The 144,179-nt window shown below is 41.9% G+C and overlaps 1 protein-coding gene across 1 annotated transcript; it reads left to right on the top strand.

Moving 5' to 3' along the window:
• Positions 1–25,338: 25,338 nt before the first annotated feature.
• On the top strand, positions 25,339–135,451 carry LOC126276302 (mitochondrial proton/calcium exchanger protein-like). Its single transcript, XM_049977265.1, has 12 exons — positions 25,339–26,516; positions 26,689–27,200; positions 66,128–66,271; positions 66,949–67,086; positions 98,930–99,133; positions 99,210–99,461; positions 99,538–99,684; positions 113,166–113,273; positions 120,365–120,493; positions 128,738–128,952; positions 132,255–132,405; positions 132,488–135,451. The coding sequence occupies exons 1-12, from the start codon at positions 26,456–26,458 to the stop codon at positions 132,749–132,751; spliced, it is 2,325 nt and encodes a 774-aa protein (XP_049833222.1). The 5' UTR covers positions 25,339–26,455; the 3' UTR covers positions 132,752–135,451.
• Positions 135,452–144,179: the final 8,728 nt, after the last annotated feature.

Here is a 144,179-nt window from a genome sequence, read left to right as displayed (position 1 = left end):
ATGACCAGGAAAATTTTTAGTTTCTTAGGGGGTGTGTAGCGTTGCAGCTATTATGCGACTGCAGATTTTTGCAGTAAGATTTGCTACGTTATGGCAAGCTGTTTTGGAAGCCTGCAGTATGGTAGCAATCAGCTGCGGCGGACTTGTGGCCTGCCGAAAGCATCATAACCGCACCTGTCGCTAGAGCGGAGCGTACCAAATTCACTTATTCATCTCACCTAAGAAACTAAGTAACTATATTAAATATTATTTTTTTATTCCAAATTTGGTACATGACGAACTTTGTGTCAAAATTTGATACAGCTACACATAACAGTTTCGGAGATATAAAAAACCAGTTATAAATGTACTTAACTGACACTTAAGAAAGTAAATTCAGATAGAGACAATAACAGTTTACATTTCTTTTGTTATTTGAAAACAGTAATAGCGCTCTAAGTGTGCTGATTTATTTTATAAAGATTTTCAATTCTAAACTTTCGATAATTTTTCTTTCGTAGTGAAAATGACAGTATAAACGTTAATATTCATATGTTGTGTTAGGGTGAGAGTAATGGGAGTGTGTATGTGGGACATGCGTCAAATTTCAATTCTGTATTGTATTACACCTTACGTAACTAGCAAGTGTTATGCCACCAGGATGTCATGAAAATTGTAGATCCCCATGACTGGCGGATGACGTATGTCTACAAGTGTTTGCTTTTGTAATAAGGCAGCCAGAAAGGTAATAAGAGGACAATCAACTCTAAAGTATATTTCAAGCATAGTTTTCTCTTAGTTTACGTTTGGTTTGGTTTGGTGGAACATATTGTTAATATTACCAGCGTGAATGACGTAAATGCATCTGTGAACGTTGATTGGAGTAAAACAGTTCAAGCGCGAATATGATCTTGAAAGATTGTTCTGATTGACTGTTCGTTTTGATCAACCAATCAGAGTAAAGTCTTTCCCATGCACTGGAATGAGTTACAAGCCCTGATAGCAACGGCATTCAGACAGTCATGGACTAGCTGCCGGACGAGAAGGTCATCTTAGACGTGTCCGAAAAAGTTATTTGTAAAATGAAGAATTGACTGTCATTTCGCGTTCGGTTTATTCGCCGCGCAAACAGGTACATTTACGGACAGTTATGTGAAGTTCGGGAGATTTTTGAGTCTTTGTTGTAGAGAAAATCGCGTGTGAAACTATCGGCCTTTGTGAAGAATTGTGCGTGGCGTGTTCTGTACGCATTTACAGAACATTTTTTGGCGAGCATCTTCCTTTGAAGAATCCACAGAAAGGGACCAAGTGTGAAACTCATTTCATGGCAGAGTATTGACTGTATTAATCTCGTAATATTTCTGGTTGGACTTAGTACATTTCTGGCTGTCTTGTGTGTGACATAAGCTGCACGAACTAGTAGTGGATGTGCTATCGACTTAAATGTGGGCTTGTTGACACCATAACTAAAAGACATTAAAAAACATTAGTATTGGGAAGGGGACATTTTCAATGAAAGAAGGAAGCATCCCCTTTTGCCCGTTATTACTAGAGATTTACAGGTTTACTTTGTTACCTGAGTTACGCGATCTATGCACTCTTAGGTATGGATGGTGGTTTTCTTCAACGCTGCTTTTAACATCATCTACATAGTACGAATGCAGAGCGACGGATGGTGAGCGAACGCTGTACTGAGGTAGGTGTACATTAATTTGCGGCTTGCTTCACTCAGTGCTCCGCCGCAGTAGGGCTCAACCCAGCCACAGACTTTGGTCCCGTTCCATCGTTGCTTGCTGCATTTGTACATAACCCCCCCCCCCCCTCCCCGCCCCTCCCGCCATCGTAACACCAACCGACACTACACGTTAAAGGTGAGGAAATTTGAAAGTGGGGGGGGGGGGGGGGGGGGAGGACAGTTGTGTCCTCGCCAATGGATGCAACCGGAGCTGGCATGCTGAGACAGTTTCTGACTGGTGCCACCGGTGGCACTTTGAAGTTTCTTCATCACCAAACAAAGGCACAGCCCTATCAGCAACCTCTGTACTGCTGCCAACGAAATGGACTTCTGCATTGTGACAAGCAGGGGCCACGCGCAGCAACGGACGGTTCGTGTTTGATGTTAGCGTACGAGAGTTCTATTATAGAGTTCCGGGGTTGCGGTTCTTAGCCACAGTTTGTAGCGGAGATCAGCCCGTGATACTTAGTCTATAAGTGGAGTCGTGCATAGCGTTCACATAGGGAAAAGTTTTGACTATGGTGATTGAAAGTGTGGCACCCAGGGTGGACATAGTCTTGTTGACATAATCAGTAACACATGCCTTGACAGGTCAGTGTTTACACAGGAAACTCTCCATCGCACCTCCCTCAGATTTAGTCGTGAAATGGCCTAGTGGATGCACACAGACCAAGTATAAAAACAGGAAGAAGGAACAGTGAATGGTCCAAGCTCAAAATGTACAGCAGCGAGCAGAGTTGTGTAGCGATAGCATTGTAGCTATGTGGTTACGGTGTTGGACAGTGAATTGAAAGATCTGGATTCAATTTTTTCACAAAATTATGAACTGTTCGACCAGTTATTAAAATGTCTGCTCTCTGTATTCAAATTTGTGTCTATGTCATTGTGTAACGTAAGAAAAGGACCTCCAGACGTATGTACCTCCTATTTTGTCCTACTCAAGTGCCATATGTTATGACTTTTGTGTTCCGTTTTTGAAGTTTTGACTTTTGAATTCCTTTGTTGTAACCAGTGGCAGCTGCTGTGTAAAAGCAGAAGTGAATGTGAACACCCTAACTTCGGACACCTTGCGGATTTATTGGTTATCTTTCTTTGAATGCTGTTAAGCGTAACATAGATGCTGCAATCTGAATGTTGCAATCTGAAAGATACTGCATTTGAATTTACCGCGCTACTGCTTCTCTAGACTCTGTGAAATTTGACAACAGGGTAGTGAGCACAGCTTCACGTGCGCACATTTTAAGGAGCTTTTGCGCATGTGCAAGTCGAGTAATGTAATTGCCTTTCGGGCCAAATACATACGGATTTGATTAACAACGTGCGCGATTCGCTATGTGTGCGACTAGTCCTTGCAGCTCAACTAGAAGTTTATGTCAGTGCCACCAGATGGTAGCACCAGAGTCTAATATAACAGTCACTACACTTCGCCTCGATTTTGTTGCCTACCGCACCAGCAGCACCCCAAGCGGCCAGTAACTAAAACTGTGATTTCGGCGCGATCGTGAAAGCGAATAGTGGTTGTTTATTTTGATTTCTACAATGGTTTTTACAAGCTGGAGCGTTTGTAGCCCAATAAATTGCAGCAACAACAGGAAGAAGACACCACAGCTGTTTTTTACCTTTCATAAGGATCCTGAGAGGTATATATACCATCATGTTACAAACAGTATCGTCAGGATTCTCTTGCAAACTACATGTGTATTAATGATTAATGTTTCGTTTTAGGAGCAGAGCATTCTCCGGCGGTAATTCGATTGAATACCGCCCTTCGATTGTGCTGTTGCGGTACCAGTTGAAGCGATAGGTGTTGCAGGTGTCAGCCAGCCAGCCAGCCAGCCAGCCCGCCGGTCAACGTGCAGCGGTCCTCGCCAGCAGCGAGCAGCCAGCAGCCAGCAGCGGTCCCCGGAAGCAGCGGTCCCCGCCAGCGCCGGTTCCCGCCAGCAGCGGTCCCCACCAGCAGCCCGCCAGCGCCGGTCCCCGCCAGCGCCGGTCCTCGCCAGCGCCGGTCCCCGCCAGCCCTGGTCGCAGCCAGCAGCCAGCGGTGGTCCTAGCTGCCTCCAGCAGCAGCAGCAGCAGCAGCGGAGGCGTCCCCACCGGCCAGCCAGCCGGGTCGCCCCTACCGCCGACGACAGCAGAGTGGGGCTTCGGCCCCAATCTCCTACGTCCTTCGTCTTTCTCCGTCACCTTCTACTCTGTGTCTCTCGTCGCCCTGCCCGTCTTTCATTTGTTTCCTTGTCTTGTCCTGTGTTTTTCCTCTCATCATAATGTCAAACCCCACCACCTCTTCTACAGCCACCACCACCGCCTTCGTCTACACCTCCCCCTCAGCCACTGCCACCACTGTCACATGGTGTGCTGCATCACTCCCCCCTCAGTCCATCCCCCCACTGCTCACTCTCCCATCTCCCTCCCTATTTGTCACCCCATCCCTGGCTCCTCCCTCCCGTGCCTCCTCTTATCCTTTCTCTCCCTTCCCTCCCCCTGCTCCTTCTGTTTCTGCGGCCCCCGCTAGAGTGGTTGCCCGGAGAGCTACAGCTCATGCTCAACTCTCCCCTTCAACCTCGTCGTCATCATCTTCACCGTTGCCTTCGCCATCACCCTCACCGTCTCCAGTGCGGACTCCAGCACCGGGACCTGTCACTCCCTGCCACATTCCAGTCGTTCCCATCCCCCACACCTCCTCCATCGCCGTCAAGTGCCCCAGTGGCACCCCTGCCTCCTCTACTCCCAAAAAGGCTCCGCCTCGTCCCCCTTCCCCAACTCATGATGCCATGGATGTCTCCCTGCCTGCACCCCCCTTATCCTCTTCCTCCACCCCCTCCTACTGCTACCTCCTCTCCCGTCCTGATCCCTCCTTTCTTGAAGCCCGGAACCTCATCCTCTTCCTTCGCCAGAATTTTCCTGGTGCCCCCATCTCCCTCCTCACTCCTTGCTGTGATTCGGTGCACATCTCCTCCCCGCATCCCTGTCACCCGCTTTGGCCCTAATGCCTCCCTCACCCCTGCTCCTTCCCCATCTCCCTCCCACCAATCCCAACCCCCGCGTCGCCCGCCGACCCTCACCACCGTGATCACTCGGCTTAGTCCAGCGATCACGGAGGAGGAGGTGTTGGCAGAGCTCAATGTGCATCCCCATCTGGAGGTGCGTGCAGTTCACCGCATTCATAACTCCGCCGGCTCCACCCGCCTTATGCAGGTCTTTTCCGAGCACGCCCCCTCCATTGATAGTCTCCTGAAGGAGGGTGCCCTTCTCTTTCACCGCCGCTACCCAGTTGACCCTTCCCATTCCCCTCCTCAATCCCTCCGCTGCCAGAGGCGCTTGCGGTATAATGCGCACCCTGCATCTGAGTGCTGCGAGTCCTCCACCTGCCCGCACTGTAGGCAAGCCCACTTTCTCAGGCAGTGCCCCAATCTCCTGTCCCCCCCTCCTGTAATACCTGTAACCTCCCTCACCCCACTTACTCCCAGAAATGTAAAGCCCGACCCCCTCCTACCACTCCTGAGCTCACCGCTCCTGTCTGCCCTGCGGACGCCCCCACCTCTCCCGGCAATTCCCTTCATGCACCCCCTACCTCTGAGGACATCACCAGATTCCTCACCATCGTCCTTCAGAATGTTCATCCTTTTCAGCGCCCCCACATCCTCCAACAGGTATCCCTCGCCGCCCGTTCCGTTTTCCACCTGAAAATGTACGCCACCTACTCCAACAACCAGGCCTATTTCACCTTCTCTTACCATGACACCCTTGTCTAAATCCCTGTCATGGCGCGACAGCACCGTATCCTTTTCAACAACATCCGCTCCCTTCCCGGCAACAAGAACCTGTTCCTGCACACCCTTGCCACCCACTGCATGGACGCCTTCCTCCTCAATGAAACCTTCCTCCAACCCCACCACACCGTCCACACTTCGCCATACCTCCTTCACCGTTCTGATAATCCCCTCCAGATTGCGCGTGGCGGAGTTGCCATTGGTCACCTCCGCCAGATCCCTGTTTGGCTCCAACCTCTCCTTCCCGACCCCACCGAACACCTGATCCTTAGTCTCTTCTTCCCTGGCCTTACCATTACCTGCCCCACCATCTAAGTCCGCCCTAATGCCCCTATTCCCTTCGACTTCCTCTCCCACGTTGACCGTACATTCTCCTCCTACGTGATCGCCGCCGACCTCAACATCCACAGTCATTCCGCCGTCCAGTTACGGCGGTGGCATCGGTTCCTCTCCTCCCTTCAAGGCGACCTCATCCCCAACCCCCAGGACACCCATCCCGAATCCAACTCCACTCCTGATGTTGTCCTTTCCTCCGCCAACCTCCTTGGCCGCATAACGGTTGATGTCCTGGAACCTATTGGTAGCGACCATCTCTCTGTCCTCCTCACCGTTTCAGACGGTCGTCGCCCCTGCCCCAACCCTCGTCATGACCCTCCCCCTAAGCACGTCCATGACTATTCCTGTGCCAACTGGAATGCCTACCGGGGTACCCTCTCCACCCAGGTCGATAGCCACCCCTTTACCTACCGTCAACCTGACGATGTAACCCATGCCGCCACCTTTCTCCAGCAGACCTTGTCTGAGGCCGTGGAGGCCCACGTCTCTACTGTCACCATTCACCCCCACCGTCCTGCCTTACCCCCACAGGCTGTCCTCCTCCTCCATGAATCCCACCGTCTCTACCGTGCCTTCCTCCACACGTGACCCGGACACACTACGATGCCACCGGCAACTCCAACGACACATTCGTAATTTGCTCATGGCCAAGAAACGCCGGGACTGGCGACAGACATGCACCCGTTTAAATGCTACCCTACGTATCAACTCATCCAAGTTCTGGTCAGCCTTCCGTCGCCTTACCGGAACTAAACCCTCCCCCTACTATCCTCTGCTCCATGATGATCACCCCTTCCCTGACACCCTTAGTAAGGCCAATCACTTTGCCTCCTACCTGTCTGATATCTTTTCCATCCCCGATGATCCCCAGTTCGATTACTCCCTCTTCCCAGATCTCTGCGATCGAACTGACACCTCTGTCCCTCCCCTCGCACCTGGTTTCCAGTACTTGGACAACATTACACACACAGAAATCAATGCCCCAATCACTACACAGGATCTCATTGCTACACTCCGCACAAAACGCAACACTGCTCCTGGTCACGATCGTGTCACCTATTGTCACCTTCATGAAGCTCCTGCCTCTTTCCTCTCCACCTTGGCCAGGCTCTACAATGTAGTCCTGTCCACCGGTTACTACCCCAACCTGTGGAAAACCTCCCATATCCTGATGTTCCTTAAACCTGGCAAACCGCCGTCCGCCGTCTCTTCCTACCATCCCATCAGCCTTACCTCAGTCTTCAGCAAGGTCCTGGAATATATCCTCACCTGAGCATCCACCAGCATCTCCGCCAGCACCGCCTCCTTCCGGTTACCCAGTGTGGCTTTTGGCCGCCCTTCTCTTCGACGACCTTCTCCTTCACCTCACTCATCTCCTTTCTGACCACCTTAATTCCCGTCGCTCTGCTATCTTCCTCTCCCTGGACCTCAAATGAGCTTATGACCGTGTATGGCATTCCAGTCTCCTCTTCAAGCTCCAAACCTTCGCCCTTCCCATTAACTACGTCCATCTGATCGGCTTCTTTCTCTCCCACAGTCCTTCCTACAACACCATCTATAACACGGATTCCTACACCTTTTTTCCCCTCCGCTGGTGTGCCCCAAGGCTCCGTCCTCTCCCCCCTTCAGTACCTTTTGTATACAGCAGACATGCCGCCGCCATCACCCTCTGTCCACCTTCTCCAGTTTGCCGATGACACCGCCTTCCTTGCCCTTGCCCCCACCCTGCAGCGCTCCCAACACCTTCTCCAATCCCATCTTGACCGGTTCACCACTTGGTGCAACCAGTGGTTGCTCAAGGTCAATCCCTCCAAAACCCAGGTGATCATTGTAGGCAAAACCACCCCTTCCTTCCGCCTCCTTGATTTCTATCTCATCGTCTATGGCCGTCCTATCGCCCTCACTCCCACCCTCAAGTACCTTGGCGTCACACTCGACCGTCGCCTCTCCTGGACCCCCCATCTCCGAACAATCCAAGCCAAGGCACACTCCCGACTCCGTCTCCTCAAGCTCCTTTCGGGCTGTACATGGGGTCTGGACCCCTCCACCATCCTCCACACCTATAAATCCCTCATCCGCCCTATCCTCTGCTACGCCCATCCGACCTGGATCTCCGCCCACCCTACCTTTTATAAATCCCTTCAAATCCTTGAACGTCATGCTCTCTGCCTCACCTATTGCATCCATCTCCCCTCCCCCATGCGGATCCTGTACGATCTCATTCCTTTCCCCCACCGCCTCCTTTTCCTTGAAAGGATACGGATCCTGTACACCTCCCGCAAACTCGACCCACCTCACCCACTTGTCTTGTCCATCCTCTCCCACCCCCGCCCACTGCCGCACCTGTATTCCTACGTCCCACCTGTTCTCCATCTCTCCACCCTCCTTACTCTCTCCCAAGGTGGCTTCCGCCAGCTCCCCCTCCCTGATGATGTCCTCCTACCCCTCCTATCAACTTTGATCCTCCCCACCCCCACTCCCATGTGCTCTCCTCTTGGCACTCTCCCTCCCTTCTCTTTCCTTTTCCCCCGTCCTGTTCCTCCACCCCTTTTCCCCCGGGCTCCCCCCTTTTTTCCTCCCCTCCCCCTGTCTCCCTCGCCCATGGCATCTGCCCTCCCCTCTCCCTGTCCCACTCCCCTTCCTCCTCCCCCTCCCTTGGCAGGTCCCAGGACTCGCACATGTTGAGTGAACATTCGCGCACCGGAGATCATCGCCATCAGTGTCTCGTGTGTGTGCCTTCGTTTTGTGTTTAGTGTTCTTTCACCGTCACGCCACCACTGTTCACGTGTGCCGTCGCAGTCATCCGTGTTCTGTGCGCTGTGTCAACAAATGTTAGTGTTTTTTCTCATCCAGCGTGAACGGCTTCATGTTTATTGTTTTTTGTATCTACATTTTTTGCCCGCCGTTTTTATTGTACTGTCTGTGCCACCTATATGTCATATTATTGTACCGCTCAAGGCTGAAGAGCAGCGTAATATGCTGCTGACAGCCAGCCTTGTATGAGGTGATTAAAATTACAATAAAGAAAAAAAAATTTAGGAGCAGAAAATTATTAGTTAGTAGAAGACGAGAAGACATTATGAAAAAAGACCCAGTTTACCTGTATAATAATATTAGGTTTTGTTCGCTACATTTCGAGCAAAACCATTTCATGAACGAAGACAATAATAAACTCGTGTAGAATGCAGTGCCTACACTGACATCCCAAATAAGCCACCTCAACGACGATGGAGAGGATACTGCCACAAAGATTCGACAATCCATCTAAAGCTGTAAAACAGTCCTAGGACACAGAAGCAGCCAATTCAACTCTCCATGTATTAGTGCCAAATTCTTGTGAATCGTCAACACAGACATGCTTTGACGATGAAGTGGTTAGATTAAGTGGAGTTATTCGTGTCTTACAAAAGCTTTTGGTTTGTATTTCATTCACTTCTGTTGTTAGTCACTTAACCTTCACTCGCTCGCGCGGACGGTGAAGTGACCGCCTTTTTGCAATTTCGCACCATACTTACACCACAAAGGTAACGAGGTGTCGGGAGAGACATGTATTCTCTAGTTGCACATTTTTCCGACAGATGCTGCTCAAAGTTCGTCCAACTCGCACCTCTCTGCCTCTCAGGACAAGTTCAAATAGGGTCGAACACGTTCGGCGGTCAGTTTACCGCCCTTGCGAGCGCTTACGGCACTTACAAAAACGGTCAGTTACTGCCTTGCGAGCGCTTACGACACTTTTTTTCTACTCGTCTACTTCGGAATGTAAGTATTTCTTTTTGTGATTCCCCTAAAATTCCTCAATTTTATAGACTCTTCCAATTCTCTATTAAATGTGCATTACTTTCTATAAATTTTGCCATTCACAAATTCTGTTTTTCTTTCTACTTTAGCACTTCGTCATTCTAAGGAATTTCTGTGGGCAAAAGTAATAATAAATTTTATTTCTTAAAGGGAACAACGAAACCTTACGTCTAGTAACATACATAGAATCTTCGATGAATTGGAGAGAGAGGAAGCAGATAGGAAAGGCCATGAGGGATCCCTAGAAGATGATGTTGTGGTTGGCAGGAGAACCTACACCGTGTTACTAGAGGAGGCCGAAAGGCACGCGTTTTAGCTCATGCAGGCTGGCGTGAGGTCTGGAACAGGACAAGGAAATAAAAATTTAGAAATACGGACGTAGCTGGTGGAACACTTAACTTTAATCCATTAACGACGAACGTCGGTCTTGACGGTACATGATTCAATATCAATAATAACTGATAATGGCGCCTTGCTAGGTCGTAGCAAATGACGTAGCTTAAGGCTATGCTAACTATCGTCTCGGCAAATGAGAGCGTATATATTCAGTGAACCATCGCTAGCGAAGTCGGCTGTACTACTGGGGCGAGTGCTAGGAAGTCTCTCTAGGCCTGCCGTGTGGTGGCGCTCGGTCTGCAATCACTGACAGTGGCGACACGCGGGTCCGACGTATACTACCGGACCGCGGCCGATTTAAAGGCTACCACCTAGCAAGTGTGGTGTCTGGCGGTGACACCACAGATGACATTTCCGATGACCCAGATTATGAACAAGAAAGGATTGAAGATGATATACATCAAAGTGAGTCGGAAATTGATTTGAAAAACGGGGGAGAAAATGACATAGATCAACAGGAGCTACCAACAAATGACATCAGATTTGTGTAGGTAAGTACATGGAAACTATTTGGGCTAGTAGTGCCAATATTACCAGCACAACATCAAAGTCAGAAAATATAATCAAAACTCTACCAGGTCCTAGAGGAGAAGCCAGACAATGTGAAAGTTTTCAGTGTGTAATAACTCCCAAAATGGTAGAAGGGATCGTAAGGTACACGAATATTTATATTGAAAGGAAAAAATTGGCTCGTCGAGCACTGGAAGAAGCTGGTAGTAACTCTGAAGTATGTGAAAAGGATTATAAGCCGACAACAATGGCTGAAATACTAGCATTGTTTGGTCCTCTGTTTTTGATTGCGGCCAAAAGAGGAAACCGTTCAAATTTCTCTGAATATTTCGGTAGCAATGGATCAGGTCTGACAATTTTGCTCACCAGTTTCAGCCTAAATAGATTTAGACTTTTGCTACAAGCTATAAGATTTGATGACGTAAACACGAGATTGGAACGTCAAGCAACGGACAAACTTGCTCCTATACGAAAAATTTTGTCTTCTTTCATTTAGGGTAAGATTTGTTAGTATTTTTGGAAAATTACAGAGACAGTGACGTAGTTTATCCAGATTTATCGTCCACTACAAGGAGAGGAATATGTTATTTATGTAGCTCAAAAAAGAATATAAAAACAAAGCGAGAATGGGGTGAATGTGGAAGAAACGTTTGTCTACGACATTCAACCATGACAGTTACGTGCAATAATTGTTGTCAGTCTCCAAACGAAAATTAAATGGATACAGACTGATCAGCATTTTTCATCTGACAGAAATGTTTGTGACGTTTTCAATCAAAAACTCTTTTTTCATAGCAAAATTAGCTTTTCTTGTGACGAGTTAAGACAGTGAATAACTCTTGTCTTAAGTATTACATTATGTAGTCCTAAAACATTACAATTAAAAAATGTTCTTAAATTCCATTTGGGTATTTGGCTTCCTTTTGTATTACATTGTATATTTTATTGTTAAATAAATAATTTTGATTGTAAAAGTGTTTGCAATATTGTGTGAGATATTCTATGTCGATATTTTACGGAAATATGCCATTTAAAAATGGAAAACCTCAAGAGATTGACGAAAACTCTCGGGCGGTCGGCGGACCGCCCTCGCGAGCGCTCCCGTGACTATTTCTAGCACGAGCGCATGAAGGTTAATTTTCCTTCCTTCGTGTGATGACATTATTTTGTTAGCACCTTAGTTTTGCATGAAATGTAATGTAATCAGCTCATTATAATGTTTTCAACATATTTCTCCCACTATTTGGCAGTTGCTTGTCCCACTTAGAATAATATAAAGATGAAGGTCGTACTTGTGGCAACACGCGACAACAATGACAAACACAGTACCTAGGCCTACAGAACTATAAATGAGCTGTCGATCGCTTTTGCATGTAGAGGTTCATGTCTGTGCTTCTTACAAGTGAATCTGTGTGCTTATATTCTTTTGATATCAACGTGCTAAACTGCAGTTCTATCCAATGTCACAAGTGTTTTTTCACGAATGTGTTGTAGCTTGCCACTCGATTCACGGTTTTTGTTCATACTTGCGCTTATTTTAGAATCATTTTTAGAAACATATATTCCTCCTGATACTACACAAACCCTTAGAGGAAAGAAAGTAACTGAAATATTTCGTAAATTACGTACGAAATGGATGCAAAACAAACATTATGCTTACGACACGTCTGACGTTCATCTCAATCGCCGCGTGGAGCGCTAGTGTCGCTCCATCTGTCAAACGGTAACAACTTTTACAGCAGTGAGTGTCGCGACTGTTTTGTTAGACTGTGTTAGCACTCTGCGGCAGACTTTCATCTCCATTCGCTCAGCATAAATCGTACTAGATGATAGCACACATCTCAGATATACTGATTCACTCACTATAGATTGTAGTAAAATTAAACCAGACGTCCGTATATGTTAAAGCTGTACTGACAGTAAACCTATTTTGTGGGTTTCTGAATGAGTTATAGTATACTAAGGTACGCATTTTATCGTACAGTAATTCATTTTAGATTGTAAGATTGTAGCATTTACTAATGCTTTCGAAATCTGTTGATCTTATGGTGAGATATCAAGTTTATCTGCGTTGTAGGCCCACATTTTATATATGAAAATTCACGAAAAGCTGTATCACTCGTTTCTCTGATATTTACTTAAATGTGAGATCAACGACAGTATGCTTTAGGTCCTTATGAAGCTTAGCACCTCGTTTATATTCTAGTAAGTGACCATGTTGGTAGACATTACTACTGCAGTTTAATCATTTCACAAACAGCACTTTGTGCTTGGAGTTGGTTGTTTACTGTGAGAGAATTGGCTTTCGTTTACAGTGTAAACATGAACTATGTTGAATATGTTTTAAATACTAACAGACAAGTAAAGCTGTAAGAATAGGTTGTGAGTCATGCTTGGGTAGCTCTGTCAGTACAGCACTTGCCCACGAAAGGTAAAGTTCTCTAATTCGTATATCGGTCTGGCACACAGTTTTAATCTACCAGGAAGTTTCATATCAGCGCACACTCTGATATAGAGTGAAAATCTCATTCTGGGAACAGAAAAGTAAATTACCAATAACAGTTAGCCGCAAAGGAACTAGGGCCTCCAAGAACAGGTCCTTTGATTGAGAGAGTGATGAAATCAGATAAGCGCGACTACAAGCAAACATTTAACAAGGAAATGCCCACATAGTACGAGTTGAGTGTAGCTTGAGAATATCTGATTTTCAGCCCAGAAGTAAATTCGTGAACTAATACATCTGTTAGGAATCTTGTTCTTTTGTTTGAAAAGGATGGAAAAGCACGAAAACTCCCACTTAGACAAAAATGCGAAATTGATAGTTGCGAAAACTTACACATTTTTCTTTACTGCCCTAAACTGTACTTAATTATGTATAAAACAACAAAATTCCACAAAACAATTGTTTCTTTTGTCAGATAAGTTATACATATTATTATTAATATTATTGTTCTTATTACTATTGACAGTGGCTGTAGTTGTAAAAACTTGATGATCAGCATAACTGTTATACAGCAGATGCTATTAATTTTACACCATCAAATTTATCTGAATTTAAAAATTTGTGAACGCCCAGAATGTAGGCCTCCACTGGTTGTAGCATTGTTCACAACTGCTTATTTGTTGTTTTCATTTCAGTGAAAGGTCCATGCGGCATCATGCTTGCTCTCACTATACATCACAGTTACTTGTGACAGTAATATATTCTTACCACATGACATACTCTGTAACCAGTCTATTGCATGACAGCTGCCAAGACTGCAGAAGGAGAAAAGACATGTCAACGAGCAGACAGAAAGTTCATAACCATGTGAAAAAAAAATTGGGTCAAGAGTGAGATTTGAACACGGATCCCTCCTTCGCACCTCAACGCCATGACCGTCTCACTACAAACTCCTAGCTGCACAATCATCCGTGGTGCTGCACATCTTCAGCTTGAACTGTTTACTGTTTCTATTTTTCTTCTTTTTTCATAGATAGATACAATTTCTACCTGTTTTCATGTTTGATCTGTTTTTGACAGGCTTCCCATTGGGCCATTAGCAACTAAATCTGATGGGGGTGTGATGGAGAGTTTCCTTTATTTATAGCATCTGTCTACATCCAACGAATTGCTGCACAACTTTAGTTAAGTATCACAGCACAATACAGTGTATATTTCTGTTTCACTAATTTGTTTACACTGTCTCAGTTCCTCCGTCCACCTCGAAGCAACTAAACCTGATACAACATGTGTGACCTTTTTTACTCAGACAACCTGTAGACATCAGATTTATTACCAATTTACAACAAGAGGATGCAGACTGAGTGGGACAAAGAATGACATGATTCCCAGAAAAATAAAGGAAGATACTATGCAAAAATAGCACCGGTCCTACCAAGCTGGCCTTGGTATCACGGATTAATGTTATCATACAACATTTCACTTGCCATAACACGATTTAAGTTCACTCTTGGTCAGTTTGCACAACATGTACACTACATAAGCACAAGACCACCTCCACTTTGTTACTGCGATCAAGTGGAAGACACAGATAATATATTTTTAGGGTGTATTAACTGTTGGGACTTCACATCAGAGCTGCTAAGTAGTAGTGCAAGAAATGCCAATTACCAACATCTGCGTCAGCTTTGTTGCAACCAAAGATCTTTCATTGCATTCAGAACTTTATTCCTTGGTAAGACGATCAATAATATTAACAATATTTCCCAGATGTGCAGTAATATTGAGTATCTAAGAGTGAGATTGAGAGGTTGTGCAATAATATAGAGAACATAAAAAACTTTGGAAATATGTTGTGCTGCCTGCAAATATTGTGCCATTTGTGGAATATTATTGAGAATATCCTTCACAGTTGTTGTGTGGAAAGTGAGTGCAAAACAAAATGGAAGAGCATTATTGTTAAAGTGCATTGAAATATACAAATCATTGCCGTCATTGTAGGATATTGGGGAAATGGGTATAAAAACACAGCTGTTAAGAATGATGAATCTTATGATTTGTTGTTCAGAAGATATATGAAACAAACATGAATCAAGACGTTTTCAAAAAAATTAATTTTTCGCCTTATCAATGAAAGTATAGTTGGATATTTATACCTGTATATACATTACTTCCCTGAATTAAATCCTTTAGTGCACATATTATTGCACAACATGTTTCCATATAACTCAAATACAGTAAGGCGAAACTGCACTCGTAATTTTCAAGTATTTGAAATAATTGGCAAGAGAAAGGTATTGTAGTGTAATAGATAAGTGTTGACCTGGTGGAACTGCGTCTCTCATTTTCAATAAAAATTTTCTGGGCTGTTGAACACATCTTCAGTATCTAAAATTGTTCAGTTACTATTACAAGCGACCTTCCTCAGGGCTTTGTTCTTTAGGGGCGGATGGCAGAGGGGGGAGTTACAGGACGAGGGGCAATGTAGGGGGATGCCAATGTAAGGTGAAAACCATTTTCAGCAATGTATCAAATGTAGGCTCATCAACACACAGAAAGTTATATCTCCTTGAAACAACTTTTAATCCACCTTTTTTTCTGTTTGCAACAAATTAGAGCAATTATCACAGCAGCAATGTCTTTCTTGATCAATATTCTGAAATACAGTATTATTGCATAATATTACCGACGATATACAAATATTTGACAATATTATCGAGCAGACTGGTGAAAACGTCAGTAATATTGCACAATGTTATTACAATTGCAACAGTTTTGACCTTGTTAGACACAATATTTTTGTCAACAGCAATGGACACTCCCTCTCCTACGACTTTGGATCTGCCTTTGCCGCAGTTTGAGGCACCATCTCAGAGACTGCTTGGCCCCTCCCGCCGGACGTTTGAGTCCTCTGTCAGGCATGGGTGGGTGTGTGTACTTCTTAGCATAAGTTAATTTAAGTAGTGTGTAAGTCTAGAGACCGATGCCCTCAACTCTTTGGTCCCTTAGAAATTCACACACATTTGAAAATTTGAATCTTTCTTTCTGTGGGAACGAGAAACCAGGCAGTAAGATGCATTGTTTATTTCTAGGAACCATAGCGAGTTTTATAATAAGACTTTTATTTCGTGCTTATTCTTGAGCTGTGGTTTCTGATTGAGATCAAGAAAAATAAACGTGAAATATACATGGTTTTCGTTTCTGGGCTACTTAATTGATGACCCGAGAAGAAGAATGGTTTCAGTTACAACAACATTTTCCACATTCCATTCATTAAACATGGAAGGTTCAAATATCTGTTTACGCTTCATTGGTGATACGATCAGGCAACTGCAAAAAAGACTGAAGTTTTAGAACTTTCAACGTTGAGAGACAATAGCAAGATGAACATGACGAGATCACTAGTTCCAACAGTTGCAGTCGCTCCACGAGTGTATGTCCACACTAAATATGTTGCCGGCTCAATCATGTCAACTACACTGCATCTACAATTGTGAACACTACCATTTATATATCATAACCAGACATATGGTCTGCTATCTTGGACAACAATTCCACATGACAACAGATCAATGCATATCGTGGACAATTTACCCTGGCAATTAGCAATTCGGACAAGGGAGTGGTGATAGTTTTCAACGTAATTCTACACCCATCTCTCCAAAAAACATACCTCTCAGTGAAGACTTCGATAATCACACGCTGGGTCAAATTACCTGTGAAGAGGCTTTTACAAGTGCTTTACCAAGAGAACCATGCAATCAGAAACCCATTGGAACTTTGGAGGCACCTGCACACGACTGTAGATGTTCACGTAATGTCAAATGAGGTGCTGCTATATATTTGGTGATAACAGCTTCCGCCTCGAGTGCAATTGACATAAATAACGTTTGAAGGACAACTGTTGGATAAGCTACAGCAAGTAGCTGACAGAGCATCTGCGTATTGGAGTCAGCTGCTGTGGCATTTACAGCAGTGATAACTACCAGTGCCTCAGCAGAAGGCAGCAAACAGAGACTGGAGTTCTTGGTAGAGCCCATGCTGAATTGTGGTACGATAGCTTATCTACAATCACTAAACACCACTGAGGAACTCCGAGAGTTAAAGATCACAGTTGGAGAGATTGTCACACAGTTACAGAATTTGGAGTTGTGGACAGACTCCAACAAGAGCATATGTTCGACGTGTACATCCAATCTTTTCTATTCCAAAAAGTCGCAGCACAGCATCACAATCTTTTGCACATGTTTGATAACATTTTGGGCTTAAGGTTTTTAATAGACACCGGTTCAGAGATCAGCACTCGTCTGATCATGGGTTGGGTTGGATTGTTTGGGGAAGGAGACCAGACAGCGAGGTCATCGGTCTCATCGGATTAAGGAAGGACGGGGAAGGAAGTCGGCCGTGCCCTTTCAAAGGAACCATCCCGGCATTTGCCTGGAGTGATTTAGCGAAATCACGGAAAACCTAAATCAGGATGGCCGGACGCGGGATTGAACCGTCGTCCTTCCGAATGCGAGTCCAGTGTCTGTCTAACCACTGCACCACCTCGCTCGGTCGTCTGGTCATGAGCACAGTTACAATGACAATGTGTCAGCCCTTACCGCTGCTGTCTGTGAACAACTCTAGCATTGGCACATATGGGCACAAAGATCTGACGAAATGATTTAGTTCTTCTACTCAATACAAGTGAGTTTCAGGGTGGCAGACATCATGTAAGTTATATTAGGTGCCGATTTCCTGTTACACTTTGCACTAGTCATAGACTTGGCAATTGCCTGACTTACATGCAGAAAAGAAAGCGGCGGAGTAAAGGGAATTCAGAGACATTCTGTGGGCAACACAATAAGTGCAAGCAATAAATCGAGTAAACTGTTTGTGCTACAAGGTTAGATGCACCCAAGCAGCATTAAGCATAATATATGCACAACTGCAGCCCCATCTGTTTCACAACGTATCTGTAGAATAGCTGTGATGTGGTTGGCTAAGACTAAGGCAATATTCGAAGAGATGCTCTAAGGTAGTGCTTTGAGAACTTCCGACAGTCTATAGGCAGCTTGTGCGCAAGAAGGATGGCACATGGCGTCCCTGTGACGATTACCATAGATTGAAAGAAACAAAGTTCCCAGATAAATACCCAATTCCTAATGTCAAATGCTATACCTATGCCCTGGAGGGCACAAAAGTTTTCTCAGTGTTGGATTGTCGGAAATATTACCCACAGATCCCACTGGCACATACCGATATGGAAAAGGCAGTAGCATTACGCCTTTTAGCTCTTTTGAGTTTTTGTTTATGCCTTTCTGACTTCAAAATGCATCACAGACCTACCAGAAGTCCGCTGGTTAATTGCTACAAGGCTTGCCATTTTGCTTCTCATGTCGAGCTGACACATTAATATTCTCAGAAAAAGCACAAGTTCATTACAGGTACATTCACGAAGTATGGCAGAGGTTGTGTAACTATGAGGTGGTATTAAACGAGGGCAAGTGCGTCATGTGCAAAGCTAAGGTAACTTTCCTACACCATGGCTGACAGGATTTGACCTTTGCCTGAAAAAATAGCCATGTCATATAATCTGCCAAAGCCAATGGACTATAACCAACTAAACGGTTTTCAGGCATGGTAAATTTTTGTCCCTGGTTTTTTCGGTAACAGCTGCCATCTAGCCACCACTAATGGATGCACTTGCAGGTAAGAACACTAAGAGCAAGCGAATATTACAATGGACGCTGGAAATGAGCAAGTTTTCAGCCAATTACAAGCCACCCTTGAAGTGGCAGTGTTGCTTGCCCACCCCATCCTGTCAGCTCTATTGAATATTGTGGCAGTTGTCAGCCAAACAGAGATTGGAGTAACACTACACCAAGAAGTAATGGACACTGGCAGCCTTTGAGGTTTTTTCTTCCTTCTTCAAAGCAGCTAAGTGCAGACAGAGAAAGTGGAAGGCATACGATAGGGAATTGCTAGCAAATACACGAGAGTGTAGGACATTATCGTCCTTACATTGAAGCACAGCCAGGGAAAGTTTTCATGGACCATAAACCCATCATGTCAGCCCTTCGCAACATCAGTGATGAATGTTTGCCCCGACAGTTCTGGCCTTTGTAGTTCGTCAGCCACTTCACCAAGGACATAAGGCATGTTAGAGGAGCAGAGAATAAAGTCGCCGACTATTCTTTGTGAGTACACAGTTTGGTCAGCATCTTACCTTACAGCGACTTTGTCACAGGTCAAGAGACATATCAAGAGCTGTAGGACTTATTGACAAATCGGCGCACACTGGTGCAAAAAGACATGTTGGAAAGCAAGAAGATATGGTGCAACAATTAACGATAGAGGCATGGCCCTGCATTACCAAGCAATTCTCCAAAGTGGTATTTGACAGTCCACAGCCTAGTGCACACAAGGGCAAATGACACTGCCAAGCTGCTAAATGAGTAGTTTGTGTGGCCTATGGTCAGAAGGATGACAGGAATTGGACTCACTCATGTCATCAATGTCAGCGTTGTGAAGCAGGACGACATAACCGTGCAAAGGTCGGAAGCTTTGCGGGAGCACCAGTAGTGTTTGGTCACATACACTTTTACTTAATGAGACCACTTACACCCTCAGAGGATTATAGATGCTTGCTCAAGGCAGTAGATGGGTGCACACACAATATGGGCAAAGGCCATACCAGTCACAGAAATAGCAGCTGGGATGATACCAAAGTCGTTCATCGCACGTTAGTTAGCATCTTTCAGATGCTCTCTGCATATTACGATAGATCAGCATGAACAATATGAAACTAATCTGCTCAATGAACTGCCTAGACTGTGTGGGTTCCAGTGCTGTCGCACAACCAGTTATCATCTAGTGAGCAACGAAATGGTGCAAAGGTTCAACAGAACACTGAAGGCTGCCCTCAGGTGTCACTGAGAGTGTTGGATGAAGGAATTATTGTTACTTCTTCTAGGTTTACAGACAGTGTGCCCCTGTGGTGGAGTTGATTTATGAGGAGTCATTGAGAATTCCAGCAGAATATCTAACAACTACACCACTACCTGCACGAACGGAGCTACCACTGCTTGTGCAGCAGACTCGATACCACGTGGAAAAGGATGAGAGTGCCACATGCATCCCAACACAGTGAACAGCCGTCCTTCATGCACAAGGTGTCAGAGGATTATTTGCCTGTCACACTGCACAGGCACTGTCCAGGCTCCTCTGTAACCCCCATATACTGAGCCTTACCAAGCACTATGATGTGATACCCATACTACAGACATGCTGCAAAATGGAAAAGAACATTAGGGTGTCCATTCTAGAGTGAAGCCAGCATGGATCTTATCATCGACGACGCTCGATAGAGCTCCTTTGGTTGAGGAAGATCGAGTTTCAAATGAGACTACACCCAGTAGGCCTGAAGAGTCAAAGCCAAAATGCCAGAGGATCACAGAACAGCTGGTATGTCTGAGCTCAACCGGTACTACGAATGGTCGTCCCTACTAGAGCCGGAAGACAAATCAGATTCAAGTACCTCTGCATCGCAGGTGCTCCACACTTTAAGCGCCCCTCCACTTAACATGTGTTGCACTGTTTATTCCTTGCAAACGTAGTGGATTTTAGAGTAAGACTTCTATTAATTGCTTATTTAGAACTTTGACTTCTGATTGTGACTGAGAAAAATAAATGTTGTGAAATATATGTGTGATTCATATCTGGTCTATATTTCGATACACGTTAGATGCCTCACTAAATATTTCGGAGCTTGATAAACAGTGGTGTTAAAAAGAAAAAAGTATTCACTTGTTTTAGCTGTAGCTGGCTCACCTTGTTGGATCAAGTCAGCTAAGGTAATGCTCGTTTCACACTAATTCCCTCAAATATGACGTCATTTTGACCTTACGCACAATATCGACTACTGTATGATCGATTGTCGACTTTCGTTAGCACTCGATACTGGCCTCTTACGAGATTTCATGCGCACGAACTGGAGATTTACAAAACCACATCATTCCTCGAATGATTTTTATAATTATTGCTATAATAAAATGTCGCGTGATAACTTATCGATGACTGACTCCTTCATGTAAGAGTTCTCTCTTAGAAGTTAGTTATTATCGTCAATAATTTACAAATTAAGAATGAAACACAATTGTTTTGTAATTTGCAGTATTCCTTTTCACTGTAATGGAGCACAGAAAATTTATCAAAAACACATCAGCATTATCATTAGATGTCACCATTATCATTGTATCATCAACGATTCTAGATAGAAGATGATAATCTACTATTGACCTTACGTCAGTGACTCAAGACACTTCATCGGTCTTAGACCCTCCACAGTCTAGAGCAGTACAAGGCCCTGCCTCACTTGATGTGTCTCCACCATCGTCAGCACTAACAGAGGCAACCAGAAGAAGCATAATAACCTAGAAACGGATAACTCTACAGGATTTTTGGGATCCAGCCTCAGTTCCAGGACTAACTTATGTCAAAAACCTGCAGGCACACTGCCTATAACCCCTGATTTTAGTTTACAACAACACAGGGACATCAGAACAAAGAGTTTAAGAAATGACAAACTGCATTTTTTCATAAGAATGTAATGGATGTAAGAAACAAACTGGACCAGTTGTCTGTTTGCACTAATGACACTGATGCAATAAACCATGCCCATATATTTAAGACATCACAAACTTTGTATTCTTCATCAAAATATAATGGGTATAAGAAACAAACTGGACAAGTTGTATCTTTGCACTAATAACACCGATGCAATACACTGTGCCCACATATTGTGATTTACTGAACATCATTTTAAGGAAAAGATTGAAACGGTGCAACCATATAAGTACAACCTAGCATCTTATTATATTAAAAATACAGAGGATAAAGGTGGAGCAATAATTTATGTTAAAAAGAATACCGTTTACAGGTCTATAGATGTAAAAAAATTACTGTGTTGATCAACATTTTGAGGCTTGTTGCATTGAATTCCAATACTTTGCCTGTTTATGTTATTACTGTTTACAGAGCACCCGCAGGAAAGCTCAGTAAATTCCTCAACCAAAAAGAATTATTTTTAGCTCTCCTGTTCTCAAAAAGAAAAAAAACAAAGAAATAATCATGCTTGGCGATTTTAATAAATTTCCATACCTGTAATAGTAATAACAGATTTTGAGAATGTAATGACCTTTTTTAATCTGTGGACAGTTATTGATTTTCCCACAATGGTTATGAAAAACTGCACAAGTCTTATTGACAATATTTTTTGGACAATAACATAATTGATAACTTATGTATAACACAAATCTTAAATGGCCTATCTGACCATGGTGGGCAGTTGTTGACAATGTATGATGTAAACCCAGTGAACAATAGTAGTTTTACCAATAGAGCTTTCAGACTAATCAATGGTAAGAATCTGGAAACTTTCTGCAGACATTTGCAGCAGTTGGAATAGAACACAGTATATCAGGCTAAAGATGTCAATGATAAATTTAATGTATTTCTTAATGAATTCGTTACCATTTTTGAAGCTGTATTTCCCAAGAGAATTTCAAAAAACTCCAGTTTGAGTGATTGCAGGTACAAAGGCTCACTAAGGGAATCAAAATATCCTACAGAACAAAGAGAATTCTTTATGTCTCACTCAGAAATTCTAACAAACCTCAGGATAGGAAGCACTACAAATTGCACTGTAGCCTCCTAAACAGTGTCATTAAAATATCCATGAGAATGTTTATTAAATCTGGAATTAACATTTCAAATAATAAAATAAAAACTATTTGGAAGGCGTCAATAGGGATACAGGGAAAATTACGGAAGATACAGACAGTATCGAAGCATGTTATAGTGGAAGCATGGCAGACGAAGGTGATATAGTGGCCAGTATCACCAACAACAATTTTTTTGCTAGTAGCGGATCAAATTGGTTGTAAAGCGTCTAGAGATGAAACCATGAATCTTCTACAAATATCAGTGGAGAACAGAATTAGTGTGATGCATGTACCCTATATTGCAGAAGGTAATAAGGCAAATGAAAACTAATCATTCCACTGGTTGGATATTATATCTATCAAAGTACTGATGCAGTGCTCTGAATATATACTTGAAGTTCTCTGTCACATATTTAATGAGTTCATTAACCAAGGAACTGCCCCTAATAGGCCCAAATATGGAATTGTAAAACGACTTTTCAAAAAAGGTGATAAATCTGATGTTTCCAACTACTGGCCAACTTCAGTGTTTTCAAATCTCTCTAAAATCCTAGAGAAACTAATATTCGAAAGTATCATAGATCATCTTAATAAAAATAAAATCATTAATAAAAATCAGTTTGAAACCCAAAAGTGCACTTCAACTGAACATTCCATTTTCTCATTTTTCAACCAACTACTCGAATCCATAAAAAATAAAATGTCACCAGTTGGAATTTTCTGTGATCTTTTTAAAGAATTCCAATATGTAGATCACAAAATTCTACTTACAAAGGCTGAGCACTATGGTTTAAATGGTAAAGTAAGGGTGTGACTTAAGTCATATCTAGACGACAGAAGACAGTATTGAACAATTCTGTAATGGCACCTGTGTGCTCTGACTGGGGCACAATACAGTGTGGAGTGCCACAGATCTCGGTGCTGGGTCGCTTACTCTGCCTCATCTTTATCAATGACCTGGCATGCTGTATGACACAAAAAGCACACTTCAACCTGTTCCCTGATGACACGACTATTACGATTGACAAAACATCCAGTTGTAGACAAGAGAACACTGCGACCACTGTATTCAAAGAAGCTCTAGATTGGTTCACTTCAAATGGTGTGCCACTCAATCTAAACAAGACTCAATTCATTCAGTTTCAAACAGCAAATAAAAAACAGGAAAATATTGAAATAAAATATGGTGACAAAGAAATATTGAGAATTAAGTCTTCCAGATTCCTGGGATTACAAATAAACAACAGTCTTTATTGGTCAGTTCACGTCAATGACCTACACAAAAGACTGAATTCAGCAACATTTGCTATTCCCTCAATTACCTCTGTTTGTCACTTGGAAACAATTAAAGCTGCATACCTAGGATATTTCAATTCACTTATGATGTATGGCATCATATTTTGGGGCAACCAGTCACGAGCACAACGAAGTCTTTATCACACAAAAAAGAGTCATCAGAATTATGGCTAGAGTGCAATCCAGATGCTCTTGCAGAAACTTATTCAAACAGCTTGGGATCCTCACCAAGCCATCTCGGTACATTTTTTCTGTAAAATGTTTTCTGAACCATAATCATAAACTTGACAAAATCAAACAGTGAATATCATGATCATGATACAAGAAGTAAACATGATCTTCACAAAGATATAAAAAATCTCAGCATGGTACAGATAGGAGTACATTATCTGAACATAAAAGATACAATAAACTTCCATTTTATGTTAAATCAATCATTGGGGATCTGACTAAATTTAAAAAAGTTGAAACTCGATCTTTTACATAGTTCTTTCCATTCTTTACAGGAATCATTTGAGAGTGTCTAACAATTAGTATAATGTAGTTAATTTTAAGCATTCCTATAACAGCTGATTATACAGCACTGGCATATCAAATGATGACAGAATGCTTTTTATATTTATTAGAATGTAGACTTACAAATTGTTTGTGTAATTATCATTACTGCTAAAATCTGTGGGGTTGTTTAAACACTTGAAACTCATGTATCTGTTTGTATATGGTTTAGTTTGTAAGGCTCATGACAATTTAGATATGGTTATTACTGTAATAATCTGAAATGTTCTATACCCGACACACTCGCACCAAGGATCTGTGAAATAAATAATAAAATAAATAAATAAAGACCAGATTCAAACCCCACATGGTTAATTCCTTGCGTGGTAAATAATGTCATGGTTTCTAGAGTCGAAAGTTGTTGGTTCCCATCCCATTGTATGCAATTTTTCTTTTTCGTGTTAGTGTTGTTAACACATTGTTACTTTCTTTTGAATGTGATTCAAGTATGTTTTGCAATACTGGATTTATTTACATTCAGTCTGATCTAAGAGCGAAGGATGAAATAAATATTTAGCGATTTCCGGGCATGTGCTTAGCCAGGAACCTAATAAGACGGTGTAATTTCTACAACTGAAACGAGAAAAAATAAAATTCATATTTTCCTTCTCACAAATATTTGGCTCTTTATTTCCGAATATGTGCCGCCTTTCCAGTGTGCGTTAAGGTAGGAATCTAAGAGAACAGTTTAAATTGTTGCTAGTGAAACGACGAGCATTAACATTTATATTCTTTTTTACCACAAATATTTCGCTGTTTATTTTCGAATGTGGCACTTTCCGTGGGTGTGGTTAGCCAGGAACCTAAGAGTATAGTTTTAATTGCTGCAACTGAAACGAGCAGCAATGAAATTCATATACTGCTTTTCACTAATATTTGGCTCTTTATTTCCTAGTGTGTAACAACTTCCGACTGTGCGGTCTGGCAGGCACCTAAGAGGACAATTTAAATTGTTGCGAGTGAATCAAGAAGCGATAATATTCATATTTAGCCTTGTCACTAAGATTTGGCTCTTTATTTCAGAATAAGCAGCGACTTCCGAGTGTGGTTAGTCAGGAACCTAAGAGGAGAGCTTAAACTGCTGCGAGTGAATTGTGCAGCAATATTATACATATTCTTCCTTGTCACGAAGTCGATACCCGATTATGCGGTCTTGGATATTGCGCGTTACGTCTGGTGTGCAGGATTTGTGAAACCAACATTGCCCGACTAACTATCATCCTAAGATTTTACATTGCTATTTAATATGATAAGAACTGTCGTTGCACATATTGACTAACTTCAAGAGCTCTAGGAAGACCCACATCACATTAGCTTTCAAGCGTAATGTTAAAATGATAACAAATTTTAATTTCACTTTAAAAACCAAAGTTTATATTGTGTGTATCACAGAATTCTCTGAGTGAAAGTTTCATTCCAGCCATATTGTTGTTTTAGAATGGAATACTAATAATTTGTTAAACCTTACATTTTATCTAAATGTTTGTATGTGGCATCTGTATTTCAGTCCGACTATATATGGAAGATTGCACTGTCAGTTGTTACTTTTGCTTGCAAAAAGGACTGGTTTCTAATTTTTATTCTGAAAATTTTTTGCAGTGATTGTGAATAACAAATTGACATCCTGGCTGAGTTAGAAATTTTCTTCATTTATTCACTTGATTTTTCGTGTGTTTCATCGCAGAGACGTGCCATATAATATTATGAAATGGAGATCTGATTTCGCAGAGGACGTAACTTAAATATTATTGTTATACTTGTATGGAAAACATAAATCCGAAACGAGCCAACTGAAGATTTTCAATTTTGTTACTATCGATATGTAATTTAGTTCATTCGAGTTTGTGGTACTTCGATGAAAGTAATACGGAATCTATGATCAGTGATGGCAGTGTTCTTGTGCGTGTGGGTGTTTGCGGCTAGGTGAAACATGTATAGTTTGGTCATCCCCCAAAAGTCATTAGTTCGTCAGTGGAAAAATATTGCAAAAGGTATGTACGCACGTGTCTGTATGCGTATTCAACAATTTCATGTGCGATTATCTAAGAAGCATGGGCGAAATGATGTCATGTTTCTTCTGTGTTTGTCATTGTTTATCATTGTAATTTGTTGTCATACTGTTACTTTTTGTTTCGGACTGACATGCCTGTTTGTGTATTGCAGGATGCTGTGGTTGTCATCAGCGAAATGTGATTGCGAAACATCCAACGTTACGATTAGCTCCATTACTATTAACACCGAAACACTGTTACACAACGAATATACAGTGGTTACTGCCCGAAATAGTACGGACTAGCTCTCTCGCTTACATACAAACGAATACTAGAGGTAAATTCAGTTCTGGCTATGTTGCCGGAACAAATAGACCTCACAGTGCTGTTTTTGTGAGAAGATTCTATGCCGGCCCGATTCTTCGGAAAGAAGCGCCCCTAAAACCATCGTCAAAGGTAGAAGAAACGGTGCAAGCAATAAAGAGTAAACTAAAGGAGGGAGAGAAGCCACCAGATGCTCCAGTGCCAGTGAAAGTTAAGAAAACTATAAGACAGAAGATAGTGGATGAAGTCCTTCATTATTACCACGGATTCAGATTACTGTTCATTGACATTAAAATATCTCTGAAACTGTCATGGAGAATTTTGCAGGGCAAGAGTTTAACGAGACGGGAACATAGGCTTGTAAGTCTCACTTTTCATATTAATTACAGTACCGTATGTGAAACATGTTTCACGATACTTCTAAATAACACTATAGTTCTTGTTAGTTTAGTAGACCTAGCAGCAAACCACCTCACATTTCATGCTTGTAACATTAGTAAATGTCTTATCTAACGTCATTGAACGTGTTTCACTCGTAAATGTACACAGGCTATTAGCGTTTATTCTCAAAATCACACACTTCCTGAATGCTTCATGTTTCTTATGCGAAAGGAAAATCTCATGTCCGTTTGGAGGACAACATTTGGTAAAACTATGATAACTACTAGAAACCCAACCCCCAACAATCTTGGCAGTTTCAGCCTGTAATTTGTCACTTAGTTGAACCTAAACAACATTGTGATAGGTGTATCAGGTTTCAGTAGTTCTTTGTATAGTTTGCAGTGTAGACATGGTGTAACAATTTGTAAGCAGTGGTCAGACTCTGCACTATAGCTCCTGAGCTATTAATCACTAAATATTTAACATTGCACTTTATGTAGAGAAACTCTGAGGGATGCAGAACAAATAATTAGGTATTAATTACTATTTCCATAAAATATATTTTTTAATTGACTTACCATTAAATTGATGCAATTTTTTGTGCATTACAGATACACAGAAGAGTGGTAAATGGTTACTGATAGTACCACCCATTGAATCAGAAATATAAACTAGTTTTCTAATTATAGCAATGCAATACAGTGCTATGAGATCCAGAAAAAAGCTGGGAGGAAACAGTCACAGGACTGCACAGCTTGTTGTTATTGTTATAGTTTGATGTCAGTTGCTCTTTCCACTTGATGTCACATGAGACTGAGCACTCTGTGTCAGTAAAATGTGATCCACAATTTTTTATATGATTGTTCACACTTGGAAGGGAAATTAGTTTTTCTCACATCTTCCTAGTTCTTGCTAATAGCTTTCATGGCATATTATACATCTCTGCATAACCTATTCAAATCTTCTTTAATGGTTTGTTAAAAAGAGAGCTTTTTTCCTTTGATTTGTAAACAGAGAAAAAAAATAGCAACCATGCTTGACATGCAATGCAAGCAGATTGCAGCCTCTAGAATATTTTCCTGAATTTGATAATCGCACACTGCTGTGCATAGAGAGACAAAAACTAATTCTTTCACTTCTGGACATACTGTTTACAAAATAAAGAAAAATAAAAATTACACATGTGACAAAACACTTAAAATCCTCAGGATCTGGACCTGTTATTCTCCCATGGATGTATTAAATGGCATACCCAAGTCTTAATGTACATAAGCCAGCACTGAGCAGTCATAAAATAACTTGTGAAGTTGCCAATACTTACAGTGTCCATGTCTCTAACATTTCATACTAACGTTGACAATCTATTGACATCTATCATAGCCAGTGAGAATTGCTGAATCTAATGATTTCTATCAACAGCAGAAACAAATTGATTAGAACTAGGCGCCAATTGTAGCCTTAGGTTAGGTTGGAATGTGACAGTTTACATGAGAGTTTGTGAAGCCGGTGACTCCCAACCCAGAAATATTATTGCTGTAATTCGTAAAATAAGGGAAAGGCAACCACTTACCTGTAGTGGATCAGAAAACAGCATTCAGACTAGATTTCAAGCAGTGGCTTTTTTTTCCAACAACAGTTCACACATTCGTACATACAGCTGTACAGACACCCAAATGAAGTGAGCTTGTGTGTGAGAATGTGTGTATTATTTCTAGAGAAGGAGCAAGGGCTAGTGATTGATTACATGTTACTGTGCACTGCACATCAATCTTCTATAGATGAGTGTTTGCATTTCCCTTCTTTTACGTGTTGCTCTGTCCAACAATTTCCATTATTGTTAAGGTTGCTGCAATTTGTGTGTGGCATAGCCCAAGACAAGGTCATTGTTCAGTAACCTACTTGTGTGTCTTGTTTCTGATTTTGCTGAAAGTTTTCATGTGATTAAATTGTAACCTAATGTGAACAAAATATCCTCTAACTTCATTTAGGGACCATAAGAAATTATAAATGACCATTTTGATTGGCAGTTAACTTTTGTTTCGTTGTGTTCAGTTGCCATTGTTTATTGCACGTGTTGTTAAAATTACCTTCTCAAGTGTTGCAACTGCTGCGGACACCATAAGTTCTCCCCGAAAGTGGTTTTTATTCTACTTTTAAACTATGAGGCAACCAAAAAATTTCTGTTTGAATGCCATACAGTACAGAATCAGTATGCCAATCAGGCAAAATCACCATGAGCATTGAGACAGTCATCCCACCAATGCTCTCCTCCCACCCCCACCCCCCTCAGAATTCGTTTGCTGGGTACGACCTTGGCGGCCCCAGGATTCGTGAGCTGGAGACTGGTAAGCACCACCAGCCCTCTGTCATCATATGCTCCGGGCATAATTCAGCGGCCACCGTGCTACGTGTCAGTGGAATGTTGTGTGTTCTGGAGAACAGGGGTCTTGGCTTCACCTCCTGTGCTGCGAGGAAGGTACATACCTCTATAAAAATCCCTCAGCCTCAAGGTGTGCTACTTGTTGATGTGAATGGTTATTAAGGTAGTCTCCACACTTGTATAAGGCTTGTTCAGGCATGCAGGGCTGTGCCTGGGTCGACGATTGTTTCCCTAGTGTCTTTTGGGATCCTTATAGAACGGTTTCATCAAAGTACTACTCCTGATGGGACAGGTGTACCGTCAGGCAGTTCCTACACCCACTCCTCAAAGAGAGCTCGATTGGTCAGTCCTCCCAAAAAGAAGTCTCAGAATCATTGTAGCAGGGCATTAGTGTGCCAGAACACTTTCATTGTAATCAAGCGAACAGAGGGAACCTTTGAGAGGATCTCCCGTTTCTATATTCGCAAGGCATTGGAAGGTATTGCTGGGTCTCTGAAAAGTCTTAAATGACTTCGTAATGGAACACATTTAGTTGAAACTGCTACTTCCTACCAAATATCTAAGCTTCTGGGATCCTAAGGCCTTAGGTGACTAACCACTTTAGTAAATGCGTGGTTATCTTCTCAGATATAATGGATGTGGACCCCACGGAGTTATGTGAAGAATGAAAAAAATATGGTCATCGGGGAAGTGCAGAAAGTCAATGGCAAGTTGGAAAAATCGACAACATTTATTCTACAATTTAGCACTCCAGAATTATCTGAACATATCCTTGCAGGCTATATCCATCTTAAGGTTTGCCCATTTGTTCCTAACCCAATGTGATGCTACAAATGTCAAAGATTTGGCCATACCACTATGGGATGTAATGGGAAGGCTACATGTGGCAATTGTGGAAGCTCAGCTCAAGAGTCAGGTAATTGTTACACACTTCCACTGAAATGTGTAAACTGCTCTGGGGATCACCCAGTGTGGGGTTTAGACCAAGGAAAGCGAAATTCAGGAGTTGAAAGTAAAGAGATGCATACCATATGGTGAAACTAAAAAAGCTTTCCAAGCTGTGCAACCACTGGTTTTTGCTACTTATTTTGTATCAGCCCTTAAGACACCAGTCGCTAAGTGTGTTGCCTCCACACAAACTCATACCACAAATTCAAATACGAGCACATGCACTTGCCGGTGTACCTGTGGGGGAAACACTCTACTTGAAACTGATGTTCAGAAGTTGTCAGCAATAGGCTTAACACCTAAGCCACATACCACTACCCAACATCAGAAGCCAACTTAAGTCATCCCCACAACCCAGGCAACCAGCTCCTCCTGTCAGTAAAGAAAGGCATCCTTCGAAAAGTAGTTCTAAGTCCAAGAAAGCAGAAGTTAAACCTCTGGATCTGCGAGCTCTCTCCCTTTCTGACAGGGACTTTGCTCTTGAGGATATGGACTTCCAGTCAGAGGAACCGCAGGGCAAGGAACTGGCTAATGTTCCTCCTGACTTCCTGGTAAATCACTGTCTCCAAGTGAGAAGGAAAAGGACAACTATCGCTAATCAATGGCTGTGACAGGTACTTCTGTTTTGCAGTGGAATTTGAATGGATATCAACCACATCTGGAAAAATTTCGGCTACTGGTCCAGGGGAAACGTTTCTGTGTTTGCTTACAAGAAATGCATCTTAGTCACAGACAAACCAGGATTATGGGCTACCACACGTACAGGAAGGACAATACTACTGGAGGCAGGGCTAAAGGTGGAGTGACCATATTCCTTGATGGCAGACGCCTGTCCTCTTACCACGACCATGCAAGCAATTTCTGTGAAAGTTTTCGCACCCTTTAATATCACACTGTGTTCTTTGTACCTGCCCTCTAATGATGCTTTGGATGCAGATGCTCCCTCACAACTCTTCTGGGCACTCCCACACAAATTCCTCCTTGTGGGGGGACTTCAGTGCACACAATGTGCTGTGGGGCTTGGTTACAACTTGCTCCAGGGGTCAGATGATCGAACAACTCATCCATTCTGAGAATATCTGCCATCTAAACTTATGTCGGATGACTCACTTTTCCACGTCTACATGGTATTTTTCAGCCCTCGACCTTTTTGTTTGTTCCCCAGCAATCACAGATTCAGTTCAGTGGGAAGTGGCTTCAGATTTACATTCTACTGACCACGTTCCATTGTGAATCCATCGTCCAACTAGGACGGTGGCCAACAGGAGACCATGCAGATGGATGACACAAAGGGCAAATTGGTTACAGTACATTTGACAGGCTATTTTTGAACAAAATAATTGTGCACAGGTGGTGGTGGCCCATATCACTTGTGTGATCCAACGGGCTGCTGCAGGATCCATTTCCAGGTCTAGTAACCACCTCAGACGATGGTCTGTACCTTGGTGGAATGACGACTTTTAATTGGCAATCAGAGTAAAAAAAAAAAAAAAACAGCTCTTCGGAACTTCAAACCCGACTACAATCTTGATGCCTTCAGGTCTGCAAGAGCACATGCAGGGCGCATGATCAAAGGACGGAAGAGGACTTCCTGAAGGGAATTCACGACTTCCATTAAACGGTCCACTTCCGTGGCGCAAGTTTGGGAATCAATAAGACGGATTTCAGGCAATGGTAGTTCACGTCCCCTTATGGCCTTGTCAAATAATGGGGTCTCGGTGGACATGCCAGAAGACATGGCTCAGTTTTTAGCTGAACACTTCTTTACTGTTACTAAGTCATCCAGACAAACTCCCACTTTTCAGTTGCTCCATAGGACTGCAGAGATGAGGAAGCTAAATTTCTTCTCATATAATGAGGTAGTCTACAACCTTCTGTTCTCCATGTAGGAACTGGAATCAGCTTTGTCTGCAGCCAGAGACACTGCTGCAGGTCCTGATGAGATCCATTATGCCACGCTTTGTCATCTGTGCCCTGAAGCAAAAGGACAGCTCCTCTCTTGTTTCATTCAGATGTGGTTTGATGGACAGTACCCCATGGCTTGGAAGGAAGCAATATTAATACAATTCTGGAAACCAGGCAAGGACGTAGCACCCCTGATAGCTACCAGCGTGTTGCCCTTACCAGTTGTATGGGTAAGACTCTTCAACACTTGGTCAACTGCTGCCTCATCTGGGTGCTCGAATCCCAGGATCACCTGAACTGCTCCCAGTGCAGTTTCAGGCACTATTGTCCCACACTTGACAGCTTAATTCTACTGGAGACTACAATACAGGAGTCCTTCTTTCGCTGAAACCATTTGCTTTGGGTGTTTTTTTACTTCAAAAAAGCACGTGACACTACTTAGATGTGCAACATCCTTTGCCAACTTCATGGATAGTGACTATGTGGATGCCTGCCGCTTCTGATCCAATCCTTTCTTGAGGACCGGTATTTTCATTATCGCATTGGCAATGCCATGTCTGATTGCTATGTTCTGGAGAATGGGGTGCCTGAGGGCAATGTCACATTGTTCTCCATAACTATCAATGGCATTTCCTCTGCAGTCAGGAGACCTGTCAAATGCTCTTTTTTTGTGGACGAGTTAGCAATCTTATACTCTTCACCTGATCTTACAGCGACGGCGAGGCAGCTGCAGCTGACCATTAAGAGACTGGAAACGTCGGTCCGGATAACTGGTTTTTGGTTCTCACCAGAGAAGACTACATGCGTCAATTTTAACGACACTCCTCGGAATTTTAACCAACCAGTGCTCCCACGTCTAAAGACCTACGGACAAAGGGCGTCCACTCACTGAATGTTTTGAAATGTCTTGATGGGAGAGCTGCCAGGCCCCGCCACCTGCAGTTTTACAGGGCATTTGTTCGATCATGCTTAGATTATAGCAGTGTGGTCTATGGATTGGCCCATCCTTCCTGCCTCAGGATGTTAGATGCTGTCCGCCATGAGGACGTTCGGATATTGACTGGAGCCTTTCGAACCAGCCCAGTTCAGAGTCTGTGTGCAGAGGCTGATGAACCACAACTCTGGATTCAGCAACATAACCTTTTGGCTTGACAGGCGGACTTTAATACATTATAAATTGCTCTGTATGTGGGGAGAGTCCTCTCCCCCCCCCCCCCCCCCTCCTCCTCCTCCTCCTCCTCCTCCTCTATGAGATGTACATGCTGACCTTTCATCAGGGTGCTGATGACCATGATGTGAAGTGCCCTCTCGACCCAAATAATCAATCAACCACCAATGCTCCATGTTGAAGATACCTGTTTGCTAAAACTCCATGTCCTGCTGTATGAAGAAGTCGTAACTGCCTGATAGAGAATCTCATCCAACAGGGATCGTTGACCCTTCACATCCTTTTTTAAGGGACTGGGGGCATGATAATCATGTAGGAAGAGATAAGGACTAAAGGGTGGGTGCTCAAATGTGTCTCACTTGAGTTGGTAAAACGACACTTGCTGTATGGGGATGTGTGTTGTCATGAAGTTGGGGTACCATTCCACAGTGGTAGCTTTTGACAGGCATAGTGCCCCGTAAGCATCCTTCATTCTCTGGTGGGCGTCTGTTGCTGTTTGTCCTTCGGCGACCAAGAAAAGAATAACGGCGCCTTGGTCCTGTTTGGACACATTTGAAAATAACATTGTCACAGTTTTACTCTCTTTTAATTTGTTTCCGATTTGATTATCCCCTTTTTATGTCGCAGCCTGTTTTTCGTTGTAGAGTTAGCACTTTGATGAATAGCAGGTGCTGTTTCCCTCTTTATTACCTTGATACAAATTAGATTGGACATGGGACGTCTGTGGGACTGATGGTGAATGCCCTCGTCACATTCAGAGTCCCAGAGGACACTTACCTGGTTCACCCTCCTGCTGACCTGATTATTTCTCACCTTATTTTATTGTCATCAGTCTGATGTCAATTGCATTTTTAGCCTTCTCAGTCATACTATTAAAAATCTCCTGGACAGGATGTACCCTTTACCCTGTAATTGTCTTCACCCTTTATTGGTTGGTGATGGGGTCAGGTGCAGGTGGGGTTTCTATCACCACAGATGAGTCCAGGGAGGCCTCTCAGCCAACGAAACCTTTGTACTTCTCCATAAATTATTTTCAGCTCTGGTATCAGTATGGTTTCAAGTGTCTCAATTTTACCGCTCATATGTATGTTAATAATGTGATTAAATTTCTGGTTGATGTTACAAACTGAAGATGTTACCTCTTGACCGAGAGGCTGATTACCTTGCTGTTTTGTGCCCTAATCCACAACCAACCCTTACCTAGTGTCTGCAGTGAAGCTAGGTGGCCACCACATATCATGCAGTGGCAGCTCCTCATGGTGCGTCAGGTACAAAAATTTATCATTCCAGAATCATCTCTATAGTAAATCATTGTTCACCCTGATATGGATCCTTTGTTCACAAATTATCACAAGCAATGTGACCATTTCAGATCTGTGTAGAATATGACCCATTGGCACTCATACTGGAATGAAATGCCATTCTGATTACTATAAAAGGCTTATAATAATTTTACATTTTTGGAGTGCAGGGGAGATTTCAGTGACGTGTGAAATTTTAAATGAGCTCCAGAACTGTGTATTCACAGATGAGTCTAAGCAGGGACACTCACACGGCTGCTACGTGGTTTTCCATCTGTATGTTATCAAAATCCATCTACACAAGGAGTTTACTTTGTAGGATGTAGAATGACACACATTCTCTCAAGCTGTAGCAGCCAAGATTTATTCCGGTTGCAAAAGTCCTCATCTTCATTGGTTCCCTGGGTGCCATTTAATATCCGCAGTATTTGCACCCAATAGCTACAAAGGTTGTGGAACGAAGTGTTATTCTGCTGGTTAACAAAATACATTGATATTCAGGGAACTGAATCAGCAGATGTGACAACTAAGGAGGCACGTTGTGATTATCAGATGATTCAGGGCACACTAAAGAACTGATCAGTGGCTCAGTGATAAAGTGCTGGACTATGAATCCCAAGGTCCCTGATTTGATCCCTTGTCAGTCCTAAGATTTTTGCGTGTCGCCTATCTCTTCTTTCACCTCTGGCTACATCTGTTGATGTAAAAATGCTGACTTGCACCTTGGTTCAGAGACGACATTAAACTGTAGGTCCATCTACAACAGGCTGGGTACGTTGCTTCAGAGGTCAGAGGAAGGCAACGGCATACCACCTCCCCCAGGGCCAATCAACTCCATGTTTTAACTGACTGTGTTTATATTCTGTCATGCAAGCAGAGGTTCGTCTACCTATGGATCAGCCCTTTTAGTTGACAACGAGATAGAGTTGGTACAAATTTTCAGATTTGTGATATGCTTTTCAGTAAGATTTTAGGGCAATGGACAAACTTAATTTTTTTAGAGTTTGAATGATGAATTGAATGTATGGTTGGACATAAGACAGTGAGTAAAATTTCAACAAATTTTAGTTGCACTTCGTTTTTTGCTTTTTAACTATAGGGCAAAGATAATCTCACAGCTGAGTGCTCTTAAATGTGAGATGCAAGCACATGCTGCCGCTTCCTCCTCCCCTCCTCCCCCCCATCCAGCCCCCCCTCCCCCCCCCCCCCCCACATACAAACCTCTGTTACAAATGACCTCTTAATATATGAAGTATTAAACTCATTAAAGAAGAATGGGTTTATTGAATACCTATTCCCTCTTTTTACACTACTCTCGGAGAGACAGTTGTCATCTGATATGGGGGTAAGTAAAAAATTATCCATAATGTACCTATACCTTTTATTACAATGCATGTAGGACATGTACATAAACATTTTTCAGCACACTTGGTCCATCATTGCACAAGCTTGCTGATGCCGTCAGGGGGCTCGCCACTGTTTGGCGAGTTCATACTTGGCTACTACAGGGCCCCAGCCTTTGCAGCATCCTTTCTCTTCCCTGATGCATGTCTGTCCTCTTACTATTCTTTTTCCCCCTGTCAAGGAACATGTGTGGAATGTTTCTGGAGAGGTGTTCTGCATTTTCAGTAGCCAATATCAGAATAGACTTTCCACTGTTTTTCGTTCCTTTGTTCTTTCTTCATTTGACTTTTCCTGTCCTTCCTCCATGTGGGCATCTGAGGGTCCTCATTTTCTTCTTCGTTCCTGTGCACTCCTCAATGGCAGCCCATGCGTCTGACACACAACAGGTGACTGGGTAACACGTAATTTCCATCCCCAGGTTGACAGACTTTGCATGTACCCCCTGGTACAAACCAGGACCAGGGAGGGGTGACTGGTCTCTCTGTGAGATGTTTGGGAAGCGTGGCGTGAGGTGTGAACAATCACCTAAGGCGGGTGCACTACTTTCTGAGGGGAGCCCCAGTTGGAAGGAGCTGGCAGCCATGAGGGCTTTTCTCGCAATGAGCCAGTCTTCTTCACCATCAACATCTACTTAAGGTGAACGAAATGAGGCTAATGATTCAAAGACCCTCCCAGCTGCACCACGGTTCCTCGTGGTTTCACATCCTGAAGGAGGTCAGTCCTTTGCTACGGTAAACCCGTTTATTATCCAGAAAGGTGTTGATGCAATAGCTGGTCCTGTGAAATCCTGCTATTGTTTATGCAATGGCACGTTGCTTTTGGAATCTACTTCTGATTCTCAAGCACAAGTGCTTGCAGCTTCACTCCTCCATGGCTATCTTCTCCATGGCGAGGCCCATCAAACACTGAATTCTTCCCGTAGTGTTATTTATACTAGGCTGCCCGATGGTCTGACTGAGGCAGAAATTCAAACATACCTCTCTGATCAGGATGTCATTGCAGCTAGTTGGGTGATGAAGAAGATAGATACATCCTTAGTGCCCACACACACTCTTTCTCTCACTTTTGATAGAGTGGTGCTTCTGTCAAAGATTACAGCAGGTTATGAAGATATCACAGTCCAACCATACATTCTGAACTTGATGCATTGCTGCTGGTGTCTTCGACACAACCACACTCAAGTGTCTTGTCTACTTCCAACCAAATGTGTAGCTTGTAGTAGATATGCCCATGAGGGTGATTGTCCACCTCCTTCTCCCCGCTGTATCAACTGCAATTGTGACATGCTGGCTCCTCCCGAGATTATCCTGTCTATCTCGAAGAGTGGGCTGTCTTAAGAGATAAGGGTGAAGGAAAAAAGTGCCTTAGCTGGTTGCTCTCAAGTTGTTGGCTAGTTGGAAACCCTGTGTTCTACCATCTGGCACTTACAGTATTGTTCTTGCTACATCTTGCTCCAAGATACACATGGCCATGTAGATATGTGACCTCAAGTTCAGCACTGCTATTGTAAATTTGCCCAGTGTTATGGTAGCATCCCCATCTTCTCCTCCAGCTGTGCAACAAGCTACCAAACTTTCCCCTCATAGGGCGAAGTCACAGCAGGCCGAAAGTACTCACATGAAGACTTCTTATGTACGTCCAGCCAACAAACATCTGAGTCTTAGACTGCCAGCCAGAAAAGCTGCAAGAAGTCAAACAAAGGCAAACAGTCTTCCCCTTCGCCGACTCAGAGGTCATCTACAATGGTGTTGCCACGTTACACGATCGTTCGGCCAACTCCATATCACCAGTGCACAACACCAACCTATTTTCTGCCCAGCCGAAGAAGAATGCCAACGCCTCAGTGGATCTCATGGACCAGGATCCTCTAGCCTCTGTGCCCTGTAGCAATGAGTCTGCGAAGCCTGCTCATTCTTTTGCTTCACCTCCCCCCCCCTCCCCCCCCCCCCAGTTGTTCCAGGGGTAAGAATAGGCCCGACGTATTCCTGCCAGTCATAAGAGGCGACTTAAAGGATTTTTACGCATTTCGGCGTTTATGTGATGGGCCCCTGTAGGGTTTGACCTTCATTCTTCCAAATTTTCCCAAAGAGCGAACCAATTGGTGAAGCGCAACTTACGTGGTGCATTGTGTCCATCACGCATTGAGATCTTTAGCCCACTTTCTTGTCGCATTTCAGTCCCACTCATTCTCCATCTCTTGGGTGAAAACACCTTCCTGGGTTCATTTTCCACCATGCACTGTGCAGTGTCGCTTTCTGTGTCTTCGATGGCAATGGACTTCTTTGACTTGATATCCAGCACTGTAGCCAGTCTGTTGTGGTGGGGCCTCCTTTTACCCTGTTGGTTGTAGCCCCCTGACCACACATGGATCGCTCTGCTGATGCATGCGCTGTTAACTCCCCACGTATGCCAAGGGGTAGATGTCCATCCCCCGTGGGCATCAGGACTCCCGGCAATGGCCATCCTGCCAGGTGGCCTTTGCTGCGGCTGGTTGGCGCCCATGGGGAGGTCACCTGGTCGGAGTGGGAGGCATTAGGGCGGATGGCACACAATGAAGCATAGTCCATCATATCTTTCTGGTGGCGAAACACCAGCAGTCTCTTAAGTATTCACAAGCTCAATTCAACGCACAGAAGTACAGCCCCAAATCGTTAGCCTCCCTGGCCACACCATGGGAGGAACATCAGGCTAAGGATGGCAGCAGATCTTATTCGCCCCGGTACCTTGTATGTTCAAGAGCTATGGGAAATCTGTCATGACAATGAAGCCTTTTTTAGAGGACAAGTTTGGGGAGGTGGAGGGATGGTCCAAAATGATATCTGGGTTAGTCTTGATCAAAGAGCATCTTCTGCTCAGTCTCGGATGTTACCCGCTTGTGACATGCTGGTGGATGTTTCTGTAAGCATCATGCCCCATAAGAGCTTAAATATAGTCCAGGGTATTCTATTTCACAGGGACCTTCTTTTTCAATGAGCTGCGTGCCAATTCAGAGCGGAGAGGTGTACATTTTGTCTGGTGCGTCCACTGCTGTCTGAGGGATAATCAGGTTGCCACTCGTGCCTTCATCTTGGCCTTCGAGGGTGATACATTGCCTGAGATGGTCAAGGTGATGGTCTACCCTTGTGATGTAAAGCCCTATATCCCTCCCTCGATGCAGTGCTTTAAGTGCTGGAAGTTTGCCCATATGTCTTCCCGCTGTACTTCCAGCATCAAATTTTGTAATTGTGGACGCCCGTCGCATCCCAATACTCCATGTGCCCTGCCTCCCATCTGTTTCAACAGCAGAGAGCACCATTCTCCTTGCTCACCAGACTGCAGGATTCTCCAGGAAGAAAAAAAATAATGGAGTTCAAGACCACGGACTGATTCACCTACACTGAGGCTAAGAGAAAATTTGGATGCCTGCATCCTGTACGTATGACATCGTCTTGCGCCACTGCTACAACAGTTCTTGCACCATCAGCTGCGCTATGCAGTCCCTTCTCTCCAAACTGGAGTCCTTCCCTTTACCAATTCTACCTGCGGTCCATTCATGTATTCCTCCATGGTGTATGCCTCGGCCGCAGCTTTGTCTGGACCTTTAGCTTAGCCCTAAGGACTCTGTTAACCTCGCCGCTCTCCGCTGTCACTTTCCTCTCAATTCTTGACTTGTTCTGGGGCTCTGACATGGTTTACACCGATGGCTTGGTGGCTGATGGTCACGTAGTCTTTGAAATTGAACAGCACTCCTTGCCATATGTGTGCAGTGTTTCCACTGCAGAGCTGGCAGCCATATCTCGTGCTCTTGAGCACATCCGCTCATGCCCTGATGCATCATTTCTCCTGTGTACCAACTCATTGAGCAGCCTACAAGCTATCTACCAGTGCTACCCTCACCATCCTCTGGTGAAATCCATCCAGGAGTCCGTCTGTGCCCTGGAGCAGCCCCGTCATTCAGCAGTGTTTGTGTGGAGCCCAGGAAATGTCGGAATTCCAGGCAATGAACTTGTCGACAGACTGCCCAAACAGGCGATGCGGGAACCGCTTCTGGAGATGGGCATCTCTGAAGCTGACGTGCGTTCTGTCTTACGCCACAGGGTTTTTAGGCTTTGGGAAACGGAATGGCGTAACAGTACGCACAACAAGCTGCATGTCATTAAGGAGACAACGAATGTGTGGAAGCCTTCTATGCGGTCTCTTGCAGGGAATCAGTTGTTCTCTGCCGGCTTCGCATAGCCATATGTGGCTAACGCATGGTTACCTACTCCGTTTCAGCTGTGGCTCCCAAATGACAGTTGTCCACCTCTTGCTGGACTGCCCACTTTTAGCCGCTCTTCGGCAGACTTAAAACTTTCTCAGGCCCCTACTGTCAGTGTTGGGCGACGATGCCTCAGCAGGAGCTTTTTTACATTTTATCCATGAGAGTGGGTTTTATGCTTCTATGTAGGTTTTAGCGCATGTCCTTTGTCTCTCTGTGTCCTCCACTCTATTGCTTTTAGGGTGGAAGTTTTAATGTGTTGCAGAGTGGCTGACTTTTCTTTTTTATTCTCGTGGTCAGCCAGCCACTGTAATCTGCTTTCTTGTGTTACTCTCTTCTGTTTCTAGAGTCTCTCTGTTGTTATCTTGTCCTCTTTTGTTCTTTTTAGTGTTCATTGCCTTTCCTTCATTCTTGTGGTTTTTCCTTTCTTTCCATTTGGTGTTCAATGTTTCGTCCGTTTTATTCTCATACTTGTGGCATTGTTTTATTAGGAACAAGGGACAGTCATTCTATGTCACAAGGGCAGACTTCCTCCAGCTTATTGGGCAACTCCGTCAATGTTTTCTGCTGCTCGGAGACTTTAATGCGCACCATCCCCCTTTGGGGTTCTCCCAGAACCTGCCCAAGAGGTGCCCTCTTGGCAGACCTTCTCAATCAGCTTAACTTCATCTGCCTTAACAAAGAAGCACCCACATTCCTTTCAGACTCCACTCACACCTGTTCCCATTTGGACCTCACCTTCTGTACTGCCCAGCTTGCTCATCGTCTTGAGTGGACCATTCTGTCTGACATGTACTTGAGCGACCACTTTCCACGTGCTATCCAATTGTTGTCTCCTACCCTACCTACGTGCACACCAAATGGCAGCTTTCTAAGGCCAACTGGAGGCTTTACTCTCCCTGGCTACCTTTGATGAACAATATTTCCCCAGTTTCAATGACGAGGTAGAATATCTTATAAATATTATCCTTACTGCCGCAGAATGTTCCATTCCTCGCTTTTGCTCTTTACTATGCCGTGCCCTGGCCCCTTGGTGTACTGAAGTGTGCCGCGACGCAATTTGTATACGGATGTGTGCTCTCTGCATTTTTAACAGTCATCCTACAGTGGCAAACTGCATTCATTCCCCCCTGCGGGTCCGGGGGTTAGAATAGGCCTGAGGTATTCCTGCCTGTCGTAAGAGGCGACTAAAAGGAGTCCCTCCCCCTCAAGGGGGTAGTTAGCGCCTGCGTCCGGAGATGGACGGTTTCACGACCTATATTTGCGTTCATTTTGGTTTCTCACTTCTTCTGGTTTCTTCCCTCCTTTGGTTGGTTCCTTTCTTTGTTCTTCTCCATCTCACTGTCTTACTTACTCTTCTCCTTGCCTTCTTCTCCTTGCCTCCTTCTCCTTGCCTTCTTCTCCTTGCCTTCTTCTCCTTCTCTGTTCTCCGCTTCGTCGTTTGAGACAGTATGTCCTTTCTTTCCCTCTCTCCTTTTTTGTCCTCTTCTTCCTTCCTCCCTGTGCGTGCCTGAAGGCCAATCCACGCGTTCGCACGCGTAATTCCCCGCCCTGGGTAGACAAGTAAGGCACGCACGTACCCCCTGGTAAAGGCCAGGACCAGGGAGGGGTGATTACCTGAGCTGACACCTTCCAACCATGCCGATTGGTCCCTCCGTCCGTTTCTCGGGAGGTGTGACCTGAGGTGTGAACAATCACCTAAGGCGGGAGTGCCCTTTGAGAGGGTCCCCACAAGGAAGGATCGCGCCATCGGAGACACTGGCAATCATGGGGGATTCCTCCGCAATGGATTTCTCTTCTTCTTCTCTCTCGACTTCTGCCCACAAACGGAAACTTGACCAGCCACCAGTGGCAAAAGTACTACCGCCTGCCCCACAGTTCCTCGTAGTTTCTCAATCTGAGGACGGAAAGGATTTTTCCTCTGTCAACCCTTTCGTTATCAAGAAGGGCATAGATGCCATAGCCGGATCTGTCAAGTCTTGTACCAGGTTGCGTAATGGTACCTTGTTACTAGAAACTGAGCGCGCCTTTCAGGCACAAAAACTGCTTCGGGCCACACTCCTGTACACGTTTCCTGTCCGGGTGGAGGCTCACCGCACTTTGAATTCGTCTCGTGGTGTGGTCTATACTAGATCACTCGACAGATTGACTGACGAGGAGATTCAGTCTTTCCTCACTGAGCAGGGCGTGACGGCTGTCCATAGGGTCACGAAAAAGGTCAACAATGACCTTGTACCGACCCAGACACTTTTCTTGACCTTTGATAGTGTTCAGCTGCCGTCGCGCATCAAGGCGGGCTACGAGGTTATTTCTGTTCACCCCTATGTCCCGACACCTACGCGCTGCTACCAGTGTCAGCGTTTTAATCACACTCGCCATTCCTGTTCCAATGCGGCTACATGTGTGACTTGTGGCAGGGCTGCCCATGAGGGTGACTGTCCACCTCCGTCTCCTCGTTGTGTGAACTGTCGCGGTGACCATGCAGCATCCTCCCATGACTGTCCCGTCTACAAGGAAGAACGCTGTATCCAAGAAATTCGGGTCAAAGAGAAAGTCTCCACCTCGGCTGCTCGCAAGCTATTCGCTAGTAGGAAGCCCATGTTGCTCCCAGCGGGGAAGTACAGTACAGTACTGTTCTCGCCTCTCCTCAGACTACCATGGAGGTGGCGACGCAGACATGCGATATGACCTTCAGCACTACGGTCGTCCGTTCCGCCAGTGCTAAGATCGCCCGGTCGACGTCTCCTCTTCCTCCCGTCGCCCCTCCGACACAAGCACTTTTATGAGCTTCTGCCAGGACGAAGACCCAGAAGTCAGAAGCATGGGCCTTAAAAAATTAACCGTCTCGTGCAGACCTTCTACGTACCTCGAACCCTCAGCCATCGACCAATCCTTCCACAAAACGGCCTTCCAAGAAGGCTCATAGGAAGCACAGTTCTCCTTCCCCGCCACGGCGCGTTTCTCCTCCTGCCCCCCCCCCCTCCCCCTCCCCAGCGGTTGCTGCACCAGGCCGTCATCCGTTTCGCCTGGCCGCACCACTGGTAGCCGAACATCTGGCCCTTCACCAGCGGAGGAAGCTCCCCCTTCCAGCCATCTTCACCAGATGGCCGATGAACCTATAGAACAAATGGATGATGACTGTCCACCTCCTGCTAGAGGCGGCAGTGCTCGCTCGAAGCCGGGCCCTCAGCGGCCTTCTAGATGACCCCTTCTTGCATCTTCTTCTTCTCACGATGGCACTTATTCACTGGAATATTCGCAGCATTCGTTCCAACCGAGAGGACTTGAAATTGCTGCTCCGCTCGCACCGTCTGCTCATCGTAGCCCTCCAGGAAATGAAGCTATGCCCATGCGATCAAATTGCCTTGGCACACTACACCTCTGAGCGTTTTGACTTACTCCCTGTGGCAGGTATTCCGGCTCATGGAGGGGTTATGTTGCTGGTCCGGGATGATATCTACTATGATCCCATCACATTGCACACCGGCCTGCAGGCAGTTGCCGTCCGCATTACTCTCCCCAATTTTACATTTTCCATCTGTACCGTTTACACTCCATTACCGTCTGTCGTTACCAGGGCAGACATGCTGCAAATTATTGCTCAGCTCCCTGCACCATTTTTGTTAACTGGAGACTTCAATGTTCACCATCCTCTTTGGGGCTCTCCAGCATCCTGTCCGAGGGGCTCCCTGTTAGCAGACGTTTTCAACCAGCTCAATCTTGTCTGCCTCAATACTGGCGCCCTTACTTTCCTTTCAGACACCTCTCACACCTATTCCCATTTAGACCTCTCTGTATGTACTACCCAACTTGCACGCCGGTTTGAGTGGTATGCGCTTTCTGATACATATTCGAGCGACCACTTCCCGTGTGTTATCCATCTCCTGCATCATACCCCCTCTCCGTGCTCAACTAGTTGGAACATCTCCAAAGCAGACTGGGGGCTCTTCACTTCCAGGGCGATCTTTCAGGATCAAACCTTCACAAGCTGCGATAGTCAGGCCGCACACCTCACGGAAGTCATTCTCACTGCTGCTGAATATTCCATCCCTCACACTACTTCTTCTCCACGCCGCGTACCGGTCCCCTAGTGGACCGCAGCATGTAGAGACGCCTTACGTGCTCCTCGACGTGCTCTACGCACCTTTAATCGCCACCCTACAGTGGCGAATTGTATCAATTATAAACGATTACGTGCGCAGTGTCGTCATATTTTTAAAGAAAGCAAGAATGCCAGCTGGGCTGCTTTCACAAGCACCTTCAACAGTTTTACTCCTTCTTCTGTTGTCTGGGGTAGCCTGCGCCGGCTATCTGGCACTAAGGTCCACTCACCAGTTTCTGGCTTGACGGTCGCGAATGACGTCCTTGTGGCCCCTGAGGATGTCTCCAATGCCTTCGGCCACTTTTTCGCAGAGGTTTCGAGCTCCACTCATTACCCCCTTGCCTTCCTCCCCTGAAAACAGGCAGAGGAGGCTCGGCCACCTAATTTCCACTCCTCGAATTGTGAAAACTACAATGCCCCATTCACCATGCGGGAACTCGAAAATGCACTTGCCCGGTCACAGTCCTCCGCTCCGGGGCATGATTTTATTCATATTCAGATGCTGAAGAACCTTTTTCCTGCGGGTAAAGGTTTCCTTCTTCGTACTTACAATCGCATCTGGATTGAGAGACATGTGCCCGCATGCTGGCGCGAGTCTATTGTTGTACCAATTCCTAAGCCGGGGAAGGACAAGCACTTGCCTTTCAGTTATCGACCCATCTCGCTTACCAGCTGTGTCTGTAAGGTGATGGAGCGAATGGTTAACTCTCGGTTGGTTTGGCTGCTCGAATCTCGACGCCTGCTTACCAATGTACAATGTGGATTTCGTAGGCGCCGCTCTGCTGTTGACCATCTGGTTACCTTGTCGACCTTCATTATGAATAACTTCTTGCGGAAGCACCCGACCGCGGCTGTGTTCTTTGATTTGGAGAAGGCTTACGACACCTGTTGGAGGGCGGGCATTCTCCGCACCATGCATACATGGGGCTTTCGTGGTCGCCTCCCTCTTTTTATTCGTTCCTTTTTAATGGATCGACAGTTCAGGGTACGTGTGGGTTCTGTCCTGTCAGACACCTTTCGCCAGGAAAATGGGGTGCCACAGGGCTCCGTTTCGAGCGTCGCTCTCTTCGCCATAGCGATCAATCCAATAATCGATTGCCTCCCAGATGATGTATCAGGCTCCCTTTTCGTGGACGATTTTACCATCTATTGCAGCGCGCAGCGTACATGTTTCCTGGAGCGCTCTCTTCAGCGTTCTCTTGACCGTCTTTATTCCTGGAGTGTCGCCAATGGCTTCCGTTTTTCTGCCGAGAAAACGGTCTGTATTAACTTCTGGTGCTACAAAGAGTTTCTCCCACCGTCGTTACTACTCGGCCCCGTTGGTCTCCACATGTCATATTTGGCTGCCCGTTGTACCCGTTCTCTAAATGTCCTCCGTGTTCTCAGTGGCACGTCGTGGGGAGCGGATTGAACCGTCCTACTTCGCCTATATCGGTCGATCGTCCGCTCCAAGCTGGATTATGGGTGCTTTGTATACTCCTCTGCACGGCCGTCCATCTTACGCCGCCTCAACTCCATACAACATCGGGGTTTATGGCTTGCGATCGGAGCGATTTATACTAGTCCCGTCGAGAGTCTTCATGCTGAAGCCGGTGAATTGCCACTCACCTACCGGCGCGATATGCTGCTTTGTCATTACACCTGTCGGCTTCTGTCAATGCCCGACCACCCATCTTATCGTTCCTTTTTTGACGACTCTCTCGACTGTCAATACGGGTTGTATGTCTCTGCCCTGCTACCTCCTGGAGTTCGCTTTCATCGCCTCCTTCAACACCTTGATTTTTCACTCCCTACAACCTTTAGAGTAGGCGAGAGCCACACGCCACCTTGGCTCCAGGCTCAGGTTCGCGTTCACCTTGACATCCGCTCGCTCCCAAAGGAGGTTACCCCCGGCTCAGTATACCACTCCCGTTTTGTTGAACTTCGTTCGAAGTTCATTAATATGACCTTAATTTATACAGATGGCTCTAAGACCAATGACGGGGTCGGGTGTTCTTTTATTGTCGGGGCACAAAGTTTCAAATACCGGCTACATGGCCATTGTTCGGTCTTCACAGCTGAGCTCTTTGCCCTCTACCAGGCTGTTCTTTACGTCTGCCGCCACCGACATTCTGCTTATGTCATCTGCTCCAATTCTCTGAGCGCCATCCAGAGCCTCAGTGATCCGTATCCGGTTCACCCTTTCATGCACCGGATCCAACGCTCTCTTCAGCAGCTGGTGGACGACGGGTCTCCAGTTAGCTTTATGTGGGTTCCTGGCCGTGTCGGTATCCCTGGGAACGAAGCTGCAGATGCCATGGCCAAGGCTGCGGTCCTCCAGCCTCGGACGGCTTCTTGTTGTGTCCCTTCATCAGATTGTAGCACGGTCATTTGTCGGCGCATTTTATCGCTGTGGCATGCCGATTGGGCTGCACTTAGGGACAACAAGCTTTGGGCCTTGAAACCTCTTCCCGTAGCTTGGACGTCGTCCTCACGTACTTCTGGGTGGGAGGAGTTCGTTTTGGCCCGACTACGAATTGGACACTGCCAGTTCAGCCATCGCCATCTGCTGACGGCAGCGCTGTTCTGTCCATGTGGGCAATTGCTGACGGTCCGCCACATTTTAACGTCCTGTCCAGATTTTACTACGCTGCGTCTTGATCTTGGCCTGCCATGTACTCTGGATGCCATTTTAGCGGATGACCCAGGAGCTGCTGCTCACGTTCTTAGTTTTATCAACTTGACACACCTGTCTAAGGACGTTTGCTTATGCTTTAGTTGTTTAATCCTATGTCTGTTAATACGTCTTTTATAGTGTTGTCCCTTTTAGTTGCTGTTTTAACCTTGTGCCTCGCAGTACATTCCTAAATTAGTCAGGGCGCTAATGACCATTGTAGTTGTGCGCCCTAAAACCACAAAAAAAATAAGAAAAAAGAAACTGCATTCATGACTCACAGTTGTATGCAAAGTATCATCACATTCTTCAGGATAGCAGAAAAGTTAGCTGGATTTCCTTTACTAGTTCTTTTAAGAATATCACTCCCTCTTCCATCGCATGGGCCAACCTCCGATGGCTCTCTGGGACCAAGGTCCATTCCTCAATTTCCAGCCTGACAGTAGCAGATGATGTCATAGTGGACCCTATTGCTATCTTCAACAGCTTGGACCACTATTTAGTGGAAATTTCGAGCTCCACCCATTATCACCCTGCCATCCTCCATCACAAACGACTGGAGGAGGCCCTGGCAATACCTTTCTTGTCTCAGAATTATGAGTGCTACAATGCAGCTTTTACTATGAGGTAGCTGGATCGTGCTCTCATTTCATCCCAACCTCCGCCCCAGGGCTGCACGATGTTAACAATCAGCTGTTGAATAACCTTTCTCTTGCAAGCAGCACTTTCTCCTTCATAAGTACAATTATATCTGGGCAGAGAGCACATTTCCCAGATGCTGACAGTGAGGCCACTGTGATACTCATACCTAAGTCCGGCAAGGACAAATACCTTCTCTCTAGTTATCGCCCTATTTTTCTTAACAGTTGTCGGCGAGGTGAAGGAACATATGATTCATGCTTGAGTCTCACATTTACTAACCACTACACACTGTGGATTTTGAGTGTGCTGTTTACTGCAGTTGACCATCTCGTCACTTTGTCAACCAATGTCATGAATGGTTTTCTGCGGAAATACTAGACTGTGGTCGTGTTTTTCAATTTGGAGAAAGTCTGTATCTCCTGCTGGAGAACTGCTGTCCTACCGTGCTTTCTACATGTTGGGATTCTGTGACTGCATGTCCCATTTCCTTCAGGAATTTTTAAGACATATTTTTCAAGGTACTTGTGGGTTCTGCTGTGTCAGATACCTTTATCCAGGAAAACGATGTGCCTCAGGGTTCTGTACTGAGCTTCATCCTCTTTGCTATCACCATCAACTATGTAATGGTCTGTCTCCCCCCAGACAACTCTGGCTCCCTCTTCATTAATGATTTTGCGATTTATTGTATTTCTCCATGGACTAGTGTCCTTGAGCGGCGTCATCAGCGATGTCTCAATCTTCTTTACCCATGGAGCACCAACAGTGGCTTTCGCATTTCCATGAACAAACCGTTTCTTTGAATTTCTGGCAGGACAATTGGTCTCTTCCTCCGTCTTTACATCTTGGCCCTGTTGCACTTCCATTCATAGAAACTACAAAATTCCTGGGGCTCATGGCGCTCCCATGTGTCTTACCTGTGCCCATTGTATGTGCCCCCTCAATGTCCTGTGTGTCCTCAGTGGTATTTCCTGAGAAGCGGATCAGACCACCCTCCTCGGTTTGTATCCAACCCTTGTCCATTCGAAACTAGACTATGGGTGTTTCATTTATGCATCTTCCAGATCTGTCCCTCTTATGCCTCCTCAGTACCGTCCACCATTGTGGCGTCCGTTTGACAACTAGCCTTTTAAATATGCCTACCGTTTGTCTACCATGCCTGGCCACCCATCCTACTCCTCCTTAAATGGCTCCTTTGATCATCAGTATTGGGTGTGTCCCTCTTCTGTTACATCCTGGAATTCACTTTCAGCCCTTTCTCCGGCAGCTTAACTTCACGTTACATGCCACTTTTCTGCTACATGTTAACCCTTCACCACCTTGGCTTCGTGCGGCAGTCCATGTTCACCTTGGCCTTAATTCGCTTCCTAAAGACACTACTCGAGACCCACCTGTGGGTCCTGGGATGAATAGGCCCAAGATATTCCTGCCTGTCGTAAGAGGCGACTAAAAGGAGTCTTCCCTCTTTTCGGCCCTGTAACTTTGAGTCCAATTTTATGGTTTGACCTGCCATGTTCCAAATTCTACAGAAGTGCAGGCCATATTGGAAAGAACGCCTTTTGTGGTGCACCAGTTATCCATAGTGCCATTAGATTTGATCTCCTTAACCTCTTCTCATCTTGGCTTTGAATCTCTACCTGTAATTCCACTATTTGGGTGAGGACACTTTCTGGGGTTTGTCATCTCCTTACGTTGTCTCCTGTCCTCTTTTGCCCCCATGAAACTGTTGGATTTCTCTGTGCCCAGTATCCAGCACTGTAGCCAGTCCGTTGTGGTGGGGCCGTCATGTACCCATTTGGTGGTAGCCCCCTGACAACACAGGGATCACACTGCTGATGCCTGAGCTGTAAACTCTGCATGTGTGCCAAGGAGTAGATGTCTGTCCAACAACTGCCATCATGCCAGGTGCTCTTAGCTGTGGCTGGGTGGCACCCATGGGGAGAGCCCCTGATCAGAGTGAGTGGCATCAGGGCAGATGACCCGTGAAGAAGTGGACCCAGCTATCTTTTTCTAGGGACTGAATGGCACCAGCAGTCTCGAAGAAAGAAAAGGTTGATTTTCTTGCTGACAGGTGTGACCCTAAATTGTTCCCCTTCCTAGCAGCATCTTGGGAGGAACATAGGGCTTCAGAGCGACAGGATTCATATTCACCTCGTTAGTATGCAGCAGAACTGATGGGTACTCCTTTCTGGAAATGAAGCATCTGCTTTTTTCACCTGGAGGATAAGTTTGGGGAAGTGACAACGCTGTCCAAAATGCGCAATGTTTCGGCTTTGATTCAGGCGACATCCCCAACCCAGTCCTGGATGGTTACTCACATGTGACAGGCTGGTTGGTATTTCTGTTTCAGTCACTCCCCACTAAAGCCTCAATATTGTCCAGGGAATTATTTTTCATGGTGACCTCCGGTTACAGTCTGATGACGAGCTACATGCCAGTTTGGAATGGCAGGGTGTTCATTTCGTACGGCGCATTTACAGGGGACCCAAAGGTAATAGGGTTCCCACCGGTGGCTTCATCTTGACCTTTGAGGGTGATTCATTACCTGAAAAGGTCAAGGTGATGGTGTACCGATGTGACTTCAAACCCTATGTCCCTCCCCTATGCGGTGCTTCAAGTGCTGGAAATTCAGTCACATGTCCTCCCGTTGATCTTAGAGCGTCACATGTAGAAACTGCGGATGTTCGCTGCATCCGAATACTCCGTGTGCACATCCTCCCACCTGTGTGAACTGTGGACAGCATCACTCCCCCTGCTTGCCCAAATGTCCAGTATTCCAAAAGGAGTGCAAAATTATGGCGTACAAGATCCTGGACAGGCTGTCTTAACTGCGAGGCTAAACTCAAATATGAAAGAGTAAACCCTATCCCATGCTATCTTCTTATGTTGCCACACGATGGCATCACCATCGATGACGCCATCACACCCACATCTGAGGTTACACCAGTGGGCCCTCAGGGCTGCCCATCTTCCTCCCCCTCCAGTTGGCTGGGGGCACATCTTCTGTTGCTCTCAAAGCTTCTACTTTGGGACTCTACTTTCCATGCTCCCCTCCCAGTAGTCCAGTAGACACCAGCCAGTAGTTGAAAGAGCCACTGGCTGCTGGTTGAAGGGCTTCAAGGTCTTCCTTTGTCCCTGAAGCTACTTCTGTGAAGCCCTCCCAGCAAGCCTCTAAGTAGTGGTGGGAGGGCAAAACTTCAAAGAAGTAGTCCTCTGAGAAACAGGAGTCTCCAATGCCCCCTAAACCAGCACTCCCCCCTGGCTCTGCGTCCGAGGACGAGGTGGAAAATTCTGGTGTCCCCTGAGGGCCTTGATCTTGCCGACGCCTCAGAGCGCAATGGTACCGGAGGCCAACACTCAACCGGTGGCAACAGGTGATGCTGAGGCCTAATTTGACTCCTTGGTCACTCCAAGCCCCCCAGACAACAGAAAGCATCATCTCCAGTGGAACTGAGGCAGGTTTTTTCCCACCTGGCTGAGTTATGTCAATTTTTAAGCAGTACATCTGCTTTCTGCATTGTCCTTCAAGAGATCTGGTTTCCTACAAAGCGGACCACCCTTGCTCCCCCCCCCCCCTCTCCCCCCCCTCTCCCCCCCCTCCCCCCTGCTGCTCCCCGCCCTTTGTGGCTATTGGAACTGCTATAAAAACCATCCTGCCTGTGACCTACTGTCAGGTGGAGTATGTATTTTCGTCCCTACCTCTGTCTGTAGCAAACCTGTACCCCTTCGAACACCTTTAGAAGCTGTGGCTGTCAGGGTGAGGACAATGCAGGAAATTAACATCTGTAACATCTACCTCCTTCCAGATTGTGAAGCACCACTCCATGTTTTGGCTGCACTCATTTCACATCCCCCACCCCCACCTTTTCTCCTTCTGGGTGATTTTAACACCATAACCCGTTGTGGGGTAGAGCCAAGGTTAATGGCCGTGGCAAAGATGTTTGAGGACCTACTAAATCACCTTGACCTTCGCCTCCTAAATACAGGTGCCTCCACACATTTCAGTGTGGCACATGGCACATATTCAGCCATTGATCTCTTGGTCTGCAGTTCTGGCCTTTCCCATCTTTCCACTGGAGAGCACATAACGTCTTGGGTGGTAGCGACCACTTTCCACTCTTCATGCTCCTACCCCAATGTCCCTCATCTTCACACTTGCTCAGGTGGGTTCTTCCCAAAGCTGACTGGAGCACTTACATTGAGTATCCGTTGTATGCCACCATCAATGAAGTAATCCATGTCGTCACTAATGTCGTTGTTGCTGCAACTGAATCAGCAATCCCATGTTCCTCCAGTTGCCCTCAGCAGAAGTCAGTGTCTTGGTGGTTGCCGTAAATCACTGTGGCCATTAGAGACAACAGCGGGTCCTCTAACATCATAAGTGCCACTCCTCCCTGGAGAACCTCATTGTCTTCAAACAACTCCATACCCAGGTTTGCCTTCTCATCAAACAAATGAAGCAGGAGTGTTGGGAAAGCTATGTCTCCACCATTGGGACACGAACCTCCCCCTCCCAGGTTTGGACCAAGCTCCACCGACTTTACGACTATCAGAACCTAACAGGTGTAACAGGAATTTCCACAAATGGAGCTGTATCTGCTGATCCAGAAGTAATTGTAAAGCGTCTTGCTCAGCATTATGCTCGCATCTCAGCATCTGAGAACTACCACCCGAACTTTCATCTCCTCAATCAGAGGGTGGAAGAACAGCAGCTCTCTTTCACTCTACACCACTCTGAGCCTTATATAATGCTCCCTTCAGTGTGTGGGAATTTCTCAGTGCCCTTTCGCTGACCGTCCTGACTCATCCACTGGCCCAGGCCGCATCCATTTGCAAAAGTTGAAACATTTGTCTGTGGATTCCCAGTGCCACCTCCTTGCTGTCTTCATCTGCATTTGGAGTGATGGGGAATTCCCATCACAATGGCAGGACGGTATAATCATTCAGTGCTAAAGCCCGGGAAGAACCCACTAGAAGTTGACAGTTATCCTCCCATCAGCCTCATCAACAATCTGTGCAAGCTGCTGGAACGTATGATGAGCTGGCAGTTGTGTTGGCTCCTTGAGTCTTGGGACCTTCTGGCTTCGTCCCAGGGCAGTTTTCGCCAAGGACGCTCCACCATCGACAACTTGGTGTACCTGGAGTCTGCTGTTCAATCAGCATTTTCCCGGCTACAACACCTTATTGCTGTCTTTTTCGACCTCAAGAAGGCCTATTATACCACTTGGCAACACCACATCCTCGCTACTCTGCATGAATGGTGTCTCTGGAGCCTGCTCTCGATTTTTCTACAGAAATTTTTGTCGCACTGCACTTTTAGAGTTCAAGTTGGTGCTTCCCACAGTGCACTCCATACACAATAAATTGGGGTCCCACAGAGCTGTCCTGAGTGTCCCACTCTTTTTAATTGCCATCAATGGTCTCACATTAGCTGGCTCCATGTTGGCCACAAGTGACTTAACATATGGTTAACTTCTCCATCACAAGGACCCACCTTGGTGTTGCTGTGACTCCCATCATCCACATCGTGCTGGACTGCCCAATTTTAACCACTCTGCAACGGACTGTTAACCTTACCAGCACCCTACCTTAAAGTGTTGGGCAACAATTCCTCAACACCTGATTTAGTTTTATATTTTGTTCATGAGTGGGGGGGGCGGTTATCATACCATCAAAGGGTCGGCATTTGGCCATCCCTCCAAGGCCTCCACACTCCTTCCATTTCAACTGTCTGTCACCGTTTCTTTCCATTTATTTGTCTTGTTGTTCATCTTTTTCCTACACGTGTTCATCTCGCCTTGTCTTTTTGGGGCAGACATTTTAGTGTCTTGCAGAGTGGCCTCTTTTATTCTTGTGATCAGCCAGGCCAGACCATCTGCTCTATAGTTTTAATACCTTCTTCTACTTTTCTTTGTGGTATGTTTTCCTCGTTTTTTGTTCGTTCCATTCATTTCCATTTTAGGTGTGGTTCCCCATTCCTTTTTCCCCTTTTACTGTCCAAAACGTACTTGTTTTACCTTGAGCCTCATTTGCATCAGGAAAAAGTGACTTATGACCCTGTAGTTTGGTCCCTTTACACCACAAACCAACTAACTACTCGAGACTCACTGTCGCCATAAGTTTCTTGACCTTTGCACGGAACTTTGCAATAGTATCATTGTGTATACTGATAGCTCTTGAGCTGACTGTGGAGTCAGGTGTGCCTTCACCATTGGCACCAACAATTTTTGTGTCGGCTTCTGGAATACTCTTACTGTTTACAGCGGAGCTCTTCACCCTCTATCAGGCCATCAGTACATCCGGTGACACAGGCTTATCAATTGCATTCATCTGCTCCAAATCTCTAAGTGCCCTTCAGAGTCTGTGTGTGCTGTACATTGTCCATCTCTTTGTGCAACTGGTCCAATAAAACTGTCATTTGCTCAGTCTTCATGGAACCATAGTGATGTTTAAGTGGGTTCTTGGTCACCTCAGTCTGATGAGAAACAAGGCCGCTGACACTGCTGCCAAGACTGCAGTCCTCATACCTCAGCTTGCTAGGCTTTCCACTACCTCCTATGATCTCTGTGTTGCCGTCTGTCAGCAGGTGATGTCACTTTGGCATCACCACTGGTCCCCCCTTCATGGGAACAAGCTCTGGGGAATGAAGCCTCTCTCAGCAGCTCAGATGACCTCCACTCGGCCCTCTCTCGCCACAAGGAGGTCATTTTAGCTAGGTTGCATACTGGGCACTGTCTTTTTAGCCATTGCCATTTGCTAGTGGTGCTGCCTTATGCTCATTGCCCTCAACCTATGATGATTCACCATTTCCTAACAGAATCCCTTTTGTTAACCACTTATGATCTCATTTGTGTTTGCTGTCTGAGTTATTGGCCGTTTTAGAGAATGATGCGTTTTACTTTTTATCCATTGTAGGAAGATGATAAAGGACATTTAATCTTTAGTTCAGGATCTCTGTTTCTCTATGGTGTATTTTATGGACCTTTCCTTCCATTGACTGGGCTTAACGTGCAGTCCTTTTGTAACTATCTTTCTTCCCCCCGCCCCCCTCGTGTCCATGGTTCTGACATGTGTGCACATGACCCTAGTTGTTTTTGTGCCCCAAAACAAACCACATCCTTTACAACTTAACTGAAGGTCCGTTTCTCTATGGTATATTTTATGGACCTTTTCTTCAGTTAACTGGGCTTAATGTGTAGTCATTTTTAACTCCCTTTCTTTTTTCCTCCTGTGTTCTGTTGTTCTGACGTAGGTGCATGTCACCCTAGTTGTTTTTGTTCCCCAAAATAAATCAAAACAAACCCCATCCTTTACAACTTAATCAAAGGTGAACTGATGGTCCCTTAATGCCTCTTTCAGTGGACCAAACAAGTGACAGTTGAAAGGGGCAAGATCAGGACTACACAGAGGAGAAGCCACTGTAGGCAGTATCTATCTGACCCCTAGTGAGATAAGCCTCTACATCCTTACATTTGTCCTTAAACCATCCCTGCTTAGCCATTTTGCACTTCCTGTCGATCTCATTTCCAGAGCATTTCAGCATTGTGGGCAGTGATATATGGACAGACATTGTCCTGTAACAACACAACGCCTTTCAACAGTAGTTCTCGGCACTTGCTTCAAATTATGGTTGTTGTTGTTGTTGCGGTCTTCAGTCCTGAGACTGGTGTGATGCAGCTCTCCATGCTACCCTATCCTGTGCAAGTGTATTCATCTCTTAGTCTCCCTCTTCCATTTTTACCCTCCACGCTGCCCTCCAATGCTAAATTTGTGATCCCTTGATGCCTCTGAACATGTCTTACCAACCGGTTCTTCCTTTTTGTCAAGTTGTGCCACATACTCCTCTTCTCCCTAATTCTATTGCATACCTCCTCATTAGTTATGTGATCTACCCATCTAATCTTCAGCATTCTTCTGTAGCACCACATTTCGAAAGCTTCTATTCTCTTTTTGTCCAAACTATTTATTGTCCATGTTTCATTTCCATACATGACTACACTCCATACAAATACTTTCAGAAACTACTTCCTGACACTTAAATCTATACTCAGTGTTAACAAAGTTTTCTTCTTCAGAAACGCTTTCCTTGCCATTGCCAGTCTACATTTTATATCCTCTCTACTTCGACCATCATCAGTTATTTTGCTCCCCGAATAGCAAAACTCCTTTACTACTTTTAAGTGTCTCATTTCCTAATCTAATTCCCTCAGCATCACTCGACTTAATTCGACTACATTCCATTATCCTCATTTTGCTTTTGTTGATGTTCATCTTATATCCTCCTTTCAAGACAGTGTCCATTCCGTTCAACTGCTCTTCCAAGTCCTTTGCTGTCTCTGATAGAATTACAATGTCATCGGCGAACCTCAAAGTTTTTATTTCTTCTCCATGGATTTTAATACCTACTCCAAATTTTTCTTTTGTTTCCATCACTGCTTGCTCAATAAACAGATTGAATAACATCGAGGAGAGGCTACAACCCTGTCTCACTCCCTTCCAAACCACTGCTTCCCTTTCATGTCCCTTGACTCTTATAACTGCCATCTGGTTTCTGTACAAATTGTAAATAGCCTTTCGCTCCCTGTATTTTACCCCTGCCACCTTTAGAATTTGAAAGAGAGTATTCCAGTCAACATTGTCAAAAGCTTTCTCTAAGTCTACAAATTCTAGAAACGTAGGTTTGCCTTTCCTTAATCTAGCTCCTAAGATAAGTCGTAAGGTCTGTATTGCTTCATGTGTTCCAATACTTCTACAGAATCCAAACTGATTTTCCCCGAGGTCGGCTTCTACCAGTTTTTCCGTTCGTCTGTAAAGAATTTGCGTTAGTATTTTGCAGCTGTGACTTATTAAACTGATAGTTCGGTAATTTTCACATCTGTCAGCACCTGCTTTCTTTGGGATTGGAATTATTATATTCTTCTTGAAGTCTGAGGGTATTTTGCCTGACTCATACATCTTGCTCACCAGATAGTAGAGTTTTGTCAGGACTGGCTCTCCCAAGGCCGTCAGTAGTTCTAATGGAATGTTGTCTACTCCCGGGGCCTTGTTTCGACTCAGATCTTTCCGTGCCCCGTCAAACTCTTCACGCAATATCATACCTCCCATTTCATCTTTATCTACATCCTCTTCCATTTCCATTATATTGTCCTCAAGTACATCGCCCTTGTATAGACCCTCTATATACTCCTTCCACCTCTCTGCTTTCCCTTCTTTGCTTAGAACTGGGTTTCCATTTAAGCTCTTGATTGACAAGTGGTTCTCTTTTCTCCAAAGGTCTCTTTAATTTCCCTGTAGGCAGTATCTATCTGACCCCTAGTGAGATAAGCCTCTACATCCTTACATTTGTCCTTAAACCATCCCTGCTTAGCCATTTTGCACTTCCTGTTGATCTCATTTTTGAGAAGTCTGTATTCCTTTTTGCCTGCTTCATTTAGTGCATTTTTATATTTTCTCCTTTCATCAATTAAGTTCAATATTTCCTCTGTTAACCAAGGAGTTCTACTAGCCCTCATCTTTTTACCTACTTGATCCTCTGCTGCCTTCACTACTTCATCCCTCAGAGCTACCCATTCTTCTTCTACTGTACTTCTTTCCCCCATTCCTGTCAATTGTTCCCTTGTGCTCTCCCTGAAACTCTGTACAACCTCTGGTTCTTTTAGTTTATCCAGGTCCCATCTCCTTAAATTCCCCCATTTTTGCAGTTTCTTCAATTTTAATCTACAATTCATTACCAATAGATTGTGGTCAGAGTCCACATCTGCCCCTGGAAATGTCTTACAATTTAAAACCTGTTTCCTAAATCTCTGTCTTACCATTATATGATCTATCTGATACCTTTTAGTATCTCTAGGATTCTTCCATGTATACAACCTTGTTTCATGATTCTTGAACCAAGTGTTAGCTATGATTAAGTTATGCTCTGTGCAAAACTCTACCAGGCAGCTTCCTCTTTCATTTCTTAGCCCCAATCCATATTCACCTACTATGTTTCCTTCTCTACCTTTTCCTACTCTTGAATTCCAGTCAGCCATGACTATTAAATTTTCATCTCCCTTCACTACCTGAATAATTTCTTTTATCTCATCATACATTTCTTCAATATCTTCATCATCTGCAGAACTAGTTGGCATATAAACTTGTACTACTGTAGTAGGCGTGGGCTTCGTGTCTATCTTGGCCACAATAATACGTTCACTATGCTGTTTGTAGTAGCTTACCCGCACTCCTATTTTTTTATTCATTATTAAACCTACTCCTGCGTTACCCCTCTTTGATTTTGTGTTTATAACCCTGTATTCGCCTGACCAAAAGTCTTGTTCCTTCTGCCACCGAACTTCACTAATTCCCACTATAGCTAACTTTAACCTACTCATTTCCCTTTTCAAATTTTCTAATCTACCTGCCCGATTAAGGGATCTGACATTCCACGCTCCGATCCGTAGAACGCCAGTTTTCTTTCTCCTGGTAACGGCATCCTCTTGAGTAGTCCCCGCCTGGAGATCCGAATGGGGGTCTATTTTACCTCCGGAATATTTTACCCAAGAGGACGCCATCATCATTTATCCATACAGTAAAGCTGCATGCCCTCAGGAAAAATTACGTCTGAAGTTTCCCCTTGCTTTCAGCCGTTTGCAGTACCAGCACAGCAAAGCCGTTTTGGTTAATGTTGCAAGGCCAGGGCAGTCAATCGTCCAGACTGTTGCCCCTGCAACTACTGTAAAGGCTGCTGCCCCTCTTCAGGAACCACGTTTGTCTGGCCTCTCAACAGATACGCCTCCGCTGTGGTTGCACCTACAGTACGGTCATCTGTATCGCTGAGGCACGCAAGCCCCATCAACGGCAAGGTCCATGGTTCATCAGGAAGATTGTAGACTTTAGCTTGTCAGTAAGCATCTTGCCGTAATACACACGGTTTTACTGTTGTTCCACTGTCCTGGTAATGTTCCAGTTCTGGGCCTTATGCATCCCAAAAATTGGTAAGCATCAGTTTTCCTGCAGGTGGTTCGGTTTTGAGCTTTTTCCTGTTGGGCGATTTTGGATGTTTCCATTCCATACTACTCCGTTTACTGTCCAGCTCATAGTGGTGGATCCAAGTTTCGTCATCAGTGATGATTCTGATTGTGGACCCATCACATTCGTTATCATGACAGTCTAACTGTAAATATTTTTGCAGATGTCAAAGCATGCAACATTGAGTTGTTTTGGGATTCACCTTCCACAAACTTGATGAAACCCAGGTCTGTTGTGAACGATTTCATAGGCAGACACATGACTAATTTGCAGACAATGTGCCACTTTATCAATAGTCACTTATCTGTCTACGAGAACAATCATTTAAGGACAATGTTGTCTTCATTCATGGCCATGAATGGTCATCTGGCTTCTTCCTCATATGTATCACTAGTGTGATCATTTTTGAATTTTGCAGTCCTTTCCTAGACACTCTGTTGTGGCAAGACACTGTTGCAGATAGATTGTGACTCCCGATACACCTTCTGACCATAAAAATTGCATTACTGCTTGTTATTCCTCTTTATTGCTAATTTCGTATGGAGCAGCCACAGTCTATCTGCAACAGGAGGAAGACAAATGGAGGAATTAGGATCAAATTTTCATAGCAGAAGCAGAACGGCATCTCTCTAAAATATGTGAGAGAGAAATCAGTGTGAACAACATGAGAAGAGTTATGTCAACATTGCAGAATTTTTTTGACTTATCCTCATATAATAATAGTCATTGTTGTCCTTTTGATATACACTACTGGATTATCAGTGCATTACAGTTTTCATTAATCAGCATACGGGCTGATATAATCTTCTTGGGTTGACAGCTGAGTCAATGTATCATTCCGACAACGTTTCAGCAAGTTTTTTACGTGCCATCTTCAGACAAAGTGTCAGGTTCACATCTCGTTTGGATTTTTATAGCCACTGAATCACGGGCTTCTCTGCATCCACGGTGCAGTCGGGCCAATCAGGCGCGAGCGGTATTGGCGTGGCGGTGCATGGTGGGGTGGGGGGGAGCCACAGGTACCATGTCCCAGCATCTTCTTTCAGTGAGCTTGTTTATTCCATTTGCCACCACCGTCCTGCCTCCATCAGTGCGCTTACTTCATATTCTTGCTAATGTTTTCCCCCCATGCGGTGCTGAGTTGGAAGTCACGATCCCAGTTGACCAGGTTATCATGTCTCGTACCTCCACTTCTTCCCCACCACATCACTGCCACCGCTGCCGTGCCGATTGTGCTCACACGTGATTGGCCAGAGCAGCACCAAGAGCGGAGAGAAGCCTGTGGTCCAGCGGCTATAAAGATCCATACGAGACATGAACCCAACACTTCTCATGAAGGTGGCAAGTAAGAAACATGCATGAGAATGCAGTTGAAACTATTGTGCTAAAGACGTATAATGTGTATCCAAAAGACATGTGGCCTCTAATTGAAAAAGTGCAATGATGATATTTCTACTATCAAAAGATTCAGGTTTAGCCCCCCTTTTGGATATCTGGGAGGGGGCTGCCTAGTGGGAGGTAATCATGAGAAAAATATTAATAACCAACAAAAGAGTAACGTTCCAGGGATCAGGGTATGGATTGTTAGAAGCTTGAACACGGTGGGGGTGTTATAAAACCTGAAAAGCAAACTGTAAAGACAGTGTAGATATAGTGGTTGTCAGTGCAGTGAAATGGAAAGAAGGCAAGAATTTCTGGTGAGACAAAAATAGGGTAACATCGATGGCAGCAGAAAACAATGTAATGGGGGAGGATTAGTTGTGAATAGTAAGGTAGGGCAGAGGTCATCACAACAATTTTCATTGTCTAAAGGGAGATATAATCATGGTGGATTGGAGTTTGGTAATAGGGAAAGGGCTAGAAGATACAATTATGGGAGGATATGGCCTTGGTAGTGGAATGAGAGGGGACAAAGACTAATTGAGTTCTGCAGTACATATCAAGACACTGTTCAAAAATCATATGTGGATGAGGTATAGTTACATCATGCTCAAGCAAAGATTCTGATATCAGATACTGGATTGTAATGCATTTCCAGGAGCAGATGTAGATTAGCTCACAATTAAGTAATGATAAAGAGTAGACTAAAGATTAGGAGAATTTTGCAGAAGAATCGATGTGCAAAGAAAGGGATACTGAAGTACTGAAGAATGATGAGATGCATTTGAAGTTCTCAAAGGCTATAGGTACATCCCTTCCACAACAAAAAATTGCAAAAATAACAACCAGTCTATCAACTGTTCACCAGAATGAATGGCCACTGCCAAACTGTTGCCAAGAACAAAGTTTATCATCCAGTGGAATCTGGACCTTCTGGATCCTTGCCTCCATCGCAAGTTATTCTGGTAACAAATCCTTTGCTCTTGTAACCCTCCTAGCCTGAGTAACTGTGCCACCCTTCCCTCTCATATTCTTAGCCAGCAAACCTGCCACCTCCCTCCAAGCCACCCAGCTGCCCACCCCAACCATGCTTCCTGCCTCAACCATGCTTCCTGCCTTCTGCCCCCCTCTCTCTCCTACCCACCCCATCCGACACAACCCCGATCTCACCCTAGTACACCTGCTGAAACGCAATTGTGTGTCCAGCAGACACAGTGTAGGGCCATAGGTGCGTATATGTGCATGTGTATTTGTACATTAGCATAACAAAGGATTTATTCCAAAAGCTAGCAAGTTTTCTTTCTCTTTTGTGTGTGCCTGTCAATGACAACATGCTTCTGCTGTTTGATGAGTAGTCTCCTTTAGTCCTAAAGTAAATACAGAAATTTGACAGAAAAACTTAGATGCAAGGAAGGTAACTGCAAAGAAACATTTGGTAATAGATGGCATACTTCAGTTGATCAATGAAAGCAGGAAGTACAAATGTGTTCAGTTAAAAACAGGAATGAAATAAATAGGAAGTGCAGGGAACACAAAGTGAACTAGCTGCAGCAAAAATGTGAAGCAACAGAAAGAAATGATTATTGGAAGCACTGGCTCAGCTTATAGAAAAGCCCAAACAAGCTTCACTGAAATTAAAAGCAGTAGCATCAACATTAATGGACAGTGTGACTTCCACTACTAAATGCAGAGGAGAGAGCAAATAGGTGGAAGGAGTAGATTCAAGTCCTGTGCAAAGGGAAGGAAATGTCTGATTAAATGATAAAAGAAGAAATGGGAATAGATATGGAAGACACAGGGATCTGGTGTTTGTCGGAGTTTAACAGAGCCTTGGGAAAATCCAATCAAATAAGATAGAAGGGATAGGTAGCATATCTTGGGAATTCTTAAATGCATTGGGGACGTTCAACCAAACAAATATTCAAGTTACTGTATAGAATCTGAGACTAGACATGTAAAATCAGACCTTAGGAAAACTGCCATCCACACAATCATAAATATGGCAATGACAAACAAATGCGAGAACTATCATCCAATCAGCTTATGAGCAGGTGCACCGAAGATGTTAACTAGAGCAATACGCAGAAGAATGAGAAACAAAATTAAAGCTATGCTAGATGACTGTGAGTTGGACTTTCAGTAAGATTAAAGGCACCAAAGCTAGTTTTGACATTGCTCTTGATAATGTAAACTCGACTTAAGAAAAGTAGAGGCACATAAATAGGATTCATGGACCTATAAAAAGCATTCAATAATGTAAAATGGTGCGCAGTTTTCAAAATTCTGAGAAACATAGAAGTAAGCTAAAGGGTAGTGATAGTCAACCTTTTTTACCCCCCCCTCCCACCAACTTTTGTTTTTCTGTTAGTATTAAAATGTTCTAACCACCCACCAGTTCCAATGTAATGGTGATGTGGGGAAGTAGCTTCATATAATTTACATTACAGCAAGTTAAACCATATAATAATAATTATTTAAGAAAAACTTTTTCAAAACTTTAAGAAAACCTATTGAACATGTTTTTAAAATCTCTACCACTCACCATGAAAGCTGGAACTCCCGGTTGTGGGCGGGCATTAGGGACCAGGTTGACTCCACTGTTGTAGGGAAAGACAAGTAATGCACAATGTGTGCAAGAACCAAGACGGAACAGTGGGAATGGAAGGCCAAGAACAAAGTGCTTGGATTAAAAAGGATGTAGGACAGGTATGCAGTCTTTTGTACGTACTGTTTGGTCTAGACATTGGCTATTAAAAAATTCAAGAGTGGAATTCAGAGTGAAAAGATGCCACTGAGAAGATTTGCTGATGCCATTGCTATCCTCAATTAAAATGGGGAACAATTACAGGAACTGTTAAATGGAATGAACAGTCTAATGAATATGGAAGTAAACTGAAGAAAGATGAAAGTAATGAGATGTAGCAGGAATGAGATTACTGATAAACTTATCTTCAGAATTAGTGACCATGAAGGAATAAAAGTTAAGGGTTTCTCCTACCTAGGAAGCAAAGTAACACACAACAAAGCAAAGTGGACAAAAAAAGTAGACTAGCACAGTCACAGATAGTGTTTCTGGCCAAACAAAGTCTACTAGTACCAAATATTAGCCTTAATTTGAGGAAGAAATTTCTGAGAATGTACATTTTGATCCTAGTATTGTATGGTCAGTGAGAAAACTGAAAAAGAAGAGAACAGAAGTGCTCGAGCTATGGTGCTGTATAAGGATGTTGAAAATTAGGTGGACCTGGAGAATAAACAATCAAGAAAGGAACATATGGAAAACACTGACAAGCAAAAGAGACAGGATAATGAAACATTTGGGACATAGGGGGATAAGTTCCATGGTACTAGAGCAGCTGTGTAAGAGGTAAAAACTGTAGGGGAAGACAGAGATTAGAATCCATTCAATAAATAATTGTGAAGGATGCAAGTGCTACTCTGAGAAGATGTTAATATGAGAGAAATTTACCTTGGACTGCATCACGTCAATCAAAACTTTTTTGTAGGGAGCGCATTGTGCTCATGTGGGAGCGATCTAGATGCGGTAACACAATAAACTGGTAGCCAAGATCGCAGGAATTCTTTTTATTCCATGATTACCAGTTTTGGTGAAACTAAAGCCACCATAATTGGATCTTAGGACACATAAAGGTTACAACATCAGAGCAAACAGTGATGATATTAATAGTTGCCTATAACATGCAGGCCTTACAAAATTGTCGTGAGTAGCACATAGGTACGTGATAGAGACTATTAACATTTATAATGTCATCTCTCTTGTAAGCCTTTGTGCTACGACAAAGATCCGATGATGGCGGCTTTAGTTTCATCAAAACCGGTAATCATGGATTGAAAAGAATTCCTGCAATCTTGGCTACCAGTTTATTGTGTTTCAATCAAGACTGATGATAAAAAGAGGGAAAAAAAACATTAATATATTGACAGTGTATTCTTGTACACTATGCCTGTCACCATTTCCTAAATGATGTAATTGTAACCAGAGAACACATTAGTGTGTGAGTGGCACCATGAAACTCAGTTATCTGATTTTGTGCTATTGGTCTTGCCACATGGAACTTACACAGATATGACTTTAATTTACTACATTGCTAAATGGCTGCCTCTCAGTTGTTTAACAGTATCTGCAAATAGCCAAAACAACACACTAAATATAACCATGTTTCTTTGGAAACATGCTTTTAAATACATTTTAAAGGCCCTTCCTATTTTCCTTTTTACCTCATGACTACCTCTTTTGGTCAAGTCCATTATTGCAGAAGGGACGTTCTCTCACATTTTCTATGCAGTATCTTCACCACAGAAAAAGTATTCCTCCACAAAAACCTTTTAGAAGTTTCCAAGCTATGGTTACACTTCACTCTGAACTGACCTGCATTATGACTTGTCTTAAGAAAATAGGCTCTCATTTATGCAGTACTTGAAATGATCAAATGAGTAAATAAAGTATAAAATCAATCAATACAAGAAAATTCTTTCCATTTATGTGACAACTGAATTGAAAAGTTGTGAATTTTATGAACATGAACTTAAGATCCTGACTAATTATCTTTTATTACTTGGTGTTCAAGATTGAGTTGGAATATATAGGGATTATCAATCTCACAGGTTATTATTTACAGATGAACACTTTAGGAATGTGGATGCTATTTACATAGTCACGTTACAAGCTAGCACTTATTACTTGTTAATATCAGTTACATGTTTGAGAAGTGGGACATTGTTTGTAGAAACATCTACTTCTCAACAAGAATCCAACTAGGTTAGTGCCTATGAGAATGTCAACACATCCTTGAACTTTAACGGTGATGTTTTCTTGCAAAGATGTAATTGAAAGTAACTCTGTCTCTGAATTGGAAATGGCCCATTAATGCTTCATACTTTGATGGGAAGACCTTCCAGTCTGTTGTGTTTGTGGTAATATTGCCTTTATTTTAGTTAATTATGAGCAAGTGTAGCATAGCTCTTAAGATTTTGTGAATTGTCTGGACTTCAGTCTAAGCTCACAGAATGCATGTCTTATTGCCACTGAAAGATTTGCTCATTGTTTTGTAGTCCAATGACGGCTTTCCATATGTATCTGCTTGTACTTTCATTCTTTTAAAATTTTTTTTAATTACTTGGTGTGACTCAGTCCAGACTATAGATCCAAACGTATCAAGTTCAATACAGAGTCTGTCTTGGGAATTTTAGCTGTCACTACGTTTTTCAGTTTTCGCCATGTTTGGTCACATGACAATTTCTTCTTCTTCTTCTTCTTCTTCTTCCTCCTCTTCTTCTTCTTCCACCTGGGTCAGAATATTGATGTACCAGGAAATCGCACAGCCCTACTTACGGTATATAATCCTGTCCGTATCCAAAGAATTTCCTGATATGTGAGTAGGAAGATCTATACTGACATCAGTTTTCAACTAAAATTGAGTAATTCTATATCTCAGGGCCTGGAAGCAACATCACCGGTTTGGTGAGCAGCCCATCTCATTTGTCTGCTGTATGGCAGTCCATCCTGTTAAATTGCCCTAGAGGTACTGACACCTGCGAGATATGAGTGTCTGGATTGAACATTGTCCTCGACTTCAGTCATTATTCCTAACCTCCCTCAAATTACCACATTTTGCAGTAACATGTAACTGGGTATCGCCATTTTTAAACTGTTGATGAAATGTGTGTGTCAGATTTTTCTGTATGCTGTAAAATAATTATGATGATAAATTTTGCTTCAGCGAGAGATAATTCAGTTTTAAAAAATTTCTCTTTACAGTTGGTGAGAACCGTGTCAGATTTATTTCGACTGGTCCCATTTTCAGTATTCATCATTGTACCCTTTATGGAGCTGTTATTACCAGTGGCAATAAAATTATTTCCTGGAATGCTACCATCAACATTTCAAACTGCAAGAGAGAAGGTAAGTTAAATATGTTTGCCTTCAAAACTGAAGTTCAGTCATAAAAGATTAGGCTACATATATATTTAGTATTTCCCCAGAAATATCCTTGAAATGTACATAATAAATCATAAAACAATTTTCAATAATGGATAGCTAGAAACAAAATCCCATACTTTGTAAATGCGTATTAAAATAGTATTGATTAATGAAGTGAATATGACAGTAGTGCAGTAAAGATAAAAAGTTAGTGATACTTCAGGTAATTCTCATGTTATCCTCTGTAACTGAAAGGAAATAAGAAAGAGCATGCTTTTCAGCCAAGCAACTTCTAGGCATACTGTGAACGGAAGACAGCTATGTGCTGAATTTAAGCAAGTAATTCAGCATCCCGACATAAGGAAGATTCCAACCACAAATGTAAGAATAAGAATTACAGTGATGTAGAACAGGAAAAAAATTGTTTGTACTTATTTGACTCTCTTATAGACAGCTCTGTGAGTTTATTTCAGTGCTATTTAATGTGACGTGTATGAAATCTAATGACAATCTACCCTCTTTTACAGTGATTTCTCTATGAAGTGGAAGTGTTAGTGTCTCTAAAAATTTCTTGGGAAGTTAATCATAATTTTAAATTTTCATTTGGTTGTCATAGCATGTACCTTTCAATGTAATATTTCATTTTGTTTACCTTTCAGGAGGATAAAATGAAACAAGCATTGAAAGTGAAGCTTGAAATGGCAAAATTTCTTCAGAAAACGCTGGATGACATGGCTGTTCAAGGAAAGGGACACAAGTCTGAAAGAGCTAAAGAATTCCATGACTTCTTTGTAAAGGTAGTGTTAGGTGTATAATTACTTTCACATTTTTTTCTTCCAGTAAGAGATGCAATTGCTCCAGTCCAAATTCTTAAACATATGGCTATTACAAGTAAGTAAGGTGAGTGCAAATTACTTGGTGAGAAGAAAACTGTATTAGTTAATATCATTTTAAATGGTGATTTTTGGAAAATGAAAAGTCAAAAGAATTTGTGAGTAACTGTTTATTTCAATAAGTATGTTGAAACTCTTAAGTTAGTCAGATTCTCCATGAGCTTCTGGAATTGCACTCTCTTCTACACAAGAGTTACAAGAAGTATGTCCTAAATTAAAGTGCATTTAACATGTAGAGGTTCTTAAATTTCATTTCCTTGTCTTTGATTAAAACAGTGATATGTATTGAAATGACAGGTTAATTACATTAGGACATGGTATATCTGTTGAACCACAGAATAGTCCTAGATATATTTATATAGAAATGGTCTGAATAGTAGTTAGAAGTTGTGAGAGGCTTGTTCGGCTGAATATTAGACTTGTTCACCAAAGTAACAGAAAACCTGAGAGTCACATAGTAGCACTTACAATAACCTTTCAAAGTAGGAAATGTTACCCATTCAGCTGTATATGTGATTCTCCTTTCTCAATAGTGCTATATAATATTGAATATTCTGTAAAGCCATTTTGAACGTCTTCTCTTTAAACCAAATAGTTCAGGAATCCACCTGTTATATCAAAGAACATAATGAAGGAACTGTGCTAGAATTTCAGATATATGTTGATTCATTACATGAAAATTACATTATAAGTTAACAGATGTGGTGGAGACCCTCCATTGTAAACAAAAAAGAAACTGTAAGACAGTAGGCATAAAGCAGAGTGTTCTAAATGAGTATATGCAATTTTCAACTGGAAAATGCTCAGTTAGCAGATAACGAATGCACGATGCTTTCAATTAATGCTGTAGCAGATCCTTGTAATAGGATCCCTCTCGTAAGCTCAAGAATTCTTGGACATACCAAGACTGTTAGTAACACAAAAATTAAAGTCCAAGCATTTCTTCACAGCATTGGGACAAACTACACAAAAGCTAAAGAAAGCATGAATCTTGGTGTAGAGGGATTGCTATCAAAATAAAGCACTAACACATTCCATTTTACCTGTAATTCATCATGAGAATTGCATAGGCATATCCTTCTGGTTGAATATGAATGGATGTTGCTTGAGGCATGAAATTGTCTGGATCTTCTAGGAGGTATGGACTACTTAAGCATAGTATAATTAGTAATAATGTTGTTAATGCAAATTTTGTGCACTTCATTAAGTGTAATAGTTTGGCATCTCACTACATGCTGAGCCAAGAATCAGTTACAAGTAGAACAAGTGACAGGCTTGGTTTTTTGCTAAGACACTGAAAAATTTTGGTTCATCTACAGAAGAAATTGAATATAAAAACCTGTACTGGAATACTGCTAAATGGGTTGGATCCATGTTATTTGGAATAACTGTACACATAAAGAGGATAAAAAAATGGCAGTGCCACCAGTCACAGATTTATTGGCTCTCAAAATAGTGTATGTGGTATTTTTTTCTTCTCTTAGGCTGTCATTTATTTATTTTCATGATTGGTTTGTGGCCTATTAAGCCATTGTCTTCTGAATAAATTTGCCAAAAGTCTCAATTTGTATTGATTTACACACTGTTTGAGGTGTTTTGCTATTTATTTTGTGCATATAAAATGGGGAAATATGCACAAATTAAAAATCTAAACACCTAGAACAGATTGTAAACTAATATGAATTGAGACACAGATTGTGAAAATGCTGCCAATTTAGATATTCAGCAGATTTAAAGACGGCTTCATCAGTTGCACTGATACTGACAGATAAATAACAGTATAAGTGAAGAAAAATGCTCCCTTCATTAAATAAATATTCAGCTATGGTACCCTCCAAGAAGGAGATCCAGAACAAGTTTCCTGAAAATATTGACAAAATTGTGAACTGCTGGGTACTCTCTTAATAGTGTATTGCTTGACAATTTCAGCACTTCATGCCACCTCATTGTAATTGCGCCACTAAACATGACACATTGGGCATGTTGATTATGTGAATGTGCATATAATGTTGTAGACAGTTGTTCAGATTCCTGTTTGACCATCGAGATTTGACTTTTCTTTGGTTTCCATAAACTGCTTAAGGCAAATACTGTCTTTGGAAAGGTCTGATTTCCTTCCCCAACCTGAGTGTCTGTGCCATCTTTTAGTCTTCCTTTTGTTAATGCCTCTTAATGTAGTGTATTTTTACAATGAGCTCTTGTTTCGCCAGTCAACCAGTAAGTTTCATTTCACAGTACACATGACGCAGAAGTCACCTTTTTTATTATACATATAAAAGAAAAGCCTTTAATATTTTATTTTTCATATCTGCCTGTGGGGAAACTTTACTCCATTAATTATATGCAGTTCAATTTTATTGCAGAATTTCTGTTCACAAAGTGTGAAGGAATAGTATTTGACTCTGGAACCACATTTTGGAAGCATGCATACAGACACCATTCATTGATACTAAGCAAGATTGATCAAATCAGTCTGTAGGAACACCAGGACAATTCGTTTACTATGATCATTAGCTATTCCTTACCATATCCTTCCTTGAGCTGAACTACTGCTCTACCCCTAATGACTGCTGATGAAAGAAATTCTAATAAGCTCCTCACTTTTTTTTCACAGTCTCACCTTACCTTAGCTTACCTTTATTCCCTTTCCCTCAGTGTATTATTTCTGTTCTTTTACAACCCTTTCAGATTCCCCTAAATCTGCAAGTTCATTATTATTACTAGTATGGGTGATGACGTAACAGTCATAGCAGATTCTGAGGGGGGCACAAACTATATATTAAAACTATTGTCTGATGCTGTGGACAACCATAAATGGAAAATAAACACAAACAAACAATACTGAAATAATAGTGAAAGACAGTTAAAAATACAAAAGCAAGTAAATGAATTGTGCTATTTTGGAAGAACGGTAACCAATGACAACAGAAGAATAATAAATATTAAAAGAAGAGTTGCAGTAACCAAATAAGCCTTCAGAAATAAGAATAATTTATTGACTAACAACTTATCTCAATACAGAAACAAGAAAAAAATTATCAAGACATGTATTTGGAGCATTTTAAGTCACTGATATGCAGAGTGACCACTGGGGAAAGAGGAAAAGAATGAAATTAGTACCAGCAGAGATGTGGGTGTGAAGAACAGCTGCAAAAAGATCCTGAACTGAAAGAATATTCAATAAACAAATACTGGAAGAAATCATTAACATTATAGAGAGACCACAAACTAAATTAATTGTATACCTAATTCAATTTAACAGTGTTCTGATGATGGCCGAAGTAGAGAGGACATAAAATGTAGACTGGCAATGGCAAGGAAAGCGTTTCTGTAGAAGAGAAATTTGTTAACATCGAGTATAGATTTAAGCATCAGGAAGTCGTTTCTGAAAGTATTTGTATGGAGTGTTGCCATTAATGGAAGTGAAACATGGACGATAAATAGTTTAGACAAGAAGAGAATAGAAGCTTTCGAAATGTGGTGCTACAGAAGAATGCTGAAGATTAGATGGGTAGATCGCATAACTAATGAGGAGGTATTGAATAGAATTGAGGAAAAGAGGAGTTTGTGGAACAAATTGACAAGAAGAAGGGACCGGTCGGTAGGACATGTTCTGAGGCATCAGGGGATCACAAATTTAGCATTGTAGGGCAGTGTGGCGGGTAAAAATCGAAGAGGGAAACCAAGAGATGAATACACTAAGCAGATTCAGAAGGATGTAGGTTGCAGTAAGTACTGGGAGATGATGAAGCTTGCACAGGATAGAGTAGCATGGAGAGCTGCATCAAACCAGTCTTAGGACTGAAGACAACAACAACAACAACAACAACAGTATAAGTAATAGTCTTGTCTGCTTTACTGTCCTACACAGAATAGGTAGCAAAAGTTCAGTATCAGTCAGTGTGGAGGGACATTGTGAACAGTGGAACAAATGACAGTTTTAAGTGGTTACTAATGGCTAAGTTCACGTGGGAAACAGCTGGCTAGAAACAAGAGTTCAAAACGCAGCAAGGTTATCGTAAGCATTCTAGAACATTCACAAGTGAATACCAAGAGAGAGAGATAAGATACAAAAAGCACTAGTCACTCACAGTGTCAAATGGCACAGTCTAAAAGTTTCAAGATATAACAAAAAAGTTGTTCTACGGGACTGCATGCATGTATTTAAACACAGATCTACACCAGAGGGTACAGACCCTGAGGAACAGATATAGTGTGTTACCTGTCAAAGGAGAAGAGCTTCATTCAGCTATAGAAAAAAAGCAAACTAGGATCAGGGTACCAGGTCACAATTATTGCAAAACCTAGTGGAAGTGTGGCCAGGTAATAGAGGATATTAAGGTACTGACTATAGATTTGAGTGAATAAGACTAGATATCGATAGCTGAGGAGCAGGAAACAGCCTGGCACATTATAATACAATATCAGCAGTGATCTGGGGAAGCTAGCAGCAGCAACCTCACACATAAATATGGACTTCATTGAGGTTCTGCAGTGTCACAATTCTGGATTAACAAAGCCATCAAATGAGTTAATCATGAACTGACAGGTTTGCTACTGAGTTCAGGTGGTGCTCACACTGGTGCCACACCAGTTTTTGCCACTGGGAAAAGAGATGCACACGACACAGCCTACACCTTAACAACAGGAGGAAGGTGGGTAAACAGAACCAACAGTTGAAAATATATGTAGGGGGGATGGTGGCACAGTCACCAGTGTTAGAATTCCTGTGAGTATAGGTTTGAAAGATGAGCCTTTTTTACGTTAAATGCCCCGTTCAGACAGACAGCTTTAAAAGGGGTCCAGATAAGTTGAGTGACACATGGAAAGAACTTGTATGGATAAGCTTACCATTATGCATCAGAATGTTAGATGACTAGAAAACAAAGTTAATGAACATTGTATTTTTTTATATGATCTAGAATGTCAAAGAAAGTTGATGTATTATGCCTCACTGAACATTGTGTAAATATAGGAATCTGTATGTTAAACATGTAGGAAATTAAATTAGCAGTCAATTTGTGTAAAGAAAATATGGAAATAAGATGAGTTGTCATATAACTTAATGATGTCAGGACCGAATCTGGTTGGCCAAGCGAGGTGGTGTGCAGTGGTTAGCACACTGGCTTCACATTTGGGAGGTCAACAGTTCAAACCTGCGTCTAGCCATCCTGATTCAGGTTTTCCATGATTTCCCTCAACTGCTTCAGGTAAATGCTGTAATGAAAGGGCATGGCCTATTTCATTCCCCATCTTTCTCTAATACAAGCATTTACTCCATCTCTAATGACGACATTGCCAATGGGATTTTAAAAACTAATCTCCGTCTCCTCCAAATCTGTTGAAACCAGTAGTTTCTGCTTGGATCAACAATTGGAAACCTGTGGTTGTGAATTGCTGCTATCATAAAAGTAATTTATATTTCTTGCAATACATGGATCTCCACCAGGAAGCTTTCAAATATTCCTACAAAATTTTGTGTCATTATTATGTCACAGTGCAGATGTTACTCTGTGGAAATTCTAATTTTAATTTTCTATAGGGTTTGGATGCCAGAGAAAATTTGAAAGTGTTACTCAACACTTATAAAGTTAGTACTGTTGTTCAATTTTCCATCAGAATTACAGGAGCAGGACTCCAATTGCCAAAACTGTTTAAGTGAACACATACCGACGTAAATGTTCATCCAGTGATGACTAATCTCTGAACATGTTGCACAGCTAACCAGACTAAGCAATTTACATGATTACAGTGAAATGGTATCATGATAAACAGAATAATTAACAAACAAACAACAGAAGGTTACCAGGCTGCAAGACAGGAAGCTGATGGGAATAATGTGTATAATGTGACTGATGTCAGTTCCAGGTTTAATGTACTTATAGTTGGTCTTCTTTTAATTGTTGACAAATGTTTTCCCAAGGGGAAAAGTATGGTGCTGATGTGACATCAGAAAAGCCCTGGATAACAAAAGAATCAAAATATGCTAAATGAAAAGGAAATTGTTTGAATCGGTTGGATAAACAGAGAAGTAGGGCCATTACATATTACAACAGCATGCTGAAAAGTAATGGCTTTGAATTTTTTATGTGAAAACTCTTAAAGCTTTTTAAATAAAACAAATGCTACTAACATTCTACAGCTTTCTTCTTCATATCTACATAGTTATTTCTCAACATAGTCACCGAGCAATGAACACACCTCTAACAAGAGTCCAATTTGTTGATACCATCTCTGTAGAATGTTCGGCTTTGTTGATGGAGCCACAACCTCACCTCTATTTGCACCACATCATCACAGTCAAAGTGGAGTCCTTAATGGTCAGATCGTTGCAGATGTTGCAGCTTGTCTGTGGTGTGGCATTGTCTTGCTGCAAGAGTGTGCGCTTCATGGGTGGACAAACTCTTTCAAATTCAGAACTCAATCATAGAATGCTGTTTCTCGTGCCACGTGTAGTTGCATTACACATGGCCAATTTACATGTCAAAACTCAGAGCACCCATACAAGAAAAGAAGGTGATCAAAAGGCAAAAGAAAAAAAATCTTTGTATACTGTTTGAGGTTAATAGCTTGGATAATAAAATTAAGTCTGTATGGAATCACTGTTGTGTTGTTGTGATCTTCAGTGCAGAGACTGGTTTGATGCAGCTCTCCATGCTACTCTATCCTGTGCAAGCTTCATCATCTCCCAGTACCTACTGCAACCTACATCTTTCTGAATCAGTGTTGACATCAGTATGCTTCTAAATTGTAAAGGATTATGTGTTAGTGAGTTTGTATACAGTACTGTAAAGGTGCAGTTAAAATGCCCAACCCCTTGAAGAGATAAATACAAGATGACTGCGGATTAACACCACATAAAATTCCTACTGCTAGGAAGGAGAGGTACTTAACAGTCAGTTGCAATCCCTTTAATTTTTATTATTGTTACATGTCTCAATTTTGGCTGTAAATAACCATCTTGTGTGTTAAAATACAAGGGAAATACAGCATCAGAACTAATGTAATTTACATAATGATAAGAAAAATACCATGTTGTCCAATAGCAGCTGTACATTCTGATCAACATACCATTTGAGTTACAATCCAACAAACTCACGGCAGTACATGTCGCCATACAATCTTATTGATGTGTAGGGAGAACGAAACTGAGGTAATTGTTTACAGCAATAGTAGGTGCCTTAGTTTAAGTCATGTAGTGCAAGCAACACCCTCTATGTTCCAAATTAACTGAGTTTCATTTCAATAAAGTAGCTTCAAACCCTTTTTTTTTTTTTTTAAATTTCCAAAATCAACAAGTATATTTGCATATTGTTTCGAAATATTCAAGAAATGCCAACTTATAACATTCTTGGTTGTATTTTAGTGGTGAAGCAATCCACCAAAATATATGCAAAGAATCATTAATAGGTTCAGATAACTGTTATACAAAATTGTTGCGTCACTTTAGGAATAGAAATTTTAAAAATTAAAAAAAGTGTTGTCTCTGATCAACATCAGTTTGTTTCTCCCTATATCTCAGTAAGATCTTGTTGTGGTACTGCCATGAGTTTATTGGAGTGTAACTCAAATGATATGTTGACCAGAATGTGCAGCTGCCAGTGGATAATGTGGTGTTTTTCTTATTGTTCTGTTTAAAATAAATTAATTCTGATTCTGTAATTTCCTTGTATTTCAGCACTCAAGATGGCTATTCATAACAAAAATTTAGATAAGCAAGAGTAATAGGGAATCAAAGTTGATTCTTACTGCTTGCTTCTGTGCAGTCAGTACTTTCTCTAAGTTATGAGTTACCCAGAAAATTATTGAGTGAAAAGATGCAAAATGTGTTTGGATGTTGGTTCATTTGTTACCAAGACTAGCAATTGTACAAGGAGCGTAAGTTGTTAAAATGATTTGTCTAAGCAACTCACTAATATGGTTCTCGCATTTCAAGTTTCTGTCAATGTGGAACTTCCTACCATGTTTATTGATACCTGTTCATTTGCTACATTTCTTCGTATGACTATTTGTTGTACAGAAGTGAATGTATTTTCTCAGTATTAAGTAGTAGTCCATTTTCAGAGAACTACTCAAAAATTCTTTGAAAAACATTATTAACAATTTCTTCCACACACACAGGGTTTATTATAGTATTAACATCATCTCAGAAAGTACAAGTTCTGCTTGATGAATAAGTGAAAGGTCATATACAGTGTGTCTCCAAAAGCCCATCTTCTCCCAAGACATGAAAATGCATGTGGACTAGGAGCCGGTGAAGTTGCAGCATTGAATTCCATGTTCCACTACACTGTGGGGTGTAAAATGAAAAATCTGAGATGTTGAACTTCTGACTCGTGGAGAGGAATGCGGCTGATGAGATGCGACATCGTTTTATGCCACAAGCAGAATTTATGAGCTATCTATTATATTGAGTCACACTACATATTTGGTGGGCTTTCTTGGTCATAGAGTACTTGATATTAATATAAGCTGTTTCAAACCATCAGAAAATTCAGGCTCTCTCATTTTAGCCACAATTTGCTGTAATAAAATGACAGGAAACTACTATTGGTAGTCAAAGACTTTCTATATGCTTGGTGTTTTCATTATTATAACGTGTGTGCTATGAAAGTATACTGTTTCAATGCTGCAGCATAATGATGATCTATTAAAAATTCTCATTTTAAAACAATTTATCATAGTGAAATATCAAATAATGACATGTGGAGTTAATTTTTAGGCAGTGTGTACCGTATGGATAAGCAGCTGCCAGCAGCAAGTCGTATACTCCTAGCTTACTTATTTGTTACATAGTTTAATTCTTAATTTCTTTGTGTGTTTTTGGGTACTTGCATTGTTTAATTCATAAATTTCGGGTGTATTATAGTATTTGAGAGCTGTAGCATCGCGCTTTAGTGTTTACTTGTAGATTCTTACTTACATTGCGTGTGAGTTTCGTATAGGAGGTGTAATTTTGAGTTTTAGTTACTGTAATCGTAAATTCAGGCATATTGTAGCGCAGTCATTAGGCATTTGTACAGGTTAGTTAATACATTCTTTGCTTGTTTTGCTTGCATTACTTAGGCACGGACTCATGTTTCAGTAACTGTTGTTCAACATCGATTAGAATGGACAGGGACTGCAATTGCTGTGTTCGGATGAGGGCTGAGTTGGCATCCCTTCGCTCACAGCTGCAAGCGGCACTGACTTCAGTCGCACAGCTTGAGGCTGTTGCCAATGGGCACCACTGTGGGGAGCCGGACTTGGGTATCACGGGGATGTCAACCTTATCCCGTCTGTTCCCAGATCGGTCTGCCGCTGTGGTTGCCCCGGTTGCTGCCCGCAGTGGGGCTGAGCCCTCGCCTGTGGTTGATTGGGAGGTCGTTCCAAGGCATGGCAGGCAGCGAAAGACATCCCTGGAGGCTGATCAGAAAGCCTCCCCGGTGCGTCTGACAAATAGGTTTCAAGCCTCCCCGGTGCGTCTGACAAATAGGTTTCAGGCACTGTCTCTGGCTGAGCCAGCAGCAGCTGCCTGCCCTGTTTCAGAGGATCATTCTCAGCCTTCAGGGTCCGGGCAATCGCATTGGGTGTGCTTATTGGTAGTTGGGAGCTCCACTGTTATGCGCGTAATGGGGCCCCTTAGGGATATGGCGGCTAAGGGGGGGGGGGGGGGGGGGGAAGAAATCCAGTGTGCACTCCGTGTGCATTCCGGGAGGAGTCATTCCTGATACGGAAAGGGTCCTTCTGGATGCCATGAAGAGCACAGGGTGCAGCCAGCTGCAGGTGGTGGCACATGTTGGCACTAATGACGTGTGTCGCTTTGGATTTGAGGAAATTCTCTCTGGATTCCAGCGGCTATCTGATTTGGTGAAGGCTGCCGGTCTAGCTTACGAGGTGAAGGCAGAGCTCACCATCTGCAGCATTGTTGACAGAACCGACTGCGGACCTTTGGTACAGAGCCGGGTGGAGGATCTGAATCAGAGGCTCAGACGGTTTTGCGACCGTTTGGCTGCAGATTCCTTGACTTGCGCCATAGGGTGGTGGGGTTTTGGGTTCCGCTGAATAGATCAGGAGTTCACTATACTCAGCTGGCAGCTACACGGGTAGCAGAGGCTGTGTGGTGTGGACTGGGCGGTTTTTTAGGTTAGAAGGCCTCGGGAAAGTACGAGATGGGCTGCAATCTCAAAGGGTGCATGGCAAATACAGAACGTGCTTGGATCAAGGAACAGTCGGAATTGTAGTTGTAAATTGTTGTAGTTGTGCTGGGAAAGTCCCTGAGCTTCAAGCGCTAATAGAAAGCACAGAAGCTGAAATCGTTATAGGTACAGAAAGCTGGCTAAAGCCTGAAATAAGTTCTGCAGAAATTTTTACGAAGTCTCAGACGGTGTTCAGGAAAGGTAGATTAAGCAGAATTGGTGGTGGAGTGTTTGTGTCTGTCAGTAGTGGTTTATGTTGTAGTGAAGTCGAAGTAGATACTCCGTGCGAATTGGAGGTTATACTTAACAGCCAAACTAAGTTAATAATTGGCTCCTTCTACTGACCCCCAGACTCCGATGATACAGTTGCGGAACAGTCAGAGAAAATTTGAGTCTCGTAACAAATAAATACCCCACTCGTACGGTAATAGTTGGTGGGGATTTCAACCTTCCCTCGATATGTTGGCAAAAATACTTGTTCAAAACCGGTGGTAGGCAGAAAACATCTTCAGAGATTGTCCTAAATGCTTTCTCCGAAAATTATTTCAAGCAATTAGTCCACGAACCCACGCGAATTGTAAATGGTTGCGAAAACGCACTTGACCTCTTAGCCACAAACAATCCAGAGCTGATAGAGAGCATCATGACTGATACAGGGATTAGTGATCTCAAGGTCGTTGTAGCTAGGCTCAGTACAGTTTCTTCCAAATGCACCAGAAACAAACGCAAAATAATTTTATTTAAAAAGCAGATAAAGTGTCACCAGAAGCCTTCCTAAGAGACAATCTCCATTCCCCCGATCTGACTATGCAAATGTAGATGAGAAGTGGCTCAAATTCAAAGATATAGTAGCAACAGCAATTGAGAGATTCATACCTCATAAATTGGTAAGAGATGGAACGGATCCCCTGTGGTACACAAAACAGGTCCGAACGCTGTTGCAGAGGCAATGGAAAAAGCATGCAAAGTTCAGAAGAATGCAAAATCCCGAAGATTGGCTAAAATTTACAGACGCGCGAAATTTGGCACGGACTTCAATGCGAGATGCCCTTAATAGGTTCCACAACGAAACATTGTCTCGAAATTTAGTAGAAAATCTGAAGAAATGAGTTCCAAAAGAAATCCGTTGGAATTCGATTACTCGATAAATAGTACAATTCTCAAGGCTGTCAATTCAACTAAGTACCTGGGTGTTAAAATTATGAACAACTTCAGTTGGAAAGACCACATAGATAATATTGTGGGGAAGGCGAGCCAAAAGTTGCATTTCATTGGCAGGACACTTAGAAGATGCAACAAGTCCACTAAAGAGACAGCTTACACTACACTCGTTCGTTCTCTGTTAGAATATTGCTGCACGGTGTGGTACCCTTACCAGGTGGGATTGACGGAGGACATTGAAAGGGTGCAAAAAAGGGCAGCTTGTGTTGTATTATCACGTAATAGGGGAGAGAGTGTGGCAGATATGATACGCGAATTGGGATGGAAGTCATTACAGCAAAGACGTTCTTCGTCGCGGTGAGATCTTTTTACAAAATTTCAGTCACCAAGTTTCTCTTCCGAATGCGAAAATATTTTGTTGAGCCCAACCTACATAGGTAGGAATGATCATCAAAATAAAATAAGAGAAATCAGAGCTCGAACAGAAAGGTTTAGGTGTTCGTTTTTCCCGCGCGCTGTTAGGGAGTGGAATGGTAGAGAGATAGTATGATTGTGGTTCGATGAACCCTCTGCCAAGCACTTAAATGTGAATTGCAGAGTAGTCATGTAGATGTAGATGTATATGGAGACCTAGATGCTATGAAAGTCATAGCTGAGCTGAACTGCTGTGAGCTGTAAGGTGAAAGATAGCAGGTTTATGTCAACCTCCTTCCAAAAAAATATTTTTCACATAATGTTTTCTAAAAGATTCTGAGTCTTTATCATTAATTTAATAGAAGCATTACCTTCAGTAGTTGGTGTTTCTTATTATAAATAATAAATTTATTGCAATTCTTGGTGCAAAGACCAACAATTGGAATGCTTCTGCAATAGTCAGGAATTTTAATGTAACTGCCAGTTTGTACCAGTAAGTAAACTCAGGTTACACACAAAGTTTTTTCTGTGATGAAACATTGGGAAAATAAGTATACATAGCTACTGGTTATATGGGCTGCTCACATTTTTATCTTGTCAGTAAATACCTTCGTCAATGGGCAGTGATGAGCAGCTCTGACAAAGTCTCCTCTTCCACTCAAATTAAATTACGAAATAAATCTCGATCTTTGTGATGAATTATGTTGCTTCAGATTGATGGTAGTCAATGCAACATCAATGCTATGGACACTATGCGGATGTAGACTGATGTTAGAAACTATATTCAGTTTAAAACCAAAAATGGGATGAAGATTCAATTGAGCTAATGAAAAACTTCTTCCAGTATGTGTATTGTATCGTTGTACAGCATTATTCACTGTTCAAGCTATCGGCGAGCCCAGAATCGTCTTTGCAATTTCCTCCACTTTTCTTCAATAGTCACTAACAGTGTTAACACAGCTATTTTACGCATGTATATTTTCACAGTGAAACTGTGATTTACATGCCAGATGCCACAGAATCTCACTGGAGTCACAAATCTTGAAGAGGAGCATGTTCCGTAAGCTGTAGTAGATTGTTTCAAAACATATGGCAACCTCGACATACACTATATCTGGAATGCTTCACAGTGAAACAATATTATGAAAAGGAAGCTTGCCATTCACCATATAGCGGAGATGCTGGGTCGCATATAGGCACAACAAAAAGACTGTCACGAATAAAGCTTTCGGCCAGGAGGCAATCATCAAAAATAGATGAGACACACACACACACACACACACACACACACACACACACACACACTCACGCAAACGCAACTCTCACACATGACGGCAGTCTCGAGCACCTGAAACCACACTCGCAATGAGAAACACATCCCATGTGAGGACAGCTTAAGACATCAGAAGCATTGTCTCTGGTGTTTCGGTGTATATTTGCTATTTCTTTTTCACAGTGTGAAGTTGGAGTGAGCCCAAACAAGTACTGCTCATTGTGTCTTTTATGTTGGTGCCCTCTGTCTACTGAAGTGTCAATTTGTTTCCAGTTACAATCAAAATAATTTTTGAAGTAGGCTTTTACATGCCCATGTGATAAGATGGGAGCTGAATTAGTGTAGTGTGATATTCATTTTATCAATATGTATTAACAGAAACAGTAAAACAATAGTATTCCAGCAGGAACAGTACCACCCTAACCTGCGCTGACAGCTACCACAACGCAGTAGTGCTGCTGAGCCGCTGCTGCAGTAATTGTTATTCTTCGTGTTGTACTGCTCCTGTCAGTACAGTACATTGACCCTTCCGTTTCCAAGCTTTTTCACACCTCTATTTTACCAAAATACCTCAAAAGAGTTTTGTGTTTTATTGTAATATTTGTCCTCAGATTTAGTTATTTCCATTGAATGGGTTTATTTAGTATTGAAAAACAGCTTTTCAGGTTATTAGAAGTATTTAATCAGATCACAGATACAAAGTACAAAATATATATATATATATATATATATATATATATATATATATATCACTAAATTCAGTACTCAACTAACAGAAAATTAATAATCTATGTACCTCAACAGTCACTGCAGTAAAATAATACAAGACTTTTTTCAACTTTTCAGTCAAGTACATTTTTGCACTGCACTTCACAGTAACAGTTTTTTCTCTATGTATATTACAAACAGGTTTCTTGCACATTACACAACAGAATCTTGTTTTCTGATCTTTGTTTCTCTTGCACTCTTGACATCGTTGTGGCGTTGGTAACTTGGAACACTGGGTCTGGATCACTGTTGTAGGAATTGCAATACCCCAAGCTTTCAGTGCATCTTGTACATCTTTATGAAGACCATTGATATATTTGGCTCTTTCTTCCATGTTGCCTTTGCTGAGTCCAAATGCCAGTTCAATCATGAAGAGTTTACATTGGCTTCAGTTATTCTTTTGCCATTCAGGAAATCTTTGAGTGTACAGAATATATGCATTCAGTGCTGCAATATCTATAATTTCCATGAAGATTCTTAGTGGCCACTGCCTTGTTCCTCTAACACAACTGTATTCTCTTGTCATTTTGTCTCCATTATCTACAGCCCCTTTGGTTTTGTTGAAGTGCAGTATGATTTTGGGTTTGCGTTCACTTTCTTCACCACTCACTTGTCTCTCATTATGCTGAGTAGAGAGTAGTATTACTGCCTTTCCCTTCTTTGGAGAATAGGAAACTATACCCCCGCCGGCGAAACATTGCACTTGACAGTTCACTTTTTGTCTAGTTAAGTTGGCTATACTGTAATAGCGATGTTGCAACAGCAGCCTCTATACACACAGCAGACGATACAGTTTTCCGTCCCGTCTCGTAAATGCAAGCGATTGAGCAATTACAATGCAGATAAAAACTCGCTGTTAGTTGTACTACAATGACAGGAAGTAAACAACCATACAATAATGCATGTAAAAAGCATAACAATGCGCACCCTTTCGATAACGGAGCAAAGAAATACAAAAAACAAGCATCTGACGACTGGTACTTTAAAATCAATAATGTACGTAGTTTACAAAGTAAATAATAACCGAGATTGCAATAAATAACCAATGTTAGTAATTTTTCATTCACCAATTTACAGCGATAATGGCGCAATTCCATCCAGCTCACCATCGTCACTGTTGTCAGATTCATCGCTAAAACCGCCTTCATCGTCGTCATCAGCAAGACAAATCATTAATTGTTCATGGCCACTGATAATGCCTTCTATTGTCTGTGCTGCTCGTATAAGCTTCTCGACGTGCTCTACTTTTTTTCTCCACGAGGCTACATCCACAGTCACAAGAGCTTCACGCAACAGCTTTTCCATCTCTTTTATTGTAAAGGACTTGTTGTTGTTCCTTACATACATTTTTAAGTCACTCCATACTAACTCAATAGGGTTGAAATGGCAGTGATATGGTGGCAGCCTTATTACAGTATGACCCTGCTCCTTGGCAATTTCATCTACTACATATGTAGGTGTCATAGGCTTATTTTCTTTAACAAGAGAATATAACAGGACCTTTGTCATACCCATATCCGCTGCAATATTTCGAGCCTGTAACCACTGCACCATAACTTCTTTCCGATCATTTGTAGTTGGGGCTTTGTTCTGTATCACCAAATGATATGGAGCATTGTCCATTACAATTGTTGTAGGGACAGGAAATTGTTTTAAAAGGTTCCTGAACCACTCAACAAATCAGGTGTGATCCATATCTTCATGGTAATCACCAGTCTTTTTTGATCTAAAAACTAAAAGTGTGTCAGGGACAAAACCACTGGAGGAGCCTGCATGGACCACAATTAATCTAGCTCCTCTTCCCGTCGGCTGATGGCCGCTACTGCTGGGTGTGTTATCCGTTCAACATTTACTGACAGCTTCCCCGGCATTAACGCACGTTTCGTCTAGCCAAATTATGGAATGAATGTCTCTGCCCACAATTTTGTGCAAGAAAATGCTACGAGCGGTAACAATATGTGCCCTCTCCAACAGTACTTTGCGTCCATCTAGCGTTTTATGAAGGAAACCCATATTTTTAGCACAATTTTTAGTGATGTTTTACCACTCCTGAAGAGTTCACTTTCTTTTAAAGAGATTGATAACTTAGCTACAGTCGGATACTCTTTTCTGCTGTAGTAAGCATTAACATGCCTACGAACTGCATCAGTCTGGAAAGAATCTAAATCTGTGATAGGACTAGGCCGCTTTTTCTTCTTTTCCGGGGTTGATAAAAATGTATTATTTGATCCAGACAGCTCGGAATCATTACGGCTCACTTAAGTATCTTCCAAGTTTTGTAGTAATACTCCCTTACTTACTACCGTTCTTGCACTAATGCCAAGAGTTTTCGACGTACGTTCCACCACTTTGTCGGCAGGAATTGATGGCTGTCCATGAATGCTTACGTAGTTTTCCTCCTGCTCGTAAAACTCAAGAGTTCTGCGTAGCAACTCCAGTGTCTGGCTGTTTAGCGGCACCCCTCGACACAAAGGATTGTCGCTAGGTGAACGAAGTCTTTTCGGTGGCATTTTCCAAGTATGTAAACTCACAACGTAACAAAAGTCACAACGATATAGCACACAGTACAACGAAAACACGCGGTAAACAACATACAACTCACGTTGTATACACATTCACCAAACAAAGCCAGCAACGCGGGAACTTCGACGTCACAGCACGTGAGTAACAGCAGTGCTCACTGCGCTGTGATTGGCTGGCACCCCATGCTGAACGCCTAGCGCCTATCGTTCTTCACTTGTTACTCTGTTACGCTGCCAACTTCATACGCAAATGTCAAGTGCAGTGTTTCAGCGGCCGGGGTATAGGGTCAAGTCATTTGTGAAACCAAACATTGAAGAGTGAACTTCTCTCTTTCTGTATGGCAAGAATTCCTTCGTAATCTCTTTCTTATTGGAACACAAGGTACCAACCACTGTCGTGTTTCGTTTTAGTAGTTCAGCAGCCAATGGAAAACTGGTGAAAAAATTATCAGTTGTTACACCATGACCGTTATTCAGAAATGGTTCCATCAGATCCAAAACAACTCTGTCCTTGATTCACTTCCTGAGCATTGTCCACCATTCCTGTGTAAATTTGGATCCGTAATAAGATGTCTTCACATCAGCACAAACCCAAATTTTAATACCATACTTGCAAGCTTGCTCTTCATATAAACCCTAAAAGGGCAGTTTCCTTGATATGTTGCTAATCGTTCATCAATAGTCAAGTATTCATAAGGGTAGAAGTTCTTGCAAAAGTTAGATTGAAATTTGTGAAACACTATCCTGATGGCTTGTAGCATGTCCTTGGCTTCTTCAATTCTCCGTCCTCTTGTGTGTCTTGTCAAATCGCAAGAATTTCAATATAGACAAAAATCGGTTTCGTGACATGGCAGCAGAAAAGAATGGTTGCCGAAAGGCAACATTACCTCCCCACAGATTGAAAGCACTTGTGCGATGTCCACAAGTTCGACCAGCTCCAATTAAAATTGCTAAGACAGCGTACACTTCAGTTGCATTTATATCTCTCCGTGTCGTTTTGTTCGAAGAATGAGGTGCATTCCACAAAGAAATTACTCGTTTGGCTTCCCTGTTCATTTCTTCTACAATGATGCTCACAATTTCCGGTGAGATAAATAAGAAAAATGACTCTGTTATTCTTTTGATTGTTTTTCCATCATTCACTGGGCCAGGTGCTATGTTCAAAATGTTGCAATGTTGACGCCGCCCACCCTTTGGTGGTTCATTAGAAAATTGTAGTCCACTTCTAGAAACAAACAAATCTCCAGTGTCTTTTTCATCATCTTGTTCTTCTTCGTCTTCTTGTTCACGTGAGCAGCGTAGTGTCTTCTGATACGAGGGTCGAAGTTAAGTGAAAAATTTGAATTTGGCGCCATTCCTCAAACCTTCTTCTGCAATCCACTGCAGTAGTAACTTTCTGTGTCAACAGGTGGAAGCACAGCAGAAGTTTGTAAGATGGCCGACATCGATGTTCGTTTGAGACAGCGTTGTGTGATTGAATTCTTGAATGCAGAAGGTGAAACGCCCATACGCGTTCATGAAAGACTGAAGAAGGTGTATGGTGTTGTGACAGTGGATGTCAGCACTGTTAGACGATGGGTTCGTCGTTGTAAGGAAGCTGAAGGGCAAACACCGTTGACTGACGAAAAGCGGAGCGGCAGGCCGGTGAGTGCAGTGACTCCACACAACATTCAGCAAGTTGATGACATCATTCGTGGTGACCGTCGGGTGACTGCAGATGAAGTGTGTCGCATTATTTCTCTTAGTAAAGGCAGTGTGATCACGATTATTAAACAATTGGGGTACTCAAAAGTTTGTGCACGGTGGGTTCCAAGAATGTTAACCGATCAGAATAAAGAGGCAAGGAAAACAATAGCCTCCCAACACTTGCAGCGCTTCCGTTTGGAGGGAGATGAGTTTCTGAAAAAAATTGTGACCGGGGACGAAACATGGGTGCATTTTTTTGAACCCGAATCAAAGAGGCAGTCAATGGAGTGGCGTCACACAAGCTCGCCGAGGAAGAAAAAATTCAAAACTTTGCGATCGGCAGGGAAAGTTATGGCAACAGTTTTCTGGGATACAGAGGGTGTGATTCTGGTTGATTTTTTGGAGCAGGGATGCACAATAAATTCTGTTCAATACGTCACAACCCTCAAAAAACTTAAAGTACGTCTTCAGCGAGTTCGCCCAACAAAATCAATGGCAGATGTTCTTCTTTTGCATGACAATGCAAGACCACACACCAGTCGTCACACCTCTGACGAGATTGTCAAAATTGGATGGGAAGTTTTGCCTCATCCCCCATACAGCCCTGACCTGGCACCATCAGACTTCCATCTGTTCGGGCCACTAAAAGAAGCTCATCGTGGGATTCATTTTGAAGATGAGGGGGCCGTCAAAACATCCATGCGTCAATGGCTTAGGAAGCAGAGCTGTGATTTTTACCGTGCTGGGATACATGCCCTTGTTCAAAGATGGACCAAAACTGTAGAGATGGGCGGAGATTACATTGAAAAATGACAAAATGATCCTCAATGTTGTGGTTTTCAACCTATGTAATTGCATTTAAATTTCCTGACAATTAAACGTAGAAAAAAAAATAGGAGGCATTACTTTTTGACTGACCCTCGTATTTCATAATCAGCTTTATCTGCTGCTATGATATGGTCTTTGTCAAGAGGTTCCATGTATTCATTCAGTTCATTATCAATGGCCCATTCATTTTCACCATCACTGACATCAGAATTGTGTAGAATTTCCATGATCTCTTCGCTAGAAAGTCCTTTGGACATCCTTACTTGTAGTTGAAATACTGACTCGTGTAATTTCATCTCAACAGTGAACGTCAAATTCAACTCAACGATAGTGACCAGCAACAACAACAAACATAGGATCTATGGCAAAACTCAACAAAGAAGATGAATGACAGATTTATTTCCCAAAATCTTCTTTTTCTACAGATAAGAAAATAAGAAGTTTCATACCGAGCAGGGTAGTCTCACAATCCCACCAATAAATGACTTGAATAACAATGACAAAGCCAAAAAAATTAGACAGTTGTGAGTGTGAATTCAATGTCAATCATTTTAGTACAAAGTCATGAAACCACAGGCATGTGGCCCTTCAGATAACATTATTATAGGGAAAAAATCAACCTGGGGTAGTGAGAATACCCTACTTGGTAATGCGAGGGTTAATGAAATGAATGTTACACTAGGCGACTAATTTTGAATCATTATCAAATGGTCACATAAAATACAGCTTTAAAAAATGACTTTGTTTGTAATGGGAAAAAATCTATGCATTCCTTTGATTGTGGGTGTCGCATAAAAGACATGATGAGTAATATTTCTTTGGGCTGAACACAGCCACACAGTATGAAACAAAGTTGCAAATATCTGCCAAAACACCAGAGAAAATGCTCCTGATGCCTCTTGGAGAGACACGCTGTGTGTGTATTGTGGAATCATTTTAAATGTATTCTCTTGTCTCTTCAACTGAATCATTTACTGCTATTTTTTCTGCTACATTTAGAAAGTGACTGTAAAAAGTACTTGCAATGTGTGATTTATCAGTCACCTTGTCATTCAGTTTAATTATGATGGTATCCTTTGCACTAATTGCTTGTCCTTTCTCTCATTTGACAGTATCCCATGTAGTTTTTAACTTATCTGCATAATCAATATCTGTAATGATGTGCTTGTTTCTGGAAATTTTAATGACTTGCATTAAAATATTACAGTTCGGTTTTAGTTCCAGTAACACGAGACCTTGCTTTGTTTTGACCTTTATATAACTTTTTCTTTTGCATAATATTTTAATCCCTTTAGTTATGCATGGCTTACTTTTTATTGTGGACTTATGGATAACTTTCCAGGAAAGCTACTTTCAAATAGTGGTGTTAATTTACTATGGAGTATATTGAATTTCACATTAGCATTTATTTCCAGGTATACTGTTCTAACCCAAAAATGCTGTAACTTTTACTATATGAAAAAGCATAAACACATGAGAGACAAAGTACATACAACAGATGACACACAAGTTGCCATTGGAGCATTACACTCTGGGCTGTAAAGTCATTAATTCTAACAGGGGGCACAGCCAGTAGGATGCCCATCCAACTGCTGTCATACTAGCAGCCAGGGTAGCATCTAGTAACTGAATGAAGCACAAACTTCACGTGCAAAATATGAAGTGGGGCATGCGTCTGCCGCCCCCCCCCCCCCCCACACACACACACACATTTGATAGTTAGCAGCATTCCTCTTCCTTTCAAAGAAGTGAGCACTGTACTCTATTTCTTATTTTATGTCATTGACGTTGATTGTTGAATCTTGCTACACACTACCTCTGGTGCAGCACCTACCCCTCCCCCCCCCCCCCCCCTTTCCCATGAGAGACTGTGTGGCAGAACAACAGGCAGTGCTAGTGTGGCTTCCATTTCTACATATAAGTCCAACCCTAGTGAAGGAGGCTGTAGAGAAGGCGACTGAACAGGTAGTGCCGACTGCAGTGGTGATGGCAGCAGAAGAGGCATTGGCAGCTACAGTGCCGGAGCTGAGGTCCTGCCTTGGCATTCAATAACTGTAGGGGGCACCCATAGCAGAGGAGACAGTTGTGAAGGTGTCAGTGGTGGAGAAGGTGAGGGCACTGGCCGCAATGTACCAGACAGATGACAAGAGGGCAGTGCAGGCGTTCCCAGTGCACAGTTGCCCACACCAGGTCGTAGCTAGTTGAAGTGTCATGAGCCCTTCCCTCAGCAGTGTGGATGAACCAGAGACGTCAGCCATGGTCATTCTCAGTGGCTACCCAGCACCCATTCTGGTGTGCAGGTAAAGCCGCAAGCCCAAACAGCTGTGCCAGGCTGGAAGCATTGTGGCACCATTGTTGTTAGATGTCTTGGTGTGATTTGAAGCAGATGTAACAGTCCAGGGCTCACAGTTGTGCAACAACTCTGCCGGACTCGCATCGCCAACAGGGGTAAACCTATAAGAAATGAAGATCCAATCAAGAGCCACTTCCAGTGACTCATCCGAAACGTACTTTTTTTCTGATTCTTAAATTTTGTACTGGTAATTCTGTTTCCTCATTTGATTGAAGGTGGAAAGGAGGAGCTGTTGAAGTGTTAAACCCTGTTCAGGCAAATGACATTTTACACTCCTTTACTAGTACAAGGAAAGATGACCGTGACAGAATAACATAGTAGGGAGTAAGTCACAGAACATGGACTGTGTGTGGAGGTTTGTTTTTGTATGTGCAGACGTTAAATGGGAGGTGTGAAATACTCTTATTTCAGCAAGGTCTGACGACTAGTAAACAGCTTCACCTGCTGTAGATGGAACCTTTCACATTTTGGCGTCACGACTTTGTGGTGGCTTGACTGTCAAGGAGCAACCACACTCTCCAAGAATGAAAACAAAAGACAAGATGGTTTTGTGACAAATAAAATATATTGTTATCTTGAATGTCATGTTGAGCCTTCGAGGCACATGCCATATGAAGAGTTGTGTTCCCCACTAATTCATGTGTCACTCTAATGCTGTTTACACCCTCTCAAGGAACATGCTTTTTCATGATATTAGCAGAAGTTATCTTCTTTTGTCCCAATAACAGATGAAGAACATGAAATTGCCAAGCCTTTTCAGAGGCACTGATTAGCAGGACCTCTAATTCAAGAGTATCAACAACAGCAAACGGATTAAAACAAAAAAGTAAATAAATACATCAGATATTACATCAGGTGACAGATCTCTTGAAGTGTTCAGACTCAGCTTCAACCTCAAGGAGTGAGCCGGCAGATGCATAAAACCCTAAACCAACAAGAATAACATACACCATGACATGGTGAATAGTGCTTTATTTCGAAAAATCTTCAAATTCCTTAGATATGAACTGGGGGGCCAGTGTATGCAGCTAACATATACAGACCTGCCATTGCCAAAATTTTTGAGAGAGCTTAAACTGTTGTGGCTACGGAAGTAGACAGACATTGTGCCTCATATGGAAATTTACAATATGCATCAGTTACAAAAAGCCAGTATGGAAATTCAGCAAAGGTCCCACAAAATCTACATGAATTCGTTCCCAAGGCAACTTTGGAGATGGGGAGGCCGCCAGATGGGTGGTACACTGAGGCGGTGTGCAACAATTCGTGCTGTTTCCTCGTCAGTGCCTGGCCAAAAAACATGTCTGTATGCTAATGCTTTTGTACATGACACACCCCAGTGGTTCACATGTAATAAATTCATTACCTCATGCCAAAGTGTGAACGGGACTACAACCCAGGGAGTGGTGTGCCCTGTAGCTAGCAGCAGAACTCCATCCCAAACAGAAAGATGGTTTTGCAATGCACTTACTCCCTACAAGCTGTGCATCCAGCCAGCCGTGTTGTACAGAAGAAACAACTTTAAATAAAACGGGATTCGTGGCTATTGCAGCTGCAATTTTAATGCTAGTGTTAGGAAAACTATCAACAACTTTTTGAGCTTACATGTCTAAATGAAAAAAATGCAGTTCCTCTTCATCAAATTCTGGCTCTTGACCAGTTGGCAGACGTCACTTCTCAGTGTTTGCATTTTTGTGTCATAGGTCGAAAATGTATGGCGCAATTGTATCGTAACAGGAAAGAGGCCACTATGTAAGAGATGTGCTGCTTTGTCCAACAATGATGCTGAAAGATTAAAAAGAGACATTACTGGTTTGTGGCCTTTGATCAGATGAAACTTATACCTGCATGGAAAAATTTGAAAGTTTTTTTGAGCATATAGCATCTCTGAAGCTCCTTTCTCTATCTGAGAATAACACTGTTGTGTTGATTTTGAGGTTTTAGAGGCATATGCAATAGGGTATACTGATCCATCTGCATATATGAGCAAGGACAGAACCAAGGCTGAACTGAGATGTCTCCATGGCTAACACAAGGTGCTGGCCTGGCTGCAAAGTGTCCAAATAAGAGGCCGACTGCAGCTTAGATTTCAACAACTTGAATGCCTGGTAACAAGATGGGGACCATTGCAAAGGAACATTTTTACGTAAAAATGCATGGAGTGGTTGTGCCACAGTAACAGCATCCGGTATGAATATGTGGTAGTATGTGATTTTGTCTAAAAATGCGTGCAGTTCCTTGAAGAACATGGAGTATGGAAATGCGGCAATAGCATCAATATGTTGGAGCAATGGTTCATTGCCAGTGTGTGACACTTCAAAAACCAAAAAAATAGTGGATGGTTGAAAAAACTGTGTCTTGTCCAAACTGCACTTTTACTCTGCAAACTGTAAAAACAGACAGTAGAGTACAAAACTTCTGCATATGTTCCTCAGTAGAGGTCCCAGACACTACCATGTCATCTAAGCAGTTGCTGCAGCGTGGAACTGATGCAAGAAGTTGCACTAAAAAGCGTTGAAAAATAGCTGTGGCACTTGCAACACCAAAAGGCAAATGCTGCTGTTGATAAACCCCAAATGATGTATTAATAACTAGAAGGCATTGAGATTCCTCACCTAGCTGCAGCTGTAAACACGCATCTGCTAACTCTATTTTTGAAAAATAATGCCCTCCTCCAACTAATTTGGCTCACAGCTCATCATGGTGTGGTAATGAATAGGTATAATGACTGTGTGTTAATTGATTTTTAAAATCACCGAAGAGGCATAATTTACCTGTATGTTTTTGTACTATCACCAGTGGTGTTCACTCTTCATGGGAAGGAATATGTCAAATAACATCAAGGGATTGAAGACGAAAATTCTGCCTTTACTTGATGCTGTAAAGTTACTGGTACCGGGTCCAGAAAAATGGGAATGGGCAGACTGTTTCGTCGTAATTGAGCCTGAAATTCTGTTGCAATCCTGGGGAAAATAAACTGTTGATGTGGAACTTGATCAGGAACAAAATGCACTTTGTCATTAATGGAGAATCCAAAAAGTTTAAAAGCATCCAAATCAAACAGATTTTCAGTGTAAGTATTGTCCAGAACTACAAATGTTAATGAATGAACCATAGCATTGTAAGTCACAGGTGCAGAAAACTATCCAAGAATGGGAATCTGTTGTCTGTTAAAACGTGCCAGTGTCTGTGACACCGGAGCTCGGGAGAGACAACCCAAATCTACGTAAGTTTGAGAATTCACCGATATTGCTGTTACACCTGTGTCCACCTGCATTCTCTGTGGCTTGTTAAGCATAAGCGCTTAAGTGTGTAACTTGCTTGGAGACGCCATCATTGCTGACATACTGTACACATCCATATTCATTTCATCCTGACTCAGGTTCGGAAGAGTGTTACACACATCAATGTGTCCCTTTTCATTGGCACCTGTTACATATTGGCCAGTGCTTGTGGCTTGCGATCTGTTTGTGCTGAGTGAAGCAGTATGGGCATGAGGGCAGTGGAGCATGATGCTGTTTGCTGTTGTGATGTGAACAACAATGACCTACATGACATTGAAATGTGTGATGGGCTGCTGAAATAACTTCTCTGTTCGCTTACGTGCTGATTGAGGGATGGGAGGGGTGAGAGGAACTAATTTCTGAAACTTCAGACCAGTTGTCTGTCTGACTGCCTACAGCTCGTGAAACTTTAAATGACTAAGAGCTATGTTCAATACTTCCATAAGTGTAGGATTTTCACACTGTGGTGCTTTCTCTCTCACTTCCCCGTCAGGAAGTGATTGCATCACGAACCATCTGATCTGCATAGGATTCCTTATGAACATTTGTCACAAAATTGTGACAGTGACCTAAGTCCATACAATCCTGCTGCCCATGCAGTGTATGACTGTTTTGGCAGCTCTTGGCAATGGTAAAACCCTACATGACAAGCAATAACATGAGTATGTTTAAAAGGGAAAGACTTTGAAGGTTCTTGTACAGGGGTGAGTTGACACAACTACTGATACACATGAGGGGTGATTCACGACTAAAAAAGAGCCTTGCGCAAGTTTACAGCTGTTACCCCCAAATGCCTGGAAATGTCACAGGCACTTTTTGTGAGCATCCCAGTCTTCTGTTGCATCGTCATGTGCAAGGAACAGCAGTGGATATGACATTGGTGGGGCCGTACATTGTGCCAATTTAGTAGTTAAATTGGAAATAGCAGTTGTCAGTGCCTGTTTGTTGCTCAAGAGAAGATTGAAGCACTGTCCCATGGAAATTAAACTCAAAGAACCAATGACTGTAGTGCAACGCACGGAGTCGAACACTGTACTAATCGCCAAAGTGTTCTAACCCAAGAACACTGTAACTTTATACGCAAAAAAGTTTAAACATGAGAGACAAAATACGTACAACAGACAACACACAAGTGGTCAGCAGAGCGTGCGCTCCAGCCTATATAGTCATTAGTTATAACATGGGATGCAGCTGCAGGCTGCACAGACAACTGCTGTCATACTAGCAGGCTGTGTGGTCTCTAATCGCTGAATCAAGCAGAAACTGCACATGCGAACTATGAAGTGGCACACACACAAATTTGGCACTTAAAACAAACACCTTATCTCATTCCATCTCTTCTGATTCTTAAAGAATTATATCATTTAATCATTAATAAGCTTCAGAGCTGTAAGGTGGCACATTGTTTATTTCATTAATTGTGCACCATGGTAAATTCACCATTAACAGTTGGGTACATTAATTGTTTCAGCCTGAGCATTGTCTACAAAAACATATCAGTCCAGTTCCTGCTATTTGTCTGAAGTTGGGGAATTTCAGTACTGAAATGAGATTCTATCAGTCTAATGTTTCCAGTTCATTCTTTCTATTAGAGTTTTTTTAAGAAATCTCCATTGAAATCCCCAAAAACTACTAAATGTTTCTTCTCGTCCATCAGATATCTCAGTAATGATTCTAGATTTCTTATAAGTATTTGATAGTTTCCTGTTACGGATCTATAGACTGTTCAAATTAAAAGAGAAGTATTGTACAGTTAAAGTTCAAAAGCACATGGTTGTAGGTTCTGATCTAAACAAAAATTGCTTGTTTCAGAATTTTTTTATTTTGTACCCAACTTTTACGTATGTTACACCTCCTTTTTCCATGTCAACTGTACACAAAAATGATGCTAACTTATAATCCCTGATATTTAACTTGAATATTTATATGGTTATGTGATGTTCAGAGAGGCACAGAACATCTATCTTTTCAGGATTTAGCATGTCCTCTAAGACATGCCAAAATCTCATCTATCTTGGTTTTCAGTCCCCTAATGTTCTGATGAGACAAACTACTGTTACTTTTCTGGAAACTATTGCATGTATTATTGTTCTTTGCTGTTCTAATTTCTTTTAAGATGTAAGTTTTAAGTTGACTGACTAAAAACAAGTACCCCTATGACTCCAGTAATAATAGGGGTTTCTGCCTTGCCACATACATGCAGGTTAATCACAAATACAGTCCGCTGCTCTGAAAAAGGGTTAAGAAGGTAACTTGTTCCCTCAATACCAAAGACTTTTATGGAGTTTATAATATCTCAGGTAAAATGCTACAACTATGTTCTCCACACATATACAATGATTTCAGTAACATATGCAGTACACAACTATCACACAGGATACTTATAGACAGCCTGAAATATGCAATTGTCGACACGTTTTACAAGAAGGGTTAATAATTACTGACCAAGTCTCACTGCTTACCTCCTCCTTGATACTGGAAAAGATTAAGTATGCATGAAACATAACACACCTTTCTCAAAGGGATACTTGATCAGTCTTAGTTTGGATTCCAAAAAGGTGTGTTAGTAGATTGTGTTATTTTTCAGTTCACTAATCAGATTATACAAAATTTACATAACAAAACATTCCAACCTATATTTTCTGTGACCTGTCAAAAGCATTTGATTGTGTGTTTCACAGTATTCTCGTAGAGAAATTTGTATATTACCAAATTTACCCGAGTGTAAGATGGCCCATCCTTTCTAAAGAGGTTCTTTAAGAAAATTTTATTCTCAAATTTTCTAAACTAATCAAACTGTTTCATTGATATAAAGTATCTGCTTAAAAAGTGAAAATTGTACCTATTCTAAATATACGACATTTGTTGATTGTCTTCATTTTGGCAGTACCAGGAGAAATAAAATAAACAAAAAAGGCTTGCATTAATTTTTTATTTTCACTTTCTTACTACTTACTACCAAAGTCTTCTGTGGTCTCATCATTTTTAATCACCATTACTGGTATCACTAGTTTTAATCATCTACACTGGTATCTTTATCTGGAACAACAGCTCAACCTAAACAATGGGAAGCGAGAAAAGGGAAAGTGTATTTCTGTATAGAAGCAGCAGTGAAATTTATAATCTTGGTTGTCATGAATATTTCGCTATTTCTTCTGATCGTATTGCAATTTCGGACGTTGTGTTTATGGTGGGATATGAGAACACAGCTGTTTTCTCCAAATGCATATTGGATTTGCAACATAACTTAAGAAATCACGTAAGCAGTTCGTGTTTTGTAGTATTTTCCTCTGAGATAGCGTACTGTAATTTTAAAATTGAGTCTTTCTACATCATAGTGAGAGGTCACAATTCTGATCAACAGAATGTGCAGATAAATAACATAATAGTAAAGACACTTAGATATTTGCTCATTTAGCAATAATTTTATATATTCTTAAAACTCTGTAGATACATTTTGCCTTTACTGTTCTATTGGTTAGTGTGATGTAACAAGCTCTTCCTAGCAATCAGCTGAAGCATTACCTGTGTAACTACCTGTTAACTTTGTAGTTAAGAGTCAGAGCTGAAAGGATACAGGAAGCAATAATATGTTCACCTGATATCCCCTCTTGCTTTGCCGTTATTATGTATTGTGCTTATTCCTGTCGTTGCCTTCATCTGTGTGGACTGAAATCTCGAGGCTGAAAACATAAGTCAAACTATCTCTGGAATCTGCAAAGCAAGAGATATAGCTACTTCATGAAAAATAACATGTTAACTGAATATTACAGCAGAAACAGATCTTTTAATACATTTCTGCCAGTTAATTTTAATATTGGTACATTAATTGAACTGCCTTTCCACGTAATGTAATAGATACAGAAATAATCTTTTGTTGTCCTCATGACACCATTCTTTTATTGTCACAAGTTTCAGGGTTCCATGGAGTGCTGCATGTCTCCAAGAAAGGACCCGCCACCATGGAGCAACCTCTGACCCAGCAAATGTCATCTGGTGGTTACCAGCTGTCAGTCATTCCTTCTTATATAAAAGTGGCATCCAGTCTCTTGATCTCATGCACATATAAAGAAATTCTCGCACTCTGTGTATTCACATTTATTACCCGCATGACAAAATTTTTGTGGGCAGATGATCAACATTTGTTGTTAACAGATACAGATAGTAATGTATCACTTTTATGGAATGATATGTTACACTTCATCAGGGACGCCCCTTGTCTGGTAAACCTGAGAAATTTGGAGAGAAAGTAAGGGAAATCTCGTGAAATCTTTAAATACTCTGTGCATTCTGAGAAATTTGTTAAATCACTCTGAGAGTTTGCTTCAGAAATAATTGATTGTAATTTCACCCAATGAAAATTGAAGAAATGTATTGAAATGTTGTAATATTTGTTGCTTGATAATGGCTGTGTCTGGCAAGATTAGCCAATCTTGGAAATCTTCATTATTGTTTATAGGTTCTTGATCTCCAAGTCAGTTTACCACTGCATAACTGTGAGTGTGACAGAGTGCAACATGCACATTACAATTTGTCTCACAGTTATGAATTCAACAGAACATGAAGCCAATTTTTTATTTATTTATTTATTTATTTATTTATTTATTTATTTATTTTTATTTTTTATTTTTTTTTTTTTTTTTTCATTCCAAAGTAGTACTTGACCAACTTTAGCAGTGTCTTCACATTAATGGTACCCATGATGGAAGACTGTCCAGTTTAAAACATAAGCCATTTTTATCAAAGTCTACTGGTATTGCATTTCAGCAAAAGCAGTTGATGTTCCTGCAAAAATTTCTCTTACATTACAGAATATCAAACAGTGGCATGGAACGATGATTGACGACACTAATGACTGAATTTCTGTGGGTGGCAAGTGCTCTTAATTTATAGACATATAGCAGTATATAAAGTATTATTAGTGTATCAAAGTCCCTATTTCTGAGTAATCATGTGTATTCTTCTGTTGTGGCTTTAAACTATGTTCAATAACCCTGAATGATAAAACAATGCTGAGTCTATATCTAGTAGGAGTTTCATCAGTGCAAAAAGTTTATAAATAAAACATTTTAAATTTACCTGCAGCAAGTGTGTTGCAAAGTATTATGAGTGAACAGTCTTTGTTGAACAACAAAATCATCAGTTTTGTGTACATCTTATTTCCAGTCTTAACTGAAGGTGGAATAATCACTAATAAATGATGGGGCAATTGAAAATATTTGTTACAGCCATGGAAACTAATGAAGTGTAATGTCTCCCACATACTAAAAAAAAGATTCAGGAAAATTTTGGAATTTTGACCTGAAAATGTAAGGAGAAATATTTTAATGAAAAAGTGTTTCCACCCTGTTGGTTAGAGAACACACACACACACACACACACACACACACACACACACACACACACACATACACACATGCACAGTTTTATGTAAGATATAGTTTGCCTATTTGTGTCCTAGGAGCTGAGTCAGATCTTATTCAAATTATATTTTGACTGCAGTTCCCAACATCTTTTGCATAGTGGTTAACTGATAAATATACCAGGTGGTTATAAGTAAACTAAGTGTGTTCTGAGTGGTGCAGTGCAGGCAGTATACATCTCAGGGTGCTGAAACATTGCAGGATGCTGAAACATCATTGATATGTTCATTAATCGGTATTGTTATGGGGTAGGCTCGAAAAAATAATAGTTCCACTTTTTACCACCAGGTGAAAATATGGTGCTGTAAGCAGTCAGAATGTGAAATATTTTCTGTTTTGATGTCAGTATGCTGTTTGTCGCTTGGCTAATCAAGCTGACTTCTTTTGTGAAGTGGCTGTTGGTGTAAATACTTAAGAAGGTTGAAGTTTTCTGTGCAGAACACACACGGTGGCTATTGAGAAGAAAGACCATGCGCTGCTGGTAAAGTTATTTTATCAGAACAGCAGCAGTGGCACCACTGCATTGTGGGAATATCGCTGGCAGAAACAGCTGTCAAGAGGTCCCAAGTCAATAAATGGGCTGAAGATATGGTCAAGAAGTTTGAAGAAACAGGTGAACTAGTTGGTGCAGCAAGGAGATGTAGGTGGCTCATTCCCATGAAGTTGCTGTTGCTAGAGCCAACTGTGAAGAACATGCCTCAAATTCTGCAGTGCTGAAGCTGTGCAAGGGAATTGTCTCACCCTGGTAAACAGTTCAAAAGATTAATACCTACAAAATTCAGAATGTGCACCAGATGAAGCCCCAAGATAGGCTATACAATCCTGTGACTTTACCTTTAAATTTTTTGCTTCTATGAAAACAGATGACATGTTGTCATGGAATATTCCTTGGACAGATGAGGCACATTTTACTCTGCACAATGCCATGAAAGCACGGGATGGTCACATATGGGGCTCTACTCCACCACATGTTGTGCATAAATATCCACAGCATGCAGCGTATGTGCTCCTTCATTCATTCTCAGTCTGTTTTTCTCTGAGGAGGTGACTCCTAGCAGACCTGTTATATGTACAGTCACATCTGCATGATACAGGGACCTCTTTGTGTAACATATGGTTCCATCTTGCAAGAACACATCTCTTTCCACACCACTATTTTCATGCAAGATGGTGCAACACCACATGCTGCTTGCCAGGTGAAAGATTTTCTTAGAGAAAGCCTTGGTAACAATCGCATCATCTCTAGGCAGTTTCAAGATGTTTGGCCTTCCAGATCCTCCCCGACCTGAAACCATGTGACTTCTGGTTATGCAGATATCTGAAAGATCATGTCTGTCAGGGATTTCTGATGTAAAGTGTACCGTACAACAACATATTGTTGCACCATATGACTATGATTACACGGGATATGCTGTTAGCAACTGTTGACCATGCTGTGTTACAGATGCAGCATGTTGCTGAGTAGGGACACCCTAATTCACACATATTGTAACTTGCGACCATGTCCTAATACACATGCCAGAACCACAGTTGTGTGTTTGATCGTCCCTCCCCTTCTCCTGCAATTTCTTCCTGCTGCGCCATTTTTCAGCTTGTTTTAGAAAGCAGAACTATTATTTTTTTCAGCATACTCTATGAGCGCACCAATTAATGAACATAACTATGTTGTTTCAGCATCCAGCTCACACTGAAGCACTCGGAACACTGTCACTTTAATTATACCATCCAGTGTTTATAAATTCCACTTCCAAGATACGTGATAAATCCTGTGTTGTTATTTACATATTTTCTTGTATTTTACAATTAGTGTTCTCTCACAGTGTTGTGTATATCCTTTTATTTCTTATGTATTATTAGGTCCGGACATCTGGTGAACAGGCCACAAATGAGGAAATAATGAAATTTTCAAAGCTCTTTGAGGATGAAATAACATTAGACTCGTTGTCACGGGCTCAGCTGACTGCTCTGTGTAGAGTACTTGAGATACAGCCAATAGGAACCAACAATTTTCTTAGGTTTCAGCTCAGAATGAGACTCCGAAGTTTGGCAGCTGATGACAAGGTAGAAGTGACTCTGTTTTGAGTTAATAAGTGTAACAGAATGTAAATTGTGTGCTATCATCTATACGGATTTGCAGGTTATTCAAAAAGAGGGAATAGACTCCTTGAGTCTTGCGGAGCTACAACAAGCTTGCCGGGCCCGTGGAATGAGAGCATATGGTATGTCAGAAGAGCGCATGAAATTACAGTTAGCTCAGTGGTTGGATTTGAGCCTGAATAAGAAAGTACCTCCATCGCTATTGTTGCTGTCCCGTGCTCTTCTGTTGCCTGATACAATACCCACAAGTGATCAGCTAAAGGCGACAATATCATCATTGCCAGATACTTTGGTGAGCTATCTCTTCCAACAGAATTTCTCGCAAACTAATGAGAATCTTTCTATTTTTGTGAATAATTTCTGTGCAGGTAACACAAACTGAAGCAGCAATTGGTGAACGTGAAGGCAAGATAGACAACAAAATGAAGATAGAAGTAATTAGAGAAGAAGAGCGCAAAATAAAGGAGGAAAGGCAAGAGATGAGAGAAGAATTGAAGAAAACAGATTCTGTCAAGGTAACATAAAGTAACTTTTACATAAATGTTCATATTCATACAAAACTCAGTTGTAAATTCTATTTTTCATGTGATGAAATGTAAAAATACCCAAGAATAAGTCAAAAGCAAAATACTCCCCCCCTTATTCTTAGAAACATGTGAGCACTGTTCACTGCAACTTGTGCTCTGCTAACTTGTGATCCCTATAGACCCATATGAGCACAACCCTTTAAAACCAAATCTAAAGTCATCTGCAGATCCACAGTGTCACATGTAGCAGAGGAATTTTCATGATGGGAGATAGGTGCTGTGATGTATTTCTTGTTCGATTCAGAGAAGTGTCTTGATGAAAAATTGAAGGTTTCAGAGCTCTGTAACTTGATACTTAGTATTCTTCCTAGCAGTTTATATGCCTTTAACTTATATGGTTCTTTATATATCGTATCAATATTATTTAGCATATCATCTCCATGTAGCGGAGATGCAGAGTCACAGATATGCATAATGAAAAGACTGTTACAAAGTAAGTTTTGGCCAACAAGGCCTTTGTCAAAAATACATGCGCTGCCACTGCCTCCCCCCCCCCCCCCCCCCCACACACACACACACACGACTGCATCTCTGGCATCTTCAGCTGCTTACAAAAAGTTTTTGGCACAGGCGGTTGGCGGAGTTGGTGAAGGTGGAAAGCCTCGCTCGCGGGGTGGAATCAGAGCTAACTATTTGTAGTATCGTTCCGAGAACCGATCGCGGTCCTCTGGTTTGGAGCCGAGTGGAAGGCTTAAACCAGAGGCTCAGACGATTCTGCGGAGAGCTGGGGTGCAAATTTCTCGACCTCCGCTATCGGGTGGAGAAATGTAGGGTCCCCCTGAATAGGTCAGGCGTGCACTACACGCCGGAAGCGGCTACGAGGGTAGCGGAGTACGTGTGGAGTGCACATGGGGTTTTTTTAGGTTAGAGAATTCCCTCCCTAGGCCCGACAAGACGCCTCCTGAGACGCGGCAAGGAGTAGGCAAAATGCAACAAGGAATAACAATATTAATGTGCTAATAGTAAACTGCAGAAGCGTCTGTAGAAAGGTCCCAGAACTGCTCTCATTAATAAACGGTCACAACGCCCATATAGTACTAGGAACAGAAAGTTGGCTGAAACCAGACGTAAACAGTAATGAAATCCTAAACTCTGATTGGAATGTATACCGCAGAGATAGGCTGGACAGTGAAGGGGGAGGCGTGTTTATAGCGATAAGAAGTGCAATAGTATCGAAGGAAATTGACGGAGATTCGAACTGTGAAATGATTTGGGTGAAGGTCACGGTTAAAGCAGGCTCAGACATGGTAATTGGATGTCTCTATAGGCCCCCGGGCTCAGCAGCTGTTGTGGCTCAGCACCTGAAGAATAATTTGGAAAATATTTCGAGTAGATTTCCCCACCATGTTATAGTTCTGGGTGGAGATTTTAATTTGCCGGATATAGACTGGGAGACTCAAACGTTCATAACGGGTGGCAGGGACAAAGAATCCAGTGAAATATTTTTAAGTGCTTTATCTGAAAACTACCTTGAGCAGTTAAACAGAAAACCGACTCGTGGCGATAATATATTAGACCTTCTGGTGACAAACAGACCCGAACTATTTGAATCAGTTAATGCAGAACAGGGAATCAGCGATCATAAAGCGGTTACTGCGTCGATGATTTCAGCCGTAAATAGAAATATTAAAAAAGGTAGGAAGATTTTTCTGTTTAGCAAAAGTGACAAAAAGCAGATTACAGAGTACCTGACGGCTCAACACAAAAGTTTTGTCTCAAGTGCAGATAGTGTTGAGGATCAGTGGACAAAGTTCAAAACCATGGTACAATATGCGTTAGATGAGTATGTGCCAAGCAAGATCGTAAGAGATGGAAAAGAGCCACCGTGGTACAACAACCGAGTTAGAAAACTGCTGCGGAAGCAAAGGGAACTTCACAGCAAACATAAACATAGCCAAAGCCTTGCAGACAAACAAAAATTACGCGAAGCGAAATGTAGTGTGAGGAGGGCTATGCGAGAGGCTTTCAATGAATTCGAAAGTAACGTTCTATGTACTGACTTGGCAGAAAATCCTAAGAAATTTTGGTCCTATGTCAAAGCGGTAGGTGGATCAAAACAAAATGTCCAGACACTCTGTGACCAAAATGGTACTGAAACAGAGGATGACAGACTAAAGGCCGAATTACTAAATGTCTTCTTCCAAAGCTGTTTCACAGAGGAAGACTGCACTGTGCTTCCTTCTCTAGATTGTCGCACAGTTGACAAAATGGTAGATATCGAAGTAGACGACAGAGGGATAGAGAAACAATTAAAATCGCTCAAAAGAGGAAAGGCCGCTGGTCCTGATGGGATACCAGTTCGATTTTACACAGAGTACGCGAAGGAACTTGCCCCCCTTCTTGCAGCGGTGTACCGTAGGTCTCTAGAAGAGCGAAGCGTTCCAAAGGATTGGAAAAGGGCACAGGTCATCCCCGTTCTCAAGAAGGGACGTCGAACAGATGTGCAGAACTATAGACCTATATCTCTAACGTCGATCAGTTGTAGAATTTTGGAACACGTATTATGTTCGAGTATAATGTCTTTTCTGGAGACTAGAAATCTACTCTGTAGGAATCAGCATGGGTTTCGAAAAAGACGATCGTGTGAAACCCAGCTCGCGCTATTCGTCCACGAGACTCAGAGGGCCTTAGACACGGGTTCACAGGTAGATGCCGTGTTTCTTGACTTCCGCAAGGCGTTTGACACAGTTCCCCATAGTCGTTTAATGAACAAAGTAAGAGCATACGGACTATCAGATCAATTGTGTGATTGGATTGAGGAGTTCCTAGATAACAGAACGCAGCACGTCATTCTCAATGGAGAGAAGTCTTCCGAAGTAAGAGTGATTTCAGGTGTGCCGCAGGGGAGTGTCATAGGACCGTTGCTATTCACAATATACATAAATGACCTGGTGGATGACATCGGAAGTTCACTGAGGCTTTTTGCAGATGATGCTGTGGTGTATCGAGAGGTTGCAACAATGGAAAATTGTACTGAAATGCAGGAGGATCTGCAGCGAATTGACGCATGGTGCACGGAATGGCAATTGAATCTCAATGTAGCGAAGTGTAATGTGATGCGAATACATAGAAAGATAGGTCCCTTATCATTTAGCTACAAAATAGCAGGTCATCAACTGGAAGCAGTTAATTCCATAAATTATCTGGGAGTACGCATTAGGAGTGATTTAAAATGGAATGATCATATAAAGTTGATCGTCGGTAAAGCAGATGCCAGACTGAGATTCATTGGAAGAATCCTAAGGAAATGCAATCCGACAACAAAGGAAGTAGGTTACAGTACGCTTGTTCGCCCAATGCTTGAATACTGCTCAGCAGTGTGGGATCCGCACCAGGTAGGGTTGATAGAAGAGATAGAGAAGATCCAACGGAGAGCAGCGCGCTTCGTTACAGGATCATTTAGTAATTGCGAAAGCGTTACGGAGATGATAGATAAACTCCAGTGGAAGACTCTGCAGGAGAGACGCTCAGTAGCTCGGTACGGGCTTTTGTTGAAGTTTCGAGAACATACCTTCACCGAAGAGTCAAGCAGTATATTGCTCCCTCCTACGTATATCTCGCGAAGAGACCATGAAGATAAAATCAGAGAGATTAGAGCCCACACAGAAGCATACCGACAGTCCTTCTTTCCACGTACAATACGAGACTGGAATAGAAGGGAGAACCGATAGAGGTACTCAGGGTACCCTCCGCCACACACCGTCAGGTGGCTTGCGGAGTACGGATGTAGATGTAGATGTAGAACCTTCGTCAATAAGAGAGAGAGAGACACCATTCAGATACGCAAGCAAGCACACCTCAACCGCACATGACCGTCAACTCCAGCATCTTGGGCCGGAATGCAACTATCACGTGGGATGCAAGGAGCAGTCTGGAGGGGAAGGGATGGTAGTGTACAAGGTGGGGAAAGAGACAGATGCTGTCCAGTGGAGTGTACAGGGGCTAGACTGCCAATAGGCGCAGCATCATAAGGTTGTGGAGCAGGGAGGTGGGGGCAAAAGGAGCAAAAAAGGAGAGGAGTGGGGGAAAGGTGGGTGGATGCATTAGCAGAGGGCTGCAAATAAAACAGGGTGGGAGATGAGAATGGGGAGGAGATGATAGAACAGGTGGAGTGGAAACTGTTTGGTGGAGGGTGTGACAGTATGTTCCATAGGTTGAGGTCGGGATAATTATGCAGTGGAGAACAAGTTTTAAGGATAATTTCCATCTGCACAGTTAGGAAAAGCTGGTGGCTGAGGAAAGGATCCAGATGAGTTGGGTAGTGAAACAGCCATTGAAATAAAGTGTGTTACGTTTAGCTGCATGTTGTGCCACAGGTGGTCTGCTTTGATCGTGGCCACAGTTTGGCAGAGGCTGTACATCATGGTGGACAACTGGCTGGTAGTCATACCAATATAAAAAGCTGTGCTGTGATTGCAGCAGAGCTGGTACATGACATGGCTGCTTTCACAGGTAGCCCAGTTGCTGATGCAGTAGGATAAACCTGTGACAATTGAAATAGGAAATACTGAGTGGGTGGGTTGGGCAGGTTTTGCACCTGGGTGTTCCACAGCAGTACAATCCTTGTGGCAAGGGGTTGGGATTGGGAGTGGCACAGGGGTGGACTAGGATATTGTGGAGGTTACGTGGGTGCCATAATACCAATTTAGGAGGGGGTAGTATCTCGCGTAGGATGACCCTCATTTCAGGGCATGATGATATGTAATCAAAGTCATGGTGAAGGATATGGTTCAGTTATTCCAGTCTGGGGTGGTTCTGGGTGATAAGGGGACATTGTGTTTTGTCTGGTTCTTGGGGTTAGTGGGAGGATCGGGCGTGTGAGGCGAAATGGCACGGGAGATCTGCTTGCAGGCTAGGTCTGGGGAATAGTGCCTACATGTAAAGGCCTTGGTGAGACCATCAGCATACTGAGCAAGGGACTTCATCACTGAAGATAACACTGTCCCCACGTGGCCAGGCCGTATGGAAGGGATTTTTTGGTGCGAAAGGGATAACAGCTGTCAAAGTGGTGTGTTTAATGTGTGCAGAGATGTGGATGGAGCCATCAGAGAGGAGGAGGTCAACAACTAGGAAGTGACATGCTGGGTTTAGGAGGACCATGTGAAGCGGGTGGGAGAGAAGGTGTTGAGATTGTTAGGAAACTAAGGTAGGGTGTCTTGGTGCTGAGTCCAGATCATGAAGATATTATTAATGAAACTGAACTAGACAAGGTTTGGTATTTGGGAGACTAGAAAGGCCTCTAGGTGGCCCATAAAGAGAGTTGACATAGGACGGTGCCATGCGGGACCAGGATCCCACAGCTGTGCTGCAGATTTCTTTATACACCTTCCCTTCAAATAAGTAAGGTATATGAGGACTGCGGTAGTGGGCTTGGAGTCGGAAGGACATTGGGAAAAGTAGTGTAGCAGTAAGGCCATAGGCGTGAGGGATTTTGGTGCTAGGGAGGTGGTGTCAACAGTGACAAGTAGGGATCCAGGAGGTAATGGGTTGGGGATGGTGGAGAGTCGGTGAAGGAAGTGGTTGGTGCCTTTGTTGTGGGAGGTTAGATTATGGGCAGTTGATTGGAGTTGTAGGTCAATGAGGGCTGAAGTTCTTTCAGTTGGGGCAGAATAGCCAAGCACAATGGGGAGTTCTTGTGTTTATGTATTTTGGAGAACATGTAGAAGGTGGGTGTGCAGGTTGTCATAGGGTGGAGGAGGGAAACAGATTCAGGTGGAGGAGGGAAACAGATTCAGGGGAGATGTTCTGGGAAGGGCCTAATGCTTTAATCAGGGATTGGAGTTTGTGTTGGACTGCTGGGATCTGATCACTCTGGCAGAATTTATAGGTGTAGGAATCAGATAATTGGCAGTAGCCTTCTGCCAGATAGTCACTGAAATTCATAACAACAGTGGTGGAAAGTTTGTCTGCAGATAGGATGAGTAGGTCAGGATTAATTTTGAGGTTGTGTATGGCTATTCTTCCTTTTGCTGAAAAGTTGGTGTTCTGAGGTAGGGACATGGGAAACTATAGTGAGACTAAGCTGGAGGTAAGGAATTTCTGGATGGTGACCAGCAGCTGGTCAGGTGGGAGGGGGGGTATGGTATGAACAGGGAGAGGCAGGGTTTAGTGATGGAATTAGGTTGGCTGTGGTTGCAGGGGTTGGCTACGAAGTGTTTCCATTTCTGGGATTTGGAGGAGGAGAGTGTGTCATTGATAAGTCCAGCATGGTTAAATTTAGGTGTGAGGTTAAACGTGAGGCCTTTAGATAAGACTGAAACTTCTCTGGAGCTGAGGATTTTGGTGGAAAGGTTAATAACTGTGTTAGGGGTATGTTTGGCACTGGATTTGATGGAGTGTTGGTAGAATGTTTTGGGGATGTGGTAAGGTGAAAAGGTCAGCTAGGCAATGTTTAGCTGCTGTGAGGGTGGACGAGGAAAACACTGTAGGTACAATAATGGTTGGATAGTGGTGCCCCAAGGCGGCAGTAGGATGTCAGCAGGCTGGATAAACTTATGGAGGTGGTGTCTGAGATACTCCTCCATGTGCCGGAGAGCAGGGGATTTAGTTTGAAAGATGTGGTGAACGGAGAAGGGATTGCAGTGCAGTAGTACTGTGTGGAAGAAGCAGAGGTGGTTCTGGGATGCCAAGGAATCTTTGCAGTTTGGCTGTTTGTGGGAATTCCATGAATTAGGCAGCATTTGAGAAACAGGATGTGTGACTGGATTTTAGCCAGGGATACTTTTCTGAACTGAGGCAGAAAGCTGCAGAAAGGATCTATTGTGGCAAGAATGGTGTAAAGGGAATGGGAATGATGCAGAAATGGGCTAAATAGGGGTTGATGATTGTGAGAGGAGCTGGATAAGTGAAAAGATGCATAAAGATGTGTAAAAAAATACACAAAATATGTGAAATCCCATAAAAATATGTACAAATACATTACAAAAATACAGAAACATGGGCTGTGTGTGCGTGCGTGCTTGCGTGCGCGGTCGTGCGCGCGCTGGTTCTCTCACACGCATGCTCGTGCAGGGCAATAAGCGAAGCGGAGAGAGAGGGGATGGGTTAAGTCGAGGATCAAAAGTTCATGTGGCAAGGGCAGGTGCGGAAAACAAAATGCTAAAGTACGTCAAGATGGGGGGTGAAGTCAGAACAATGGAATAAATATAACTATAGGAGGAAAGAATATGGGGCATTAGATGGTGCATCAACAGTCTGCATGGACGATCGTTGATACAGTGTAGCTCCGGAGTAGATGCGCTTTGGTAGACGATGATTAAACACAGGAAAGGAGAGAGAGAGAGAGAGAGAGAGAGAGAGAGAGAGAGAGAGAGAGAACGGACACTGAGAAGAATAATGCTATAGATAAGAGTAACAAAGGAAAACGTCACAGGGTTGTACAAGGGAAGAAAGCCATTTGACAAAAATCAAACAATGGAAACTCCAGGTAGAAATTTCAACACTGTAGGGAAAGGCAGATTGCTACTTACCATAAGGAAGACATGCAAAATTAAGACACTTACTTAAAGCTTTCAGCCACCGCCTTCATCAGTAAAAAGAGAGGCACTCACCGTTCACTCACAAGGGAGGACACCCCTCTCTCTCTCTCTCTCTCTCTCTCTCTCTCTCTCTCTCTCTCTCTCTCACACACACACACACACACACACACACACCAACTCGAGCATCTCCGACCGGAAAGCAACTGTCTCTTGGAATACAAGCAGCAGTCTGGAGGGGTTTTGGAAGGAGAAAACATTGTGGTGTACAGGTGGGGAGCGAGTTGAATGCTGTCTGGTGGGGCGTGCAGGGCTAGACTGCGAACAGGTGCAGCATCAGGAGTTTCGGGGCAGGGAGGTGGATGAAAAAGGAGCAAAAAAGGAGAGGAATGGGGAAAGATGGGTTGATGTACTGGCAGGGCTGCAGATTAACAGGGTGGGAGATGAGAATGGGGAGGAAATGATGGCACAGATAGGATGGAAACTGTTGGATGAAGGGTGCAGGGACAGTATGTTGCTGTAGGTTAAGGCTGGGTTCTTCCTTCATTGATTCTGCACCAACCCCAATCCCTTACTTCCTGGATAGCTACTTGTCACTGTTGATGCCACCTCCCTATGCACCAACATCCCTCAATATCCCTCATGTCTACGGTCTCACCCCTATTGAACACTACATTTCCAAACATCCTTCAGACTCCAAACCCAATACCTCTTTTCTCATACACCTTACTAACTGTATCCTAACTCACAACTACTTCTCACTTGAAGGGAAGGTATATGAACAAATCTGCGACACAGCCATGGGCACCAGCATGGCACCATCCTATGCCAACCTATTTATGGGCCATATGGCCTTCCTAGCCTCCCAAAACACCAAACTCCTATTCAGGTTCAGGTTCTCCGATGATATCTTCATAAACTAGACTCGGGGCCAAGACATCCTATCTTCGTTCCTTCACAATCTCAACACCTCTCCTATCTGCTTGATATGGTCCTCCTCAACCCAGCGTGCAATCTTCCCAGATGTTGAGCTGCTTCTCTCTGCTGGCTCCATCTGCACCCCTCTCAACATTAAACCTGTCAACCACCAACAGTACCTGCATTTTGACAGCTGTCATCCCTTTCACAACAAAAAATCCCACCCACACAGCCCGTCCACCCGGGGACGGCGTTATCTGCAGAGGCGAGAAGTCCCTTCCTCTGTATGTTGTGGTTCTTACCAAGGCTTTTACAGACACACCATTCCCCAGACCTAGTCCACAAACAGATTTCCTGTCCCATTTCCCCTCACACCTCCCAGACTGGAACAACTGAACCACATCCTTCGCCAGGGCTTCTATTACCTATCATTGTGCCCCAGAATGAGGGCCATCCTACCCGAGGTACTTCCCACTCCTCCTAAAGTGGTATTGCATAACACACTCGACCTCTGCATCATACCATCCTCCTTCCTATCTGAACCCGTTGCCACAAGGATCATACCATTGTGGAACACCCAGGCACAAAACCTGCCCAATCCACCCACCTGCCGTTCCTATTCCAGTCCTGTCGCAGGTTTATCCTACCCCATCAGCAGCCGGGCTACCTGTGAAAGCAACCATGTCATGTACGAGCTCTGCTGCAGTCATTGCCCAGCTTTTTCTACTGGTATGACTGCCAACCAGCTGTCCACCATGATGAATATCCACATCCAAACTGTGGCCAAGATCCAAGTAGTCCCTGAACATAACACACTTGATTTCCGTGGTTGCTCCAGCACCCGAGCCATCTGGATCATTCCCTCCACTGCCAGCTTTTCTGAGTTTCACAGCATTTATCCCGACCTCAACCCATGTTAAGATACCATCCCTGCACCCTCCACCCTAACAGTTTCCATTTGTCCTGTCAGGTCTTCCCCATCCTCATCTACCACCTTGTTTATTTGCAGCCCTCTGCTAACACATCCACCTGTCTTTCCCCACTACTCTTCTTTTTTGCTTGTTTTTCCCCCACCTTCCCACCCCAAAGGCCTCCTGATGCTGCACCTGTTGGCAGTCTAGTCCCTCCACATTCCACCAGACAGCATTTGTGTCTCTTCCCACTGTAGACGAGTATCCCTGCGCCCCCCCCCCCCCCCCCTCCCCCAGATTGCTGCTTGCACCCCATGTGATAGTTGCATTCCAGTCTGAGATGCTGGAGTTGGCAGTCTTGAGTGTTTGTGTGTGCATGCACGCTTCCTTGAGTGGTTGAATAGTGTGTGTGTGTGTGTGTGTGTGTGTGTGTGTGTGTGTGTGTGTGTGTGTGTTTTACTGATGAAGGCTGTGGCCAAAAGCTTGATGTAAATGTCTTTTAGTTGTGCTTATCTGCAAATTGAGTGTGTTCTTTACAGTAAGTGGCAATCTCTCTTATCCTATGTTGTTGATATTCCTACTGGGAGTTTCTTGTCATTTGTTATAGGTGATTTAAACTGGCATAGCACGTCCTGGGGGTACTCCGAAACATACAAATGGTGAGAGACTAGAACAGTGGGCTGAAAGAGTAGATTTAAAAGTAATATGTGATGCAAAACAGTCTACATCCTTCAACAGCAGAAGAAGGCACAGAGGATACTACCCAGACAATATCTTTGTTAGTGACAGAATGAGTGGCTAGACAAATACAATTGTGGGAAACTTGCTACCATAGATGAAACAAGGACCAACAACTTGCATAGTCAATGTGGCTGTTGGATCTGAAGTTGTTTCTTTTAAGATATGCTTTAATTTTGAAAAAGCAAAAGAAAGGATTTTACAGAAGAATTGGACTGAAAGTAATGAATCTTGACATGAAACAAAACAGCTGGCAAGTGTGCACGCATTGTAAAAAGCTCTCTGCAATGATCCTTAACTCCAGCACCTGATCTGACTGGAGTAACTCAGGATGGCTTACTGCCCTCTGTTAAATGGGGAAATACCATCTAAAGTGATGAAAGAGGGAAAATCCAGTGCGATATTCGTAATGGAGTAGACACCCTTGCCACGTCACTCTGTATTAGAGTGTTAAGAAGAACGATCCACCAAATAAAGAAGCAAAAAGCTGCTGGCTTGGATGATATCCACACTGAAAAAAAAAAAGCATTTAGGACATGCAATTCTAAAATGGGTTATAAAGTTTATGAATAGTCGCGTGACTACCATGCATATTCTGAAACTCCAGAGGAACGTCAAGGTGACAGACCTGCTAAAACCAGGGAAAGAACCTACAGTTCCACAAAGCTTTAGGCCTGTGTTACTTCTGTGTCATCTCTACAAGGCACTTGAAATAATGGTTCTTAAATGAATTTGTGGCACTGTAGAGACCAAACTCAGACCAGAACAAGTGGGATTTGTGCTTGCTAAATCATGTTTGGCCAAATAATCAATCTCACCCAACACGTAGAGGACAGCTTTGAATGGAAGCAGATAATTGGAGTTGCTTTTATGTATCTCCCGGCTACCTATCATACTGTCAACCGCCAACAGCTGCTCGCTAAATTTCATAACATTACTAAGGACTTCTGAATTACAAAATTAATGGAAATTCTCCTTAATAAACCACTACAGTGGAAGAATAACCGTAGGAAATAAAGGCCTACCCAAGGCACTGTCCTGTCACTAATTTCATATAACGTCTATAAAATGATCAGCCTATAAATGCCTAGACAAGACATTATATATGTTTGTCATACCAAGAAAATCATTGAGAAAGGGGGGAGGTAAATTGGTTTGAACTCTTCAAGACTTAACTGTCTACTCTAGAAAAAAATCTTCCTCAAGTCAAATCCGTGTAAAAGTCAAGTGTGAGCCTTCCACATTAGAAACATATGCACACAGGCACTTGAAAGTGATGTGGTTGGTCAGGAGCTGAATCCTGATAAATCACCAAATTATTAGAGTATCGGACTTGATAGAACTCTGACATTTCGGAAGCAGTGTAAAAACGTTACTGGAAAAGTATGTGCAAGGAAATATCATGTGAAAACTCACCAGCACGGTATGCAGAGCTAAACCTGAAATTTGTTCTCACACTATGTTTCTCTCCAGCAGATTACACAGCACCTGTATGGTATAATTGCGCTTGCCAAATATGTCAGTGTAGCAATTAATGAGACAGCACACACAGTCCAGTTGAGAACATATACACTCCATTGTCAGCATAGTTCCACCCACAATCAGAAGGCAAGTTTCAGCTGAGTCTGAAAGAAGGAAACAACCTGATGATCATAGGCAGCATTTATATGAAAGATTTATGCAAATGACAAACCCTGTGTATGAGCCTCCTTAAATACAGTGTGAAAATTAATGGCAAAGCTGTATTACTCAGATGCTAATAAAGCCTAAAGAACAACTGGCTGCTGGGAATCACCTACTGTTTCTAACTCGGAGGGCACTTAACTGCTTAAGAATTGGCTTCGCACAGTGCTGTGCCAACCTGAAAAAATGGGGGTATAAAGAGACCAACTCCAGTGAGTGTGGTGCAGTAAAAGGTCATCAACATCTAATGATATGCCCAAAAAGAGGTAAAATGTTAAGTGGCATACCGTATCATAGTAAATGACGGAGCCATCCATGTGGCTGATTATTGGGAATGAAACACAGAAAGTACCAATGGCCCAGGAATTCACTCATATCGGTAGAACCTCTGAACACACTACTCATGATATACTGTCGTATAAGGCTGCACTGTAAATAAATGGATTCAGAAAATAAATTGAGTTATGAAAATTTATGTCCGATGTTAATCAATTACTCTCTTGCAGAAAACCTTTTCTTGCTGTTCCAAGTCTGCCTTTCATAGCCTCTTTACTTCTGTTGTTTTCCTGGACAATAGAATTCGTTTACTACTTTTGGTGTCTTATTTCATGATACAATTCCTCCAGCATCACTCGATTTTATTCGATTAAACTCTATTACCTGTGTTTTACTTTCAGTGTTTATTTTTATTCCCTCTTTTCTAGGTACCATCCATTCCATTCTAATCCTCCAGTCCTTTGCCACCTTTGTAAGAATTACAGTATCACCAGCAAAGTTAAACAGTTTTATTTCTTCATAAGAGGAAGAAAAAAGTGAAGGAAATGCTTTGATTGTGAATGCAGGAGAAATAGATGCTAAAATTGTACAGGATTAAAATGACTCAGTATCAAGTGGTAAAAAATAATAACTATTCCTGTCTGAACTGGAAGTTAAAACTTATGCTAAAAGGTAAAACTTCTTAATAACAATATGAACTGGGATAGGCTGCCTCCTGCCACATAGAGGAGACATTGAGTGGCAGTCAGTCACATTCAAAAGTAGACTAAGCTATTAGACAAAATCCTCCTTCAGATTTTGAAAAACACACACATTCATACACACACAACTTGCACCCACAGCATCTGTCCTCTTCAGAAACACCAATAGTTTAGTCTACTTGTAAAAGTGCCTATCTGCTGCCCAGCTCTTCTCCTTTGTTGGAGGTAGTAATCTAACTTAATTCATATTGTTGTTATTCCATCCTGGATTAAGTATTTTAACTATGGTCTGTATAAATTTTAAGAAGAGGGAAAGGCGGAAGATGTTGTGTTGGGAGCCAGATTGGTAATGTTCACAGGAAATGCATGGCTTGATACAAATGGAAGCTAATGGAATTTCCATATTATGGTCTATTTTCCCAGGATAACAAGTATGTTGCCAGTTCTATTTGTATCTTAGAACCTAATCAATTATGTGAAGAAATTTCAGGACCAACATAAAAAATTGCGTCAGCTACAACTTTTTCTAATTCTAAAAGAAAAAAAATGAGACTTAGTTTTACTTTGATATTGAATTGGTTGGTCCTGTGTGTGCTTTGCTTGTAAATAAGTCCAGATTTAGTAGTCCCACATTTTTTAAAATGTACGTTTTACATTATTCCTTGTTTGGCATAGTAAATGAATAGCAAGTTTTTTTTTCCTTGCAGAAAGAAACTGAAGAAATTAGTGACAAAGCTCCTGTTATGACATGTGACACAGGTGTCATTGAGATCCCTGCTGTTGATGTCTGCACAAAAGAAGGATTGAAGAAAGAAGTGAGTGTAAAATGTCGTAGTTCCATTTATTAATGTAAATATAACATTAGCAAATAGAAGTTTAGAAGGGTGCTGTAAGTAGATAGACATTTTTTTTTATTTAATAAATGCGCACCTATTCTTTACATGATAAGGAAAATTGACTAAAACTTGTGGATGGTATGAATGTTGAAGGAAAGTTCTTATAGAATGTAAATACCGGATAGTCAAAAAGTCAGTATAAATTTGAAAACTGAATAAATCACTGTAGATATAGAGTACAAATTGACACACATGCTTGGAATTGCATGGGGTTTTATTAGAAACAAAACAAACAAAAATCAAAATATTTCTGACAGACGGCACTTTATCTGATCAGAATTGCAATAATTAGCATAACAAAGTAAGACAAAGCAAAGATGATTTTCTTTGCATGAAATGCTCAATATGTCCACCATCATTCCTCAACAATAGCTGTAGCCAAGGAATAATGTTGTGAACAGCACTGTAAAGCATGTCTGGAGTTATGACAAGGCATTGGCTGTGGATGTTGTCTTTCAGCATCCCTAGAGATGTCGGTCAATCACATTACACATGCGACTTCAGTTAACCCCAAACCCAATAACTGCACGGACTGAGGTCTGGGGACCTGGGAGGACAAGCATGACGAAAGTGGCGGCTGAGCACACGATCACCAAACGACGGGCACAAGAGATCTTTTACCCGTCTAGCAATACTTTTTGTTTGTTCTAGTAAAACACCATGTCATTCCGAGAATATGTGTCAATTTGTACTTCTCTATCTACATTATTCCGTGGTTTATTAATTTTTCAAATTTATACTAACTTTTTGATCACCTAGTACATCTGGATCAAAGGAGACCACTCCATTTAAAGCAGAAGCATTGAATTATGAATAGGCTCACACAAACCCTTTGATGAGCTAGTGGACACACACACACACACACACACACACACACACACACACACCCTAATCAACAACAGTATCTGCATTTCAATAGCTGGCATTTTTCCCCACACCAAAAATTCCCTCCCATACAGGCTAGCTGCCCTCGGACAACGTACCTGCAGTAATGGGAACTTCATTGTCCAGTATTCTGAAGGCCTTCATGGACAGCCAATACCCCCAAACCTAGTCCACAAGCAGATTTCCCATGTCTTATTGTCACACTCACCCAGTCCTTCCACCACCTCCAAGAATTGGCTGCAGAGGAGTGCCTCCTCCCTCAGCATGCGTTAAAATCCTGGACTGGAACAACTGAATTACATCCTTCTTCAGGATTTGGAGTATCTCTCACTTTGCCCTGAAATGAGGGATGTCCTACCTAAGGTACTTCCCACTCCTCCTAAAATGGGTTTCTTTGCACATCAAACATACACAACATCCAAGTCCTTCCTTATGCTGCTCACACTCCCAATTCATTGCCACAAGCATCATATCCCTGTGCCTGATCAAGGTGCAAGACTTGCCCCCAATCTACTCTCGCAGCACCTCCTACTCCAGTCCTCTCACTGGCTACCCCATCAGAGGCCAGGCCACCTGTAAAAAGCATCATATCCCTGTCATGTACAAACTCTGCTGCTGCAAACACTTCACAGCTTTTTATGTCAATGTAACTACCAGCTGTCAATCAGGATGAATGACCACTATCAAACTGCCGCAAGAAATAAGTTGACAACCCAGTGGCAGAACATGTAGCTGAGCATCAATTTAAGTGGTTGCTTCAAAACCTGTACCACCAGGATCCTTTCCTCTACCATCAGTTTCTCTCCACTATGCATATGTAGCTGGTATTCTTAAAACACATCCTCTGGTCCTGTAGTTGTCCTGGCCTCAAACTGAGATAACATGCACCTTCCACCTAAAAGTTTCTCCTTCCTCCGTCCTGTCACCCCCTCCCAGTTCGCATCCACAATTCCCTTCAACGTGCATCAGCCACCCTCTCCCTGTGATAGACCCCTCTCTCCCGCCTCCCCATTCCCTCCCCCCACTCTCCCCCCCACTCTCCCCCCCACTCTCCCCCCCACTCTCCCCCCCACTCTCCCCCCCACTCTCCCCCCCCACTTCCTCCCCCCACTTCCTCCCCCCACTTCCTCCCCCCACTTCCTCACCCCACTTCCTCACCCCACTTCCTCACCCCACTTCCTTCCCCCACTTCCTTCCCCCACTTCCTCCCCCCCACTTCCTCCCCCCACTTCCTCCCCCCACTTCCTCCCCCCACTTCCTCCTCCCCCCACTTCCTCCTCCCCCCACTTCCTCCTCCCCCCACTTCCTCCTCCCCCCACTTCCTCCTCCCCCCCACTTCCTCCTCCCCCCCACTTCCTCCTCCCCCCCACTTCCTCCTCACCCCACTTCCTCCACCCCGCTTCCTCCCCCCCGCTTCCTCCCCCCCCGCTTCCTCCCCCCCCGCTTCCTCCCCCCCCCGCTTCCTCCCCCCCCCCGCATCCTCCCCCCACCCGCATCCTCCCCCCACCCGCATCCTCCCCCCCACTTCCTCCCCCCCACTTCCTCCCCCCCACTTCCTCCCTCCCCCTCTTCCAACCCCCACTCTCTCCCCCCACTCTCTCCCCCCACTCTCTCCCCCCACTCTCTCCCCCCACTCTCTCCCCCCCACTCTCTCCCCCCCACTCTCTCCCCCCCACTCTCTCCCCCCACTCTCTCCCCCCCCACTCTCTACCCCCCCACTCTCTCCCCCCACTCTCTCCCCCCCACTCTCTCCCCCCACTCTCTCCCCCCCACTCTCTCCCCCCCACTCTCTCCCCCCCACTCTCTCCCCCCCACTCTCTCCCCCCCACTCTCTCCCCCCCACTCTCTCCCCCCTCTCTCTCCCCCCCTCTCTCTCCCCCCTCTCTCTCCCCCTCTCTCTCCCCCCCACTCTCCCCCCCACTCGCCCCCCCCACTCTCCCCCCACACTCTCCCCCCCACTCTCTCCCCCCCACTCTCTCCCCCCCCACTCTCCCCCCACTCTCTCCCCCCCACTCTCCCCCCCCCACTCTCTCCCCCCCACTCTCTCCCCCCCACTCTCTCCCCCCCACTCTCTCCCCCCCACTCTCTCCCCCCCACTCTCTCCCCCCCACTCTCTCCCCCCCCCACTCTCTCGCCCCCCCCCACTCTCTCGCCCCCCCCACTCTCTCGCCCCCCCCCACTCTCGCCCCCCCCCACTCTCTCCCCCCCACTCTCTCCCCCCACTCTCTCCCCCCACTCTCACCCCCCCACTCTCTCCCCCCCCACTCTCTCCCCCCACTCTCTCTCTCCCCCCACTCTCTCTCTCCCCCCACTCTCTCTCCCCCCCACTCTCTCTCCCCCCCACTCTCTCTCCCCCCACTCTCCCATGACTTCCCCCACTCTCTCCCCCCACTTCCCCCACTCTCTCCCCCCACTCTCTCCCCCACTTCCCCCCCAACATCCTCCACTCTCTCCCCCTCACTTCCTCCCCTACTACCCCCTCACTTCCTCCCCCACTACCCCCTCACTTCCTCCCCCACTACACTCTCACTTCCTCCCCCACTACACTCTCACTTCCTCCCCTACTACGCCACTCACTTCCTCCCACTCACTTCCTCCCATTAGGGATCTTGATTTGAACCTGATGTGCTCCGGGTGGTACCTTCCTTTGTCTCCAGACTTTTCCAAGTATGTCACCCTTGCTTGTGATATTTGAACAGTCTACTTGCTGTTACCAATTGAAGTTTACTGCAGAACTGTATTAGTCTTTCTCCTCTCTCATTCGTACTTCCAAGCCTATATTCTCCTGGAACCCTATCTTCTGTTCCTTCTTCTACTATTGTGCTCCAATTACCCATGATTCAGATTTTTGTCTACCCTCTACACACCGAATTACGTGGTCAACAGCCGCATAACATTCTCTATCCTTTCATCTTCAGCTTTTAACATCAGCAAGTAAACCTGTACTAATGTTGGAATTACTGTCAATGCTAATGGACAATTTCTGTCGTGAAGTTTTTCAAGGTAGCTCACTCTTAGCCCTACCTTCCTATTCATGACAAATGCTACTCCAATTATACCATTTTCTACTGCTGTAAATATTATCCTGTAATCATCTGATCAGTAATTCGTATCTTGTTTCCATTCCACTTCACCATTTCCTACTGTATGTAGAGTGAGTCTTCGCATTTCCCTTTCCAGATTTTCTAATTTTCCTACCACATTCAGAAGTCTGACATTTCACACTCTGACTCATAGAACGTTACTATTTTGTTGATTTTTTTCTCAGTCTTTTTCATGTCGACACCCCCCCCCCCCCCCTCCCATTGACAGTTTCCTCCTAGAAATCTGAATAGGGGACTAATCTGGACTCAATTGCTAATGGAGAGATCATGACCCTTTTTTAGCAAAAGCCACATTTCCTATGGTTCACATTGTCTGTAATGCTTTGGTTTCCATTGCCTTCTGCATCCTCATGCCATTGATCATTGCTGTTTTTTCCATCTTACAGGATGAGTTTCGCACCCCAAGGATAAGTGGGTGCCATGAGATGGAACCCAGGACAGTTTTGATTATTACTCACTGGTATTGTCCATAGATAATAGTGAGCAGGTTATACTATAGAAAGTATTCACCTGTACTTCCATGAGCTCTGTGGTAGTAATGAAGCACATATGAACATTATTGCAGACTACCTGCATCCCTTCATGCTTGTCTGCCCCAACAGCAATGGCATATTCAAGCAGGATAACTGTCTGTGTCCCATGGCCAGAATGAATCTACAGTGACTTGAGAATATAACAGACCTATACTTTCAGTTAGTGAGAATTTCTAAATTACATGCGCAACTAATATTCTCTGTTAGGGAAAGGCATCTATTCCGAAGAAATACAAATATCCAGATAAGTGCAGATACAGTTATAGCTGAATTGTTATCATGTGACTAATTTCACATGATAATGGTTGAAAGAAATTTTGACAAAAGATAAAAATAAGAAAAATTTAATGAATTTTGAAATAAACAAACTGAATTCGTTATTTTGGATAGCAAATTACATAAGAATGGTTGCCAGCTCACTATCTGAGCAAAAATAACTATATGATTATTAATTGTTTATTAACTGTATTTTTAAACTAATCACTGAATTGTAATTGGACTAGAATGGGACCGAAAGCACTTTCATAATCTCAGATTTAAAAACATGTTAATACCACGACTTGATCAGAAAAGTAAGCAAAATAATTTGTACTAAACACTTGTACATAAAAGTTAATGAATAAATGTGATGCTGCACATAGGGCCTTCAAGCATAACCCAACTCCCGAGGCATGCGAAGCTTATAGGAAACTCCTAAACAGAACCAAGCAAAGCGTGAGGAATGCCAAAATCAGACATGCCCGCTCTGCCGTATGCGGCATATCAAAACCTGCTCCACTGTGGAAAAAGCTGCACAGTTTCGGTATAGGGAAGCGAAGATCTGACGCTGTTTATCAAGTGTCTGCAGAAGAATTAAACGATTTCTTCTCAACAGCTGTAAACTGCCACGCAGCGACAAATTACCAGCCCCAAGATATCAATCTCTCGAGAGACAAGTTTTTCCTAAAACATGTCACTACCGGCACAGTACACAAGGCAATTATGAGAATCTCTTCTGAGGCAGTAGGAAATGATAGAGTGAGCATTGGCATGATTAAGAACGTCGTAGACACTATTATTCCAGTTATCACAGACATCTTCAACCTGTCTCTTGTCAGTAGTACATATCCTACTGAGTGGAAGCAAAGTTTAATTCAACCTATACCCAAGACTGACAACCCTAAGTCGCCAGGTGACTACAGGCCGATCAGCATACTACCTGTAATATCTAAAGCCCTAGAATACATCGTCCACGAACAGCTGACGGCTTACCTCAAAACTCATAACATCCATGACGAATATCAGTCAGGCTTTCGAAAGCACCATAGTACAGCAACTGCATTAATCAAAGTAACTGATGACATTAAACATGCTATGGACAGACGTGAAGCTACTATCATAACAGTGCTTGACTTTAGTAAGGCTTTTGACACAGTTGACTTCGATATATTACTAATTAAAATGAAACAGCAGAATTTCTCAAAAAGCGCAATACGCTGGTTTGACAGCTACCTCAAAAACAAAAGTCAACAAGTCATTTGTGGGTCGGAAAAGTCATCATGGAAAAACGTGCGCTCTGGAGTTCCCCAAGGCTCCGTCCTTGGTCCATTAGATTATATATAAATTACAAACTTTATGTGATAAGAGTTCAAAAGCAATAAAAATTGCTTGATGGCAGTAATGGGATCCTTGCTAAACTGGAACCTCTTCTAACATTTCTTGTCGAATTGTTGGGGGTACTCACTTCAGAAAAATATCTACGGAATCCAGATTTATTTGGTGACTCCTGTTGTATTGCACCAAGCCCTGTAGAACATCTGTTCAGCGTGCATAGGGGCCTGAGGATGGCACCTGTGAAGTGCAGAAATAGGTAGCTTAAAGAAAAATAAATAAGGACTGATTGAAATACAACTGTTTGATTTTTGCTCTACTTATTCATCCAACATTAGTTTGTCAAAACCTGTTGAAGCAACAGAGTATTCCATGTGATTGGAAATGTGTTTCTGTTGTTCAGATTTGTTTGGAAAATGATTACTAAATGCACAAAGATAGAAACAACCAGGACTGCTGTTAATTTGTTTTTGACATGTGAAAAATATTTTGTGCTCACATTTAATTAATTATTCTAGAGTCTGAGCAACTTCTCTCTAGATACTGGCTTGAATACTCTATACGTCCTACTAGGTGTTATAAGGCTGTATTGAACTCGGCATATATACTAAATCAAACACTGGTAAATCCTGCATGGATTTACTACCATTCACCTTCTTATTTGCACAGGCTGTTCACAAACTTTAGACACAATTAATGTTAACTTCATTTTTCCAGTTGGATAAGTTATAATTTCAGGTTTTAGTGGTATATATCCTTATGTTTACTTTCCTTTACTCTAGTTGTTGTCTTTTTGTTCTGTTATGTTTGCCAGAGGAAGGGACTTCAGCTATTGGTTTCCCTCTGCAGTCAGATTTAAATCCTGTACTTAATTAAAAATATTTTTCTTATTACTTAGGAACTGAGTTCCATTGATTTTGAGAAGCTAGAAGATGCTTTAGACAGCATTGGAAAAGAAAAGAAGAAGTTGCTCGTAGAAAAGGAGGAACTTGATGACCTCAAGGAAGAACTGGCTGAGTATCAAGAGGTAAATTAACCATTATGTAGCTTAATGTTACTTTGTAGCTTATTTTGGTTGTATAGTACTATAGCTTGCAACTAAATTCAATTTGTAACTCTGAAAAGTGCTAATAAATTACAGAAATCTTCTGATTATCTGGGTTGTTGCGGATCTGAGATTGCACAATCAGAAAACATGTATAATCCTAAATACATGTTTTGCCAAAAATTGCTATTTATTGTATTTTCAAAACATGCTATATGGTACATTTGAACGTTCACTGCTTTACTTTGACATTACTCACCAGAAACAATAAGTTATTTATAAAATTACACTTAAAACACAATGTATTTAGCATCATTTGCTTACTATTCAGTTCCAGGAAGTAATCTAGTTTTTTCTGTTTGTTTTTCGTTCACTATTTTCTTGGTGATGTTTTCCACTTTCTGGAGAGTAAAAACATTGGGAAACTCAAACAAATTTTGTCCTGCATACTTTAATATATTAGTGTATTTCATTGTGTCATTTATGTGGTAAAATGTCACTTATATAATAGTATTTTCTAAATGCAAATATTCATTATAATTATAACAGAAGACTTATAGCATCAAAAATCACCAAAATATGCATGGGTAACTTGCAGAATGGATAATCGACACCTGGATAATCTGCAACTTGCTGCACTTCTCGATAATAAAATAGCATAAAAGGGTGAATATTTGTTTAATATTTTCATTATGTCTTCTCTCCCATAAATTAAATGTTAGGCACCTGACACTAAGAGACACTCTGCTCACTTATTACTGCCAAATTACTCCAATGAGATTGAAAGGTTTTTTGAAATAGGAAGCTTTGCAGACTCTGATACAAATAATATTTCAGTTTAGTTTATTTTACTTTTGTGGAAATACAGTGCTAGACCAATAACATGTGTTCATTTTTGTCATATTTACATACTTTGTGAGCAAATCATCATTCAGTAAATTGGCTATCAACTCAAATTAAAGTTTGATAATGATTATTCATTTTAAAAAAGTGGGACACAGTTGTACAGGTATGAATTAGTGTGTGTGTGTGTGTGTGTGTGTGTGTGTGTGTGTGTGTGTGTGTGTGTGTGTGTGTGTTCCTCCTTCATCTGTTGAAGGACATTGTCAGATAGCTAAGAAACATCCAGCAGTCTACTTTCAAAAGTGGCTGTCTGTGCTCAACACCACCTCTAATTGGTGAGTAGCAACCTGTTTAACTCATATTGCAATAACAGCTTCACTGGTTTCTTGCTTAAGATCGCAGTGTGCGTGTGACTTTTTCAGAAAGGCAACTATCTCATTCCATCTTCTGCAAAGGGAGAGTACTCTTTACTAAATACCTCACTCATTCTGCAATCTTCTGCAGCAAGAAACCCATTAAGATTTTATTGCATTGACTCATTGCAACAACTTTCATAGACATAAACCATACTGTAATACCATCCCTGTTTCCTCATTGTTTAACAGTTCTTGAGATGATATGTAACACTGTGGGGCAGGACAAGAGCACCTGCAATCACTTTCTTGAAATGTACAGTGTGCACACAACTAGAAACAGATTATTAAAATTGGTAGCATGTCAGATTTTTTTCTGTAAGTAGAAAGTGATATAGTGGATATCATAAATATAAGTGGAGGATGTGTAGGTGATGGAAGGGATTATCAGATGTTACAGTTCCTGGATCGGGAGAGGCACAACGGACAGAGAGAAGAGGAATTATGAACAGCGTTCAGAAAAAAATCTTAACTAAAATTCTCTCTTCACAGACTATAGTTTCTGGGTGATTTTCATTTCTTCTGGTCTTGTTACTTTTTATCATATTCTGGTGCTGTTCTTTGTACGAAGACAGTAATTGAAGTTCCGAAAAGCTACAAACTGAACTTATCTCTCCGTTTCTTCATTTATCAATCCTATGTAACTTTTGAGCTGTCGAGCAGTTTGGCAAGTACACTTGCTCATAGCGTCCTGCTCACTGTTTTTTCATAGTGACTTGAAATTTGCTCATTTAGAAAATTTTTCTATTGTTACTTAAATGTAATCTCATCACAGAGATTCCTTTCCTTTGTTGACACTTTTCAGTCGCAACAAGAATGAGAGCTCTTACTGGTTTGTACAAAGAATTACAGGCTTTGATGTACTATTTATGCATGTTTTGCGTATCATTTTCTTGTGAGAAGTGACACCTGAAACATATGTAAACCTAACCTTCAAATATCTACTGTTCATTCTTTTCTATAATATGGATAAGTAATTGAAAGTGGATGTATTGAGTATGATACGCCCACTAGACTCAGTTGTGAGAAGAGTAAGGCTCAAATATCCATCTGCCTAACAATGTGTAATTCTTTGTGTGTTTTCATGAATCACTTTATTAATGCTCTGCTAGTTCATATAAGTAAGTGTAACCAATTTCCTTGCTCATTCTTATCCATTTAAGTTAGTTAATCACTTTTAATTGCCTCAGTGTTAACTGAACATTAACTTCTAACATTAATCTCTTCATTCCTCGAGTATAAAATAGAAAATTATGAAATAGAAAATTATGTATGTCTACATACATACTCCATAAGCTACCATACGATATGTGGCAGAGGTCACCTTGTACCACTACCTGTCGTTTCCTTTCCTCTTTGACTTACAAATGGAGTGAGGGAAAAACAGCCATCTATATGCCTCCGTACAAGCCCTAACTTCTCTTACTTTGTTTTCATGGTCCTTATGTGCGATGTATGTTAGTGATGGTAGGATCATTCTGCAGTCAGCTGCAAATGCCAGTTCTCTACAGTTTCTCAATAGTGTTCGCAAAAAGAATGTTGTCTTGAGTTCACAAAGCATCTGTATAATGCTTTCGTGAAAGCTTGTACTGGTAACAAATACAGCAATACAGTTCTGAATTACCTCAATGTCTTCCTTCAATCCAAGAGATCCCAAACACTCAAGTAGTGCTCAAAAATGTTAAGAGCTCTACCAAGTCCGCTGAAATTTTGAACTTGATATATGCGTTTCAGGTTGGCAGCATAACAATTTAACAAGTAAAGAATGAAAAGCGTGAGACACTACGCTTGCGGCACAAACCATTCCCAGCTCAGTAACCGCTTTCGGTTGTCAACTTTGCTTTGAGTGTACATAAAAAACGTGTTGTTGGTTTCTACTGTGTGCTTATATTGTTCCATACTTTAGAAAATTATGATATGTGAAAAATGCTACAGAAGTGTTTATTCACCCAGTGACAGTCTTTTCCATCGATGTGTATCGTTACACAGCAAGGCACTGGATTTAATGTGGAGAACTCATGAGTTTTACGAGCAGGTGAAAGTATCTTGACATCTATCAGTTCCCGCAAATGAAGTAGTGGGACGCACATAAAAAACTCTTGGAATTAGTGCAAGAACAGTATTGAGTAACAGAGTGTTACTGCAAAAGTGGGATTTAGACGTGAGCCATAATGATTCTGAGGCGTCTTGATCATATAATGTATTTTTAGTGACTCCTGGAAAGAAGAAAAAGCAGCCACACACTCACATACTTGGTATTCCTTCCGGGCCAATGTTATTTGAAGAAGTATTTATGCTTACTATAGCAAGGAAGAGTATGCTGCCGTAGCAAAGTTACTAATGTCACTAAAAGAAAGTTAACTTTTCAGGAGCAGGAGAAGTGTCAAAACATTTTGCGATTGGGTTTGCATTACAAAGTGCTAGATGGACGCAAAGTCCTGTTAGAAAAGGCACATACTGTAACAGCTCAATGCATATTCTTGCACAGTATTGTGGATGAGGAGGTTCATTCTATAATACAGCTAGACAAAGCATGTGTTAATGCCAGGAAGCTGTCAGTCAATGATGGCTGGATGACAATCCATGTAGTAGTGATCGTCAGCTGACAGGAAGATTGTGATCCGTGCAGGTTCCTGCGGTGGTTTTGTTCCTGATGCACTTTAGTTTTTTGGTCCAAAAAGACAGATGATTATCATGAAGGAAAATGTAGATCATACATGATTTGTTGAGTGGTTCAGGAACCTTTTCTGTCCCTACAACAATTGTAATGAACACCACTCCATATCATTCAGTGATACTGAATGAAGCCCCAACCACAAAGGACTGCAAAGAAGTTATGGTGCATTGGTTACAGGCATGAAAGATTCCTGCGGATATGAGCATGATGAAACTTCTGCTATATTCACTTGTTAAAGAAAATAAGGCATGTTGCAGCATCATACTGTAATAAGGGAGTTAGTATGGAGTGATGTGAAGACATTCATGAGAAACAATAAGTCTTTTACAATAACAAGTAACAGAGATGGGAAGGCAGTTGTGTGAAGCTCTTGCAACTGTGGATGCTGCCTCAAGGAGGACAAAAGGTAAACACATTGAAAAACATATTTGAGCAGCACAGTCAGTGGAAGATATCATTAGTGACCATGAACAGCTAATGATTTGTCATGTTGATGAGAATGACGAATATGGTTTTGGTGCTTATTCTGACAAGTGGCAATGGGAGCTGAATGGAATTGTGCCATTGTCGCTGTAAATTGTTGAGTGAAAAGCTATGAACATCAGTTATTTATTGCATATTCGACATAATAAAACATACAGCAAGAAGTTATTATCTCGGTATTCTTTATTTTGTAAACTATGCACCATATTGTTTTCAAGATATCAGTCATCATCAAATGCTTTTGTCCTGTATTTGTTATCAAAAGTGTGTGCTTTGTTGTACTTATAGCTACAGTATTATACAGTGTTTATTTGCTGTCATTATGATAGCAACTCAAAAATGAATTGTTATTGCTCAGAGCTTACATTTACGGGGTGGAATGGAAACCCATATTGTCTGCAACATCACTATTGCAGTATAATGAACCTAACTTGATAACATAAACTGTTGTGCAATTTTTTGCTGGTGCAAGTGTAGGTGTCATTCATCACACGAGTTAGAAATTTTGTCTAAGTCATCCTATATCCTCCAGTAGTCACCCAACGAATACACTTTCCCATACACTAAAGTCTCATCAGCAAAGAATTTCAGACAGCCATTCACCGTGTCTGTCAGATCATTTATGTGCGTGGAGAGCCGTAACATTCCAATCGTGCTTCCCTGGCACACTCCCGACCATACTCTTTTCTCTAATGAACATTCGCCATCAAGAACAACATACTGGTTTGTATCACTTAAAACTTCTGTGAACCACTCACATATCTGGTAATATATTCTCTACACTCAGACCTTCGTTAACAGTCTGCAGTGTGTCATTGTGTCAAACAGTCTCTGTAAATCTAGGAGTATGGCATCTATCAGCTGCTCTTGATCCATAGGGCTCAGGATATCATGTGAGAAAAGAGTAAGAAGAGGTTCACATGAGGAGTGCTTTTTAAATCTGTGCTGATTTGTGGGTAGAAACTTTTCTACATTGAAGAAATTTATTATATTCGAACTCTGAATTTTCTCGTGAAGTCTGCAGCAAACTGTCACTAAGGATATTGGCTTGTAATTTTGTAGGTCCATTCATTTATCCTTCTTATACACAGGAGTTACCTGCACTTTTTTCTGATAACTTGAGGCTTTTTTGCTGGGTGAGAGATTCATAATAAATGTGAACTAACTGAGTAGTTATTGCCAAAGAGTAATATCTGTTAAATTGGGTTGAGATTCCATCCGGTCCTGACGACTTATTTATTTTCAATTCTTTCAGTTGTTTCTCAGTACCAGGGATGCATATTCCTGTCTCTTTCATACATGAGTCTGTGCATAGTCAGATGACAGTATGTCTGTCTGATCCTCTTAAATAGATGATTTCTTAAATTTAAAACTATTACTTTTTTGTTCGCTGTCTTCTATTGCCATATCAGACTGGTTGACCAGTTACTGAATACAGGCCTTTAACATGCGTAGCGATTTACCTAGAACCAGAATTTTCTCAGGTCATCAGTCAAATCACACACTAAGGTTTTGTGGTATAAGTTTTTGTTTGATTTTTGATTCAAACTTTTATAGACACATGCATTTTTGTCTTTGACGTGTCTGTGCTGTTTTTTAACTGAGATTGCAACAATCTCTGTGTTCTCATTTTCCGCATTTAGTCATTAAACCAAGGTAGATCTTTGCCAGACTTAATCCAATTGCTCAGTACGTACTTCTCCACAGTGTGATTTAAAATCAGTTTAATTAAAACTTTGCCTATAATTGCTCTATGTCCTTAATACTGGAACCTAATCCATTAATTGTTTAGGATTCTAACAATCATGTTTCTGCACTTTCCAGCATAAAAACTATCCTAGGCTTCTTGATGGATTTATTAACTTTAGTAACCATCATCACTGTGCTATCAGTAATGCCTGCCTCTATATTCACCCTGTCAGTAATGTGAGGCCTGTTTTTAGCTACAAAATGTAAAATATTCCCATCACTTGTGGTTTGTTGAAGGAGCTGCTCCAGAATGTTTTCGAGAAATGTGTTCAGATTTACTTAACAAGACTGTCTGTCCTTACTACCTGCGATGATGTCTTAGGCACCACAATCTATAGTCAGTCAGTTGAATCCACATTCCACTAATGTTGCATGATCAGGTTACTTCTAAGATACAGAGAGTAGACTGTCTTTGTACAATTCTATAACTGTTTGAACAGAATCGGGTGTCTGGTAAAGAAAAAAAGAAAAGAAAAAGGTCAAAAAAAAAGTCTGATTATCAACCTGAGTTCACCTCAGCCGATTAACATCAATTGACCTAGGCCGGTTCCTGATTTCCATATACTTCGCTGTCACTCCCAATTTAGATCTTGATAGACGCAGTATTTTTGTCAATTGGTATGAACACTCCCCATCCTATGGAGTCTAACCTTGTCAGTGTACATTCCATTCCTTATTAAATATTTTGGAGCTTTCTACTCCATCCAATTCTCCTTTCTGAGTAAAATTTGAACTAGGCGGTTTTCCTGGAAAGTGATAAATTTAGGGGCGAAATGTTTCGGCAATTTACTGTTAACGTTTAGATATTTGAAGTGTCCTTACTCGGTAAGTGATTTGATTTCCCTCTCTACATATTGACTGTCAAGCATTCCTCAGGGGCCTGAGACTGTTACCTAACCTCAAAAAACATGAGCACTCCACAAGTACTCTGTTTCTCAAGCAGCGGAGCCTCTATGTGGTGCACCCCTGATCTATCAATGGGAACCCTACAATTCTACACCCCATAATGCAGGTCCAGAAATCTGCAGCCAAGACGATCACAGAATTGATTGAGTCCCTGGTTGAGACTCTCCACTAGGCTCCAAACCAGAGGGCTACAATAAATTCTGGGCACAATAGTGCAAATTGTAAGCTCTGCTTTCACCCTTAAGAGAGACCAACAGTCTTCACCACTCCTACCAGCCTCCCATATGAACTGAGAATGGCTTCAGAATACAGGTGACTGGTGTCATTGGTGCCAACATAAGCAAGCTTGTGCAACACACGTGTGTGTCTGCCACCACTACACTCCAAGAACCCCAAGACACAGCTTGCGGACAACTGCCTTTGGTCAACAACATCCTCAGCTGTTCACAAACTACAGCCAACTACTCATGTTTTCGCACACAGCATGCACACTCCCTGTCAATCCTACCACAAAGCATCAAATGGAAACAGGAGGTAAAAATGTAGATAAAAATAAGCCTTCCTGCCTTTTAGAGAATGATTTGCACTACCAGACTTGTTAAAAACATGAACACAAGTTGCTAGAATACAAGGAACATGACACTGGCACTAGTTCACTGCTCAGTGGCAGAGAAACAAATGTAAGTAGATAAGAGTAATTAAAGTGACACTAGTGATTACTGCAGAAGAAAATTGCTCTACAAATTTACCTCACTTCACGCAAATGATAAAAAAAGCCCCAGACTCTTACAACAAAATAAATAGCACTACAAAAAATGATAAATAAACAGACTGTTCACTACTTGAAAGATGGCTTGATTGTTACCTATAGCTTGACTGGTCTATGCATTTGCTCTGTGTAGTTTGTGTACTCCATACAGTACATTGTTTCAGGAGCATCAGGATTTAACAGTCTTGAGGCCGTTTGACTGCTTTTCTGTGTTATAGGTATCTACGAACAGTTGTTTCTTGCAGTCTTTAACCATTTGTGCAATCTGTTGTGTCGCAATGACATTGTTTTGGTTACCTTACCTCTCAAGGTGCAATGATATACATTATGTAACTGTTGTTATTGTTGATGTTATTATTATTATTTTGAGCTTTTTAAATTTCCAGGATGTTGATGAACTGCGACAAGTAGTAAAGTCAGCCCATGTGTCAAAAGCAGAGCTTAAAGAAACTAAAGCTGCAAAACGCCTTTTCAATAAAGTAAATAACATGATCAACAAAATGGACTGCGTGCTGCAGGAACTTGAACGTGAAGAACAACAACTCAAAAAAGATCTCGAAGCTAAAGAAGAGTTGGAGGAAAAGGAATCAAAACAAAAAACGTGAGTTGCAGGTTCAGAACTTTTTTGTCGTAGTCACCATAAATCAGATAATAAATGTAAATCTTAATATTTTTCATATTTTGCCTAACCCTTTATAAAACAGACACTGTCAGAACAGTCAAAAATTTCCGTGACATTGAAATAGCTGTAAAACTATCAACTATGTTGTTTTAACAATGCTAATCTGAATGACAGTATTGTTCATTTATCCTGTAGGATCATAACAACACTCTTCTCTTAGAAACCTATGTATGAACTAAAGATTGCCACTGTCCAGATTCAGCATGTTTTTTTTTCAAGTTTGCTGCTTTCAGTTGGGAAAATTGTACACAAATGTGGGTTATAACTGTCTCAAGTTGATAGTTTTATGCTTTATTCATTATAGTAATCTTTGAACTTGTTTCTGTGGCAACTCTGTGGTGGCGATTCGTAGAAATAAATCCTACCTTCCTATCCTTTTTTTCTTGTTGTAGAATGTTTAAAACATTGTTGCTGTGGTCTCAAATTTTTCCCTGTTTGTGTTACCAGTTTCTTATTCTTGTAAATCTACTAATCCCATCTTTATTCTCAAAACTGGTACTCTTAAATTGTTCAAATATATTTTCTGCATTTGATTTTGCACTGAAACTAACTTATTTATGCTTAAACCAAGTAAATAGTAAATTGAAAAGTACACCTGAAAATTGAAATTAAAACTTAATTAATAAAATTTAAGACCCAGCAGTACTGGAACAGCTAAAAAGAAGTATGATAGGTAGCAAAGGAAAGTCCTGGAATTAATGTATTCTGACTAATCTAAATTACATACTGTTGTATTCATCAGGTTACCTTCCATTTGGAAAGTGGATGCGCTCAGTGACTGCTGCACTCTATAATTTAAAAGTCACATACAATCAGTTGTCCTTTTTAGATTTTATTATGCAAATCCGGATTTCGGCTAGTAACTAGCCATTCTTTATGCGCTATTTTTTATTCTCAGTGCATGTAAGTTTCTGTTGTTTGGGCGTCAGTCACAGTTCTTTGAATACTTTGAATAGTAGTATTCAAAGAACTGTGACTGATGCCTAAACAACAGGAACTTACATGCACTGAGAATAAAAAATAGCGTATTAAGAATGGCTAGTTACTAGCTGAAATCCGGATTTGCGTAATAAAATCTAAAAAGGATGACTGATTGCTGCACTCTGTTATTTGTAACTGTTGTCTTGACATAAAGTATCTGCCTAAAATGTTAACATTATACCTGTTCAAAACTTAGGCTATTTATTGATTGTCTTGATTTTCATAATACAAGGAGAAATTGTCACCATCGTCCTAATAACACAGCTATGAAATTTAAATCTTCATTTTCACAAATATTTGGCTGTTTCTTTCAAATATGTTGTGATTTCTGAGGTTGTGATTGTGGTAGCACCTGAGAACATAGCTCTGTTTTGCTGAATGCATATTGGATTTCACTTATAGATGGACATGAGGATGTTACAATGTTTGTTGCTTCCAAAACATACCGTCTGCCCACCACACTCTCCTTGGCTATCTAGAACCAGCAGCTGACACACCCCCTTTCATTATCGTCATACACCACAGTGTGTGTTGAACAATATTGCTGCAGGAAACATTTTAAGTCAATCCCTGACTTACGTCACTGGTCCTTACCTAGATTTTTACTATCTCTTACGTATATGTATACTGTTGTTGCGTATTTGTCCAGTTTTAAAGTCATTTCAAGTGGAGTCAGGCAAACTGCAGTTTAAACATGGTAGATGTTCATAAAAAGCAAAAGTATGCAGTATTAATTCCTTTGGTTGACAACTCAACTCACTCCTGCCCTCAATCTTCCGAGCTCTCAGCCAAGGTGGTAAAAGCCCTTCCATAGTGCTGTGCCTCAAGAACTGCTAAACACGGACTGCAGTGTCCTTGTGGGGTGCAGGTCATATGTAACAAAACCTACTAATATATAAATAAAAAATTGCAATCGCAATTCAATCCAGTTCTCAAACTTTCATTCATCCCACAACATAGTGACATCTGTCCATATTATCTCCAAGACGGGTCTTGCCACTTTTATTTTATTCTTGTGATAACAATTACAGTCAGTTTAATATGATTCATTTTTTAGACATTTAATCCTGGATTAGTTTTCTTATTTTGTCTGAATGTCACCATATTGCTTAAAGCTGATTAAAAGGTGTTAACATTTTTATGCGATATTCTAATATGTGAACAGCAACTGAATTTCTCGTTTGCAAGACACTTTGTAAATAATTACAATCTTCAATAACCAAACAGAATATTGACTTGTGTCCAGAATAAAATAATGTTTTTTTTTTTTTTTTTTATTCTTTCTTCTTAATATTACCTTCACTTAAAAAGCACCATAAATGTTTGTATACAGTATACATACACATATGAGATCTTTTATTGCAAAACTTTTAAGATAAAACAAGTGTTTGAAAGATAATAGAATTTAATGCTATGTCCTCTTATGTTCCACAAAATTTAAGGGGAGCAGTAGATTGTTGTGGTGACTACTCCGTAGTTTCTCATGTATCCCGTGCATTAGTGCTGTGCGAGACAGATGTCACAACTGTAGAAGAAAGATCGATACTGTATCGAGTGCCTTGGCGTATTAAGAAATCGGGAGCCTGTTGGACCACGAGTATCGTTTGCCCAACATACCCATCTTCGCATTATCTCAATAGCCAAATCTTCACCTGTGAATGGGAGATGACCACTATATCAGTCTCTCAAACAACATAAAAAATGTCAACCTTAGCAGCAATAGTTCATTCGGCGAGAATAAGACAACCTTGTATTTTTCCAGTGACAAATTTGGGGAAAAACTTCATCTTATAATTGGGTTAAAAAACCACCTCTGTGTGTGTGTGTGTGTGTGTGTGTGTGTGTGTGTGTGTGTGTGTGTGTGTGTTCGGCTGGGGGGAGGGGGGGAGGCGGCAGCTGGTTTACGCTCTATTTATCTATGATTGTTTATGGAGTGAACTTTTGTATTGCACAGGTGTACATTACTTTGTGTGAATCAGTTTGTAATTTTCTAACTGCTCTTGGGACCACAGTGGTTTCCACTTCTTAATCTAAAAGTGCACTGTTTGAAAATAATAGAAACTAAGCAAGGAAATGGGGGGAGGGGCCTTAAGTAGTCTGCAAATGGCATAATCACAAAAGAATTTCTCTTAACGAGGTACAATGTTTGTCTGTGAAATGTTGTCACAGTTTTATATTCATAAAAGCTTGCATTTTTTTAAAAAACATTTGTGATATAATAAACTGTTCCTTTTCTCCAGGGAGCAGCTGGTAAGCATAGAAGAATTAATTAGTGCAATCAGGCAGATCCAGAAAGTTCCTGATGATTCATTTATTGAACAAATATCAGAAGTGTTAGCAAAAATTGATGCTGATCGTGATGGTTCACTTCGTGTAGATGATGTGCTTAAGGTTTGTATAAGTTTCTTAAAAATTTGTCCTTTTGTGTTGGTTCCTGATGTAAAATAATGTAAAGATTGACCTTCTTTTTCAGGTGATTGAGTTAGTTGCTGCAGAAAATGTCAAGCTCAACAAAAAGCAGATTGATGAAATTGTAGAATTAATAAAGAAGGAAGAATTAATTGAATTGGAGGAGCAGATGGGGAAAGTGTTAGAGAAAGGTGCCACACGTCGCACAGCAACGCAGGCAGGTGAACCTTGTCCAGATAATGTGAATAAACAATCATGTGAAGTGCCTGCTGCTGCAGTCACAGCATCCAAAGCACCAGGCACAGATAAAAACTGTAAAAAGCTGTAGTATTTAAATTCATTTTAATACTTGTAAGTATAATTTATTTTTTAATTTATACGATTCTTATTGTTGGAACAAGTGCAGTGTTCGGCTTTTCATATTATATTTTTTGTATAGATGTAAATAATTGTGTAAGATTTTTCTGTAACTCAGTGCAGTTCACTTTTAACTCTGTATGTCTCCACCAGATATTCATTACAAGAGTGTACCTGAGATAATAGTAAATATTAGAATGGGATCAAGTTCCATCAGCAAGTATTAATAGCTCCTTTGTGAGCACTATGTACCAAATGAACTTACATTAAATTTTTGTGGAAAGTATTTAATTTCAGTGCTATAATGTATTCAATAATGAGTGCTGGCTAAAGTTGTTTAGTTCTTCTTGTTTAAATTGAGTGAATACAGCTGCAGACTTTCACAAGTTGTAAACATTCCGGTCCATTAACCTGATAATTTTCGGTATCTTACTTTCATTCTAACAGAACTTTGCTGGTGTAAGGAGCAGGGAAAATTTAATAAAAAGGTCACATGTGATTTATATATGGTATAACAGTTAATGTTTCTGCAATTTTTATTTACTTTGTAGATCAAAGGTGTGGTTTTTCCCCCTAAATATACTATTGACTCCCTGAACATAGGCAAAATAGCTTTGGTGGATACATAAGAGTATTTGTCTTGACAAATTTATGTATATGTAAATGTCATACTTGGAACAGGCTGAAAGAGGGCAGATATTTCTGTGTTACAACTCTAAAGATTTGTAACATTTTTTCATGCTAAAATGATTGCCTTATATCCTCCTTTAATTTTTGAACTGAAGTACTGAAAATCAAGGAAAGTCTAATGAATTTATTATGTTATGAAATACTAACTCCTTCCGAAACAAAAAATTGAATCAGAATCTTAAAACTTGAGACAATGGACCATTTTGAAAATACCACATGTGACATTACAAAGGATGTATAACTCTTTAAGTTTTGCATACCTTTGCACCTTATTTTGGTATCAGTAATGATCCAGTTGCGTGTTTAAGTAAATGGATTTTTTGTGATTTTTAGATTACGTACAACTTATGAAGGAAATGCTAATATACATAAAAACAAACAATTGGGGAAACTTCTTTTTATGAGAAGAATATGCAACCAAAAACAGAAACAACGAAAAATCCAGTATGGAATGTAACAATATTATGATAAGGAAAGTTGCTACTCACCATAAAGCGGAGATTGTGAGTCACACATAGGCACAACAAAAAGAGTTTTTTGTTGTGCCTATCTGCAACTCGGCATCTCTGCTATATGGTTAGTAGCAACTTTCCTTCTCACAACCAAAAACTGATGTTTGCCAGGCAGTGGCAGAAGCAGATGTAAATAGAAGGTGACGTGATTACTAGTTTTAGGAACCAGAGTTTGCTCAGTATGGATTATTACCAGTACATTGGTTACTTTTACAATACATTTGTTGGGCACAAGAGTTTTGAGTCACAATACCTGCAGAAAATTATCCCAAATCTCCAAAATTTTTCAAGGGCAGGAATGACAAAATAAGCAGTACTCAGAAGTAACATCAGGTACAACAGAGAGAAGACTGAAGACCAAAACCCAAGACCAAGACCAAAAAATAAGATTTATTTGTTTTATACGATTTCTCTAGAAAATTGAGTTGACAAAGGACAAAGGAGGACCTCTAGTACTGACATCAGAAATTCAGTATCCATTGTTCACTTACATCCCCCCCCCCCTCTCTCTCTTTCTCTTCCTCTCCACCCCCCCAACACACACACACACACACACACACACACACACACACACACACACACACACACGCGCGCGCGCGCTCTTACTCTTCTCACTCTTAAACTGTACTCTAGCTTTTGATCGACATGCAAATAACACTAAGTAACAATAACTGTAATGTGTCAAATATGATTGCTTTCAAAGCAGTTCAAAATTTGGAGAGATATATTTACTTATTTTTTCATCAGTAATACTGAAAGTCTGCAGTTTCTTTGATTTAGCTATGCTTCCTATTTTAAATTAAATTAGATGCATTTAATTTCTTCCTGCTTCTCTTTCCATTATAGTCTTAGCAGAAAATAAACATATATTAATGAAATGTTGCAAGAAGTGTGTGCAAAGAGATTAAATAATGTTGAGACTTTAGGTAGAGAATAAGAAGCGAACTGAAAAGGGATACCTGTGAATAATGTCAAAAATGTACAATATTGTTATGAATTCAATGATTTATTTATAAATGGTTTTCAGTTTAAATACAGAATGTATTTCTCAGTGTCAAATTAAGAAAAAACCATGTAATTGTTTTAACATGTTGCAGCATAGACACGGAAAAAAGAAATACTAAGTAACAGATCAGTATAAATACATTCAGTCTGACATTCTTAAGTGCGCTCACACTGTTACAAATGCAGATTCCTGTTCCTTTCCTGTAAGTGACAATAGATGACATTAGTGAATGAATTATGGTGCATAAATATTATCACTTTCAGTAAGAATGTGAAATGAATGAAACTAACAGCCATATTTAACTTTTATCCACAAAAAAGAAATAAATTTATTGTCCAATGCCAGTGTAATATAGTTACTAATATATTGTGTTTGGTACATACAAAACTAAATATTTGTGGTGTTCAGGGTGCTCTTCATTAAAATACTGTGTAGTACTGATAAAATAAAAATGTCACAGCCACTTCCCTTTATTATAGTCAGAAGATTTCTTAGTGTATGAGTGTGTATTACCAAGTAAGTTTCACACAAATCTTACCTGGAAATCCAGAATTTTTTTACTTGTTGCCAATAATTATAGAGGTGGTATAATTTTTATCAAAATTTGAGACTACTCAGTTTGTATGAAAATGTATTACAACTGCAAAATGTAGTGCTAAGTTTTCAAAAAAATCACACTTCTCTATTACAATTAATTTATATTTGTTAATGAGTGTCTGTACATATGTAATTGTTTTCTACTCAATCCATTCATTTTGTTCGTATACATCTGGTCATGTTAAGTGTACATGGAAGTTATTGCTTCTTCACAAAGTAATGAATGGTAACCGTGAATTCCACAGAAATTAAGGTTGGCTATCAATCACTGGCTATTAACATTAAATGTTGTTTCAAAAAAGGAAGACTGAAAATGAATGTGTGTGTGTGTGTGTGTGTGTGTGTGTGTGTGTGTGTGTGTGTGTGTGTGTGTGTGTGTGTGTGTGTGTTTGAGGAGGGGGGGGGGGGGGGGCAAGCATCCTCTTCATTTAACAGCCACAAATTTTTCTTTGGTCTTGCCATATGATAAAACAGCAACAGGCCCTTATTGTTTTGGTCAAGTAAGAGTTTGTTGAACCTGTGGTTCCTGAGGTGGGACCAGTTGGCTTGTCTTATTTAACAGTGATCTTAGGGGTCTTGGTCAAACTGTCTAGATTGCAGAGGTGGTAAAAACACACACTTAATCATCAGGAGCTAGATTCCAATGGAACGGATAGCTTTTGAGACAAAACTGTTATTAGGGGACAGTCTATGGCTTTTTAAATAGACTTATTCAGGCTCAGAGGAGGTCTATCTGAGTGAATTCTGTAGCCTTTGTTTGAGTTAGGAGACGGCTAGTTCTATCACAAAGACACCCAGCAGTTCAGATGTGCTGTGGGAAGTGTTAACACGTGACAAAACAAGAGAAATTGTGGATACAGTCCTCATGAACATACACTAACAATTAAGTTCATAGTAAAAGAAGAGAAATCAATTTTCAGGCTTCCATAAAATCTTCTTGGTTTACAAGCCATGTTGTTTCAATAAAACACTTGAGCTTTTGACAGCTGTCTCCGCCATTGTCATTAGGAGTTGAAATCACTGACGGCAGGGGCTGCCACAGTCTCTACATCCTTCTGAATCTGCTCACTGTGTTCATCTGTATGTCTCCCTTCATGATTCCCCCTCCCCCTTCCACACACACACACACACACACACACACACACACTCTTACAAAATCATCCATCTGTTCTGCTTGTATACATGTGACAAAATCATCCATCTGTTCTGCTTGTATACATGTGATGGCAGTGTATGGAACCTTGCAGGGCCAGAGTGGCACACGTACCGTAGGCAAGTTGGGTAGCTCCTAGCGGCCCCATTGTGCCACAGGACCGAGTAACCATGGCATGAGCGGGTGGCACCATGTTTGAAATGGCCGTTCCTGCCCTTGTGACCCCCCTCCCCCATCCTCTGCAACATAATAAAAAAATTTAAAGGAAGGAATGAAAGAAATTGTTTGGTAATTGTCCTTTTGCTTGCAATGAAGAGAGAATATTAGTACAATTGCATTATTAGGAAATGTTATGCATGTACAAAATTGTTCATTGACTTTACCTTGCGTTATTTCTTTTTTGTGTCTATCACTATATATATATATATATATATATATACACCCAGAACCTCCCACAGAACCACCCCAAAAGTGCCCCACTTGTGACAGGATACTTTCCGGGACTGAATCAGACTCTGAATGTGCCTCTCCAGCAGGGATAAGACTTCCTCAAATCCTGCCGTGAAATGAGGTCCATCCTTCATGAAATCCTCCCCACTCCACCAAGAGTGTCTTTCCGCCGTCCACCTAATCTTCGTAACCTCTTGGTTCATCCCCATTAAATCCCCAAACCACCTTCCCTACCCTCTGGCACCTACCCTTGTAACCGCCCTCTGTGTAAAACCTGTCCCATGCACCTTCCCACCACCACCTACTCCAGTCCTGTAACACGGAAGGTGTATACGATCAAAGGCAGAGCCATGTGTGGAAGCACCCACTTGATTTACCAAGTGACCTGCCTACACTGTGAAGACTTCTATGTGGGAATGACCAGCAACAAACTGTCCATTCACATGAACGGACACAGGCAGACAGTGTTTGTTGTTAATGAGGATCATCCTTTGGCTAAACATGCCTTGGTGCACAGCCAGCACATCTTGGCACAGTGTTACACCATCCATGGTATCTGGATACTACCCACTGACACCAACCTATCAGAACTCCGGAGATGGGAACTTGCCCTTCTTTATATCCTCTCTTCCCGTTACCCACCATGCCTCAACCTCCGCTAATTTCAAATTGCCGCCTCTCGTACATCACCTGTCACTCAGCAACATCTTTGCCTCTGTACTTCCGCCTCGACTGACATCTCTGCCCAAACTTTTTGCCTTTACATATGACTGCTTTGTCTGTATATGTGCAAATGGATTTGTGTGTGTGTGTGTGTGTGTGTGTGTGTGTGTGTGTGTGTGTGTGTGTGTGTGTACACACCTGTCCCTTTTTCCCCCCTAAGGTAACTCGTTCCGCTCCCGGGATTGGAATGACTCCTTACCCCCCTCTTTCCTGATGAAGCAAGTGTGGGTTGCGAAAGCTTGAAATTTATGTGAGTGTTTGTGTGTTTTTTATTGTGTCTATCTACCAGCGCTTTCTTGTTTGGTAAGTCACAGCATCTTTTAATGAAAGCTTCTCCTACAGTTAATTTTACAAAAATATGACAGTAGACTTCTTTTCCTCCATTTAAATTGTAGTCGCAGGCAGACGACTCCAGGGAATACCAGCGACTCCCAATATAATGCAAAATATGAAGTAATTTCTCTTGACTTGGTTCTGTTTCACTTTAATAAAAATGCTTTACACTGTCATTAAGTTTTCTCTTATTCTGAAAATACATATGATACAAAAGACCCGTAGCCCATCATACTCAAAGCAGTACAGCGTAACAAAACTTTTGCATACGAGAGACTGAGACTGTCAAAAAAACATCGTATACAAATAATGCAGTGAAAGTCACTTTATTTGTCTGCACGTCACTGCACATTCACAATTAGTCTTTGCCAATGCTTATTATCGATCCGTGCTGCAATTTTTTTTTTTTAAATAAACATTAACTTTACGGTTCCTAGGGGTCCTTCATCATGTATCTACACAATTGCCCCCACACTGTACGTTGGCATAGTCTGGAGACGTACTGTGTTTGTTTTGTATTTACATTTGCCGATAGGGGTCGATATGCTCTTTATTGTCGGATTTTTTTTTTTTTTTTTTTTTTTTTTGTTAATGGAATGGATATGTCAGCTTATCCTATTAACATAATATGTGAGTTCATTACATATTTGAATTTAGTGCGCTAGCAATAATGTCCAGTTTGCTCCATTCTTGCTGCCGGGTTTCGCGCTGGTGCACTGGCTGATTTGGCAGCGAGAACTAGTTGCCAATGGTCAACATGCTGTATGCTACCGCTGCATGTGCGTGCTCTCATTTTATTGGTGTTGATGTCACATTGAATGTCACACTTTCACCTGAGTGCCACTTATCGAAGAATTGCTGTGGCGTTTGTCTTCATTCTGGGTGCAGTGAGTGTGTGCTTACTGTTCCATAATCCGATGCTGTGACTCAAGTTCTCCATTTTTACGGCCTGGGCATCATTACTACCTGTCGTACTCACATTTTCAGCGGAGAGAACCCTGACCAATGAGGTGAGTACCTGCCCGAACAACTTGTCCATGCGTCAAGCGTTGTGAGCCACAATATTCATAAGTTTATTCATTGCACACGCATGTTCATGTCACCACATTTGACTGTACACTTTATGAAAGACACATATAGCTGTCCAAAAAAGGAAGAGACATCAGGAGGAGAGAGAAAGAGAGATAGAAGAAAGGGAAAAAGAGGAGGAAAACAGAATATATGAACAACTTAAAAGTTTCAAAGTCATGAAATCAGACCTACCCAGCTTAAAACAATCGTACCAAGAATTGCAAAATTTGTTAGCTAGTTTAACCACAGATGTACAAAATCTATGGATAGAGCAAATTAGCATAAAGGAAGATATTCAAAACATAACCGAGTGGGTAGGAAACATAGAGATAGGAAATGAGGAAAAAATTACAGAATTGCTTCACGGAACATACTAAAAAGGTCATAGATAAAGTAGAAAAATTGATAGATGACAAGGAGAAACATATAGACGAAAAAATACAGACAGAAGTGACACGCAGTTCACTCGACTGGTCTGATTCATTATACAGAACAGGAAAGAATAAATAACATGAGAATGGAGGACAATTATATACCTGCTTCTCATGTTTCACACGAAAATCCTCTGCTCACTGCCACCTATAATACAATTTGTGGGGTACAGACAGGAACGTGTAGTCTGCACAGTGAAATATTGGTGTGGGGGCTGTGCCTACTGAATCTTCGATAATGACAGAGGAGAGTTTAATCAAACACTGCCAGTTCAAACTTCCTTAACCGATAAGAAAAATATTCACCCAGTTGTATTCATAAAAAGTTTTCAAAACATACTGCCCAGATCATGGACCGAGAAACAAGATACACTTTATTGTTTCGCACATAGTAGGATATGTTGCTCTATGGGCAACAGATGCAGCTGAAACTAGCTACACCTATGAACAGTTTGAAAAAGCATTTCTAAACAAATACTGGTCACCCTGTATTTCGAAAAATATATTTTAAAAAATGCAATATTGGGATGAACCGATCTCAAATTGTTATGTGATCAGACTATTAAAATCCAGGCTTTCACACAATATTAGAGAGAAACTAACCCATGTACCTGACAATGATTTGGATAATTTCTGGTCTGTCTTGGATTCATTAGATCTAATCCAGGAAAACCTAAAGTTCCAAAGTAGCAATGTAAATGGTTGTGAGTAGAAAGAAAAGAACAATAATAGGCAAAATAGTTGGAGTAACTGTGGGAATTGTTTTAATGGGCGAAACAACAATGGTAAACCTATGAATGGAAATCAGTCATTTAACAGTCATCTGAACGATGACAAAGGTAATAACAATAGGCAGGCTTGGGGAAATAGTCCACCTCAATATAGACGAAAACGAAGATATGAGGAAAGATTTTGTCCAGGAGGTGGCCGTCAACAGCAAATGCGAGATGCAGGACCACAAGGGAAGAATAAGGTTGCAATGCCATGGTATCAAAGACAGGATAATCAGAATAACACAGAGAGATACTCAAACAGTAGGAACGAACATCGTCAAGCAGGTACTTCAAACAACCCGGCTTGGCAGAACCAGAATCAGTGTCAGAATAGTTGATGTGACAAATGAGAATCATACTATATCAACCGATTCAACAAACTAAAGACAGCTACAATTAGCTCTCAGTCGTTGGCCTTGGGATGGAGGGAGAGCTCGCAGGAGAGTAAGGAGAAACAGGATATAGTCAATATGTTAAGATATAACGATGGTTTTGGATTGAAGGAGGAACTTTTGACTGAGAATAAGGGATGTAACCAAGCAGATAGTGAGTTGATATAGGCTGTGGTTCAGGTTAAAGTTCTCGGAATACCGGTCAATATCATAATTGATACAGGAGCTACAGTCACGGTAATGAGTTATGATTTCTATAGGAAATTGTGCCAGTTGCATAAAGTGCCAGTGTTGCCTGTTCAGTATTGCAAAGTATCAGGTGCCCAAGCACAGGTAGTTAGGAGCCAGGTACAGGTGGACGTATTTATGGAAAATGGGGCATTTAATTGCATGTTCCTAGTTGTAAAGAAATTGTGAGTCTCCTGTATTCTGGATTGGGAGCTTTCGAGGGAAAGGAATTCCTACACAGACCTCTCTCCAAGGTATTTGCAGTTTAGAGAATGGAGAAGTTAGAGTGAAACTGGAATTGCTGCTCACTAAAGCTATACATGGAAAATATTGACACAAAGTTGAAGTCAAGAGTAACCTGCCAAACATACTGCACATGCAGCAGTGTTTTGGGGGGCGAAATCATAACCATCACAGTTGAGAGAATGTTAGTAGCACAGAGCCCTGTCAATTAGTAAGTGATAAAGTGTAAAGGAATCCATATATCTGACACCAGAGCAACAATTACAGTTATCCCAGCTGTTAACGGAACATACAGAGGTATTCTCTGAGAGATCAGGGGTCATCAGATGTTATACATACAATATTGATGTGATACCACACAAAACATTTTGTAATGCTACTTACTCCATACAATGGTCGAAAAAGGAGGCAGTAAAACTAGAAATAAGTAAGATGCTAGAATGGGGAATAATTGAGCTGTCAATGTCACCTGACAGCAGCCCGTTTGCTAGCAGTTACAAAAGATAGTGGAAAAATACGTCTGGTGTTAGATACTTGTGACATTATTAAAATTATTTTCGCAGTAAGGACTAGACCAGAGAATTTGGAGGAATAGTTGCAAAAGTTCTGTAGAGTAAAGTATCTTTTCTCCATTGATTTGTGATTTTCATGTTGGCAAATCCCTTTGACAGAACAATCGAGAAAATATATAGTTTCTATTTTCGCTGATCGGAGTTACCAGTTTAAAGTACTCCCATACGGTTTAAATATGAGTGCTGGAGTATTCATAGCAGCTCTTGATTCAGCATTAGGCCCAGAGTTACTTGATAGCCACCGTATTTGTATAAGACATCTTAATTTCTGAAACAGTTAGAATCTCTGTTAACTCATATCTTTGCAAGAACAAAAGATATTATAATTGTAGGTGATTTTAATGTTGACTTTCTTACAGATAACATGGGAAGAAATGATTTATCATATTTAATGAACTCTTTTTAACTTAACAGCACTGGTGGATTTTCGCACTAGAGTCACAGCTAATTCTACAATTCAAATTGACATCTTCTTAGACAGAATTCTAAAATAACTGTAAAATGTATATTGAATGCGCTCTCAGACCATGATGGTAAACTACTTTCAATTGATAATGTTAGCCCTCTTTGTAAGAACAATTCCTGCAGTAAAACTTTCAGAGTAATTAACACACAGTCTATCATAGCTTCTGTAATTTCCTACAAGAAACAGACTGGGACCAGATTGAGCTCTTTCACAATGTTAATGAGAAGTACAATGCCTTGCTAAATGAATTTATCTGCCTATTCGAAGCGGCCTTTCCTGAAAAGGCTGTCATATCCAAACGCGAAACCTACTCTAATAAAAACTGGCTAACTTTGGACATTAAAACGTCTTGCAGAAGGAAATTGAATCTGTATGCCTCACTCAAATCCAGTTATAGTGTAGAAAAGGAAAAACATTACAAATTATACAGCTCTATCCTTAAAGAAGTTCTAAAAAGGGCAAAGAGTATTTCTATAAAATCAGAAATTGATGTCTCTAATAACAAAATTAAAACCATATGGGGCATAATAAAAAGGGAAACAGGTAAAATCCCTGCTGCTGCAGAAAACACAATAGAAATTAAAACAAATAATACCATTAATGACAATAAAATAACCACTGACATTTTTAACAACCACTTTCTGGCATCAGCAGTACAAACTGGAAAACATGTTCTGTTAATGAAACCATGTTATCCCTTCAAAAAGCTATTAATAAAAAAACAAGCAGATTAGTGTCTCCTTTCACAGTGCATGAAATTGAGAATATAATTAGAGAGAAGAAGAGCAAGAATTCTGTTGGCATAGATGATATCTCTTCAAGAATACTGAAGGAGTGCTATAAGCCGATAAGCAAAATACTGTGCCACATATTCAATGAATCCAACCAGCACAGGATTGTTCCTGAGAGACTAAAGTATGCTATTGTCAGACCTCTCTTTAAAAAAGGTGGTAAAGCCGACGTTACCAACTATAGGCCTGTCTCCCATTTAACAACCTTTTCTAAAATTCTTGAGAAATTGGTTCAGAAAAGTCTTATTGAACACCTCATGCATTATAAGGTATTAAACAGTAGCCGATCGGATTTCAACAGGGTGTATCAACAGAACAAGCTATTTTTCCTTCACCCATCAAATCTTAGTCTTTTAATAATAAATTATCTCCTGTTGGTATTTTCTGTGACCTTTCTAAGGCCTTTGATAGTGTTAATCATGAAATCCTCTTAGCAAAGACAGAATATTATGGTATAAGTCGCTCAGTTGGCTCATTTATTAAATCCTACCTAGCTGGAAGAAAGGAGGTCATGTTGAACGACTCTGAGGGGTACTCTGTGTGACCTAGCTGGGGTTGTACTGGCTGTGGTGTTCCTCAGGGCTCTGTACTTGACCCCCTTCTCTTCCTCACCTTTATCATTGACCTTCGCTTGCATACTAGCTTTAAAACTCACTTTACTCTTTCTGCTGATGACACCTCTATCCTCATCAACAAAATTCCCAACCTCAATCTTGAGAAATCGCCCAATATAGTCTTTAGTGACGTGTGTAAATGGTTTGTAAATAATGGGTTATCGCTAAATGTTAGTAAGACCCAGTTTGTGCATTTCCAAGTAAAGAAAAAAGTTGAGGATCAATTAAGTATTACATTGAATGGTAGTGAGTTACTATTAGTTGAGTCAACCAAGTTTCTGGGTGTACACATTGACAAGTCTAAAATGGTCTGAACACATTTTGCACCTCCACAAAAAACACAGCTGAGCAACA

Source organism: Schistocerca gregaria, chromosome 1 (assembly GCF_023897955.1).
Source record: "Schistocerca gregaria isolate iqSchGreg1 chromosome 1, iqSchGreg1.2, whole genome shotgun sequence".
In the NCBI taxonomy this organism is placed as follows: domain Eukaryota; kingdom Metazoa; phylum Arthropoda; class Insecta; order Orthoptera; family Acrididae; genus Schistocerca; species Schistocerca gregaria.
Note: the sequence above shows the minus strand (reverse complement) of the source record. Positions and strands in the feature narration are given on the sequence as shown.

What these genes read in the sequence shown, in the direction of transcription:
- LOC126276302 (XM_049977265.1), top strand. Translation starts at nt 26,456, where the DNA reads ATGTATAGTTTGGTCATCCCCCAAAAGTCATTAGTTCGTCAGTGGAAA. An exon ending in GTGGAAAAATATTGCAAAAG is followed by an intron (nt 26,517 to 26,688) that starts GTATGTACGCAC and finishes TGTGTATTGCAG; the next exon opens with GATGCTGTGGTTGTCATCAG. An exon ending in GTTTGGCAGCTGATGACAAG is followed by an intron (nt 99,134 to 99,209) that starts GTAGAAGTGACT and finishes ACGGATTTGCAG; the next exon opens with GTTATTCAAAAAGAGGGAAT.